The 144,179-nt window shown below is 41.7% G+C and overlaps 3 protein-coding genes and 1 non-coding gene across 7 annotated transcripts in view; 2 read left to right on the top strand and 2 right to left on the bottom strand.

Annotated features, from left to right (window-relative positions):
* Nucleotides 1-5,383, top strand: part of coq2 (coenzyme Q2 4-hydroxybenzoate polyprenyltransferase) — a 23,580-nt gene extending 18,197 nt beyond the window's left edge. The window contains exon 7 of the mRNA XM_080190520.1: nucleotides 2,979-5,383. Coding sequence (XP_080046646.1) covers nucleotides 2,979-3,137 — 159 coding nt within the window. The 3' untranslated portion in view covers nucleotides 3,138-5,383. The remainder of the gene's footprint in view (nucleotides 1-2,978) is intronic.
* Nucleotides 5,384-37,169: 31,786 nt separating this feature from the next.
* On the top strand, nucleotides 37,170-57,279 carry LOC145350029 (placenta-specific gene 8 protein-like). Its single transcript, XM_080198847.1, has 4 exons — nucleotides 37,170-37,282; nucleotides 53,001-53,149; nucleotides 53,511-53,635; nucleotides 57,190-57,279. The coding sequence occupies exons 2-4, from the start codon at nucleotides 53,041-53,043 to the stop codon at nucleotides 57,277-57,279; spliced, it is 324 nt and encodes a 107-aa protein (XP_080054973.1). The 5' UTR covers nucleotides 37,170-37,282; nucleotides 53,001-53,040.
* Nucleotides 56,235-56,305, bottom strand: trnad-guc (transfer RNA aspartic acid (anticodon GUC)). Its single transcript has one exon. It is a non-coding gene; the product is annotated as a tRNA-Asp (tRNA).
* Nucleotides 57,280-75,842: 18,563 nt separating the features above from the next.
* Nucleotides 75,843-138,542, bottom strand: cops4 (COP9 constitutive photomorphogenic homolog subunit 4 (Arabidopsis)). Of its 4 annotated transcripts, none has more exons than XM_080190479.1 (10): nucleotides 138,451-138,542; nucleotides 125,670-125,749; nucleotides 122,402-122,553; nucleotides 120,606-120,709; nucleotides 115,821-115,974; nucleotides 114,619-114,769; nucleotides 112,909-113,112; nucleotides 106,240-106,355; nucleotides 89,013-89,109; nucleotides 75,843-76,608 (listed from the first exon to the last, which is right to left on the bottom strand). In XM_080190479.1, the coding sequence occupies exons 1-10, from the start codon at nucleotides 138,525-138,527 to the stop codon at nucleotides 76,475-76,477; spliced, it is 1,269 nt and encodes a 422-aa protein (XP_080046605.1). In that variant the 5' UTR covers nucleotides 138,528-138,542; the 3' UTR covers nucleotides 75,843-76,474. The 4 variants fall into 4 exon arrangements, with proteins under 4 accessions (XP_080046605.1, XP_080046615.1, XP_080046625.1 ...); XM_080190489.1 differs by having other exon boundaries at nucleotides 89,025-89,109; XM_080190499.1 differs by having other exon boundaries at nucleotides 112,942-113,112.
* Between the last annotated feature and the right edge of the window lie 5,637 nt (nucleotides 138,543-144,179).

Here is a 144,179-nt window from a genome sequence, read left to right as displayed (position 1 = left end):
AACTTACCAGACAAAGATGTTTGAGCTGAACAGCGCAGGCAAAATTCTAACTAACCAGAAGACAAATTCCAACCAATTGTACAGTAAGAAGTCTCAACACCAGGTTGAAGACCTGATGAAGGGGCAGCACTCCAAAAACTTGTGTACCAAATAAACCTGGTGGACTTAATCTGGTGTTGTGGGACATCTTACTGTGCCTACCCCTGTCCAATGCCAGCATCTCCACATCATGGCAACCTATTGAATTTATTGCTGTTGACTGGTTTTCATTTTAATTAAGAGCTAAATTTTTTAAAATATATATTGGGAAGATTTAAACCAGACCACTTACGGCAGGAGTGAAGCCATAGTGAAGATTCTGTGGCAAGAGTAGGTGTTACCTGACACTTTCAGCATATGAAAACCTGAGGCAACTTTTGAATGTAAATGCTGCTTACAAACCACAATATACCCAATGCATTCAGTATATCTACTCTCATTTCCTGTGTAGTATATTCTCACTTGAGGGTATAATAACAAGTAGCATTAGACTAATAATGAATTAATGAACTTTGAACAGATATGTTTTAAAAATTAACAATGATATCTTAATTTCTGTACTAGAATCACCTTAATTTATATCATAAGCTTTCTCCAGAAATTGTGTATCAGATTAAGTGCCTTCTTAAGTGACTCACTGTTGGAAAATTGAAAATTGTTTTTTAAAGCTAGTCTGTGTATTCTGTAAGAACCATATTGTATCTCAAAATACTTGAATATGTTTCTGTTATATTCTCCTCATAAAGTTGCAAGGAAGATGCATTAACTAATATTGTGATATCTTTGTAGCTTATGTTATATTCTGAGTAACAACTTTATATTGTAATTTTCACCTGTAAGGTTGCACAATCTATAATTAGTTGAAAATAGTCTCCTCATTGAGTAGAAAAGTCACGCACTTCCAAATTACATTGTACAAGGAAAATGTCAATGGTGAATCTGGCATATGCCCATCTAAATTTGAAGGAGAAATTCCAAAAATAAATATTGTTTCTGTTGGGGAGAATAAAACTAAAACATTGAAAACTAAAGTTTCAGTATTTCTGTGTCCCAGCATTGATACCTTTACTGGCAAACTGTGTGGGATGTTCAGGTATCTGCAGCTCGCTGGCCTTATGTAAAGGGGACCTAATGCTCAATATTGGATATAATTTGAGCCTGCTCATTAAGGTGCAGGGATCATTCACATTGGTCCAAACCGGATGCAAAGAATTAACTTGTGGGCCAAAATATAGCATTACAAGGAAAAGAATGAACCAAATATTAGGCAACATTCCCTTTGAGGATTGTGACTTTTGGATATTAAAAGAGCAACGTGTTTTGTCGTAGGGAAGTTTGTGACCAGAACGACAACTTTTATTTAATGTAATAAAAATATCACAGTGCACTTCATATGAACATTATAAAAATAAGTATGATACCAAACCACAAAAGGGGATATTAGGTCAGATGATCAAAAGCTTGATTGAAGCGGTAGGTTTCTAGAAGTTCCTTAAGAGGCAAGCAAGTTGAGAGAGGAACAAGTGTAAGAGTACAAATTCCAGAGCTTGTCAGGCAGCTGGAGGTATGGCCACCAATGGTAATTATGATTGGGAGCATGCAAGAAGGCAGAATTAGATCAGTGCACATGTCAGAAGGTTGGAGGGGATTATAAAGATTGGGAGGGGCAATCCAAGGAGGAATTAACTTTGTTGCTAGAAAACAAATTGTGGAAGTAGATATTCCTCAAGAAAAGTCCCAATTTAAATACAAAATGCCACATTTTAAAGATCTACTGATATTTTAGCAGTACAAATGACTGACTTTTTATCAAGTTATCAACAGGACCTGGCCAAATGTTAATTTATTTAAACAATGGCAAACTTTGTTATCTCAACCATAATACAAGCTTTTTGGGCCGGATTTTACTGTTTTCATTCTAAGTGTTGAGTCTGGAGATAATTCAGATCCACCTTGGAAGTGTAGTTTCAGGCACTCCCATACGCATTTAGCCTGGAAAAAAATCGCGGGTCTGAATTGCGCTGTAGGTAGGGCTTAATGCACCCAAAATGATCAGAGCCCTGAACTGCGCATGCGCAGTAAGGAAAAAAATTTGAAAATCACGCCCCTGTCACATTGCTTCCGGGCTGCAAAAAGCAAATAAAGTGGCCTGGGAGCGATGGCTCCCACAGACATCACCCCTACCCCTACAACGTAACTGTCCCCCTTATCCCCCGCACCCCTGCGCTACCCAGATTGATCGCGACCGTCTGCCCTCTTCACCACACCCCCCCAAAAAAAAACTGATCGCCCGCAGAGTTGGCAGCAGAGCCATCTGCCCCACCCTCCAACCAGACAATGATCTGGCCTCCCTCCCGACCCTCCCACCAGATAACGATCCCCCCCCCCCCCCGCCCCCCCACCGGCCCGCCAACCAGAGATACATCTGACCCACCTTCCCTCCCCCACCACTACCGATCTGAGTCAGAGAGCTGCTGGAAGCTCTGAAGTTACCTCTTCAGAAGCTGGAGCACCCGAAACAGACCTTTGCTAAGCATGTTTTCACGCCGAATCTGAACGCGCAAATGTGATGGTAAAGGGGGAAATGCTGGTAAAATTGGGTAGGCAGCCCATTAATTCAATTTAAATTCATGCAAATGCATTTAAATTGCCGTTGCACCGATTTTGGATGCTAATTGTGACCGTTTTTGGGCCTTGGTAAACTGGGCATCTGCGCAGACATGGGTATGGATTGCATTAATGGCTTCATGCCTGCCTTTACCAAGTTTTCATGCCCAAAAATGGGCATGATGCAATGGTAAAATCAGACCCTTTATACAATTCTTTTTCAACTAATCCTTAAATTAGACCATTTTATTGAAATGCATCTTTAAAAATCTATAAACTTTGTCCACTTTGCATTTAAATGAATCTAATGCAAACTCTTCCTTCTGTAACAGATATACTCATTGGACATTAATAATCCTCAAGATTGCTGGAAGAAATTCTGCTTGAATCGCACATTGGGACTTGTACTGCTTTCTGGAATTGTACTTGGAAACCTGTGGAAAAGAAGCAATAAGACTCCTAAAACTGAAGAGATGCACTGTGAACTATAGTTACTCACTGGCAGCCTTCAAGGCAGAAATCAAAATAATACAGTAAAGCAGATAATGATCCCATTGTCCATATTGTACTTTTATTGCCATTCTATAAATGTGTGTATTCATCTCTTGGAACTAATTTATTCTACAGTAAGAAGTCTCTCAACATCAGGTTAAAGTCCAACAGATTGATTTGGTGTCACGAGTTTTCGGAGTGCTACTCCTTCATCAGGTTGACTCACCTGATGGAGTAGTGCTCTGAAAGCTTGTGATACTAAATAAACTGTTGGACTTTAACCTGGTGTTGTGATACTTCTTAACTGTGCCTACCCCAGTCCAATGCCGGCATCTCCACATCATAATTTATTTGAAATACAATTTTGTAATTTCAATTCCTTATTAAGAAATCAAAGTTGAGTTTTTTACATTTCTAGATTTTACCCAATTCTTGTTTTCAGTATCAGAAACCACTCAAGGAAGCAAATTTTGCTCCCGGTAAACCAGAATGTGACTTGTAATATTTAGTCTTGTCGCAGTACATATGGGTGAAAGAAAAACGTTTATTACTTGGTGTGAAGCATAGTCTTGGTGCTGACCCAGACTTCAGATTCTAAAAGGATAAATACTCAATCTACAGGTTGGACCATTAATTTAAAAACTTTTTTCTCACCAAAATGGCCAATTGTTTATCTTCATTACTGTTAGACCCAGAATAAAAGATTTTAACCAGGCTTCTTTCAACAAAGTCAACATGATTCATTTATTATAGAACAAAACTTTTTAAAAATAAATTGCAAGAACTGGTTAACATGCAATTGTAATCTGGAAATATAACTACCCTTTTAAAATTCCACAGCATGTGCACAATGTGCATGTGCACACAGAGGACAAACAGATAAGTTCTCGACAAAGATGGGCTTTAGAGAACATACTTCATTAAAAACGAGGGCAATGTTCAGAGGGTTTTGATGCTGTTGAGCTGAAGTTCCCTTGTGTGAAGACGAGGGGATGGTGTGCAGGTGCGAATGGGGACGGGGAGTGGCAGAGTGGTGTGCAGGGGTGGGGGTGGTGGGAAGTGAGGCAAGTGGGCTTTATAGGAAGGTCCGTGGTTTCAGTCAGTGTTGGGGAGGGGGGGCAAACCCAGGGAAGAGAGATGGTAAGGGTTAAAGGTGGCAGTGGGAGCCAGTAGAGTGGTTGGCCGATGGCCCCTGTGATGCCAGTGAAACGGCTTCGAGGGGAGACAGAAGGAGACATGGATTCTGGAGAGTCAGATGTACTGTGACGAGCTTGGGCTCTTTGGGAAGGTAGATTTCAACATTGACCTGCAACTAGAGGGTGATGGGGGAGTGTTAAAGGATGAGGGGAAAGGTTCAGTAGAGATATACAGGGGAGTTTTTTGTAGGGAGTGGTGGTCTGGAATGCACTGCTAACTGAGGTGGTTGAAGCAGACACGTTAGCGACATTTAAGACTTATCTGGAAAGACATATGAACAGATAGGAAATAAAGGGATACAGGCAGTTGTCTAGACATGACAATGTGATTGGCGCAGGCTTGGAGGGCTGAAGAGCCTGGTGTTGTGCTGTACTGTTCTTTGTACTTTGACTGTGGGAGGGTCATCACTAATTCCTGGCGTTGGGGGATGGGGGGGTTGGAGGTGTCAATGGTTATGAAGGGAGGGTTGTCTGAGATGGAGTGAAGTTATGTTCAACTTGCAATGTTATTTGAACCATGGCTGTTTGTGGTGGCAATCTCTAGATGTTGCATGGTAGTTGGCTCATTGGGAATGAGTGGAGATGCAAGTCAGTGCAATTGGGCAATTGAAGGGGAAACCCAGGTGTAGGACTGAAAATACTAGGGCATTAAAATGGATTGATGTGTGAAAACCAAAGCTTGTGTGGGAGACTTTTTGCACATAACTTGCAAGGGTAAAGGCCTTTGCTGCCCAGCACATACCTGATTCCAGGTTACAAAAGATGGTGGTGGGGACAAGGGAGGATGTGGCACTCAGAAGATTAAAAACTCACGTGTTATACAGTAAGCATCCTCCTATTTGAATGTGTACATTGATGTCTTTAGTAGTTATGGATATGAGTACGTGCAGTTGACGTCATCGGTACCATGAGACTTGTGTAACTAACTGGCTTCAGTTCTGAGTCTATGCTGTACTGTACTTCGATATTTTATAAGAAGAATGAATATCACATTGTGTTTGACTACTTTTTTGTGGCCAGGTTACCACAACAAATAAATCACATCACGATTGAACGATTTACAAAAGTGTGATACATTTAACAATCAACACACCCACGCAGCCACATATGAGATCAAAACTTCTTCATTTTTCTTTCCCAACCACTTCCTCTAAGTATTCCCCTGACATCTGCAGCTAGGGTGGGGGTAGTCTGCCAACCAGTTGGCCCGATTTTCTTGGATGACCTTGGAGACCTGAGGCCTGGACAGCCCAGGCTTTCTCTGACTGTCCTGCTGTGGAGAAGCTGCTCTGAACAGGTTGAAGGAGTCATAGGGAGGGGTCACAGGCAAAGGAGATTCAGAAGAGCTGCACACCCCAATTGCTGCACCTCCTTTTGAGTACAAGTACTTCTGCCTAATTCCTTGAAGGGAAAGGGTACCAGGAGGGATGTTGAAGTGCCGCATACCCTCTCACATAACCACTAGAAAAGCTCACCCAAGGCTACAAGAGGTGAAATGTAGGTCTGCATGAATATCCAGCAGAATCTGCTGAGTCTCCATGAAGTCCACCACCCTCTCTATGGAGACCTCGTCCTGTGCCACTCTTTTGACAGCCTCGGCTAAGTCTGCCTAATGTTCTTCCACCTCTTGCTGCCTCACCAGCATCATGTGGGCAAACAATTCTAGAGGCACCTCATCTGTCTTGGATGTTGCAAATGCCTCTTCTGCAGTAGTTATCTGAGTGCCAGTGAACTTGGCTGACCCTGCTTTCTCTTACTGTGGCACATGTCCATGCGGTGACAACCACAATGTGAGACCCAGCCTGAAATACATCTAGTACCCACTGAGGGACTGGTGGAGGATGCAGTGATTGTTGTGAAGGTACATGCTCTTTGTACATGATCCTTTTATTGATGGACTGGGCTACGACCTGTTGACGCCTGTATGTCAGAGAGGACAGAGTGAGTGATTGCATGAACTGCATGCAATATGGAAGAAGGTGTGACCTTTAGGCTTCAACATGACATGCGTGTCTCCTGACTGGATCGAGATCACTGACCTCCATCTCTGCAGCCTCTGTCCTGTCCTTATGAGGGGAGATCTCATTGAGACGTATAAGATGATGAATGGGCTGGATAGGATAGAGGTGGAGAGACTCTTCCCGCTCAAGAAAGACAGTAGGACTAGGGGGCACAGCCTGAAGATAAAGGGGGGGCGGTTTAGAACAGAGTTGAGGAGGAACTTCTTCACTCAAAGGGTGGTGAATCTCTGGAATTCTCTGCCCGTTGAAGTGGTGGAGGCTGCCTCGCTAAATATTTTTAAGACGCGGGTTGATGGGTTTTTGATAAGAGAGGGGATTAAGGGTTATGGGGAGAGGGCGGGAAAGTGGAACTGAGCCACGACAGATCAGCCATGATCTTATTGAATGGCGGGGCAGGCTCGAAGGGCTAGATGGCCTACTCCTGCTCCTATTTCTTATGTTCTTATGTTCTTCCCCTGCCAACGGGATTGCCTGCTCCTCGAAGTATGTTAGATTATTGAGATGTAGCCAGTTCCCTCCTATGTTAATGCTTTTTCTTCTAATATGAATTATCATGAGCAAAGAGAGAAGATGGGATTGAGTTTGAGGTATCATTCTCATGCTTCCAGTTTTACAAATAACCCACTGGATTGTGTATCATGTGATTGATGCTGTGCAGCTTGTCAACACGGGTTCAGGAGCAGCACTCTCCAGAGCAGTGATATAAGGATGAGGTCCAAAGAGGCAAGTCATTAATGATGCTTGCTGATGCCCTCAAAGCCAAAATTCCCTCACTTCCTTCCCCCACTCCTGGGCAGTATGTGAGCCCTGTGTATGGAAGGGTCAGAAACTCAGAGTGGCCTTTCCACCTGCAGAGGAGATGGGACTGCAATGAGGCTTTGAAGTGTCCCTTATCACATCGCCCCAAGTGCCATGTACCCTGCACCATTCAGTGAGATGAGCATGAGGATTGAGGCTTCACTTACCCTGGTGAAGTGGGTGAGGTCATTAATACACTAGCTTCGTTGCAGAGCAGTCTCCTGGTGGACGCCGTGGGCACTTTTCCTTTAGCGTATCTTCACACCGTAGCCCTTTGGGGAATATTAGAGGAAATGGTGGAAGGATTCCTGAGCTGATTATCAACCTGTTTAACTGTTGAACACTCCTTACTGGGTTAACCAACCCTGACATTGGACTTGAATCCTGGAGACTTCCTCCCTTGCTGGCTTTGTCTCCTGATGTCTTTTGAAGTACTTTTCTAAATAACAACTTATGTAGAATCATTTCCAATGAAAGGTCTCAATCTGAAACAGTAACTCTGTTTCCACAGATGCTACCTGATCTGCTGAGGATCGTGGTTTTTTTTATATTTCAGGTTGAGAGAATTTTGATTTTGAACAACTTGTATGGACCCTTTGACATAATAAAATGTCCAAAGGCTCTTCATAAAACAAAAATATGACACTGTGCTGCAGAAGGAGATATCAGTGTGGATGACCAAAATTTGGTTGGAAGTAGATTTTCAGGAATGTCTTATAGAAGGAACGTGAGGTAGAGAGGCTTAGGGAAGAAATTCCAGAACTTGGGCCATAGGCAGCTGAAGGCACAGCCATTACTGCTGGAGCGATTAAACTCAGGCATTCTCAAGATACTAGAATTAGATGAGTGTAATTACTTTGGAATGTGGTATGCAGGAGATGATTACAGAGACAGGTAGGGGCGAGGGCACTGAGGATTTGAAATCAGTGATGAGAATTTTAAAATCAGGGCATTGGTTGATGTGAGGAATGTAGGTCAGTGAACAAGTTAAGACATGGGCAACAGTGTGATGACCAGAAGTTTACTAAGGGTAGGATGTAAAATCATAGAGTCTTGGGTGGGATTTTTACAGCCTTGCTCGTCCTAAAACCGTAAAATCTCCCCCAAGGTCTGCTGAGGTTCCATGGCTCGCCTCTCGCCCGGTCCGATTCCCATGGTGGGCAGGATAGTAAAATTCAGGCCATAGAGTCATACTGCAGAAAAGGCTCTTTGGCCCGTCAAGTCTGCGCAGACAATATCTTCCACAAAATGAGCACTAATTCCATTTTCCTGCACTTGCCCATATCCAACAGAGTGTGGGAGACCAACAAGTAGTGCTTTGGAATATTGGCAAAGTGGTAACAGACATTGATGAGTGTTTCAGTAGCAGATGAGGTTACCCAGGAGTTAAGTCAAGTGATGTGAACAAGCAAAACCAAATTGCTGTGGGTGCTAGAATCTGTCTTGGTGATGGCATGGATATGTGGCCAGGAGCTCAGCCCGGGCTCAAATTATGATACCATGGTTGCAAAATGTCTGCTTTAGTCTCTGATCATTCCAGGGAGTGGCATGGAGTCAGTTGCGAGGAAACTGAGTTTTATGGGTGACTTTCCAATATTTATTTGGAGGAAATTTCTGCTTATTCAGTACTAGCTGTCCGATGAGATCTCTTGATAATTTTAGCAACGGTGGAAGAGTTGAGAAAGGGGGTGAAGTAGAACTGAGTGTCGGCATGCATGTGAAAACTATTGCTGTGCTTTTGGGTGCAGTCATCGAGGGACAGCAAGCAGATGTGAAGGAGGAGGGGGCTAGATAGGATAGATCTCTGGGGGCACCAGAGTTAACAGCACAGGAATAGGAAGAGAGGATGTTGCAAAAAGTTCTTAGGCTACAATTAGATTGATAAGAAAAGAACAAGGTGAATGCTGTCCCACCCAACTGGATGACAGTTGTTAGGAGAGATGATTGATTGATGCGTTACCCACCAAAACCACATGCAGCCTCTTAATAAGCTCTAGCAAGCAATTTAATTGTCAATCAGACCCGATGTGATTCTCCAGTGACTATTTCTTGCCCACGTTTCAGCAACTTTTCCAAAGTGACATCTTGCACAAAATGTGTGTGCAAAATTAGCATCATGTGGCGTTGCTGGCTTTGGACTGGGGTAAACACAGTAAGTAGTCTCATAACATCAGGTTAAAGTCCAACAGGTATATTTGGTACCATGAGCTTACGGAGCACTGCCCCTTCATCAGGTAAGTGAAGAGTTCGTAAACAGAGCATATATAGACACAAACTCAATTACAAGATAATGGTTGGAATGCAAATCTTAACAGGTGATCAAGTCTTTACAGGTGCACACAATGTGAGTGGAGAGAGGGTAAAGCACGTTAAAGAGGTGCGAATTGTCTCCAGCCAGGACAGTTAGTGGCAGTGGAGAGGGTGCAGAGGAGATTCACTAGATTGATTCTGGAGTTGAGAGGGTTGGCTTATGAGGAGACATTGAGTAGACTGGGGCTATACTCATTGAAATTCAAAAGAATGAGGGGAGATCTTATAGAAACATATAAAATTATGAAGGGAATAGATAAGATGGAAGCAGGGAAGTTGTTTCCACTGGCGGGTGAAACTAGAACTAGAGGACATGGCCTCAAAATAATGGGAAACAGATTAAAGACTGAGTAGAGGAGGAACCTCTTTACACAAAGAGTTGTGAATCTGTGGAATTCCCTGCCGAGTGAAGCAGTTGAGGCTATCTCATTGACCGTTTTTAAGGCAAGGATAGATAATTGTTTGAACAGTAAAAGAATTGAGGGTTATGGTCAGTAGAGCTGAGTTCACAAAAAGATCAGTCATGATCTTAATGAATGGCAGAGCAGATCTGAGGGGCCAGATGGCCTACTCCTTCTCCTAGTTCTTACATTCTTAGTGAGATTTTGCAAACCCAGGCAAGTCGTGGGGGTTACAGTTAGTGTGACATGAACACAAGATCCTGATTGATGCCGTCCTCATGTGTGCGGAACTTGGCTATCAATTTCTGCGCAGTGATTCTGCATTGTTGTGAGTCGTGAAGGCCACCTTGGAAAATGCTTACCTGAAGATCAGAGGCTGAATGCCGTGACTGTTGAAGTATTCCCTGACAGGAAGGGAACACTGCTATGGTGATTGTTGAGTGGCGTCCATTCATCCGTTATCATAGCTTATGCATGGTTTCACCAATGTATCATGTCTCAGGACATCCTTTCCTGTAGTGTATCAGGTATGACGTGGAGATGCCGGCGTTGGACTGGGGTAAACACAGTAAGAAACTTTTAAGAAACGTAAGCCAAGCATGTGAATTTACTATCAAATAAATCAGTTGGACTGAAGCCTGGTGTTGTCAGATTTCTTACTGTGTATCAGGTAGACCATGTTGGCTGAGTCACAAGAGTATGTACTGTATACCTGGTGGGTGGTGTTCTCACATGAGATGATAGCATCTGTGTCGATTATCTGGTACGATTATCTGGTAGGTTGCTGTGGCAGAGTTTTGTGGTGTCGTGGTCACTGTGCTCCTGAAGGCTGGGTAGTTTGCTGTGTACAGTGCTCTCTGTTTGAGGTTACATGGTTGTTTGAAGGTAAGTAGTGGAAGTGTGGGGATGGCCTTGATGAGATGTTCATCTTCATTGATGACATGTTACATTGGCATGGTACATTGGCGAAACCATGCAGGCGCTATGACAACGGATGAATGGACACCACTCAACAATCACCAGGCAGGAGTGTTCCCTTCCTGTTAGGGAACACTTCAGCAGTCAAGGGCATACAGCCTCTGATCTTCAGGTAAGCATTTTCTAAGATGGCCTTCATGACGTACAACAACCACTGAGCAGAAACTGATAGCCAACTTCCGCACACATAAAGACGGCCTCAACCGGGATCTTGGGTTTATGTCACACTATCTGTAACCCCCATGACTTGCCTGGATTTGCAAAATCTCACTAACTGTCCCGGCTTGGGACAATTCACACTTCTTTAACCTGTGCTTAACTCTCTCTCCAATCACATTGTTTGCACCTGTAAAGACTTGATTACCTGTTAAGACTCGCATTCCAACCATTAATTGAGTTTGCCCTGTTTGTGAACTGAACTCTTCACTCGCCTGATGAAGGGGCAACGCTCTGAAAGCTCATGTTATCAAATAAGCCTTTGGACTTTAACCTGGTATTGTGAGACTACTTATTGTGCAAAACCAACATTGCAGCTTAAGACTACGCCTTGGTCACCTCAGAAGCTTTTTAAAACCAAAGCATTCAAAAAGGGTAAACAAGATGCATTGTTTTGCCTTGCAAATTGGTAAATATTAACTAACTTGAGGTGTTATCTACCTTTCTACAATGACTAATTAACTGTGGAACTTTAATGCAGACTTCAATGCTGATGTTGGGAGTGCAATAAAAATTGATCTCGTATAATGAGTTCAATGGAAATTTAGGTTATTGCTGTTGTTATGTACATTTGATTTTTGTTATCAAGCCAGACAAATGAATCATGCTTAAATCAAGTAGTGCAGAAGTATTTATTTTATTTATGCAGCCTATTCGAATGAATCAACAGATTTTTATTTCCTTTGTGAATATTGCATTTAATTAACTGGAGTTTTTTGGAAAGATTACATAAAGGATTGATGAGGCCAATGCCGTGGATGTGGTGTACATGGATTTCCAAAAGGAGTTTGATAGCACGCTGTACAATAGTTACCAGAGGAATAGTAGCAACTTTGATGTAAAATTGGCTGAGCGACAAGAAACTTGGAGAAGTACTTAATGGATGTTTCAAAACTTGCAGATGACACGAAACTTGGGAGCATTGTGAACTGGGAAGAGGACAGTGTGGAAAAGTGGTGGGTAGCCTGCAGCTCAGGATCCATTTTGTGACCAGGAAGCCAACAGCCAGAGCAGCCAGGCCTGATGGGGATTAGAACAAGCCAACACAGTATAATCATGAGTCGACTGTCCTCTGCTTATCGCACAAGAAAGAGCATCTTGGTAAAAGAGTTATAGTAAACTCATTGTTCTCTGGAGCAGTGTACTGGTGGCTGGTGAGTCTTGAACTTGTGATTTACTTTAATTCTTTAGTGTATTGCTGGTTCGTGGGGTTTTTGTTTGTTTTCGCGTTCCATAGCGGGAGATAGGTGGGGGGACAGTCGGGAAGGGAGCGCGGGAGTACAAAAAGAAGGCCGCAATAGACAGTGGGCAGCGTCGGGAGCGGGCAGTGGAGTGAGGGGATGCAGAGTGAGTGCTGCAAGGGCTTTGGCTCACAGGGCTTAGGCGAGAGCAGGCTTAGGCAAGGTGAGTTACTGGTCCAATTTTTCCTTCTGTGTCCATAATTCTAAGGGTGGTCAAATAAATGGCAGGGTCCTTGGGGAGACGCGTCAGCTGCGTTAGGTGCAATATGTGGGAGTTCCTGGAGACACCACATCTCCGGAAAGTCCACATCTGCACCAAATGTCTGGAGTTGCAGCGATTGAGGGCCCGGGTTAGGCAATTGGAGCTGAGGCTGGAAGATTTATTTTTAGTCAGGAAGAACGAAGCAATAATGAATAGGGGGAGTGGTGCTGTTAGTTAGGGAGCACATCACAGCGGTGCAGAGGGAGGATAACATAGAGGGGTTGGAAATTGAGTCTCTGTGGGTGGAGTTGAGGAATAGGAAGGGGGCCATTACTGTACTAGGAGTGTACTACAGGCTGCCTGACAGCCCGTGGGCAGTGGAAGAGGGTATATGTAGAGACATTTTGGACAAGTGTAGGAAGAACAGGGTTGTTGTAGTAGGAGATTTTAATTTCCCTGGGGTAGATTGGAAGGTGCCTAGAGCTGGGGGTTTGTACGGGGAGGAATTCGTAAGATGTGAATTGGAAGGGTCCTTGGAGCAGTATGTAGATAGCCTGACTAGAGATGGGGCTATACTGGATTTAGTTCTGGGCAATGAGCCGGGTCAGGTGGTTGAGGTTGCAGTAGGTGAACATGTGGCTAATAGTGACCACAACTCCGTCTACTTTAGGATATGAATGGAAAAAGATGAGTGCTGTCCTAAGGGGAGGGTGCTAAACTGGGGGAAGGCTAGATACAGCCGGATTAGGCAGGAGCTTAGGGAAACAGACTGGGATAGGCTGTTGGAAGGCAAGACCACGTTAGGCATGTGGGAGTCTTTCAAGGGAAAACTGTAATGGGTGCAGGAAAGGCATGTGCCGGTTAGGAGGAAGGATGGGAAAGGTAGGATTAGAGAGCCGTGGATTACTAGAGATATAGAAGACCTGGTCAGGGAGAAACGAGAGGCGTATGTCAGGTCTAAGCAACTGGGAACAGAGAGAGCGTTGGAGGAGTACAGAGAGAGTAGGAGGGATCTCAAAAGGGGAGTTAGCTGGAGCGGGCGGAGTGAAGGTCACTCAGAGTAAGGTAAGAGATTACCTTTAAAAAAACATTTTCGCAGGCTCAGTAACGTTTTCAGATTTTAAAACTACAAAGGTAGTGGGCTGCGGGGATTTGTGGGAAGGGATTTTTTTTTAAACCGCACTAGGTTTAAAAGGAGGCCTGCTGTAGACAGCGGGCAGCGGAGTGAGAGGGAAGCAGAGTGGGCTGTAAGGGCTTAGGATCAAAGGGCTTAGGATCAAAGGGCTTGGGAGAAAAGGGCCAGGTGAGTTTGACTTGTTAACTGTGTTCAGAAATTACTAAGACAGTGTGATGGAGGGGCATGTGATGTGTGGTTTCTGTATGATGTGGGAGCTGGTGGACCCCAAGGCCCTTCCCAGTGACCATGTCTGCAGTAAGTGCAGGTTGCTGGAGGAGCTCCAGCTCAAAGTAGGTGAGCTGGCCTCTGAGCTACAGACACTGAGGCTCATCAGGGGGAGAGAGGGTGCCATTGTCAATGGGGTGCAAGAGACATCCACACCCCCTGGACTGGCTCACTCTAAGGGTCAGGAACAAGAGGGGGCTGCTGGGGGAAGGAGGGGGGGGGGGAGTGAGGAGGAAGAAGGGGGGGACCCAAATGCCTCAACCTCTCAATCTACACAACAGGTTTGAGGTTCTTGCTCCCAGTGGGGACAAGAATGAGGGCTGTAAGGTTGACAAGCAAACTGCCCACAGTACAGTGATGCAGACACAGGACAAAGACAAAGAAGTAAAGAGGAATTAGTGGTAATTGGGGATAGTGTGGTTAGGGGTATTGACACTGTCCTTTGTCACAATGATAAAGAACACAGAAGGGTGTGTTGTCTGCCTGGTGCTTGGGTCCAGGATGTTTCATCTGGGCTGCAGAGGAACCTGGAGTGGGAGGGTGAGAATCCAGTTGTTGTGGTACATGTGGGTGCCAACGACATAGGCAAATTGGGGACTAAGGATCTGGAGAGGGAGTATGAAAAGCTGGGAATGGAATTAAAAAGCAGAACCGACAAGGTGGTTATCTCTGGATTACTACCTGAACCGTGTGCAGATGGGCGTAGGGTAGATAGGATTAAAGAGATGAATGGGTGGCTCAGGGATTGGTGTGGGAGGAATGGTTTTGAATTTATGGGGCATTGGCACCAGTATTGGGGTAGGTGGGACCTGTTCGGATGGGATGGTGTTGGTCTAAACCGTGCTGGGACCAGAGTCCTGGCGAATCGTATAACTTGGACTGTAGATAGGGCTTTAAACTAATTAGGGGGGGGGGAGGGTGCGAGGGTAGGTGAAATTACAGGGTCTAAAGTAAAAGAGAGGGTACAGGTACGGGAAGAGGTCAAGGATGTCCCAATAATAAAGGGAGAAGGGGGCATGAGAAAGGTTGGTAATGTTCCTTCAAATAGGGTCCAGATAAAGGCTGGGATAAAGACACTTTATCTAAATGCACGAAGCATTCGGAATAAAATGGATGAGCTGGTGGCACAGATCAGCACAAATGGATATGATCTGGTGGCCATTACAGAGACGTGGCTGCAAGGTGACAGGGACTGGGAGCTGAATGTCCAGGGGTGTCAAGTGTTTAGGAAGGATAGGCGGGAGGAAAGGGGGGGGCATAGCTCTGCTGATTAAGGATAGCATCAGGGTGGTAGCAAGGGATGATATTGGAGCCAAAGAGCAGGACATGGAATCGTTGTGGGTGGAGATAAGGAACAGTAAGGGGAGGAAGACGCTGGTGGGTGTGGTCTATAGGCCCCCAAATAATAACTTGGAGGTGAGGCGGGATATAAACATGCAAATAAATGATGCGTGCAGAAATGGAACGGCGATAATTATGGGGGATTTCAATCTACATATTGATTGGTTGACCCATGTTGGACGCGGTGGGCTTGAGGAAGAGTTCTTGGAATGCTGTCGGGATAGTTTCCTTGAACAGTGTGTGCTGGAACCAACGAGGGAGCGAGCTATCTTAGGTCTGGTGTTATGTAATGAGGCAGGTAGAATTAGGGACCTTGTTGTGAGGGATCCTCTTGTGATCATTGTATGGTGGAGTTTCTGATGCAGATGGAGGATGAGAAAGTAGGATCCCGGACCTGTGTCCTCTGTTTGAACAGAGGGGAGTATGATAGGATGAGAGAGGAATTGGCAAATGTAGATTGGGGGCGCGGATTGGTCGGTAGGACTGCTGAGGAACAGTGGAGGATCTTTAAGGAGATCTTTCTTGGTGCTCAGCAGAAATTTATTCCAATGGTAAAGAAGGATCGTAGGAGAAGGGATAATCAGCTGTGGTTAATGAAGGAAATAAAGGAGAGTATTAAACTAAAAGCTGATGCGTTTAGAGTGGCTAAAAGTAGTGGGCGAGTAGAGGATTGGGAGAGGTTTAAAAATCAACAAAGAATGACGAAGTTGACAAAGAAAGGAAGGATAGACTATGAAGCTAAACTAGCACTAAATATAAAAAAGGACAGTAAGAGTTTTTATAAATATATAAAGAAGAGGAGGCTGGCTAGAGTGAATGTTGGACCCTTAGAGGATGAGAGGGGGGATTTAGTGGTGGGAGATGAGGAAATGGCTGAGGCCTTAAATAAGTTTTTTGCTTCAGTCTTCACGGAGGAGGACGCGAATAGTTTGCTGGGTATTAAAGATAGAAGGATGGTAGGAGTTGAGGGCCTGAATACGATTACTGTCACTAGAGAGGTGGTGCTTGATCAACTAGCGGGACTGATGGTGGACAAGTCCCCAGGACCGGATGGAATGCATCCCAAGGTTCTGAAGGAAATGGCAGAGGTGATAGTAGACGCCTTAGTGATTATTTTCCAAACCTCGCTGGATTCCGGGGAAGTGCCGGAAGATTGGAAAACGGCTAATGTTACGCCGCTGTTTAAAAAGGGTAGCAGGCAAAAGGCAGGGAATTATAGGCCAGTTAGTTTAACGTCTGTAGTTGGAAAAATGCTTGAATCCGTCATCAAAGAAGAAATAGCGAGGCACCTTGAGAAGAATTGTTTGATAGAGCAGATGCAGCACGGATTCGTTAAGGGGAAGTCGTGTCTGACGAATTTATTGGATTTCTATGAGGATGTGACTAGTGTGGTGGACAGAGGGGAACCGGTGGATGTGGTGTTTCTTGATTTTCAGAAGGTGTTTGATAAGGTGCCGCACAAAAGGTTGTTACAGAAGGTCAGGGGGCATGGAGTTGGGGGCAAGGTGTTAGCGTGGATAGAGGATTGGCTGTCAAATAGGAGACAGAGAGTAGGAGTCAATGGGTGTTATTCGGATTGGCGGTTGGTGACTAGTGGAGTGCCCCAGGGATCGGTGCTGGGGCCTCAGCTATTTACCATTTATATAGATCTGGAGGAGGGAGCTGACTGTAGAGTGTCGAAATTTGCTGATAACACAAAGATAAGTGGAAAAGCAAATTGTGCGGAGGGTGTGGAGAGTCTGCAGAGGGATCTAGATAGGCTGAGTGAGTGGGCGAGGACCTGGCAGATGGAATACAATGTTGGCAAGTGTGAGGTTGTCCACTTTGGCAGGAATAATTGGAGGAGGGACTACTATTTAAAGGGCAAGAAGCTGCAACATGCTACGGTGCAGAGGGACCTGGGGGTCCTTGTGCATGAGTCGCAAAAACCCAGTCTTCAGGAGCAGCAGGTGATCAGGAAGGCAAATGGGATGCTGGCCTTCATAGCAAGGGGGATTGAATATAAAAGTAGGGAGGTCTTGCTGCAACTGTACAGGGCACTGGTGAGGCCGCAGCTGGAGTACTGTGTGCAGTTTTGGTCACCATACTTGCGCAAGGATATTTTGGCCTTGGAGGGAGTGCAGAGGAGGTCCACTAGGCTGATACCAGAGTTGAGGGGGTTGAGCTATGAGGAGAGGCTGAATAAACTGGGCTTGTACTCGTTGAAGTTTAGAAGGATGAGGGGGGAATCGTATTGAGACGTATAAGATGATGAAGGGGATGGATAGGGTAGAGGTTGAGAGGTTCTTCCCGCTCAGAAAGGACAGCAGGACTAGAGGGCACAGCCTCAAGATAAGGGGGGTGCAGTTTAGAATGGAGTTGAGGAGGAATTTCTTCACTCAAAGGGTGGTGAATCTCTGGAATTCTCTGCCCATTGAAGTGGTGGAGGCTACCTCGCTAAATATATTTAAGACACGGGTAGATAGGTTTTTGGTAGACAAGGGGATTAAGGGTTATGGGGAGAAAGCGGGAAAGTGGAACTGAGACACTTCAGATCAGCCATGATCTTGTTGAATGGCGGGGCAGGCTCGAGGGGCTAAATGGCCTACTCCTGCTCCTGTTTCTTATGTTTCTTAGTTAGGAGGGCAAAAAGGGGGCATGAAATGGCTTTGGCGGGTAGGATTAAGGAAAATTCAAAGGCGTTTTACTCTTATATTAGGAGCAAAAGAGTGGCTAGGGGAAAAATCGGTCCCCTCAGGGACAGACGAGGGGAATTGTGCTTAGAGTCTGAGGGAATGGGGGAGATCCTGAATTAATACTTTGCATCGGTATTCACGAAGGAGCGGGGCTTGATGTCTGGCACGGTCAACGAGGGAGCTGTAGACCAATTGAAGGAACTATCCATTATGAGGGAAGAAGTGTTAGGGTTTGAGGTAGCATTAAAACTGATATATCTCCGGGGCCTGATGGCATTTATCCTAGGCTGCTTAGGGAGGCGAGAGATGAAATTGCTGGGCCTCTGACGCAAATCTTTGTCTCTTCTTTGGACACAGGTGAGGTCCCAGAGGACCGGAGGATAGCAAACGTGGTACCGTTGTTTAAAAAGGGTAGGAGGGTTAATCCGGGTAACTATAGGCCGGTGAGTTTGACGTCAGTGGTAGGCAAGTTGATGGAGAGGATTCTTAGGGATAGGATGTATGAGCACTTAGAGCGTTGCGATCTGATTAAGGATACGCAGCATGGCTTTGTAAAGGGGAAGTCTTGCCTTACGAATCTGGTAGAATTTTTTGAGGAGGTTACAAAAACAGTCGACGAAGGACGAGCTGTTGATGTCGTCTATATGGATTTCAGTAAGGCATTTGACCAAGTCCCTCATGGTAGGTTGAACATAGAACATAGAACATAGAACATTACAGCGCGGAACAGGCCCTTCGGCCCACAATGTTGCGCCGACCAGTCTTATTTTTAAAAAAAAACATTGACCCACTAATCTAAACCAATCCCTTTTCGTCCATAAACCTATCCACCAATCTCTTAAACGCCCCCAAACTAGGCGCATTTACAACTGCAGCAGGCAGGGCATTCCAGTCCCTCACCACCCTCTGGGTAAAGAACCTGCCCCTGACATCCGTCCTATAACTACCCCCCCTTAATTTAAAGCCATGCCCCCTCGTGCTAGCTTTCTCCATCCGAGGAAACAGGCTATCACCATCCACCCTATCTAAACCTCTAATCATCTTATATGTTTCTATAAGATCCCCTCTTAGCCGCCTTCTTTCCAGTGAAAACAACCCCAAATCCCTCAGTCTCTCCTCATAGGACCTCCCCTGCATACCAGGCAACATCCTGGTAAACCTCCTCTGCACCCTCTCCAAAGCCTCCACATCCTTCCTGTAATGTGGGGACCAGAACTGCACACAGTACTCCAAGTGCGGCCGCACCAGAGTTGTGTACAGTTGCAACATGACGCTGCGACTCCTAAATTCAATCCCCCTACCAATAAACGCCAAGACACTGTATGCCTTCTTAACAACCTTATCTACTTGATTCCCTACTTTCAGGGATCTATGTACACATACACCTAGATCCCTCTGCTCCTCCACTCTATTCAAAGTCCTCCCGTTAGCCCTATACTCAACACATCTGTTATTCCTACCGAAATGGATTACCTCACACTTCTCCGCATTAAACTCCATCCGCCACCTCGCAGCCCAGCTCTGCAACCTGTCCAAGTCACCCTGCAAACTTCGACACCCTTCCTCATAATCTACCACACCTCCGACTTTGGTGTCATCAGCAAACTTACTAATCCACCCAACTATACCCTCATCCAGATCATTAATAAAGATTACAAACAGCAGTGGCCCCAAAACAGATCCCTGAGGCACACCACTTGTAACCGAACTCCATGATGAATAATTACCATCAACCACCACCCTCTGTCTCCTATCTGCTAACCAATTCCTGATCCAAGTACCTAAATTACCACCAATCCCATACATCTGCATTTTCTGCAGAAGCATACCATGGTGAACCTTATCAAACGCCTTACTAAAATCCATATATACCACGTCTACTGCCTTACCCCCATCCACCTCTTTGGTCACCTTCTCAAAGAACTCAATAAGGTTAGTAAGGCACGACCTTCCCGCTACAAAACCATGCTGACTATCTCTAATCAATTCATTACTCTCCAAATAACTATAAATCCTATCCCTAATAATTCTTTCTAAAATCTTGCCCACTACAGAAGTAAGACTCACTGGTCTATAATTCCCAGGGAAGTCTCTGTTCCCCTTCTTAAACAATGGGACAACATTCGCTGTCCTCCAATCTTCCGGTACTATACCAGAGACCAACGACGACCTGAAGATCAGAGCCAGTGGCTCTGCAATCACCTCTCTTGCCTCCCATAGAATCCTAGGGTAAATCCCGTCTGGACCAGGGGACTTATCTATTTTTAACCCTTCTAGAATATCCAACACATCCTCTGTATCAACTGCAATACTTTCTATTTTACACCCCTTCACCCCAGTGACCTCCTCAGCTACATTCATATCGTCCTGCGTGAACACCGAAGAGAAATAATGGTTCAATGCCTCTCCAATCTCTTCCGGTTCCACACACAACTTCCCCCTACTGTCTGTAACTGGCCCTAATCTTGCCCTAACCAACCTTCTGTTCTTGACATACCTATAGAACGCCTTAGGATTCTCCTTAATCCTATCAGCCAAAGTCATCTCATGCCCTCTTCTAGCCCTTCTTAACTCCCTCTTCAACTCCCTCCTAGCCAATCTAAAGCTTTCTACTGCACTACCCGAGCCCTCAAGCCTCATCCGAACATAAGCCTCCTTCTTCTTCCTAACCAACAAATCAACTTTTTTTGTGCACCACGGTTCCCTAGCCCTACCAATTCCTCCTTGCCTGACAGGGACATACCTATCACAGACCCGCAGTAGCTGCTCCTTGAAAAAACTCCACATTTCAGACGTTCCTAGTCCCTGTAATCTCCTAGTCCAACCAATGCTTCCTAATTCTCTCCTAATGGCCTCATAATTACCCTTCCCCCAGCTAAAACTACTGACCCGAGGTTCATGCCTATCCCTTTCCATCACTAAGGTGAACGTAACCGAATTGTGGTCACTATCACCAAAATGCACACCAACTTCCAAGTCTAGCACCTGGTCTGGCTCATTTCCCAGCACCAAGTCCAATATAGCCTCACCTCTAGTTGGCCTATCTACATATTGAGTCAAAAAACCTTCCTGCACACTTTGAACAAAAACTGACCCCTCTAACGAGCTAGAGCTATAGCAATTCCAATCAATATTAGTAAAGTTAAAGTCCCCCATAACAATTACCCTATTACTTTCACTCCTAACCAGGATCGTCTCTGCAATCCTTTCCTCAACCTCTCTAGAACTTTTTGGAGGTCTATAAAAGACTCCCAACAGGGTGACCTCTCCTCTCCTATTTCTAATTTCTGCCCATACTACCTCAACAGACAAGTCCTCATTAAACTTCCTCTCTGACACTGTGATATAGTCCTTGACCAATAATGCTACTCCACCCCCCCTTCTACCTCCTTCTCTACTCCGACTAAAGCACTTGTACCCCGGCACCTGCAACATCCATTCCTGACCCTGCTCTATCCACGTCTCTGAAATGGCCACAACATCAAAGTCCCAGGTACTGGTCCACGCTGCAAGTTCATCCACTTTATTGCGAATACTCCTCGCGTTAAAGTATATACATTTCAAACCTCGCTCCGCCCCACCCCCACAATGCCGTGCAATGCCATCCCCTTCTTTGCCCCCCTCACTTTCACCCCCTCTACCCAGGATCCCACCCCCCCTCTGAATCAGTTTAAACCACTCCGCATAGCCTTCACAAATTTACCCCCCAGGATATTTGTTCCCCTCTGGTTCAGATGTATATCATCACTCTTATAGAGATCCCACCTTCCCCAGAATGAGCCCCAATTGCTCAAGTAATTAAACCCCTCCCTCCTGCACCATCCCCTCAGCCACAAGTTCAAACTTTCCCTCTCCCTATTCCTCTCTAAACTATCCCGTGGCACAGGCAAGAGTCCAGAGATAACCACTCTGTTTGACTTGGCCTTTAGTTTCCATCCCAACTCCATGAAACTCTGCTTAATATCCCCTTCCCTTAGCCTCCCTATGTCATGAGTCCCCACATGAATTATAACTTGGGGTTGATCACCCTCTCCCCTAAGAGTCTTGAATATCCTCTCTGACACATCCCGGACCCCAGCCCCTGGTAGGCAACACACCAGCCCTGAGTCCCTACCCTTACTACCAACTCTCCTATCCGTCCCCGTAACTGTAGAGTCCCCAATCACGAGGCCCAATCTCTTGCATCCCCTAGACACCTGAGCTTTTACAATAGGCTCACCCCAGAGTCCTGCTCCCTTTGGCTATCCCCAGTTGATGCTTCCTCAACTGTAGCCTCCAGGACTGAAAACCCATTTTGAAAAGATTGGTTGAAAAGATTAAGGCTTATGGGATACGAGGCTGGGTATCTAGATGGGTGGAGAACTGGCTTGCTAAGAGGACACAGAGAGTAGTAGTGGAGGGGTCTTTTTCTAGCTGGAGGTCTGTCACTAGTGGTGTGCCGCAGGGCTCAGTACTGGGACCTCTTCTCTTTGTAGTGTATATAAATGACTTGGAAGAGGGATTAAGTGGTGTGATCAGTAAATTTGCTGATGACACCAAGATGGCTGGATTGACGAGCAGTGTCTGGCAATACAACGGGATATTGATAGGCTGGTATATTGGGCAGATACATGGCAAATGGAGTTTAATCCTGATAAATGTGAGGTGATGCATTTTGGCAGGAATAATGTAGGGGGGAATTATATGATAAAGGGTAAGCCCGTAAGGAGTATAGAAACACAGCGAGACCTGGGGGTGCAAGTGCACAAGTCTTTGAAGGTGGCAGTACAAGTGGAGAGTGTGGTGAAGAAAGCCTATGGTGTGTTAGCCTTTATAGGAAGGGGTATAGAATATAAGAGCTGGAGTCTAATGTTGCAGTTGTACAGAACGTTCGTTAGGCCGCATTTGGAGTACTGCGTCCAGTTCTGGTCGCCTTACTACCGGAAGGACATGGAGACACTGGAGAGAGTGCAGAGGAGGTTTACCAGGATGTTGCCTGGTATGGAAGGACTGGGTTATGAGGAAAGATTGAGCAAACTGGGGCTGTTTTCCCTTGAAAGACAGCGACTGAGGGGGGATCTAATAGAGGTATATAAGATTATGAAGGGTATAGATAGGAAATAGCTTACCTCTGTTTACTCTATGTTAGAGACACACAGTACAAGGGGCCACGGGCCTAAGGTGAGGGGGGAGAGGTATAACACGGATATTAGAAGGAGGTTTTTCACACAGAGGGTAGTGGGGGTATGGAATGCTCTGCCAAGTAAGGTGGTGGAGACAGGCACGCTGGAGTTGTTTGAGTTACTTAGACAGGCACATGAGTGGGTTGGAGATGGGAGGATATAGGAGATTGTTTTAAGTAAAGTTCATTAGCAGTGGGACGTCCCTGGTAATGTAAAAGGAATGATATTAATGTTTTTTCTCTTTTAATTTACAGGTTTTAAGTCGGTCCGCCTTGTTGTCCAACGAGGGGCATACACGTGATGGGTCGTACTTGGGCTGCTCTTGAATGTTCGAGATTGGCCTATTGCTTCATGTCATTAGTGTGTCCTTAAACTGGATCAGATGCTGGGCAACACGACAGCTCAGTGACTATCGCTGATTGCTGTGCAGACACATGGATTTGGGCTGGTGTCTGTGGGAGTTTGCGCATTCTCCCCGTGCTTGCGTGGGTTTTCTCTGGGTGCTCCAGTTTCTTCCCACACCCCAAAGATGTGCTATTAGGCTGATTGGAAGTAATAAATTGTCCCTAAATTAGTTTCCCTCAATGTGGATTGCCATTAAAAACAATAGATAAGGGTCATGGGTGGAGGGGGGGACTGGTAATATTAAAATGGCGGCGTGGGCTCGTTGGGCCGAAGGGCCTGTTTCCTGGGCTGTTTTTGTTCTTTGTTCTTTGAAGTGTGTAAAATCTCCAGACAATATTTGGCATCCTGGGTGGGCTCGATAAGAAGGTACTAAAATTTGCTCCAAAGTCAAACCCCAAAAGTCACATATATTCTCAGACCTCCCACCTGAGCCTGAATTATGAGGGTAGTAACCCACATGACAGCAAGGATTCAAATGGGTGAACAAGAATAGAGGCGACTGAGCAGCAATAGAAACATAGGAGAGGTTTGAAAAGAGGAGGGGGAGTGACGCTCTTAGTTAGGGAGCACATCACAGCAGTGCAGAGGGAGGATAACATGGAGGGGTTGGACATTGAGTCTTTATGGGTGGAGTTGAGGAATAGGAAGGGGGCCATTACTATGCTAGGAGTGTACTATAGGCCGCCCGACAGCCCGCAGGCAGTGGAAGAGGGTATATGTAGGGACATTTTGGATAAGCGTAGGAAGAACAGGGTTGTTGTAGTGGGAGATTTTAATCTCCCTGGGGTGGATTGGAAGGTGCCTAGAGCTGGGGGTTCGGATGGGGAGGAATTCATAAGATGTGTATTGGAAGGATCCTTGCAGCAGTACGTAGGTAGCCCGACTAGAGAGGGGGCCATACTGGATTTAGTTCTGGACAATGAGCCGGGTCAGGTGGTTGAGGTTGCAGTAGGCGAACATGTGGCTAATAGCGACCACAACTCCATCTACTTTAGGATACGAATGGAAAAAGACGAGAGCTGTCCTAAGGGGAGGGTGCTAAATTGGGGGAAGGCTAGATACAGCCGGCTTAGGCAGGAGCTTAGGGATACAGACTGGGATAGGCTGTTGGAAGGCAAGACCACGTTAGGCATGTGGGAGTCTTTCAAGGGAAAACTGCAAAGGGTGCAGGAAAGGCATGTGCCGGTTAGGAGAAAGGATGGGAAAGGTAGGATTAGACAGCTGTGGATTACTAGAGATATAGAAGACTTGGTTAGGAAGAAATAAGAGGCATATGTCAGGTCTAAGCAGCTGGGAACAGAGAGAGCGTTGGGGGATTACAGAGAGAGTAGGAGGGATCTCAAACGGGGAGTTAGGAGAGCAAAGAGGGGGCATGAGATGGCTTTGGCAGGTAGGATTAAGGAGAATCCAAAGGCGTTTTACTCCTATCTTAAGAGCAAAAGGGTGGCTAGGGGTAAAATCGGTCCTCTCAGGGACAGACGAGGGGAATTGTGCTTAGAGGTAGAGGGAATGGGGGAGATCCTGAATGAATACTTTGCGTCAGTATTCACGAAGGAGAGGGGCTTGATGTCTAGTACGGCCATCGAGGGAGCGGTAGACCAATTGAACAATCTATCAATTATGAGGGAAGAAGTGTTAGGGCTTTTAGGTAGCGTTAAAACCGATATAATTTAGGGACTAATAAATTGTCCCTAAATTAGTTTCCCTCAGTGTGGATGGCCATAAAACGTTAGACAAGGGTCATGGGTGGAGGGGGGGGACTGGTGGTGTTCAGATGGCAGCGCGGGCTCGTTGGGCCGAAGGGCCTGTTTCCCGGGCTGTTTTTGTTCTTTGTTCTTTGTATGAACCAGCTGTCTGTTAAGTATGATGAACAAACAGCAGAATTTATGAAGCCCAATTAGTCAAGGAGTAAGTGTAAACTCTGCAAGTCAGCATTGAGGAGTGCTGGACATATTCATATGTACTGACTCAGAGAGATGGCGGGAATTTAGTGTGAGCCAGACCCCTACCCTGATCTCCCCCCCTCACTGCTGTGACGTTTTAAAAATGTGAAACAGGTAAAGGGAACCTACCAAGTTGGGGATGGGGTGGGGTGGGGGGGTGCTGTGAGGGACATGCCTGGACCAGTACCCTGGCACTGTCCAATGGCATTCTGGTACAGCTCCTGGCACTACCCTCTGGCACTGTAGTACCAGGTGTCCATGGCAGGGGCAATGTCAAGGGTTGGCTCTGGGGAGTTCTATTGGGGGAATTCCCTATGTCCATGGGGGCAGTGCCCTGTGTGTGTATGTCAGGGTGGTGGGGGGAGTGTTTTTACTTGAGGATCGATTGCTGTTTCTGGAAACCTAACGTTGCTGGCTTTTTCAGGCCAGGAGCTCCAGAGTGACAGCATGGGACAGGCCTCCAGAAGTTTTTTCCTAAGTGCTGGACAATATGGTGGGAAAAGCCGGCTGTGCAGCTGGCGAGCTACACATTGCTTTTCTCACCTGAGCCAACATTTTGAGGAAAAAGGGGAACATTCTTCTGGTTTTCATTGCTGTTTGTTTTGAAGTAACATGAGGCATTGAGGAAGGTGTGCATTTAGAAAGAATTCTATGTATGATGATTCATGTTAAATTTTAATTTATAAATGATTCTCTCTTTTGATAAAACCACTAACCTCATTAAACTCATTAAATGTTTCTATAGTTAGTCTTTCACTTCAGATCCCTGGATTTTCTGAGTAACGTCTAAAATAAGTCTATCATGCATCAAGGATATTTTATAAATCAGAATTTTGCCTCATTGCTTTTGTTTTCTCACGATATTTTCTTTACTGACTTTTCCCTTTTCCTCATCCTCCTCTCCTCCAGACATTGAGGGTCATTTTTACCTTCACTGCCAAGACAGGAGTGGGCCGCTCGTTCTTTTTAAGAAAGCATCAAGAGTCTGGAAGGAAGGGGGAGGCGTTGTGATCATTCGGGGCTTCTCTTTGCAGAATGTGGGTGGGGACAGCCACCCTCCCTTCTCCCCACCTGCCCCAGCCTTAATCTCAATCTAGCCACCGCCCTGCATACCTCACTGATTAGTAGGATTGTAGAACCACCAGTAAATAACATAGAACACAGTAACTTGCATTTATTTGATCATCCATGTAGAAAAATAGCACAAGGTTTAATTATTCTGACATGTTAGGAGTCAGGATTGAGTGAGTGCAATGAGCATCATAAAGTAATGCGTATGTTTATTGCAGAGGTTTCAGGGGTACCATCACATATGGAAGGTGGCTCCATATCTGCAGATGATAACACTAAGGGGCAGCATGTACATGACTACAAGGAAAGCCTGTGCTGAACTGCAATAACTGACATATCCCATCATTTCTTTAATTTGCTCGAAACAGACTGGAACACAGATAAGCCAGCCCATTAAATAGTTACACTCTCGTAAAGGAGTAGGTTAATGCTGGGCGTAACATAGAAACACCCTGTAACTCCCATATAAGAAAATTTTCTTACAATGGCCTCTCTGTTGCAATCACTATTTAGATTGTGTAAATATTTAATCTTAAAAACTTTATTAACAGTTGGATCACTGAAGGCAGAGCAAGCTGTAAATGAAAATATGAGAATCATTGAATCCCTATAGTGCAGACAGAGGCCATTTGGCCCATCAAGTTTGCACTGACCACAATCCCACCCAGGCCCTATCCCCATAACCCTACTTACCCTACTAATCCCTTGGCATTAGGGTCAATTTAGTATGGCTAATCAACCTAACCTGCACATTTTTAGAGTGTGGGAGGAAACCAGAGCACCCAAAGAAAACCCATGCAGACATGGGGAGAATGTGCAAACTCCACACAGGCAGTGACCCAAGCCGGGAATTGAACTTGGGTCCCTGGTGCTGTGAAGCAGCAGTGATAACCACTGTGCCACCGTGCTACCCAATATTATATACTATTTATATTAAGCAGTCTTTAATGCTGTGCACTTAACCTTAACCCGATACTTCAATATTTCTTTCATAATCAAGAAATAAAGCAAATATAAAATTAAATCTTTGTTGTAGGGCAATAGCGGGGATATCTTTTATATTTTAATTTATATGTCTGTTCATATTTTATTTAATTTCAGTACTACACATGCAGGGCTACATAGAGTAAGCCTAGAGAGCCAGACGTCACCAGAGGGAAGGAAAGGGTTAATACAGACAGTTCGAGGCCTACTCTGCCAACAGATAATGATTAACGCATGCCATCAATTTCTGATGTGCAAAAAATTATTACAACAATGGGAGAACCAGCATCAAGACAGCCAGGCTCTGTACAATCTAGGGAGGGTATAGTCTTCCATAAATCACAAGCATCTAGCAGAGGGAGCTAACAATTAACACACCAGTGCAAATCAGTTGGATAGATAAAATTCTTTGACATTATAATTAGGTAAACAAAACTACCTAAGAGACTGAGTAACAAAGTTGTATTGAACAATGTATACATAACAAGATTAAAAGAGCCATTCTGTATCCAACTCAAGGAATTAATATGTTAATGTAAACATTTGTGACGCAAAACAATATATTAATCTGTATTAGATCTACCAGGGCAGAGAGGACATACAGGCAACCTGGGATTTCAGGCCCAAGTTTATCTCTCCCTCATGCATATGGAATAAAAGCTTTTCTTGAGGTTCAACATGGTCTCCAAGGCTCGACTCGTTTTATTTCCCTCCTACAATCTTCACATCTTTTTCACTTCTTTAGGCATTAGCCTAAACTCAGTGGTGACAGGCTCACATCAGCAAGTTGCAGATTCAAAAACCCACTACAGGGGCTTGAGTGTGTAATCTACGCTGACATTTCATTCCATACACCACCAGGGGAATGCTGCCCTGTCAGAGTTGTGGTCTTTTAGCTGCGGTGTTAAACAGAAGATCTGTTAGCTTTCTCAGGTAGATATAAACGATCATAGGATTAAAATTCAGAATGGGGAAAATCCTCCAGTGCTCTGGTAAATACTTATCCCTCAATCAACATCAAAAACACAATGTTCTGGTCATTTTTTTTTGTTGTTAGTGAGATGTGCTCTTTATAAATTGGCTCCCTCATTTCCTTGCCAACAACAGTAACATTTCAAATCTACCTCAATCAGCTCACAACACCAGGTTAAAGTCCAACAGGTTTATTTGATAGCACATGCTTTCGGAATGCTGCTCTTTCATAGATCATCATAGAAACCCTACAGTGCAGAAGGAAGCCATTTGGCCCATCGAGTCTGCACCGACCACAATCCCACCCAGGCCCTACCCCACATCCCTACATATTTACCTTCAGCAGGTGAGTGAAGAGTTGTGTTCGCAAACAGGACATACATAAGAACATAAGAAATAGGAGCAGGAGTAGGCCATCTAGCCCTTCGAGCCTGCCCCGCCATTCAATAAGATCATGGCTGATCTGAAGTGGCTCAGTTCCACTTTCCCGCTTTCTCCCCATAACCCTTAATTCCCTTGTCTGTCAAAAACCCATCTACCAGTGTCTTAAATATATTTAGCGAGGTAGCCTCCACCACTTCAATGGGCAGAGAATTCCAGAGATTCACCACCCTTTGAGTGAAGAAGTTCCTCCTCAACTCTGATCTAAGCTGTCCCCCCCCACCTTATCTTGAGGCTGTGCCTCTAGTCCTGCTATTCTTTCTAAGCAGGAAGAATCTCTCTACCTCTATCCTATCCATCCCTTTCATTATCTTATATGTCTTTATAAGATCCCCCCTCATCCTTCTAAACTCCAACGAGTACAGACCCAGTCTATTTAGTCTCTCTTCATAGTCCAACCCCTTCATCTCCAATATCAGCCTAGTGAACCTCCTCTGCACTCCCTCCAAGGCCAATATATCCTTGCACAAGTGCGGTGACCAAAACTGCACACAGTACTCCAGCTGCAGCCTCACCAGTACCCTGTACAGTTGCAGCAAGACCTCCCTACTTTTATATTCTATCCCCCTCGCTATGAAGGCCAACATTCCATTCGCCTTCTTGACCACCTGCTGCACCTGCAGACTGGGTTTTTGCGACTCGTGCATAAGGACCCCCAGGTCCCTCTGCACCGCCGCCTGCTGCAGCTTTTCGCCTTTTAAATAATAATCCCTCCTACTATTATTTCTGCCAAAGTGGATAACCTCAAACTTGCTAACACTATACTCCACCTGCCAGGTCCTCGCCCACTCGCTCAGCCTATCCAGATCCCTCTGCAGACTTTCCACACCCTCCACACAATTTGCTTTTCCACTCACCTTCGTGTCATCAGCAAATTTCGTCACCCTACACTCAGCCCCCTCCTCCAGATCGTCTATATAAATGGTAAACAGTTGAGGCCCCAGCACCGATCCCTGTGGCACTCCACTAGTCACCAACCGCCAACCAGAATAGCACCCATTGACAACAACTCTCTGCTTCCTATTAGACAGCCAATCCTCAATCCACACTAACACCTTACCCCCAACTCCGTGCATCCTGACATTCTGTAGCAACCTTTTATGAGGCACCTTATCAAACACCTTTTGGAAATCTAAAAACACCACATCCACCGGTTCCCCTCTGTCTACCACACTAGTCACATCCTCATAGAAATCCAATAAATCTGTCAAACACGACTTCCCCTTAACGAATCCGTGCTGCGACTGCTCAATCAAACCATTCTTTTCTAGGTGCCTCGCTATTTCTTCTTTGATGACGGATTCTAGCATTTTTCCAACTACAGACGTTAAACTAACCGGCCTATAATTCCCTGCCTTTTGTCTGCTACCTTTTTTAAACAGCGGCGTAACATTAGCCGTTTTCCAATCTTCCGGCACTTACCCGGCATCCAGCGAATTTTGGTAAATAATTATTAAGGCACCCACTATCACCTCTGCCATTTCTTTCAGAACCCTGGGATGCATTCCATCCAGTCCTGGGGACTTGTCCACCTTCAGTCCCATTAGTCTATCAAGCGCTACCTCTCTAGTGACAGTAATTGCATTCAGGCCCTCAACCCCTACCATCCTTCTATCTTTAGGGTCCAGCAAACTATTCGTGTCCTCCTCCATGAAGACCGAGGCAAAAAACTTATTTAAGGCCTCAGCCATTTCCTCATCTCCCACCACTAAATCCCCCCTCTCATCCTCTAAGGGTCCAACATTCACTCTAGTCAGCCTTCTCTTCTTTATATATTTGTAAAAACTCTTACTGTCCTTTTTTATATTTAGTACTAGTTTAGCTTCATAGTCTATCTTTCCTTTCTTTATCAACTTTTTCGTCGTTCTTTGTTGATTTTTAAATTTTTCCCAATCTTCTAATCGCCCACTACTTTTAGCCACTCTGAACGCATCAGCTTTTAATTTAATACTCTCCTTTATTTCCTTAGATAACCACGGCTGGTTATCCCTTCTCCTACATTTCTTCTTTACCATCGGAATATATTTCTGCTGAGTACTGAAAAAGATCTCCTTAAAAATTCTCCACTGTTCCTCAGCCGTCCTACCAACCAATCTGTGCCCCCAATCTACATTCTCTAATTCCTCTCTCAATCTATCGTACTCCCCTCTGTTCAAACAGAGGACACAGGTTCGGGACCCTACTTTCTCATCCTCCATCTGCATCAAAAACTCAACCATACAATGATTGCTCGTCCCAAGAGGATCTCTCACAAGAAGATCCCTAATTCTACCTGCCTCTTTACACAACACCAGATCTAAAATAGCTTGCTATATATTTAGACACAAACTCAATTTACAAGGTAATGGTTGGAATGCGAGTCTTAACAGGTAATCACGTTTTTACAGGTACAGACAATGTGAATGGAGAGAGGGATCTGGTTCACCAGGGAGAGGGAGAAGTTCACCAGGCTGATACCAGAGATGAGGGGGTTAGCTTATGAGGAGAGATTGAATAGACTGAGTCTGTACTCATTAGAGTTTAGAAGGCTGAGGGGGGATCTTATAGAGACTTACAAGATAATGAAGGGGCTAGATAGGGTAGAGGTAGAGAGATTCTTTCCAATTAGAAAGGAAAACAGAACTTGAGAGCACAGCCCAAAATAAGTGGGGGGGGGCGCAGTTTAGAACGGAGTTGAGGAGGAACTTCTTCACTCAAAGGGTGGTGAATCTCTAGAATTCTCTGCCCATTGAAGTGGTGGAGGCTACCTCATTGAATATATTTAATGTATATATATATTCACAGGTAGATAGATTTCTGATAGACAGGGGAATTAAGGGTTATGGGGAGAAAGCGGGAAAGTGGAACTGAGCCACTTCAGATCAGCCATGATCTTATTGAATGGCGGGGCAGGCTCGAAGGGCTAGATGGCCTACTCCTGCTCCTATTTCTTATGTTCTTATGTTCTTATGGGATAATCACTGGTTCAAGAGATGTGAATTGTCTCCAGCCAGGACAGTTAGTGAGATCTTGCAAGCCCAGGCAAGTTGTGGAGGTTACAGATAGTGTGACAGGAACCCAAGATCCCAGTTGAAGCCATCCTCGTGTGCAGAACTTGGCTATTGGTTTTTGCTCAGCGATTCTATGTTGTCATGTGTCGTGAAGGCCACCTTGGGCGACTGCAAAGAGTTTTAAAACATCCTGTGGTTGTGAGGTGGACTACAGAAGTGCAAGTCTTCTTATTAGCAGAAGTAGAAATCTCTATCAGAGCTTAAATTTCTAGTTTATTTGCAGAGATGGCGGAAACCTTGAGTAATATATATAAGTGAATCACACACAAAGTTTGACGCTGAGTCACACATGGAGACCTTAGACCAGATGACAAAAATCTTGATGAAAGAGGTAGGTTTTAAGGAGTGTCTTAAAGGCATAAAGTAAAATGGGGAGAGGCCTAGGGAAGATTTTCAAGAGCTACAGGTATCATGGAGGATTGAGGGGTTAGAGGAGGTTACTGTGATGGAAAGACTGTACGGCATGGAGGAATTTGAAAACATGGATGAGAATTTTAAAATCAAGGCATTGATGTCCAGGAGCCAAATAGGTCAACGAGAACAGGGGCGATAGGGGAAGATGATAGACTGCGAGTGAAGACATTGGCAGCAGAGTTTTGGAAGACCTTGAGTTCACAGAGGGCAGAATTTTGGAGCTTAGTTAGGAGTACCTTAGAATAGTTGAATCAAGAGACAACAAAAGCGTGAATGAGAGTTTGAGCAGCAGAGGAGGTGAAACAACAATGAAGTTGAGCAACGTTAGAGGTGGAAATAGATAGTCTTAGTGATAGCAAGAATATGAGGTTGGAAACTCATTTCAGGGTCATCAAGGCTGTGAATAGACTGGCTTATTCACACACTCTTTCCACAGAGAGGGATGGAGTCGGTGGTGAGGGAACGGAGGAGCAGGGACCAAAATATTGACTTCAGTCTTCCCAATATTTACAAAGAAGAAATTATTGCTCACCCCCTACTGGATGTCAGATAAGCAATCTGATAAGTTAACCACAGTGGGAGAGTTGAGGGAAGTGTTCGTGAGGTAGAACTGGGCACCACCTGTGAATATGTGAAATCAAGTGCTGTGCTTTCCAATGACATTGATGAGTGGCAACATGTTGATACAAGAGAACCAAGGATAGATCCATAGGTAATGGTGTAGGAACAGGAAGGGAAGCGCTGTCATGTCTCAAAGCTTGCGTTCACAGCCTACATAAGGTGGCAGGAAATATTCAGTACATTTTTGTAGTCTACTTTGCAGCTTAGAAATGGGTTTGGGCTTGGACATTTCTTATTAGGTGGTCCTAGCTGCGTTGGTGGGAAAGCTACCTGGAGGAAAATATGATAATCTTAACTTAAAAGATTCCTCAGTCACTGCAATGAGTAACCAGGACACATTTAATTACTAATCTCTTCTGTTTAGCGCAGGGCCCCGTTGTCAATAATATTGCTACTTCCTTCTTCCCCATCAAATAAGGAACACTCTTCAATTCTCATCCCAGAGTAAAGGATTGTTGCGCATGGAAGTAATAGTCATGACCCAGCTCAGTGGGCTGATAATTCTCTTGGGAATCTTTTCATTACTCATTGAGCAAATATCACTTGTTGAGCAATCAACATCAAATAAATGTGCTGTTTCCTGTATGATTTACATTTTATTTAATACAAAAGATAAGTGCGTATTTTAGTGTCAAGTGAATATCTATCACCTTTGTTAACACAGCGCTTGGTCAATGATTAATTCAGAAATACTGCCACGAATAGTTTGCTTTTGAAATTGTGTTAAGAATTGAACTCACCATTCTAGGGAAGGTTTTTATTTGGACTAGGTGTGTGAGTAAATCCATGAATTAGTGACTAGATTCTGAAACAACTTTCAGTTTGATAAGGTGCCGCACGAGAGGTTGTTACAGACGGTTAGGGGGCATGGAGTTGGGGGTAGGGTGTTAGTGTGGATAGGGGATTGGCTGTCAAATAGGAGGCAGAGAGTGGGGGTCAATGGGTGCTATTCGGATTGGCGGTTGATGACTAGTGGAGTGCCCCAGGGGTCAGTGCTGGGGCCTCAGCTATTTACCATTTATATAGATGATCTGGAGGAGGGAACCGAGTGTATGGCATCGAAGTTTGCTGATGACACCAAGATTGGTGGAACGGCAAATTGTGCGGAGGGTGTGGAGAGTCTGCAGAAGGATCTAGATAGGCTGGGCGAATGGGCCAGGAACTGGCAAATGGAATTTAATGTTGGCAAGTGTGAAGTTGTCCACTTTGGTAGGAATAATGGTAGGAAGGACCACTACTTACATGGTGAAAAACTGCAGCAGGCTATGGTGCAGAGGGACCTCGGGGTCCTTGTGCATGAGTCACAAAAACGCAGCCTGCAGGTGCAGCAGGTGGTCAGGAAGGCAAATGGGATGCTGGCCTTCATAGCGAGGGGGATTGAATATAAAAGTAGGGAGGTCTTGCTGCAACTGTACAGGGCACTGGTGAGGCCGCAGCTGGAGTACTGTGTGCAGCTTTGGTCGCCGCACTTACGCAAGGATATTTTGGCCTTGGAGGGAGTACAGAGGAGGTTCACTAGGCTGATTCTGGAGTTGAGGGGGTTGAGCTATGAGGAGAGGCTGAATAAACTAGGCTTGTACTCGTTAGAGTTTAGAAGAATGAGGGGAGATCTCATTGAAACGTATAAGATGATGAATGGGATGGATAGGATAGAGGTGGAGAGGCTCTTCCCGCTCAGAAAGGACAGTAGGACTAGAGGGGCACAGCCTCAAGATAAAGGGGGGGGCGGTTTAGAACGGAGTTGAGGAGGAACTTCTTCACTCAAAGGGTGATGAATCTCTGGAATTCTCTGCCCGTTGAAGTGGTGGAGGCTGCCTCGCTAAATATTTTTAAGATGCGGGTAGATGGGTTTTTGATAGGCAGGGGGATTAAGGGTTATGGGGAGAAGGCGGGAAGGTGGAACTGAGCCACGTCGGATCAGCCATGATCTTATTGAATGGCAGGGCAGGCTCGAAGGGCTAGATGGCCTACTCCTGCTCCTATTTCTTATGTTCTTATGTTCAGTCTCACCTCGGTCCTATCCCCATAGCCCTTGCATTTTCCTTAGCTAGTCCCCCTGAAACTAAGGGACAATTTTGCATAGTCAAAGATGTGCAGGTTACATGGATTGGACTGTGGGAGGAAACCAAAGCACCCAGAGAAAACCCACACAGACACGGGAAAATGACACAGGGTTTCACCAAGCTCCTGACCATGCTACAGCCTTGAAGTGGGAGGCTCACTGATGATCGCATAATGTTCAGCACCATTCACGACTCATCACGTACTGAAGTAGTTCATGTCTAAATGCAGCTTGACCTGCTCAATATCCAGGCTTGAGCTGACAAGTAACATTCACACTACACAGGTGCCAGGCAATGACCATCTCGAACAAGAGAGGATCTAACCATTACCCTTTGGTATTCAATGGCATTACTGTCACTGAATCCATCACATCAACATCCTGGAGGTCACCATTGACCAGAAATTGAACTGGACTAGCAATATAAATATTGTGGCTACCAAAGCAGGTCAAAGGGTAGAAATCCTGTGATGATTAGCTCACCTCCTGTCTCCCTAAAGCCTGTCCACCATCTATAAAGCACAGGTCAGTAGTGTGGTGGAATACTCTCCACTTGCCTGGTTGAATGAAATTAACATCACTCAAGAAGCTTGATATCATCCAGGACAAAGCAACCCATGAACATTCACTCCCTCCAGTGACAGTAGTGAGTACCATCAACACTGCAGAAACTCACCAAGCTCCACAGACAACACCTTCCAAACCCACGACTATTACTATCTAGAAGGACAATGGCAACAGATAGATGAGAACACCACCACCTGGAGGTTACCCTCCAAGTTACTCACCCTCCTGACTTGGAACTATATTGCCATTCCTTCACTGTCACTAGGTCAAAATCCTAGAGTTCCCTCACTAACAGCATTGTGGGTGTACCTATACCTCAAGGAGTGCAGTGGTTCAAGAGGGCAGTTCAACGGCACCGTCACAATGGCAATTAATGATCTCCCCAGGTTCCAGCTTCACAGCCGCACTGCGAGCTTCGGACATTCTGGTCAACTGTTACCATCCAGCCTGAACCCAAACTCCAGGAACTCATGGGCAAACTTAGCCTTGTGCCCCACATCATTACATAGGTAGAATTCATTCAATATGATCCCCGCAGCAGCCTCCTCCATGTCACACAGTCCCACATTGTTGGGAGAGGATTTCCCTCCAGTTCTGATTGTTGCCATCAATGAGCCAAATCTCTCTGCATGTGTTACCCCCGGAAACAAGTAGTTCAATACTGCAGGCAATGAGGATTCAAACCAACACCAATCTTAGAGTGAACATCCAGTCAGACAATTAATGGAGGAGATTCCACTGAGATCACTGGAAAGAATAATCAAGTATGGCCTATTATTGATAGCCAATCATCAAAGGAATGTTTACCAACCAGCCGTGAATTTTAAAGCTTTTACATAGGAGGTGCTGGAGTGACACTCCCGTGCACCCTGGCAACCCTAAACCATATCCTGCAGTGATGTCCTGGGATTGAGATGATTGACTTCCAACAACCACAAACTATCTTTTCAGATGATAGGTATAACTCCAACTAGTGGCGAGTTTCCCCCAATTCTCGTTGACTCTAGATTTGCTAGGATGCTATACTTTGTCAAATGTTGCCTTGATGTCAAAGGCAGTCACTCTCATCTGGCATTCAGCTCTTTTGTCCATGTTTGAACTAACACTGTAATGAGGTCGGGAGCTGAGTTGTCCCAGTGGAACATAAAACCAAGCACCAGCAAGCAGTTGATTTCTGAACAAGTGCCACTTGATAACACTGTTGATGACCCGTGCAATCAATTTGCCGATAATTGAGAGACTGATTGACCAGGCTGGATTTGTCCTACCTTTTGTGTACAGGACATACCTGAGCAACTTTTCACATTGTCAGGTGTCAGTGTCATAGCTGTATTGAATCAGCTTAGTGAAGGGTGCAGCAGGTTCTAGAGCATAAATCTTCAGTATTATTACTGGAATGTTTACAGGGCTCAGAGCCTTTGGAATATCCAGTGTTTTCAACCATTTCTTGATATTCCAACTGGTCCCCTTCAATGCTTCGCAACGTGCTAGGGTTTAAGGCAAATGTTTAAATACTAGCCCATATCACGTGAGGCATAAACTAACAAATGTTTTGGCAAAGATCCATCTCTTTAATCACTCCTATATAAAAACTGAAGATAGAAAGTGCAACTGATTCTTCGATGTAGTGGAGTGGAAAGCGTCTCCAGACACGCTTCTTTACTAAAGACGGTAAGTAAGTGTTAGATAAGGAAGGGTAAAAATTAAATCAGACCCAGAATTTTAAATACAGTCACTTTTGTGTGACATATATTAAACATTTATTGACAATAAACTAATATGCCTGGTATATCACAAGGAATGGACACAAATTGGGCTGAATTTAATTCTGTTTCAATTATTTTCTGGATAAGTTTATTTCTGACTCATTATTTAAAATGTACTTGTTATACCCTGGCAACCTTGAGATTTTTCGCCGCTGGTTAGTGGAGGAGTAGAGCATGAACTTTGGACTTAGATATTCAAAAACATTTTTAACGCCTGACCTTCCCAAAGGGAACTGAAGTGCTTTCATAATGATTAGGGAACTCTAACAGTAACTTGTATTATTCTCAAGGGGAAATGCTGGTAAAGTCAGGAGATCAACTCAAAACTAATGACTAATATATTACTTGCACTTCCCGCAGGGAAAACATGTCGGCTCATAGTAAGTAGCAGGCTCCTTAATTCGACCAAAAACACACACCATTGACCTGATTAAGTCACAAAGTCAAATGGTGCCAAAGTAATTATAAAGGAAACTATAAAAATAAGTTCAAATTTTAAGGAAAATGTACTGCATTTTTGGTGATAAATGTGATGAGTGAAGGACTCTGAAGCTGAAGTAGTGTTAAGCATTTAATTTGTGAATCAGTCAGTGAGAACAATTTAGTGTCCCTTAAGATAGTTGTGTCTTATGAAAACATAGAACAGGAAAAGCCCATTTAGCTACTCAAGCCTGTCCCATCTTTGAATGAGACCATGATTCCCATCCCTCCTTTGTCTCATCTGACTTAGTAACTTAAATCTATCCGTCTCAGGTTTAAAATTAATAAATGCGGTGGCACCAATTGACATTTGCATTTGGGTTTCAAACTTTCACCACCCTTTGTGTTTCCTAATTTCAGTCCAGAAAAATGTCTTCAATTTTTAGACAATGCTCCTAAGTCCTGCAGGATTTTATGGCCTCGCTCGACATGGAAAATCCCGTCCAAGGTAAATGGACATTTCCATTGTCCGCCCCTCGCCCACTCCAATTCCATGGCGGGTGGGGCAGTAAAATTCCATTGTTAGACTCCACAAATAGCAAAAATAATTTATCTCCATCAATTTTTTCAGTTCCCCTTAATATCCCAAAAAACATTGATCAAACCACAAGGATTACAAGCTCGATGAGTGTAATGTCTCATTGTAATTTAACTATTGGTGTCTAAGTATCATTCTGGTAAATCATTGCTGCACTTCCTCTGAGGTGAATACACAATTTTTTTAACCTTTCTTGGGATGTGGGCGACATAGACAAAGCTTGCGTTTGTCACCCATCGTAATTGTCCTGAAAAAGGTGATGGTGAGCTGTCGTTTTGAAGAAGACCAGTCCATCTGGTGTAGCTACACCAACAGTGCTGTTAGAGAAGGAATTCCAGGGTTTAGTTTCTTCTTCATTTGCTAATGTTAACCACAATCATAATGAAAAACAGTACAGAAAATAGCTTATTGTTTGGTAATAATTCAATAGACTTACATTTGGAAGAGAAAGAAAAGGAAAAGGATAAGAGAAGTAGGGAGGGAATTCCAGGATTTTGAGCCAGCGACAGTGAAGGAACAGAAATATACTTCCAAGTCAGGAGGGTGAGTGACTAGAAGGAGAACTCAAATCATTTGCTGCCCTTGCCCTTCAAGGTGTTAGGAACTGTGGCCTTGGAAGGTACAGTCAGTGGAGACTTGTTGAGTTGCTGCATTGCAGTTTGTAGATGGTACACACTGCTGTCATCATGGAAATGCAGCATTGAAACATAGAAAATAGAAGCAGGAGGAGCCATTCTGTCCTTCAAGCTTGCTCTGCCATTCAATATGTTCATGGCTGATCATCCAACTCACTAGCCTGATCCCAACTTCCTCCCATATCCTTTGATTCCCTCTGTTTGAAGTGCTGTACCTAACTGCTTCTTGAAAACATTCAATGTTTTGGCTTCAACTGCTTTCTGTAATAATAAATTCCATAGGCTGTCCGCTGTTTGGGTGAAGAAATTTATTTTCATCTCTGTCCTAAATAGTCTACCTTGTATCCTCAGACTGTGACCCCTGGTTCGGGACACACCCACCATCGGGAACATCCTTCTTTCATCCACCCTGTCTAGCCCTGTTAGAATTTTATAGGTTTCTATGAGATCCCCTCTCATTCTTCTGAACTCCAGCGAATGCAATCCTAACTGGCTCAATCTCTCCTCATATGTCAGTCCCACCAACCCAGGAATCATTCTGGTAAATCTTCCTTGCACTTGCTCTAGAGAAAGAACATCCTTCCTTCAATAAGGAGACCAAAATTGCGCACAACATTCCAGGTGTGGTCTGACTATGACCCTGTATAACTGCAGCAAGGCATCCCTGTACTCAAATCTTCTTGCTATGAAGGCCAACATACTATTTGCCCTTTTCATTGCCTGCTGCACCTGTGTGTTTACCTTCAGCAGCTGGTGTACAAGGATATCCAGGTCTTATTGCACATTCTTCTCTCCTAATTTATAGCCATTCAGGTAGTATTCTGCCTTTGTGCTTTTGCTACCAAAGTGAATAACCTTTGGATATCTAAATTAAACTGCATCTGCCAATCATTTGCCTTCTCACTCAACTTGTCCAAATCAAACTGAAGGATTTCTGCATCCTTCTCGCAACTTTGTGTCATTTGCAAATTTGAAGATATTACATTTAGTTCCCTCATCTAAATCATTAATATATATTGTGAATAGCTGAGGTTCTAGCACTGATCTCTGCAGTACCCCAACAGTCAGTGACTGCCAATCAGTTAAAGACCAGTTTATTCCTACTCTGTGTTCCCTGTCTGCCAACCAGTTTTCTATCCATCTCAATACATTACCCCAACTCCACGTGCTTTAATTTATACACAATCACTAATGTGTCCAAATAAACCACATCTATTGCCCCCCTCCCTCAGCTTCACCAGCTCTACTAGTTACATCCTCAAAGAATTCCAACAGATTTGTCAAACATTATTTCCCTTTCATAAATCCATGCTGACTTTGTCTGATCCTGCCACTGTTTTCCAAATGTTTTTCTATAAAATCTTTGTTAATGGACTCTAAAACTTCCCCCACTACCGACATTAGAGTTACTGATCTATAATTCCCTGTTTTCTCGCTACCTCCCTTTTTAAATAGTGGGGTTACATTAGATACCCTCCAATTTGTAGGAACTGTTCCAGAATCTGCAGAATCTTGGAACATGATCACTAATGCATCCAGTTTTTCTTGGGCCACTTCCTTAAGTTATCTGGGATGTAGATTATCCAGGTGCTGTGGCTTATCAGCAGTCAATCTTCTCAGTTTCCCCAAGACCATTTCCCAACTAACATTGATCTTGCGTGGGTTTACTTTGAGTGCTCCGGTTTCCTCCCACAGTCCAAAGACACGCTCATTAGGTGCATTGGCCATGCTAAATTTTCCCTCTGTGTACCCAAACAGGCACCAGAGTGTGGTGACTAGGGGATTTCACAGTAACTTCATTGCAGTGTGACTGTCAGCCTGCTTGTGACTAATAAACAAACTTTAAACTTTATCTCCTTCATTTCCTCTCACTCACTAAACCCCATGTTCTCCAACATTTCTGGTATCTCATTTGTCTCCTCCTTTTGTGAAGATGGAACCAAATTATGTATTGAGTTGGGCAGCTGTTTCTTTGGTCCCTATTTTAAATTCCCCTATTTCTGACTGTAAGGGACCTACATTTGTCTTCACCAATTTTATATTGCTCACATACCTATAGAAACTTTTACAGTCAGTTTTTATGTTCCCCACAAAGTTGCTCTCATAATCTATTTTCCCCTTCCTAATCAATCCCTTGGTCCTCCTTTGCTGAATTCTAAACTGTTCCCAATCCTCAGGTCTGCTGTTTTGTATGCCTCTCTCTTGGATCTAACACTATTTCTAATTTCCCTTGTAAGCATGGTTTGGCTGCCTTTCCAGCATTACTTTATATATTTTATATTTTCCATTGGATTATAACTCCAGGTATCTCAGACCTTACTTTTTTTATAGACAGGAATAAACAATTGTTGAAGTTCACCCTTGCGTTCCTTGAATGTTTTCCATTGTCTCTCCCTTTCAGTGACATTTCCCAACCTATCATTGCCAGCTTGTATCTCATATCTTCACAGTTTCTTTTATTAAGACTCTGGACCCTAATCTCAGAATCAACTATGTCACTCTCCACCTTGATGAAAAATTCTATCATGTTATGGTCGCTCATAACCAAGGGGTCTTGCACAACTAGGTTACCAATTATCCCCTTCTCATTACACAACACCCAGTCTAGAATAGCCTGCTCGCTAGTTGGTTCCTCAACATATTGGTCTAGAAAACCATCCCATACACCAAGAATTTTGCCCCTACGGTATTGTGACAAATTTAATTTGTCCCATCCATTTGCAGATTAAAATCACCCATAATTACAGATGTTCCTTTCCTTAATGCAATGATGATGGGAGGAGTGAATGGTTAAAGTGGTAGGCGGAATGCCAGTCAAGAGGGCTGCTATTTCCTGGTTGTTGTCAAGCTTCATGAGTGTTGTTGGAGCTGCAACCATCCAGGCAAACGAAGAGTGTTCCATTACCCTCCCGACTTGAGCCTTGTAGATTGTAGTGGACAAGATTTTAGGGAGCCAAGAGATGAGTCACTTGCTGCAACTTTCTCAGTCTTTGACTTGTTTTTGTACCCACAATATTTATATGGCTGGACCAGTTCAGTTTCTGGCCAATGGTAAGTTGCAGGATGTGATAGTGGGAGATTCAGCAACGCTTCCATTGAATATCAAGGAGAGATGGTTAGATTCTCTCTTTTTGAAGATGTCATTGATTGGCACTTGCATGGAATGAAAGTTACCTGCCACTTACCAGCCCAACCTGAATGCTATCCAGATCTTGCTGAATATGAACATGAACAGCTTCAGTATCTAAAGAGCTGCAAATAGTATTGAACATTGCACAATCATCAGTGAACATCCCCTCTTCTGATCATACAATGGAGGGAAGGTCATTGTTGAACCAGCTGCAGAAGGTTGGGCCTAGGACTCTACCATATAGATCTCGTGCAGGAATGTCCAGGGACTGACATGATTGGCAGCCAGCAATTGCAACCATCTTCCTTTGCACCAGGTATGACACTAATCAATGGGGAATTTTCTCCCTGATACCCATTTACTTTGAATTTATTAGGGCTCATTGATGTCACATTTGGTCAAATGGTGCCTTGATGTCAAAAGCTGTCACTTTCACATCACTGCTTGAGTTTAGCTCTTTTGTCTGTTTTTGGACCAATGTTATCATTTTCTCAGGAATCAACTGCCCTGGCAGAACTCAAACTGAGCATCACTGAGAAGGTTATAACTGAGTTAATACCTCTTGATAGTGGTGGTTTCAACCCCTTCCATCACTTTGTTGATTATTGAGAGTAAACTGATGGGGAGACAATTGGCTGTGTTTGACTTGTTTATGCTGACAGGAGTTTCCACATTATTGGGTAAATGCCAGTGTTGTAGCTGAACTGAAACAATTTGGCCAGAGGCACAGCTACTTCTGGGGCACAAATCTTCAGTACTATTGCCAGGATGTTGTCGAGATCCTAATCTTTCCTGCATCCAGTGCCTTCAGCCATTTCTTGATATCACATGAAATGAATTGAAAAATCCAAAGTCTAGCATTTGTGATGCTGGAACTTCAGGAGGAGGCTGGGATGAATCATCCACTCAGCACATCAGGATGAAGGTAGGTACAAATATTTCAGCTTTGCCTTTTGCAGTGATGTGCTGGGTTCCCCAATCATTAAGACTGGGGACAACTGTGGAGCCTTCCCCTCCTGTTAGAATTAATTTAGTCATTTAACTTTGCACCACCATTCATGCCTGGATGTGGCAGCACTGTAGAGCTTAGATGTGATCCATTGGTTGTGGAATCACTTAGCTCTGTTTGTCTGTTTGGCAGGCATGTAGTTCTGGCAGGTTGACACTTCATGTTTATGTAAGCCTGGTGTTGTCACTGACAATGCCTCCAGCACTCTTCGCTGAACCAGCATTGATCCCCTTCATGGCTTCATGATAATATTAGAGTAGGGAAAATGTTGAGCCATGAGGTTACAGATTGTGGTTGAATACAATCCTGTGGTAGCTGAAGGCCCACAGCACCTCACGGATGCTTAGTTTTGAGTTATTGCATCTGTTCGGAATCTATTCAATTTAATATGTTTGTAATGCCACACAACACGCTGCAGGGTATCCTCAGTGTGAAGATGGCACTTGGTCTTCACAGTCCCTGTTTGGTGGTCATTACTTCCTAAACTGTCATGGACAGGTACATCTCCGACAAGTAGGTTGGCGAGGACAATTTAATTAGATTCTTCTCTCTTGGCTGAATCAATACCTGCCGCTGGACCAGTTTGACAGAAATGTCCTCCAGGACTCAGCCAGCTCGGCCAATATCAGTGCTACCATTCTTAGCGATGAATATTGAAGTCCCAATTCTGTGTCCTTAACACCTTCAGTGTGTCCTCCCAGTGTTATTCAACATGGAGGAGTTCATCAGCTGAGTGCAAATGGTAGGCAACAATCAGCAGGCTTCCTTTCTCATGTTTGGCTTGATGTGATAAAACTTAATTGGCCCCGAGTCAATGTGGAGGATTCCAAGGTCAACAGCCTCCCGGCTGTCCTGGCTCTGTCCAGTTTGTGGGACAGCAGATGGAGATGGAGATTTTGATGGAGATCTGTGTTTTTCTCCTACCTCCACCTCAGCCTGAAGCAGTGTCTGAGGGTGTTGCAATTCACTAAGCATGTATTCACTCGGTTGTGCCACCTTCTCAATCCGGACCTGCAACCCCCAGAACTAGGGCAAGGATGGCATTGCCAGTTGCCATCGTTGATATTGCCAACCTCAGTTTCTCAGATCCTTTTAAGCTGCAGCCGGTGATGTCCGTCGCTGTGTCAAGGATGTGACCATGACCCCGTGCACAAAAACTGGGGATATCATAGTCTTCTCACTAAGTAGAAAGCAGCAAAAAATTATATGGCTTTGTCAAGGTATCATAAGAATCAAATCATAAAAATTAAGAGTAGGAGTACAGATAAAATGCGGGGGTGAAGGAAATGAACAATAGAACCTTAGTTTGTGTAATCTCTATTTGTAATTCAACGTTTGGAGTCCAGTTATCACCCTAACAAATCTGTGGTATGCTCCCTTCAAGGTCAACATGTACTTTCTAAGGCGTGGTAATCAAAGGTGTTCACAGTACTTCAGGTGTATCTAATCAGAGCTTTGTATAGTCAAAGAATTATTTCCACATCCTCATATCCTATGTCCTCCAGCTATAAAGTCCGATATTCTTTTACAAAGAACAATAAATAACAGTACAACGCAGGACAGGCCCTTCAGCCCACCAAGTCATGCCTCACTAATTTAATATTTTCTTACCTCTATGTGGTCCATATCTCTCTATTCCCTGCCTGTTCGTGTATCTATCCAGATGCTTCTTGAATGTTGTTATAGAACCTGCTTCCAACACCTCCTCCAGCAGTGCATTCCAGGCATTTACCACCCTTTGTGTGATGTCCCTTACATTTCTTTTAACCTTTCCCCCTCTCACTCTCAACCTATGCCCCTAGTTGGCTCTTTGACCCTGGGAAAAAGACTCTGACTATTCACTCTATCCAAGTCTGTCATAATCTTGTAAACCTCTATCAGGTCTCTCCTTATCATCTGCGCTCCAATGAAAACAATCCAAGTTTATTCAACCTTTCTTCATAGTCCATATTCTCCAAACCAGGCAACATCCTGGTAAATCTCTTCCGCACCCTTTCCAATGCATTGACATCATTCCAGTAGTGAGGCGACCAGAATTGTATGCAATATTCCAACTGTAGCCTAACCAAAGTCTTATATAGCTGCAACATGATTTCTCAAATTCCTATATTTAATGCCCCGACTGATGAAGGCCAGCATGCCATATGCCTTCTTGACTGCCTTGTCCACCTGAGTTAGCACCTTCAGGGAACTGTGAATCTGCACACCCAGATCCCTGTGTATGCAAACATTTCTAAGGGTTCTACCATTTATTGTATACTTTCCTTCTGCAGTAGACTTTCCAAATCACATCACCTCACATTTCTCTGGGTTAAATTCCATCTGCCATCTTTCGGCCCAGGTTTCTAACTGATTTATATCCTGCAGTGTTCTTTGACAACCCTCCTCACTATCTGGTACTGCCCCAATTTTTGTATCATCTGCAAATTTACTAATCAGGCTACCTACATTTTCCTCCAAATCATTTATATATATTACAAACAGGGGCCCCACCACTGATCCATGTGGAACACTGCTTGTCACAGACCTCCAGTTAATAATGTATCCTTCCACTGCTACTCCCTGCTTTCTATGCCCAAACCAGTTCACCTCAGATCCCATATGACTTCACTGTATCAGCCTGCCATGAGGAACTTTATCGAAGGCCTTACATGAAGTCCACGTGTACAACATCCACTGCCCTCCCTGGTCAATTTTTCATGTCACTTCCTCAAAGAACTCAATCAAGTTTGTGAGACACGATCTCCCCTTCACAAAACTATGCTGCCTATCACTAATAAGCCTTTTATCTCCCAGAGTGAGTACATCCTGTCCCTAAGAATCCCCACCACTGATGTAAGGCTCACAAGCCTGTAATTTCCCAGATTGTCTCTTCTGCCTTCTTAAACAGAGTTAGCTACTTTCTAATCTTTTGGTCATAGAGGCTTACAGCATGGAAACAGGCCACTCGACCCAAATTGTCCATGCTGCTCTTTTTTTAAACCACAAAGCTAGTCCCAATTGCCCGCATTTGGCCCATATCCCTCAATACCATTTTACCCATGTAACTGTCTAAATGCTTTCTGAAAGGCAAAATTGTACCCACCTCTACTACTACCTCTGTCAGCTTGTTCCAGACACTCACCACCCTCTGTGTGAAAAAATTGCCCCTTTGGACCCTTTTATACCTCTCCCTTCTTACCTTAAACCTATGCCCTCTAATTTTAGATTCCCCTACCTTTGGGAAAAGATGTTGACTGGTACTGGTACCTCACCCGTGACTAAAGAGGATACAAAGATTTTGGCCAAGGCCTCAGCAATTTCTTCCCTCAAATCTCTCAGTATATTCTGGGACAGACCCTATCTGGCCCTGGGGACTTGTCCACCTTACTGTTTTTCAAAACCTCCAATACCCCCTCCCTTTTTATCTCAACATGTCCTAGAATGTCAATATCCTTCTTTCTGCACTCTTCATCCAGGACATCCTACTCCTTTGTGAATACTGATGCAAAGTACTCGTTAAGAATCTTACTCACCTCATCTGGCTCCATACGCAAATACAGACCACTGTCCTTGAGTGGACCTACCCTTTCCTTAACTAGCCTCTTTCCCCTTATATACGCATAAAAAGTCTTAGGTCTCCTTAATCCTGCCTGCCAAAGACATTTTATGGCCCCTGTTTAAGCTTTTTCCTGCTATCTTTGTATTCTTCAAGAGCCTTACCCATTTTCAATTTCCTGAAATTTATGTATGCCTTCTTTTAGTTTTTCACTAAGCTCATTATCTTTCTTGTCATCCAGGGTCCCTAAATCTTGCCATCTTTATCTTTCATTTTTAAAGATACATACTTGTTCTGAATTGTTAACAACTGACGTTTAAAAGACCCCCATATATCGGATCTGGATTTACCCTCAAACAGCTGCCCCAAGTCTACGTTCCCTAACTCCTGCCTAATACTGTTGTAGTTAGCCTTCCCCCAGTTTAGTACTTTCACTCTGGGACTACTTCTATCCTTTTCTACCAGTATCTTGAAACTTATACAAATGTGATCACTGTAACACTATGAAAGTAACAGGGTAGTTGTTGTGGGGGTCTTTAACTTTACAAATATCGATTGGAAAATCTATAGCTCAAGCACGTTAGAGGGTTCAGTTTTTGTCCAATGCGTGCAGGAGGGTTTCCTGACATAGTATGTAGATAAGCCAACAAGCGGCGAGGCCATTGGGTAATGAACCAGACGAGGTGTTAGATTTGGAGGTGTGTGAGCACATTGGTAATAGCGACCATAATTCTGTTATGTTTGTTTTAGTGATGGGAAGGGATAGGTATATACCACAGGGCAACAGTTATAGTTGGGGGAAAGGAAATTATGATGCAATTAGGGGAGATTTAGGATGCATAGGATGGGGAAGGAAACTGCAGGGACTGGGCATAATTGAAATGTGGAGCTTGTTCAAGGAACAGTTACTGTATATCCTTGATAAGTATGTACCTGTCAGGTAGGGAGGAAGTGGTCGAGTGAGGGAACAGTGGTTTACTAAAGAAGTTGAATTTCTTGTGAAAAGGAAGGAGACTTATGTAAAGATGCGATGTGAAGCTCAGTTAGGGCGTTTGAGAATTACAAGTTAGCCAGGAAGGACCTAAAGAGAGAGCTAAGAAGAGCCAGGAGGAGACATGAGAAGTCTTTGGCTGGTAGGATCAAGGAAAACCCTAAAGCTTTCTATAGGTGTGTCAGGAATAAAAGAATAACTAGGGTAAGGTTAGGGCCAATCAAGGACAGTAGTGAGAAGTTGTGCATGGAGTCTAAAGAGGTAGGAGAGGCGCTAAATGAATATTTTTCGTCAGTATTCACACAGGAAAAAGACAATGTTGTCAAAGAGAATACTGAGATACAAGCTATTGGTCGAGACGGGATTGAGGTTCATAAGGAGGAGGTGTTAGTAATTCTGGAAAGTATGAAAATAGGTTAGTCCCCTGGGCCGGATGGGATTTACCCTAGGATTCTCTGGGAGGCTAGGGAAGAGATTGCAGAGCCTTTGGCTTTGATTTTTATGTTGTCATTGTCTACAGCAAAACTGTCAGAAGACTGGAGGATGGCAAATGTTGTCCCCTTGTTCAAGAAGGGGAGTAGAGACAACCCTGGTAATTATAGACCAGTGAACCTTACTTCTGTTGTGGGCAAAGTTTTGGAAAGGATTATAGAGATAGGATTTATAATCATCTGGAAAGGAATAATTTGATTAGGGATAGTCAACACAGTTTTGTGAAGGGTGGGTTGTGCCTCACAAACCTTATTGAGTTCTTTGAGAAGGTGACCAAAGTAGTGGATGAGAGTAAAGCAGTTGATGTGGTGTATATGGATTTCAGTAAAGCAGTTGATAAGGTTCCTCACAGTAAGCTATTTCAGAAAATACAGAGGAATGGAATTGAGGGTGATTTAGTGGTTTGGATCAGATGTTGGCTAACTGTAAGAAGACAGAGGGTGGTGGTTGATGGGAAATGTTCATCCTGGAGTTCAGTTACTAGTGGTGTACCACAAGGATCTGTTTTAGGGCCACTGCTGTTTGTCATTTTTATACATGTCCCGGATGAGGGTGTAGAAGAACGTGTTAGTAAATTTACAGATGACACTAAAGTCAGTGGAGTTGTGGACAGTGTGGGAGTATGTTGCAGGTTACAGAGGGACATAGATAAGCTGCAGAGCTGGGCTGAGAGGTGGCAAATGGAGTTTAATGCGGAAAAGTGTGAAGTGATTCACTTTGGAAGGAGTAACAGGAATGCAGATGATAAGATACAGGCTAATGATAAGATACTTGGTAGTGTGAATGAGCAGAGAGATCTCAGAGTCCATTGCATAGGTCCCTGAAAGTTGGCACCAGATAGATAGTGTTGTTAAGAAGGCGTAAGGTGTGTTAGCTTTTATTGGTAGAAGGATTGAATTTCGGAGCCGTGAGGTCATGTTGCAGCTGTACAAAACTCTGGTGCAGCTGCACTTGAAGTATTGCGTACAGTTCTGGTGGCCGCATTATATGGAAGGATATGGAAGCATTGGAAAGGGTATAGAGGATGTTGCCTGGTATGGTGGGAAGGTCTTATGAGGAAAGGCTGAGGGGCTTGAGGTTGTTTTTGTTAGAGAGAAGAAGGTTGAGAGGTGACTTAATAGAGGTATACAAGATGATCAGATTGTTAGATAGGGGGACAGTGAGGGCCTTTTTCCTCGGATGGTGATGCCTAGCATGAGGGAAGATAGCTTTAAATTGAGGGGTGATAGATACAAGGCAGATGTCAGAGGTAGGTTCTTTACTCAGAGAGTAGTAAGGGTGTGGAATGCCCTGCCAGCAACAGTAGTGGACTTGCCAACATTAAGAGCATTTAAATAGTCATTGGATATTGTGAAGACTTGAATATCTCTTTAAACAACTGCCACTGCTCATCCATTGTCCTATCTTTTAGTCTTTCTACCCACTCTACTCAGGCCAAATCTGTCCTCATGTCTATGTCATTTCCTTTGTTTAATTCCAAAATGCTAGTGTGGGACTCGACTTTCTCATCCCCAAATTGACTTTTGAATTCTATTATACTACGGTCACTACTTCCTAGAGGATCCTTAACTATGAGGTCATCAATTAATCCCTCCTCATACACAATACCAAATCCAGAATAGCCTACTCCCTGGTTCGTCCCACAACATACTGTTCCAAGAAGCAGTCTCTAATACATTTAATGAACTCTGCCTCTAGGCTACCCTGGCCAATTTGATTCTTCCAATCTATGTGCATATTAATATCACCCATGATTGTTGCTGTCCCTTTCTTGCAAGCCCCCAGTATTTCCTGGTTTATCCTGTGCCCCACTGCAGAACTACTGCTTTGGGACCTATAGATTACTCCTGCCAAGTACTTCTTGCCTTTGCTATTTTTTATTTCTACCCAGTGTGATTGCACATCTTTTGTACACTCTCCCTGTGTTTTATTTCTCTTAGCCTTACTGGATGCATTCATTGAGTTCTCCACAGTCTCTATAATTTGTACTGTGACCCTTTTTGATTTTTCCCCTTGGTTTCTCTGCATTCCACTTTTCCCCTTACTGCCTTTTCTGTCCTGCATTGGTTCCTAAACCCGTCACATTAGTTTATACCTTCCTCAACAGCAGTAGCAAACATTCCCCCAGAACATCGGTTCCAGTTCTGTCCAGGTGCAGACTGTTCTATTTGTACTAGTCCCACCTCCCCAGAACTGGTTTCACTGTCCCAGGAATTTGAATGCCTCCCTCTTGCACCATTCCTCAAGCCAGGTATTCATTTTAGCTATCCTGACAATCCTATTCTGACTAGCATATGGCATGGTAGCAATCCTGAGATTACTACCTTCGAGGTCCTACTTTTTACTTTAATTCCTAACTCCCTAAATTCTTTTAGTCTTTTTGATTTACTTTTGTACTTATCCATGACATTTTAACAATCTCTATATCTGGACCCTCCACTGTTGCTAAATTTTCACGGGCGGCACAGTGGTTAGCACTGCTGCCTTACAGTGCCAGGCACACTGTCTGTGTGGAGTTTGCACATTCTCCTCGTGTCTGTGTGGGTTTCCTCCGGGTGCTCCGGTTTCCTCTCACAGTCCAAAGATGTGTGGGTTAGGTTGATTGGCCATATTAAATTGTCCTTTAGTGTCAGGAGGATTAACAGGTGAATACGTAGGGTTATGGGGACAGTGCCTGGGTGGGATTGTTGTCAGTGCAGACTCAATGGGCCAAATGGCCTCCTTCTGTACTGTGGGGATTTTATGATTCTATAAAGAATCCTGATCCAACCTTTTAGGTCCAAGTTACCTAATATTTAAATTATTTTCCTCACAGTTTTGGTGTAGTAGTATTGTTACTGGACTAGAAATCCAGGGACCTAGGCTGATGCTCTGGGAATCTGGGTTCAAATCCTACCATTGGATGCTAGTGGAATGTAAGTTCAATGAATCAATCTGGAATGTAATCAGTCTCAGTAATGTTGATCATACCATCAGTTGTAGAAAGAATCCATCTGTGAAATCACTAGCATGTTTCATAGAGTCATGGAATCCCTACAATGCAGAAGGAGACCAATCGGCCCAGCTAGTCTGCACCAATAACAATCCCACCCAGGCCTTATCCGTGCAACCCCACAAATTTACCCCACTAATCCCTCTAACCTATGCATCCTGGGACGTTAAGGGGCAATTTAGCTTGACCTAACCTGCACACCTTTGGACTGTGGGAAGAAACTGAAGCACCCGGAGGAAACCCATGCAGACACAGGAAGAATGTGCAAACTGCACACAGACAGTGACGCAAGCTGGGAATCGAGCCCAGGTCTCTGGAGTGGTGAGACAGCAATGCTAAACACTGTGCCACCATGCTGCCAACAGGAAAGAAAATCTGCCATCATTACTGGGTCTTTCCTGCAGACTCAGACACCCCAGATCGACAGCAATGAGCTTGACTCTTAAACACCTTCCGAGATGGTCTATCATGCCACTCAGTTCAAAGGCAATTAGGGATGGGTATCAAACGCTGGCTTTGTCAGTAAGTCCCATATTCCATTTAAGAATTTTTTTAAAAATTCAATCTATTAATGTCTCTTTGTAATTTTATATTCCCGTCATCAATGCTTGTAATTTCACCTATCTTCATGCCATTGGAAAACTTGGATATGTGGTTCACTGACTAGGAGCTTGGTTGTTACTAAATATAGTGAATAACTGAGGTCCCAACAAAGATTCCTGTGGCACACAACTGTCCGAACCCTGTAAAGCTAAGTATCTGTCCATGATCCCTGACCCCTGCCACACAGCTAATTTTATATCCAGTTGAATAATAGAACATGAATACAAAAGCAAAATACTGTGAATACTGGAAATCCGAACTGAAAACAGAAAATGCTGCAATTATTCAGCAGGTCTGGCCTAAAATGTTAACTCTGTTTCTCTCTTCGCAGATGCTACCAAACCTGCTGAGTATTTCCAGCACTTTCAGCCTGGAAGGGACGTGAACATGAATACCATGAATCTAAATACATGTTAACGTTACTGAATGGCTTTCAATGCAGTTGCTTCCAGGGGTGTTAGATGCCCCCCACCGGCCCCCCCCCATCCCACCAATGACAAAACAAAAAAAGTCATGATGACTACGCCGGGACACAGAGATAAGTCTACCCCCTGGGTGATGAGTTGCATGGCAGACATTGCCCCCTGGCCTCCCGGCAGCTTGGCATTGCCCTAGGATGGGGCCAGATGATGGAGCAAGGGACGGAGATTCTAGAGTACCTCATTGTGGGCGTTCCCATTATGTGGGGATGGAGCAATGGTGGGGTTGAGGGAGGGGTGGTTGTGCTTGCATGGCAGTGGGAGAGGAGTTGCCAGACACTGAGAATGGAGAGGAATTTGCACCCTGATGTCAGTGAAGATGGGGGTTTGAGGGGTCCCCCATAATGCCAGTGAGGATGGGGGGAGGGGTCAGTTGGGTCATCCTAAAGCCTGCATGGTTTGGGGTGGGCAGCAGGTGACCTGACCACTGAGTGGTTAGGGGAGGAGGTTGGCGGTCTGTGTTTGAGGGTTAGAGGTGTTCCCCTTGCCTGCCAGGGGTACCAGTGTCCGTGGGGGGTGGGGGAGGGGAGCCTATAACATTATTTTGAGATTGAGTGCCCTTCAAAAAGGGCTCCCTCATCTCTGTGGAGTTAGCCTTGCCAGCTCTATCAGACGCTGTCCTGCAAGAATGACGGCATAAAACATGGGAGATTGGAAACGTTACATGAGAAGAGTTGTAGGAAAATCCACTGTCATTACTCATTTCTCAATAAAAAATTCTCTTCATTGTTTCTAGATTTTGTGTGCACCAGTGTGAAGCAAAAAAAAGCCCCAAAATGGCCGAATTTGGAGTCAGGCCCATGGTTATAGTAAACCAGCCTGTCTCCGCACAAAAAAGGGATTGGAACACCGGACTGTGCGATTGTTGTGCTGATCTTGGAATATGTAAGAAAATCCCAGTCTATGTATATAGTTTTGGATTGTCTGACATAGCCATATTAACTTGTCCTATCTGCTTGCTCGCTAATTTTCAGTTCTTTCTAACATACTGGGGGGAGCTTTGAGCCTGAACTCTCCATGCGCAAGATCAGTGGCATGACCGCAAAATCTAAGATTTTCAAATGCTTTGGAAAGCGCTTTCCCTGATTTTTAAATAACATACCAACAGGGTCAGTAGCACAAATAATTCATTCCATTCGTTGCTGTAAAGTTTACAACATTGCCTGCAAACAGATAAACTTCTCGGCTTTCTCCATTGGAAGTTTGTGATACATTTGCATTTTATGTTTTCTCTCATTATTTCCAGGTTGCTGTGGTATGTGCTGTACATTGTGCCTGGGCTGTCAAATTGCAGGTAACATGAACGAGTGTTGTCTCTGTGGTACTTCCATGGCTATGAGAACGCTCATCAGAGCAAAGTACAACATTACTGTGAGTAGGTCAGACTTTAAGGACACGTGAAAAGATTAAATAAAAAGCTATTTGTTCCATCTAGCTATTGTCATTCAACCTCATGAAGGAATGTTCAGCATTAATATCCCTTGGATCCCAAAAGTGAATAAGCAAAATGTCAGAGTCTCTATTTATCTCATTTCCCTTTTAAACCTCCTTACCATTGTCATCTCTAGGCAGCCTCAGATTATCTGCTGCTACTATTCCAATGCTTTTTCTGCAGCTTACTATCTTCCACCCTCAATAAACTTAAACTTATCCAAAGCTTAAGTGCCCATATTTCCAACTCCTATCCAGTCCCATGCACCCATTACCACTGCATTCACTGATCCACATGCACTCCAGGTACATCAGTACCTTGATTTTAAAATGGTCAATTTTATTTCCAAAGTCTTCCCAGGAGTCGCCCCTCCGACCTCTGTAACTTGCAGCAAAACATCTCTATCCCTATATCAAATCCTCTTGCTATGAAATACTTTCAGTGAAGGATGCACGAGGACATCAAGGTCTTGCTGAGAGTCCACTTCTGTCAATTTACACACATTCAAATAATACATTCAAATAATAACCTGACTTACTATTTTTGCTACCAAAGTGGATAACCTCACATTTATCCACATTATACTGCTTCTGTCATGTACGTGTTCCCTCATTCAACCTGTACAAATCACACTGAAACATGTCTGCATTCTCTTCACAGCTCCATCCCAATCAACATTGTGTCATCTGCAAATTTGGTGATAATGCATTTAGTTCCCTCATCCAAATCATTCATATACAAGGTGAACGCTTGGTGTCTTAGCACAATCCCGACAGTACCCCATTAGTCACACCACCTGTCTATTGGAAAAAGATTAATTTATTCTAACTCTTTGCTTCTTGTCTGCTAACCAGCTCTCTATTCATCTCAAAGCACTACTCATAGTCCCATGTGCTTTAAACTTTACATGTGAGACCTTGTTGAAAGCCACCTGAAAGTCTAAATAAATCACATCGATCGGTTCTCCCTGGTCAACTCTACTGGTTACATTCTCAAAGAATTCCAACAGATTTGTCGTATGTAAATCCATGCTGACTTTGTCTGATTAAACAACTGCTTTCCTAATGCTGCGCAATAAAATCCTTGATAATGGACTTTAGCACAATTTTAGCACAGTTTTTGGGCAGTAAAAACGTGGAAGGTGCAGTATTTGGATAATTAAAATGATTTATTACAGCTTTATAGTATTTTATCACTATTTTGTGGTTCAGGTAAACGTTTATACCTATGCAGTTTTCCGGTTCACGTATTTGTGGTTAGATATTCTGACGTCATTGTATAATCCAGAAAATTCCAAAATCCAGAAATGACAGGGCTTCAAGCATTCTGGACTGGATAGGTTACTGTGTATAAATTAGAAAAATAAATGTAGATTAAGTTTCAGAATAAATCTAAAAATTTTCCCTCTTTTTTATAATGAAAATGCCAACATTTCACAAGGTTTGTTTAACAGAAGTCTTCCAGTGATGCAGCAGTTGTACTTAAAATTAATTGCTCAAAAATCGATAGTATGTTGGAGGTGGGTGTGGGTGTGGGAGGGCTCCTGACAAAAGTGAGGATCCTTCTAAGAGTAAAGGCCTATTTTTAATTGAGCATGGAGTCTCTGCTAATGGGAAATTGGGACGGTTGCATGGAGCCTGGAGCTTCCAGCAGGAGAAATCTGGAAATCTGTAAGCCAGCAGTGGACAACCTGTGGTCTAGGGTCCACATGTGGCCCATCTGGGCTCTGAGTGTGGCCCACAAGACATTTTGTTGACTGTTACCCATACACAGAGTTGCCACATTCTGCTGATTTCCATCCTCGTAGTTTTTTCCTAACTGCAGTAATTTGTATGTAAAGGTGCACACTTATTGCACACAACATTGACTGTGAGAGCCGTGCGTGCCCCCGTGTCCAAAGCATAAATATTTATTTTGTTTTTACCATTTGAAGCTGATGATAGTTCCATTAATATAAAAATGACTAAGCATTTTTTATAACTCATGGTGAAATATTCAGCATGTATTAAACGTATGTAATTTTATTCATGATTAGTGAGCAAGTTTGATTTCAATCTTGTGGACCACTGAGATGAAAGAGATCACTCATAGAGAATAGGTGCAGGCGAAGGCCATTCAGCCCTTCGAACCTGTACCACCATTTGATTTGATTATGCACTTTTAGTATCCCACTCCCGCTTTCTCTCCATACCACTTGATCCTTTTAGCCACAAGAGCCACATCCAGCTCCCACTTGAACAAATCTAACAAACTGGCCCTAACAGCTTTCTGTGATAGAGAATTCCACAGGTTCACAACTCTCTGAGTGAAAAAGTTCTTCCTCATCTCAGTTCTGAATAGCTTACCCCTTATTCTTAGACTGTGACCTCTAATTCCCCAACATCAGGAACAGTCTTCCCACATCTAGTCCATCCAGTTCCATCAGGATTTTATATGTTTCTATAAGATCCTCTCTCATTCTTCTAAATCCCAGTGAGTACAAGAACAGTCAATCCAGTTTTTCACCATAACACAGGGAGAGGAATTAAACACTGGTCTTGCATTGGCCAGGAATCGAACCCAGGCCTCCTGCATGACAGGTGAGAATTCTACCACTGAACCACCAATGCTGCCATGTAGCCCACTTACTAGCCTAAGCTCTCCATCACTGCCGTAAACTGTTAATAAGAACCCAGGAACACCAACAAGGGAGGAGCTACAATCATGGATGAGAAAAGTCCCATGTTCACTGAAAAAGTCTGCAAGATTGATGCAGAGACCACCGGATGTAATTTTTAACTGAACAAGCAGTGGAGCTGATGACAGTTGTTTATCTTTTAATCTTAAAATACTACAATATCAGAGAGATTGGAAGCATTTTGGGCCAGCTATATTTCCAACGCAGGCGTGATAATCTGTCATCAGATATCACAAACCTTTAAAAGCAAATTACTGCAGATGTTGGAATCTGAAACCAAAAGAGAAAATGCTAGAAAATCTCAGCAGGTCTGGCAGCATCCGTAAGGAGAGAAAAGAGCTGACTTTCCAAGTCCAGACAACCCTTTGGTCCTCTAGACTTCGGGTCCAGATGATCGCTTTCACACTAATCAGACATATTAGTATTTCACAAGGTGCCTGCACAATACCTAACACATTGCCCTAAGTAACAGGCAGGGCATTGCAAAAGCATTCATTAGGTGAAGAACCTTGAATGCTGTGTGGCAACAAAGCGCGATGTAGATATGATTTATTGTATTATAAGGGAAGGATGAAAGGTTTAATGTGAGGTGTAGGGAAAAAAATGAGATTACCAGCTAAACTTCCTCTCAGACCACAGAATAACATTGAAACATACAGCCTGAACCTACCAACACATGTTAACACATTCCTCCTTCTCTGGAACCCAGGCTGCACACAATGAGAATTGGATTGACGACAAAATAAAGATATAACAATAAATAAAGGTAGTTTGGTGTTTATTTCCTGAACTTTTTTTTAATATCTGTTTGTACAGGGAAGCCTTTGTAGTGATTGGTGGACAACAATGTGTTGCCTCCCGTGCTCTCTTTGCCAAATTAAACGAGAATTAAATTATCTCAATTAATGTGGTTCAAGATTTTCTGCATACGTCACATCACATTTGGTGAGTAGAGGAATCCAGCTATAAACATTTTTTTTTAAGGATAATTGAAGGTAGAATTAGTTTGGCTCAATTGGCAATACGCTTGTCTCGAAATAAAACCTTGAAAAGAAACACCACCTCAGGATGTACGTACAAACTCTAGTCTGACATTAGATTAATGTCTCAGATCAACTGAGGTTCCATTTGCTTGATCAGTAGAGTACTATAGATCCTACCGTGTTATTCAAAAAAGAGAAGTTCTCCCAGTATCGTTGAGAACTTTCCTCTTTCCTTACCAGTTCCAGGGATACAGATTAAATGGTCACTCATCTCTCTTTTTTTGGTGGTATTTTGTTATGCACATAAGTCTGCTGTGCCTGCATAAAAATAATCTCTGCATGCAGATAATCACCACATATGAAGTGATCTGAGGTCTAAATAGATGTGGTAAATGTACATGTACAATGTTTTCCATGTGTTTTCATGCTGCACAATACAATTTATATTAATTATCCATTTTGAAATGAGACCATAAGAAACGGGAGCAGAAGGCAGCAAAAGAGGGCACCCAGTACACAGGAAGATTTTGTGGTTGCTGAAGGGCAAACATTTCAGCCCTAGGACATCGCTGTCCTAGGAATTTGTAGGGTTTACGTGCTATACCCAAGTCTCTTCAGCTGTTTCATTCATGACTTTCCCTCATAAGGTCATGTAGAAAAATCAGTTTAGCACAGCAAATACACTGCCTGCAAATGTGGTGAAGGTATATTCAATCGTGGCTTTCAAAGGGGAATTGTATATTGTCACACAGAGCTGGTGCGGACATGAGGGCCTTCTGATCTGTAACCATTCTGTGATTCTATTACAAAGATACTGAAGAGGGTGCTATTATATTTGTAATCTCTGTGATGAAAAGAACTAATATTTACATATATAAACCATTATATTAACTTTTTAAAAAAGAAATATGACCGAAATTAACTATTACTTTCTAAGCATTCATTTTTCTTGTATTATGATTTCTAAATTAGCAACCACTACCATTCTTAAATCTCCAGCTACCCAATTTATTCCTTTATTCCTTCTTGAGCAGAGGTGTTGTATAGACCATACTGATTGAATTGTATTGGCTGAAGACTGGCACCCGTAATGCTGGAAATGTTCAGAGGAGGCTGAGAGGGATCATCCACTCCATACTTCTGGCTGAAGATTGTTACAAATGCTTCAGCCTTATCTTTTGCAATGATGTGCTGGGCTCCTCCACCATCAAAGATGGGGATATTTGTGGAGTCTCTTCATCCAGCTAATTTAATTGTCCACCCTTTGTGGGTTTAATAAGATTGCAGAGCCCAAGTCTGATTCATTGCTTGTGGGATTGCTTAGTTCTGACTCTCACATGCTGTTTATGCTGTTTGACATGCCGGTAGCTTCACCAGGTTGACACCTCATTTTTAGATATGCCTGGTGCTGCTTCTAGCATGCTGTTCTGTACTTTTCATTGAACTAAACATGACCCCACAGTTAGATGGTAGAGTGGAAAATATGCTGGACCATGAGGTTGCGTATTGTAATTGAATACAACTCTGCTACTGCTGATGCCCATGGCTCCTCTTAAAACCTAGCTTTGAGTTGCGAGGTCTGTTCAAAATCTATCCCATTTAGCATGGTGGTAGTGCCTCACAACATGTACTGTTTATTTATACAGCCCAGGATCCCATATGCCTTATCATCCACTTACTCAATCTGCATCTTCCAACAATATGTGCACATATGCAATAGATACATCATATACTATATCTTAATTGCTCACTATATGTTAATTGTTTAACAGCATATAACCAAAACAGTAAAATGTGGAAACATTGAGGTTCCTGATTTTTTTTAAGTAACACTACAAGTAAGTTTGTATGATAAAGAATATATACAGCTGCCCCTCTGAAACAGTATACAATAGGTCAAAAGACCATTGGTAAAAACATCAGTCTATAAAGATAACAGTGATGAAACCAAATTTGTTTACCTTATCCTGCAATGTTTTAGCTTTCTAATGAGACAGTACAGCTTAAGCTCCCCTAATGTAAAGTAGGCAAAAATATCACATGGATTGCAAGAAGACAGGCAAACCAGAAAGGTCCTGTGTTCAATCCTTTTTCTCCATGCTAAAACCTCATCTCAGGTAGAACACTGCAGTTACCCATCATATCCCTGGGCAAAGGGGGTTTCAAATCAGCCAAGGTCTTCTTTATTGATAAAAGCAAATTACTGCAGATGCTGGAATGTGAAACAAAAACAGAAAATGTTAGAAAGTCGTTGCAGGTCTGACATCATCTGTGGAGAGAGAACAAAGCTAACGCTTCAAGTCTGGATCCAGACTCAAAACAGCTGCTGAGATTTTCCAGCATTTTCAGTTTTTATTTCTCCTTTTCAGATCATGTTTGAACTCTGCTAGAGTCTGCTTGTTATGTGATTTTCAGAGTATGTCTAGAATCTTGCCTTTACTCTACATCGAACAGTCTGCTAACACTCGCTGTTTAGTCTGATACAGGAAGGATGGGAGACTGGGCACGGCACAAGAGACTCCTAGTGGTCGTGAAAGCACAAGGAGTCAGCACCAATAGAAGGGGCAAGGGATCCATTTTTATCAGTTTCAGGGGTGGAGTGGAGAATCATGGTTGTATTGAATGATGGAAAAGTTTAAAGGGCTAAATGGTCTATTCCTATTTCTATTTCTTACATTCATAAAGTCTGTGGCTATTCATAACATTAATATTTACTTTGATTGGTATTCATACTTTCTACTTTTTCTTTCTTTGCTGGCAGGTAAAACCTTTATATGTTAAATTCCTCCAATACAAAATGAAGATTGACAAAAAGAACAACAGAACAATCAAAAATTGCATCGACAACAGATTAAAATTGACAACTAACAGCATATGTGTAATTTGTTTTCTTCATGAAACTTTTTTAAATCATCATCCTGAGATCTAAAGTTATCCAGCAGAGTCACATAGCATGTGGTTAGCCTGCAAGGGAATTCTTAGCTTGTGCCAGTTACATATGTACTCTAGCGATGTACATATGGCATCAGGGATTAAACTTTTCAGAAAGTGAACACTTCCATTAACATTGTTGAAGGCAGCACACCAACCCGAAACCAGGCTGGTCCAAATTGGGCCAAAGTTGGATATTCAAGAATGATTACAGAATGGCCCAGATAGGCCATTCTGCAATCATATACGATTCATTTCTTCATGTCAGATTCCAAATTTGCAATTTTCTAGAATTATTTCCTTCAGAATAATTTTCCATGAATTTCCTAAATCTGAAACTACTTTAATAAGATGAAGATTTCTATTGCTTTATCATTTTAAATTGCAAGTATATCATGACATTTTAAAAACTGCTTTTCAAAGAACAATTTGAATGATCTGAATATTCACATTGGCAGCATTATAAATGACTTGATACATTGCTGAATATGCTCCAAATTTCAATTCCTCCCCACGTGTTCCCCCACAACCCATGCTCCCCTCCCCCCATCCAATGACCACCTTCACATTAGAATCTCTATCATTAAACGTGAGTTAGTAATATACTGTTTGTCTTAAATCATGAGTCACAGAAGAGAAATGGTCCATCTAATGTCACCTTTAGAACATGCAAGAAAAAAAATGTGGTTATTATTTCTGGAATTGTTTTCTGATAAATCACAGATATCAACAAACTTAGTGTACGTCTTCTTGCATTCAGATAAAAACACTACAAATTTAACTGTGTGTTTTACTATAAGAATAATTTAGAATGGTGTTCTATATGAATGGGACATATAGAAATATTGATACTGAAAGCATTCAGCTGAATGAGTTGTGTTGTTGAAAGTACACATAAATGAATTACTGAGGATGTTGAAATCTGAAACAAAAACAGAAAATGCTGGAAAATCTCAGCTGGTCTGACAGCATCTATGGAGAGAGAACAAAGCTAATGTTTGGAGTCTGGATTCAGACTAAAAACATTAGATCTGTTCTCTCAAACTTGCCCGGGCTTGCCAAATCTCACTAACTGCCCTGGCTGGAGACAGTACACATCTCTTTAACCTGTGCTTAACCCTCTCTCCACTCACATTGTCTGTACCTTTAAGACTTGATTACCTGAAGAGACTCGCATTCCAACAATTATTTTGTAAATTGAGTTTGTGTCTTTATATGCCCTTTCTGTGAATGAAACTCCCACTCACTTGATGAAGGGGCAGCGCTCCGAAAGCTAGTGGCTTGTGCTACCAAATAAACCTGTTGAACTTTAAGCTGGTGTTGTGAGACTTCTTGGTCTCAAAACAGACCAGCTGAGATTTTCCAGCATTTTCTGTTTTTGTTCTCCTTTTCACATCATATTTGAACTCTGCTAAAGTCTGCTTGTAGGTGAACTTCAGAGTATGACTAAAACTTGAACTCTAGCTTCACTTCCCTACTCTTTCCAGGTGGAGCCCACACACTACATATTGTGGGTGTACTGGTGTTCATTAATTTGTCCACTATGAGCACTGGACAATAAAACCATCACTGGCTTAATTCAAGTCGCACACTTTAAATCCTCGGAATACTTAAGTTACACAAAACATTCAAGTTGGATTTAATGTATTAGAATCATCTACTTTATCAAGTATTAAGTTTTGAAACATATTCAAAATGGTAGTAATGTACGCCATCTACTAGATGCACTGCAGCAACTCACCAAGAATCCTTCAACAGCACTTTCCAAGCCTATCTAGAAGGACAAGGGTAGCAGATTCATGGAAACACCACAACATACAAGTTCCCCTCTCATCCTGACTTGGAAATATACCCTATACCTTCACTGTCAAAATCAGGTCAAAATCTTGGACCTCTCTTCCCAACAGCATTGTGGGTGCCCCTACATTACATGGACTGCATTGGTTCAAGAAGGTGGCATACCATTACCTTCTTAAGGGAAATTAGGGATAGGCAATAAATGCTGGCCTTGCCAGCAATGCACACAGAAATAACCAGAGTGATTCATAGGAAGCAACCAGTGTTGCCCAATATCCTTTGATCTCCTGTATTGTGAGATGAGTACACATAGTTTCTTTTGTTTTGCTTAATTTTGCCACTCAGAATATTTAGATTTCAAATTCCGCTTATCAACAATAAAATTGCAACATTGTTTATTGTATTGTCCAAAATTGATGTCTCATTTAGAGCATTGTTTATGGTGCCATTGAAAATTATTTCTAAGCTGATTATAAATTATGATGATTGTTAATTGTCTGGTATAAAAGATTGCTCCTATAAGCATGCGGTGCCTTTTAGACATGATTTTGCCCTTTACTGGCCTCAAACCTGCTGTTGTAGTAATCACAGAGCTAATTTCACTCACCACTATTCAAGCAGAAATGCTACAACAACTTCAGGTGAGGATCAATGTATTGAATGGTGTCAAGTTGTACTTGCTTGGTCAGTACAAACTAAATTCACCACAAATTTAGACTGGGCTGATGTGACTAGCACAAAAGATCACAGAAGTTTCTTTTGCACTGGACTTAATTTTTGTCTGAAACCTTTTGCATTCTTTGGCCAATTTTGGATCAAGTGCACTGAAGAGAAGAACAACAGAGAAAACTCCAGGCCAATAAAGCTGATAAGGAATAGGCCATCCTAGGTTTGGTCTTGAAGAGTGAACCAGAATTAGTTAAAATCGACACAGTGACCCAATGGTTAGCACTGCTGCCTCACAGCACCAGAGATCTGGGTTCCATTCCAGCTTCTGCTGTCTGTGTGGAGTTTACACATTCTCCCCGTGTCTGCATGGGTTTCCTCCAGATGGTCCGGTTTCCTCCCAAATGTGTGGGTTTACGGAATAGAGCCTGGGTGAGATTGTGATCAGTGCAAACTCGATGGGTCAAATGGCCTCCTTCTGCACTATAGGGATTCTATGATTCCCTATGATGGTAAAAGTGCAAGTTACAAATGGGGACTATAATATTATTGTATCTTAAATCAGGTTTGATGGGGAAGAAGGAGACTGACAAACCAAGATTTTAAATTTAAGAATGGTAAACTTCGAATGTCTGAAAAATGTATTAACCATAATAACTGTTATTGTATAAACTGTGTAAACCCACAGGCAACTGAGAAAAATTCAAAGTATTTGGCACAATACAAAGCCATTATAAGGAAGCACATGTGTACTTGAACAACGGTAGTCACAAATGAGATAAAGATAATGTCAAATTAAAAGAAAAGATTTACACAATGTGAGGAAAATTGGAAACCAAGCAAACTGGGATCCCTTAGAAATCAACATAGTGATATAAAGAAGTAGAGGTGCAAGCAGAAATTGACATGTGACATGTGACTTCAGACCCACAGCGATGTGGCTAATTCTTAACTGCCGTCTGAGATGGTCTAGAAAACCTCTCAATTATAGGAGAAATGAAGCATGGGCAACAAATGCCATCCAGCTTATGAAAAACTAAAGGACAAAAAGGCTCTTAAACTTCCCTTCTACCCCTTTAAAATTCTCCAATTCCAGATGGTTTCTACAGCCATTTTCTTTTACTTTTTCTCACTTCCTTTGTTGACTAAGTTTGTACAATTATACAAACAGGGTTCTTTCCCTTTAAGGGTATTTCAGGTCTCCCATCACTCATCCATAGCTTTCATTCATTCATGTTTCTGCCCAGTCTACTGCATTCAATTTCTGCCTCATCTCTCCAAATTCAGCACTATCCCAGATTAAAGCCTTGGTTCTTGACTCAAATTATTCACTCTCAAAACAGATACTAAATTCTATTACATTACATTCACTGTTACCTAATCTCTTCCAATTAGATTAACTAATTATTACTCATCACTAAATCTAAGATGGCTTGTTCTCCTCATATTAGGAAGGTGAGTAAAATCCTGAACAAAAAAGTAGTTCTTCAGCCAATTAAATTTACTTTCAGTTATATAACCAGCTAAGCACACTGGATACATTAAAGGCTGTGGGTACAGTACAGTCACAACACTGGCATCTACTTGACACTGTGGCATATTGCCCAGGTATGTCCTGTCCACAAAAAATTAAAACATATTCAATCTAGCCAATTGTTGCCCTATCAGTTTACTTTCAACCATGAGCAAAATGATGGAAGGTGTATCAAGCGTATCAATGGTAAGATAACCATTAATACACTCAAAAATGCTCAGTTTGGGTTCCACTAGGTTCATTCAGATGGAAAGTTTTTTCACAAACAAGGGTTGATTTGCAGAGATGAATTGAGAATAACTACCTATGACCTCAAGGCAACATTTACAAACAAAGAACAAAGAACAACCCGGCAGGGGAAACAGGCCCTTTGGCCCAACGAGCCCGCGCCGCCATTTTAAAGCATTTTCCTACACCTACCTTGCCCCGTGTGTATGCGAATGGTACCCCAGATTCAGGGGAGAATAGTGTAGGGTCAATTTGGTACACCAATCAGCCTAAGAGCACATCTTTGGGGTGTGGGAGGAAACTGGAGCACCCGGAGGAAACCCACGCAACCACAGGGAGAATGCACAAACTCCCACAGACACAGGCCCAAATCCATGTATCTGCACAGCTAGCAGTGATAGTCACTGAGCTGTTGTGGTGCCCGTCTGCTGGTCCAGGATTAAGCACACACATCGACACAAAGTACTAGGCTACTCTCGAAACATCCAAGAACAGCCTGTGCACGACCCACTGTGTGCATGCCCCTCGTTTGACAACAAGGTGGACCAACACCTGTGGATTAAAAGAGACAAAATATTAACATGTACTATTACATTTCCAGTATCAACCCGAGGCTCTGACCCTTTTTAAAAACCGTCTTATATAACCCTCCATCCCTGTTTCACTCATGTGCCTATCTAAGTAAACCTTAAACAAGCCCAGCGTGCCTGCCTCCACCACCTTACTTGGCAGCGCATTCCATACCCCCACGACCCTCTGTGTGAAAAACCTTCCCCTAGTATCCAAATTATACTTCTCCCCCCTCACCCTTAGATCGTGACCTCTCGTGATAGTTCTCTCCAATCTAGGGAAAAGCCTGCTACTGTTGACTCTATCTATACCTTTCATTATTTTATATGCCTCTATCAGATCCCCCCTTAATCTCCGTCTTTCTAAGGAGAAAAGCCCCAGTTTACCCAATCTTTCCTCATATCCCAGTCCTTCCACACCAGGCAGCATCCTGGTAAACCTCCTCTGCACTCTCTCCAGGGTCTCCACGTCCTTCCGGTAGTAAGGTGACCAGAACTGGACGCAGTACTCCAAATGCGGTCTAACCAACGTTCTGTACAACTGAAGCATTAGACGACAGCTCTTATACTCTATACCCCAGACAGATTGTGACACCAAGGAGCAGCAGTAAAATTGATGTCAATGGGAATCACAAAGAAAGTAGCTGCGGTTGTTGAAGGCTGATCTCAACCCCGAAGACGTTCCTGAAGATGATCCCTGAAGGCTCACGTGATAAAACTTGGATAGCATTCAAGATTGGGCTGATAGATATCAAGTGATGTTCAAACACACAAATGCCGGAGAATCTAATCACCTGCCCTTGGCATTGAACAGAACTATCATTGCTCAATCTCAATGTCAGCAGTTTGGGGGTCAACATTGACCAGAATGGATCAACCTCATAAAACACTGAGTAAAACAATGGGTTAGAGGCTGGGAAATCTGCAGAGAATAACTTGCTTCCTGACTTCCCAAAACCTGTCCACCACTTACAAGACACAAGTCAGGAGTGTGACAAAACACGCTTCACTTGCCTGGATGAGTGCAGCTCCAACAATACTTAAGAAGCCTGACACTATCTGGAAGAGAGGACAAATGTAAAGATAAAATGCAAGAGAGAAATGAAAGAAATGAGAAGAGGCTGGAAACTTCCTTGTGATCAGATGTGAGTAAATACATTTGTGTTTAATGACTTAGGTCTCCATTGTCCATATATACCCAGAAAACAAAATACTGAGACTTTATAGTATGCTGGTCAGACCAGTTACTATGCTCAATTCTGGGCATTCTGGGCACTGCATCTTAACACAAAGTAGATAGACTCACACTAAAAATACACAACAGCTAATACAACAAGATTCCAAGTTTAAAACAAATGATTAAGAAGAAATTAGATTACCTCACAAGAGGTTATTACAGAAGGTCAGGGGGCATGGAGTTGGGGGTAGGGTGTTAGCGTGGATAGAGGACTGGTTGTCAAATAGGAGGCAGAGAGTGGGGGTCAATGGGTGCTATTCGGATTGGCGGATGGTGACTAGTGGAGTGCCCCAGGGGTCGGTGCTGGGGCCTCAGCTATTTACCATTTATATAGATGATCTGGAGGAGGGAACTGAGTGTAGGGTGTCGAAATTTGCTGATGACACCAAAATTGGTGGAAAGGCAAATTGTGCGGAGGGTGGGGAGAGTCTACAGAAGGATCTAGATAGGCTGGGCGAATGGGCCAGGAAATGGCAAATGGAATTTAATGTTGGCAAATGCAAGGTGGTCCACTTTGGTAGGAATAATGGTAGGAAGGATTATTACTTACGTGGAGAAAAACTGCAGCAGGCGACGGTGCAGAGGGACCTCGGGGTCTTTGTGCATGAGTCGCAAAAACCCAGCTTGCAGGTGCAGCAGGTGGTCAGGAAGGCAAATGGGATGCTGGCCTTCATCGCGAGGGGGATTGAATATAAAAGTAGGGAGGTCTTGCTGCGGCTGTATAGGGCATTGGTGAGGCCGCAGCTGGAGTACTGTGTGCAGTTTTGGGTGCCGTACTTACGCAAGGATATTTTAGCCTTGGAGGGAGTGCAGAGGAGGTTTACTAGGCTGATGCCGGAGTTGAGGGGGTTGAGCTATGAGGAGAGGCTGAATAGATTAGGCTTGTACTCGTTAGAGTTTAGAAGAATGAGGGGAGATCTCATTGAGACGTATAAGATGATGAATGGGATGGATAGGATAGGGGTGGAGAGACTCTTCCCACTCAGAAAGGACAGTAGGACTAGGGGGCACAGCCTCAAGATAAAGGGGGGGCGGTTTAGAACGGCGTTGAGGAGGAACTTCTTCACTCAAAGGGTGGTGAATCTCTGGAATTCTCTGCCCGTTGAAGTGGTGGAGGCTGCCTCGCTAAATATTTTTAAGATGTGGGTTGATGGGTTTTTGATGAGAGAGGGGATTAAGGGTTATGGGGAGAGGGCGGGAATGTGGAACTGAGCCACAACAGATCAGCCATGATCTTATTGAATGGCGGGGCAGGCTCGAAGGGCTAGTTGGCCTACTCCTGCTCCTATTTCTTATGTTCTTATGCCTTATGCCTAAAATGAAGATGATTAAACTGTATATATAACTTTAATACTTTAAATTAATTACAGGTAATTATTTTGAAGCAGGCCAATAAAGTTGTGCTGCGGGGTACAAACAAAGATCAATGAAAAATTAGAACAGAAACCAGAAAAACAGTTTTGCCCAGCGGTAAATGGTTTTACAAAAGGTTTGCAACAGCCTCATCTACTGGCCATAGTGAGGCACAGTAAGAAGTCTCACAACACCAGGTTATAAGGAAGCACTTGCGTATTTGAGATAAAGGTAGCATCAAATTAAAAGAAAAAATTTAAAGTCCAACCAAAATTGTGAGACTTCTTACTGTGTTTACCCCAGTCCAATGCCAGCATCTCCACATCACAGTGAGGCATACAGTGTTTAAAAAAAAATCAGTCCCATTTTGGCCTGCAACGCAGGTTTCTGTCCAGTCTCTAGAATTCCACAGGCTTTACCAGAATTTTAAACATTCTCAAGAAAAGCACTATTTTTTCTTGTGAATTTGAATGAAAAACACTTAATGATTTAACATGTGAAAGCACATTCAGGCTGCAACAGTGCCTAGCCGGAACATTAAAAGAAAATATCCTATCTCCAATACCAGCTTTATGTAGAAACTTGGATAAATTGCAGGAAACGATCTTCAAAACGTCAGTAAACATTATGTTTCATCCAATAACTCATTTTATTTGTAAATAATGGAATGACTTTGGCAACTTTTCCAATCCAATGGGGTATAATAAAATACAGTAAAATCCCAATGAGTCAAATCCCAAGGGATTCACCCACAAATTTGCTTTAAGCAGAGCTTTGTGATAGCCAAGGAGGCCCCTTTCCCATCTGAAGGTATCTCAATGTAACCCAATATGCCTGCAAATGTGCTCCAAGTCAAAAACAACAGATTCAAATGCCAAATGAAAATGCGTAATGCTGTACATGTGTGAAAAGTCTTTACTTATTTTATTCAAATCTTACAATGGCCCAAACATGTGACAAGCATTGAAAATCATGAGGTGTTATCTCTGGAAAAACTTTGGAATCTTTTTCTGCATTACGTGCTTTGTCTTGAATCAGTCCTGCCATCCGTCACTGGAGGTGCACTTCACTCCACTTGGTCCAACTTCTTTGTAAGTGCAACATCCCTTTTACTGTAGAATTGAACTCATAGCAGAGATTGTTCTGTGCTTGCACTGCCTTGAACCACATTAACAGAGCTTCTTCAATATCAGGACAGGCAGCCATGTCATCCTCTGAATTTCTACTATCGTAGGCATCGTTCTATGGGATTTGCTATTCTTTCAGCAGGAATGGTTAACTTTACATAGCCACAATTTTACATCATTTGAGTATATGACATATTGCGATTTCACTGCAGGAGCAGGATATTTGGAACCTCTGGCCATTTCTACCATTCTAGAAGATCAGTGCCAACTTCTATTTCAACTTTAACCACTTTTCTGCTTGACCCCATACCTTCGTAATGTCCAAAAATCTATCAATCTCAGCTTTTACTATGTGCAACAATGGAACATCCACACTCCTCTGAATACAGAACTTGAAAGAAACACAATTCTCCGAGAGAAGGAATTTCTCACTTCAGTCCTAAATGGCTAACCTCTGTTTTAGGCTTTCCAAATATGGGAACCATCTCAGCATCTACCTTGTTGAGCAATCCATCCCTCAGAATAGTTTCTAGCATTTTCTCCACTACCTGTCAGGGTAACCGATCTGTAGTTCTGTTTTCTCTCACCCCTCTTTTAAATAGTGTAGTTACATTTGCTACCAATCTGCAAGATTTTAGGACATGAGTCTGACTGCACGGTGAGTGCTGCCTGACTGTGAGGAGTGCTTTTGGAGTTGGGCGAAAACAGGAAATTCAAGTGGTAAATTATAAGGAGGTAAGTAGTCATTAAACTTGCTTTCAGGGTGAGCTAAATTAGTTCTTATTTGGGAAGTTAAAAGCTACACTCTAGTGCATTCCTGCAACAGGAATCAGCTGAGTCAGCTCTCAACTGAACTTGGCTGGTTGTTTGTACAACTAGTTAAAACCAGTTCCAGGGCTTTGTAAGTTGTGCCTATAGAAACAAAGGCTTCACAGTGCCGCTCTGACTGCACGGTAAGTGCTGCCTGGCTGTGAGGAGTCCTTTTAGCGTTAGGTGAAAACAGCAAGTTAGGTGAAAACAGGCAGCAGAAGCTACAAGGGAGAGCACTGATCGGTCAGTAAGAGTTATTCTTAATTCTTAATTTAACAGGCAGCCGTTCACGTGGGGAGAGAAGAAGAAATGTAGTCGTAATACGTTACGGGGATAGTATAGGTAGGGGCATTGACACTGTTCTCTGTGACCAGGACCAAGAATCCCGAAGGTTGTGTTCCCTACCTGGTACTCGGGTTCAGGATATCTCTTCTGGGCTGCTGAGGAACTTGGAGTGGGAGAGAAAAGACCCAGTTGTCATGGTCCACATAGGTACCAATGACATAGGTAGAACAGGAAAAAAGGTTCTGCTAAGGGCAAATGAACAGCTAGGAGCTAAATTAAAAAGCAGAACCAAAAAGGTAATAATCTCTTGATTACTGCCTGAGCCACGAGCAAATTGGCACAGGGTCAATAACATTAAGGAGGTAAACGTGTGGCTCAAAGATTGGTGTGGGAGGAATGGGTTTGAATTCATGAGACATTGGCACCAGTATTGGGGAAGAGGGGATCTGTTCTGATGGAATGGTCTTCATCTGAATCATGCTGGGATCAGAGTCCTTGCGAATCATGTAACCAGTGCTATAAAGAGGGCTTTAAACTAAATATTGGGTGGGTGGGGATGGAGAGGGGGGTTCAGTTGTATGGCAAATTAGAAAATCAAATTTAAAGGGAAGAGTAGAAGTGCAGGTTAATGGAGCTGAGGGCTCAGGAGAAGTTAGTAAAGTATCCAGACCATGTATTAAAACAGTATAGATGGTGGCAAAAATCTAACCTCAAAAATGGGGAGAAATATGAGAAGGGAGGTGATCAATGCAGGACTGAGGGTGTTGTACCTAAATCCTTGCAGTATACGGAACAAGGTAAATGAGTTTGTTGCGCACATTGAAATTGGCCAGTACGATGTTGTGGACATCACAGAGATGTGGCTGCAAGGGGATCAGGGCTGGGGTCTAAGTATCCAAGGATATGTGTCCTGTCGAAAGGACAGGCAGATGGGCAAAGGGGATGGGGTTGCATTGTTAGTAAGGAGTGAAGTTAAATCAAAGTGATAGAGAATCAAAAGGCATAGAATCTCTGTGGGTAGAGTTGAGGAATTGCAAAGGTAAAGAGACCCTGATGGGAGTTATGTACAGGCCGTCTAGCAGTAGTCAGGATGTGGGGCAGAAAATAAAGCAGGAGATAGAAAAGGCATTTAAAAAAAGGCAATATTACAATAATCATGGGGGACTTCAATATGCTGGTGGACTGGGAAAATCAGATAGATAGTGCATCCCAAGAAAAGGAATTTGTGGAATGTCTAAGAGATGGCTTTTTGGAGCAAGGTTGTGGCACAGCCTAGCAGGGAACAGGCAATTCTGGATTTGGTGATGCATAATGAGGCAGATATGATTGAGGAACTTAAGGTGAAGGAACCCTTAGGAGCAGTGACCACAGCATGATAGAATTTAATCTGCAGTTTGAGGGGGAGAAGCTGGAATCAGATGTAATGGAATTACAATTATATAAAGGTAATTACAAAGACATGAGGGAGGAGCCAGCCAGAGTTGATTGGGAAGGGAGCCTAGCAGGGAAGACAGTGGAACAGCAATGACAGGAGTTTCGGAGTTATTCAGGAGGCACAACAGAAATTCATCCCAAGGGGAGGACGAGGCATTCATGGCTGATGAGGGAAGTCAAAGACAACATAAACACAAAAGAAAAAGCATACAAAGTGGTAAGGATTAGTGGGAAGCCAGAGGATTGGAAAGCCTTTAAAAGCGAACAGAGAACAACTAAAAAAGCAATAAGGGTGGTGGGGGGTGGGGAGGAGAAGATTAGATGAGTGTAAGCTAGCTAGTAATATAAAAAGTGATAGAAGTTTACAAAATGTTGAGAGGAATAGATAGGGTGGACTCTCAGAGGCTATTTCCCCGGGTTGAAATGGTTGCTACGAGAGGACACAGATTTAAGGTGCAGGGAGGGAAGTTCAGAAGTGATGTTAGGGGTAAGTTTTTCACTCAGAGGGTGGTGAGTGAATGGAATCGGCTGCCGTCAGTGGTGGTGGAGACGAACTCGCTGGGGTCTTTTAAAAGACTTCTGGATGAGTATATGGGGTTTAACGAAATTGAGGGTTATAGATAGGTCTGTAGGTGTTGATGTGATCGGCACAACTCGTGGGCCGAAGGGCCTGTTTGTGCTGTAGTGTTCTATGTTCTATAAAAGACAGGAAGAGTTTTTTTCAATATATAAAAGGTAAGAGAGAGAGGCAAAAATAGCCATTGGAAAATGAGGCTGGAGAAACAATAATAGGAAACAAAGAAATGGCAAAGCAACTGAATAGTTAGTTTGCATCAGTCTTCAAGGTGGAAGGTATCAGTGGGATGCCAGAGCTCAAGGAGAGTCAGGGGCATAGGTGAGTATATAGTGGCCATCACGAAGGAGAATGTTCTGGGGAATCTGAAAGGTCTGAAGGTGGATAAATCACCTGAACCGGATGGACTACACCCCAGGTTCTAAAAGAGATTGCTGATGAAATTGTGGAGGCATTGGAGGTGATCTTTCAGGAATCACGGGAGGCAGGGAGGGTACCAGAAGACTGGAAAGTAGTTAATGTAACACTGCTGTTTAAGAAGGGAGGGAGGCGGCAAATGGGAAATTATAGGCCGGTTAGCCTGACTTCGGTCATTGGCAAGATTTTAGAGTCCATTATTAAAGATGTACTTGGAAGTGCATGATCAAGTAAGACAGAGTCAGCACGGCTTTGTCAAGGGGAGGTTGTGTCTGACAGATGTTAGAATTCTTTGAGGAGTAACAAGGAAGTTAGATAAAGGAGAACCACGGACATGATTTATTTAGATTTTCAGAAGGCCTTTAACAAGGTGTCGCATTGGAGATTGTTGAATAAGTGCCCATGGTGTTAAGGATAAGATCCTGGTGTGGATAGAGGATTGGCTGACAGGCAGAAGGCAGAGATTGGGGATAAAGGGGTCTTTTTCAGGATGGCAGCCAGTGACTAGTGGTGTGCCTGAGGGATCAATGCTGGGACCACAACTTTTCACAATATATATTAACAATTTGGAGGAAGGAACTGAAGGCACTGTTACTAAGTTTGCAGCTGATACAAAGATACGTAAAAGGGACATGTTATATTGAGGAAGCCGGAGGACTGCAAAAGGACTTGGACAAGTTAGGGGAGTGGGCAAAGAATTGGCAGATGAATACAATGTGGAAAAGTGTGAGGTTATGCACTTTGGAAGGAGGAATGGAGGCATAGACTATTTTCTAATTGGGAAAATGCTTAGGAAACCAGAAACATAAAATGACTTGGGAGTCCTTGTTCAAGATTCTCTTAAGGTTAACGAGCAAGTTCAGTTGACAGTTAGGCAGGCAAATGCAATGTTAGCATTCATGTCGAAAGGGCTAGAACACAAGAGCATGGATGCACTTCTGAAGCTGTGTAAGTCTCTGGTCAGAACCCATTGTGAGCAGTTTTGGGCCCCATATCTAAGGAAGGATGTGCTGGCCTTGGAAAGGGTCCCAAGGAGGCTCACAAGAATAATCCCTGGAATGAAGAGCCTGTCGTATGAGGAACGGTTGAGTACTCTGGGTCTGTACTCGTTGGGAGTTTAGAAGGATGAGGGGAAATCTTATTGAAACTTACAGGATACTGCGAGGCCTAGATAGAGTGGATGTGGAGAGGATGTTTCCACTTGTAGGAAAAACTAGAACCAGAAGGCACAGCCTCAGGCGAAAGGGACAATTCTTTAAAACAGAGATGAGGAAGAATTTCTTCAGCCAGAGAGTGATGAATATGTAGAATTCTTTGCCACAGGAGGCAGTTGGAGGCCAGGTCATTGAGTATCTTTAAGATAGAGAGATTAGTTCTTGATTAAAAAGGGGATCAGGCATTATGGGGAAAAGGCTGGAGAATGGGGATTAGAAAAATATCAGCCATGGTTGAATGGCGGAGCAGACTTGATGGCCTGAGAGGCCTAATTCTGCTCCTATGTCTTATGATCTAATATGACTTAAGATAACAGGAACAGAAATCTGATGGGTTGTAATAGCCATAAGCACACACTAAGATGATCAAACATTTAATAGGATACAAGATTCTTTGATTTACTAAAACCAAAGGTTTATCATCTGTGCAGGGCAGTGGGCTAAGGCTGAGTAACAGAGTAGGAATGAATAAATATTCTAAATTTTAATTAACTGGCTTACAGAAATCAGGATATATTTATGTAGAACTTTCCTTCAGGAGGGAAGTGGTTTCAGAATTTCAATAGTGTTGTCCTGCTAAATGGTGCTGTTAATGTATTATTTGACATGTAAAATGGCTGGTGTGTACCTAACGTTGTGTATCACCCCAAAAGATACTCAATCAATAATCGTCTCAGAAAACATTCAATACTTATGGTGTCAATAAAAATGGACAAATGAATAAGGTAATACATTTAATATAATTTCAATGCATTGCACCTTTAAATTGAAATCAAAATAAAAGAATTTCAAAGTGTGCATTCATGAGTGCACAAAGGAATGCAGCCCACGTGTGGAAACAATCCTATGTATTGAAGAAAACCAGAACCCCCTTAAAACTCTTGGAAAACAACAGTGAGTCCAAGCAGCAAGAATCCTTGGAGCAACACCGGAAAGAAACAATTGGTAAAATTAAACTAGGACATGATCCAAAAGTTCCTTACCTGATCAGAAACTTCACCTTCTTACCTATTGAACATAAGCTTATGCCACCCTGAACAGGGATCATGGACCTCCCCTATTCTTCAACCTCCCCCTCCTCCAACATAGCATATGGCTACATCCCCTATCTAAATGCCAGTCTTCCACCAACAGCACTCACCCCTGCCAACCAACTACATACGGTAGTTTTTCCGCCAGCTTGTTAACCTTATTTCATTTCCTCACTCTGACTGCAGTTCCCTGTACAGTGATATCGAGACGCATTTCTCACTTCCTCAAATGCCAGCTATTCAATTATCTCAGATGTTCTAAACCCTGCTGTTTTGCATTCCCTTTTCTCAGCACATCTTCCCTCTCACCTACCCATGCTTATCTCCTATCCTCCCCAACCCTGCTTGGCCTGAAAAATTCAAATTGGCCTTGAGAAATTAAGTATTTTATATAAATTCAAGACTTGGTTATAACCAAAGATGTATTTTCAAGCAGCCATTTAGTTCTGCTGTATGATAGTCCCTGATTTCGCTATAACCAACTCTGGCCGCCCACAGTTTGGGTCTGAGTACCTACGTGTTGGAAAAAAACAAATTATAATCGTTTATTCATGCAGAGTGTAAACTTTCTGTATGACCTTACTTGCTTTGTTTAAAGAAAATTAATATAGGTTTACCTACTCATGAGAAAATGATGTGATTAATGTAGACATATTAAGCTGAGCCAGGTTTTGGACGAACATCCCAATCCAGTTCTCCAGTACAAAAATGCCCATTATCCAATGAATTGCCTACCTAATCCAAAACTAATAAAGTAAACAGCTGCAGAAAGTAACAATTAGGGTGATAATTTTCTGTAATTAGAAAGTTAGGCATTTTGTTCTGTACAACCCACTAGAATAATGCTTTCTCTCATGTCACCCCAAATGTTAAAGCCAGCATGCTAAGGAGTAACAGTAACAGCTGTGGGCAGGAGGATTAGCAGGAGAAAACATTCTCCAGAAACTACTCTCTCACTGCTTGTCTACCCAGCTTTAATCTCCCATGGTATAAGTAGGCCTTTTCAAACTGTTTCCAGACAGCCAAGGCCTCTGTGCAGCCATCCAACACCAGTGGACTCGCCATGACCATCGAGGCTGCAGCTGAGAGTACAGTGAATTCAATGACTCACATTGTCAAGGAGTATCCGCTGACTAAACTTTGTGCGAGTCTTACAGAACTCCTTCTAGCCAATGACAAAATTATTGCTTGGTTCTAGGACCATGAACGGACTAAATGAATAAATATCATAACTAGAACGAATCGAGAAAGGTTCCATTCACAAATATGATCAGTCATCTTGAAGAGCAAAAGAAAAATCAACCTTTTATTTTTTTAAAAAAGGAAAATCTGTAAAACAAAAACAGTTTTGTCGTAGCAATAGCAAAGGCAAAGGGGCTTTTTAAATATACAGTTAATTCATTGGAAAAAGAAGACATTCTCAAAGTAAGAGTTTATTTTCTTGAACAAGTTGTGTTAGCACAGACTCGATCCGTTCTTTTCTTCAGAATTCAGCAAACAATTCTCAAAGATTCTGGATTGACTTCCTTTGATAAGAGGGTCAAAAATAAAGGTTTGCTGTTTTCTAATTAAACCACACTGTTTACTGTTTGATAGCAAACTGGGCTACAGTTTTTTGAATTCAACAAAGAGCAACCAAACTCACAGGAAACAAATCCCATTGCTGCATTCACAACAGAACCCCCTTCACTAGTGACTATGGTGCTATTTTGGATCCAGTGTAATTGAAGAAAACGTTTCCAAACTCAATGCGGGCGTGATGGAAACAAGCTCCCTATTCTTGTAAAAAGATTTTAAATAAACAACTGCAAATTAAGTTCTGGAAGGAACAAATTCAATATTTTAAATATGGGGAGAACTGAATCTTGAAACCTTGATGGCGCTGCAATCCCATAAATTTGGTTGGAGCTATTACTGTGACATCTGAGCTTCCATTGCCTGTGCTGTCCATTCTGGGGCAGCTTGGCTGATCTTCTCCAGTAAATTGTTCACTTGGAAACAAAGGGACTGGATCTGTTTGTCCCATGTGGGCAAAGCTTCACGAGCTGAAAGAAAAATAGATATAATAGTAGATATAATACCAGTCTAATTCGCCAAAAACAAAAGATATGTTGTTTGAAGAGCGCTGAAGTACTAATGTATTGTGGCAGAATGATAGAGTTGTGACTTCTCCTAATAATAGGTTTCTGATTTTAGTTGCGACAATGTAAAGCAGGGGGAGCAGGTAAGTTATAAAGATAGGAACTACAATATGCTAGTGAACTCTTTGAGCCTATTCCCCATTCAATTAGGCCGTGGCTACCATGTATCTTAATTTCATTAACCCAGCTTTGCTCCAACTCTCTTGAGATATCCTTATCCAATAAAAATCTCAGTCTTGAAATATCAATTGACCCAGCATCCAGGTTTAACGGGCGACAGAAAGGAGAATGAAATCAATCAAGGCACCAAGTCTTAGTCCACATTTACTGACACCAACCCTCCCACCCCCCGAACAGTTAGTAAGTCAATGAATCCAGATTATCATAAGAACAACGTCACTTAGGCTACTTGCCAGAAAGTCCATAACAGTTTTCCAGCATCAGAAGAAACCAGAAAAGACTGATATTAGAAGGGGAAGAAAAAAAGGTAGTTAAAGATACTTTAATTAAAATGTTTGTTTTTCTTATATGCAATTCAGAGGCCAGAAAACCTACTGTACATTGAAGTTTGTACATTTACCTCCAGCCACCTATCGAGTGCGGGAATTAAAAAAAAACACACATCGTAGTCTCACTTCAGCTCAATTAGGGTTCAGATGACAGATGAGATGCTATAGGTTTTCTTATTGCTACCTTCCTTCCAGTGAAAAATTCACTTAATCGTTTTTTTTTAAACCAAGTATCCGTCCCCATTTTGTCTTTTCTACCCCAAAATATGCAGACAAAATTAATTATTGCCAATTAAATAGGGCCATTTCTTGAACATTCTATTCGGGGGATAGACACATTTCAAAGAGTAGATCTTTGTAACATTTAATTTTTTCTTTTCAATACAGATGTCAAGTTAGCTGCGAGTCAATAGTGAAATGAGTATACTCCATTCAGAATGGATAAGTGGACTGGAGGGGAGAGGGGGAAATGTAAGTAATTGGTTAAAAATCAGTAGCATTGCTTAAGTGCTGATGAATATGATGCACTCATATCAGAAACCAGCATAGCTGCTTGCAATTTCTTGTCTCTTTATGTCTGTAGAAAATAGATCAATAGTTGAAAGTAGAGGGAAATTACACATTTTTGTAACTCAAATGAATCAATAAAAATCCTTCTACGGCGGATGCATCAATTAATAAATTGCATCAGAATTTTTTAATAATCATTTTCTTTCTACATATTTTAAGTAAATGTCATAATTTTATTCATTTACACCTGTGAATATGTGCCAATTAACTTTCTCCAGAGTTTCTACATCAGCTGGGACTCTCATTTGTTAAGACTTCCAAAATACATAAAGACATAGCCATCTGTTAAGCTAATTTTATCAACACAATGACCTCTTTCCTAAAGTAAATTCAGAATTTTGTGTATTAAAGCCAAAGAGGAGGCATCTAAACTGCCCAGAAAAAGCACCAAACTGAGGACTGGGAGAAATTTAAAATTCAGCTAAGGACAAAGGGGTTAATTCGGAAGGGAAAAATAGAATAAGTAAGTTTGCACAAAACATAAAAACTGACTGCAAAATCTGCTGCAGGTATGTGAAGAGGAAAAAAAAAGGCTGACGAATATAAATGTAGGTCCCACACATTTAGAATCAGGTGAATTCATAATGGGCAACAAAGTGATGGCAGACCAGCTGAACAAATATTTTGGATCTGTCTTCACAAAGGAATAACCTTCCAGAAATATTAGGGGACACAGGGTCTAGCATGAAGGAGGAACTGAAGAAAATCCTTATTAGTTCAGAAATTGTATTGGGAAAATTGCTGTAATTAAGACCCAATAAGTCGCCAGGGCCTGATGCTATGCATCCCAAAGAACTTAAAAGGCCCTAGAAGTAGTGGACACTTTGGTGATCATTTTCCAGCATTCTATAGCTGTTGGAAGAGTTCCAATGGATTGGAAGGTAGCTAATATAACTCCACTTTTTAAAAAAGGAGAGAGAAAACAAGGAATTGTAAATCAGTTAGTTTGACATTTCCTTCTGAAGTAGAGAGCCAAGAAATTGCAAGCAGCTATGCTCCATCCTGATTTCTGATCCAAGTCAGCATGATTCACTAAAAGAGAAATCATGCTTGATAAATCTTCTGGAATTTTTTGAAGATGTGGCCAGTAGAGTGGACAAGGGTGATCCAATGGATATCGTATATCTGGACTTCCAAATGGCTTTCGACAAGGTCCCATACAAGAGATTAATGAGCAAAATTAAACATCATGGTACTGGGGGTAATGTATTGACATGGATAGGGAACTAGTTGGCAGACAGGAAGCAGAGTGGGAAGAAATGGGTCCTTTTCAGAGGGGCAGGTGGTGACAAGTGGGGTACCGCATGGTTCAGTGCTGGGACCCCAGCTGTTCACAATATACATTAATGATTTGGATGAAGGAATTGAATGCAATATCTCCAGATTTGCAGATGACACTAAGCTGGGTGGCAGTGTGTGCTGTGAGGAGGATGCTAAGAGACTACAGGATGACTTGAACAAGCTGACTGAGTGGGCAAATACAATAAAAAGGTAGATAAATATGAGATTATCCATTTTGGTGGTACAAACAAGAAGGAAGATTATCTGAATGGTGGTAGTTTAGGAAAACGTGATGCACAACATGACCTGTTGTTATGGTGAAATAGTTGCTGAAGGTTGGCATGCTGGTACAACAGGTGGTGAGGAAAGCTAATGGCATGCTGGCCTTCATAGCAAGAGGATTTGTGTATAGGAGTAGGGATGTCTTGCTGCAGTTATACACGGCCTTGGTGAGGCCATACCTTGAGTATTGTGTGCAGTTTTAGTCTCCTTGCCTGAGAAAGGATGTTCTTGCTATCGAGGGAATCCAGCAAAGGTTCACCAGACTGATTTCCAGAATGGCAGGACTGAGATATGAAGAAAGACTGGACTGATGGGCTTGTACTCACTGGAATGTAGAGAACTAGAGGGGATCCCATAGAAACATATAAAATCCTAATGGGACTGGACAGGCTAGATGTGGGAAGAATGATCCAATGTTGGGGAAGTAGAGAACTATGGGTCACATTCTAAGAATAAGGGATAAGCTATTCAGGACTGAGATGAGAACGAACTTCTTCACTCAGAGTTGTGGAATTCTCTACCACGAAAAGCTGTCAGAGCCAGTTTGTTAGATATATTCAAGAGGGAGTTGGACGTGGCCCTTGTGGCTAAAGGGATCAAGGGGTATGGAGAAAAAGCAGGAGTAGGATACTGAAAAGTGCATGATCAGCCATGATCATATTGAATGGTGGTGCAGACACCAAGGGCCAAATACTTTCTATATAAAGAACAAAGGACAGTACAGCACAGAAACAGGCCTTTCGGCCTCCATGCCTGCACCAGTTATATTCCCGTTTGTTCATATGCCTATCAAGATAAGTCTTAAATGTGGCTAATGTGTCTGCCTCAAACGCCTCACTTGACTGCATTCCAGGCGCCCATTACCCTCTGTGTAAAAAAGCTTCCCCACCCCCCAACATCTCCACTGAACCTTCCCCCCTTTATCTTGAACTTGTATCCCCTTGTAATTGTCATTTCTGCCCTCGGAAAAAGCTTCCAACTTTTCACCCTGTCTTTACCTCTCATAAATTTTATAAACTTCTATCAGGTCGCCATTCAGCCTCCATCTTTCCAGGGAGAACAATCCCAGTTTATTCAATCTTCCCTCATAGCTAATACCCTCCATACCAGGAAATACCCTGGTAAACCTTTACTGGACTCTCTCCAAAGTTCACTCCTCCTTCTGGTAGTGTGGTGACCAGAACTGGCCACAGTGTTTCAAATGTGGCCTAACCAACGTTTTATACAACTGTAACATAATTTGCCAACTTTCATCCTTGACGCCCTATCTGATGAAGGCAAGCATGCCATATGCTATCTTCACCACCTTTTTCTCCTGTGCTGCCATTTTTAAGGATCTGTGGACCTGTACTCCAGACCTCTGTGTTTCCATGCTATTTTATAGCTCCTACCTAAATTGAATCTACCAAAATGGATCACCTCACATCTATCCAGGTAAAATTCCATCTTCCATTTCTTTGCCCATTTTTCCAGCCTATCTATATTCTGCTGTATTCTCTGACAATCTTCATCACTATCCACAACTCCGCCAATCTTTGTATTATCTGCAAACTTTCTAATCAGACCAGCTACATTTTCTTCCAAATCATTTCTATATATTACAAACAGCAGAGGTCCCAGCACTGATCCCTACGGGACACCATTAGTTACAGACCTCCATTCAGAAAAACACCCTTCCACTGCTATCCTCTGTCTTCTTTGGCTAAATCAGTTTTGAATTATGTTTCTAAAAAAAAATCAATTTTAAAATGCATCAAGATTTAAGTAATTTTAAAGAATTATAAACAAATTAACTATTAAATTCTATGTCCATTAATATACACCTTTTTTGTAAAAAAGCTTGCTGCTTCCACTGTAGCACTAAAAGATAAATAAATAAAACTATAGTGGAGATCATGACAGGATGAAGGTACTCTGTGTACACTGATATATTCAATTTCTAGCATTATCAAAATCTTCAGGAAAGTGAGCAACAATAACTTTATAAAATACCAAAAGTAATTCAATATTGCTAAGATTATTTTTTTTTCCCCACAAGAAACAGGGAAAAAACATTATCTGCTTCAACCATCATCTCTTTAAAAATGTGAATTATTTCAAACATATTGAATTGAATCATTACAAACTTTAGATCAACTTCCCAGTGACTCTCTTCATAAAGGCAGTATGTGGCTGAGTCGTGTCAACAAGGGAAGGTTCCAATATTGACTGCTAGTCAGTCTTGAGCTAGCAGCAAGGGATTTGTTTATTTATTTTGTAAGAATGTGCGCTTTGCTGCCTAGGCCAGCATTTCTTGTCCATCTCTAACTGACCTTGAGAAGGTGGTGGTAAGCAGCTTTCTAGAATCGCTGCAGTCCATGTCATGTACGACTGTTAGGGAGTTCCAGAATTTTGACTCAGGAACAGTGATTTAGTTACAAATCTGAATAGTGTGTGTTCCCATGCATCTGCTGACCTTGAACTTCTAGTTGGTCAAGGCTGCAAGTTTGGAAGTTGCTCTTGAAGGAGTCTTTGCAGGATGCTGCATTGCATTGCTGCCACTGTGCACTGGTGATGCAGGGAATGAATACTCACGGTCTTGGATGGGTTGCCGATCAACTGGGGTGCCAATCAGGCTGCTTTGTCCTGGATGCTATCAGGCATCTTGAGCATTGTTGGAACTGCACTCATCCAGGCAAGTGGAGAATATTCCATCACACACCTGACTTGTGTGTTATAGGTAGCAGGCAAGCTACCGAATTCTCAGCCTCTAACCTGCTCTTGTAGTCGCAGTATTATGACAGGTCCAGTTCGATTTATCATCAATGGGAAACATCCAACATGTTGATAGTGGGGGATTCAGTAATGGTAATGCTACTGAATGCCAAAAGGAAATGGTGAAATTCTCTCTTGCTGGAGGTAGCTCTCGACTGGCATTTGCGTGGCACAAATATTATCTGCCACTTATCAGCCCATGCCTCAATGTTGGCCACGTCTTGCTACATATGGACGCGGAATGCTGCAGCATCTGAGGGGTTGCAAATGGTGCTGAACATTATGCAATCATCAGCAATCATTTTTGCTTCTGACCTTGTGATGGAGGAAAAGGCATTTTTGGAACAGTTGAAGATGGTTGGGCTGAGGACACTACTTTGAGGAACTCCTGCAATAATGTCCCTGGACTGAGATGATTGACCACCAACAACTTTGACTCCAACTAATGGAGTGTTTTCCCTGTTTCCCATTAACTAAGTTTTGCTAGGGCCCCTTGATGCCACACTCAGTAAAATGCTGCCTTGATGTCAAGGGCCTCCATCCTCACTGTACCTCTGGAGTTCAGCTCTTTTGTCTATGTTTGGATCAGGGCTATAATGAGGTCAGGAGCTGAGTGGCCCTGGCAGAACCCAAAATGAGCATCAGTGAGCAGGCTTTGCTGAGAAAATGCCACTGGATAAAACTGTTGATGACCCTTTCCATAACTTTGTCGATGATTAAGAGTAGACTGATGAGATGATAATTGGTTGGGTTGGATTTGTCCTGCTGTTTATGGGCAGGGAATACCTGGTTGATTTTCCACATTGCTAGGTAAATGCCAGCGTTGTAGCACCAAGTCCTGGAGCACAAGTCTTCAGCATTGACAAAATATTGTTACAGTCCATAGTCTTTGCAGTATGCAGTTTCTTCAACTGTTTCTTCATATCACATCGAGTGAATCAGACTGGCTGAAGACTGAAATCTGTGATCCCTGGACCACAGGAGTAGGCTGAAGTGGATCATTCATTCAGTACTTCTGGATGAAGATGGTTACAAATTCTTCAGCCTTTTTGGTACGGAGATGGTTCTGCATTGTAGCTTCACCAGGTTGACACCTAATTTTTAGTTCTGCCTTAAATTAGGCATAGTTGCTATGTTCTCCTGGCATGTCCTGTTGCATTCTTCATCACACCAGGGTTGATCCCCCAGTTTGATGGCAATGGTAGGTAGAGTGAGGGATATATTAAACTATGAGATTACAGATTGTGGTTGAACAGAATTCTGCTGCTGCTGAAGGTTCACAATGTCTCATGGATTCCCACTTTTGTGAGATCTATTCGAAATCTATTCCTTTTAGCACATTAAAATATCACACAACTTGATGGAGGGTGTCCTCAATATGAAGATGGGCCTTTGTCTCCACCAGGACTCTGTGTTGGTCATTTTTGCCAATGCAATCATGGACTGATACATCTGCAGCAGGCAGGTTGGTGAGGATGAGGTAAGTAGGTTTTTTCCCTTTTGTTGATTCACTCACCATCTACTACAAATTCAGTCCAGCGGCTATGTCCTTCAGCACTTGACCAGCTTGGTCAGCAGTGGTGCTATAGAAGTTCACCATCCAGAGAACACTTAGTGCTTCTTCCAAGTGTGTTCCACACTGAGGAGTACTGATTCTTAGGAAACGTTGGGGGTGAGTGCTAAATCAGTAAGTGGTTTCCTTGGCCATGTTTGGCCTAATGCTGAGAGACTTCACAGGTTCTGAAGTCAATGGTGAGGTCTCCTAGAGCTTTTGCCTCACGACTGTAAAGCACCGTGCTACCATCTCTTAAGGATCCGTTGTGCCTGTGGAGTTTTGAGGGAGATTGTGACGGCTTACTTGCTCTTCAAATTGATAGCTCATTCTGAAGCAACAGGAGCAAGAACCTGCTTCTTTCCTGGTATATATTGGTCAATTCTGCATCATCACACAACTTTTACTAACTAAATAATTGAATGGGCTCCAAATTCAATTTAGTAATTCCAATTTTGGTACAAGACCAGATATTAGTTAGTTGGACATGGCAAACCCAGCCCTGTTGACCCTGCAAAGGCTGATGGAAGTGGTCCGTCCAGTTTCATTCCTTGCTGACTTTTCTGTAGTGGTTTGATACAACTGAATGGCTTCCTACAGCATTTAAGAGTTAACCACATTGCTGTAAGTTGGAGTCACATGTAAGAGAAACAAGATAAAGACAGCAGATTTCATCTCCTGTAGGACATGAATGAACTGGATATGTTTTTACAACAATGGTCACTATTATAGAGACTAACTTTTAATTTTAGCTTTATCAATTGAATTCAATTCCAACTGCCATCGTAGGATTTGAACCCATGTACCCAGAGAATTAGGTTGGCACTTTGTAATTGAGAGTTTAGTGACATTATTATTATGCCATTATCTTCAACAAAATAACAGCGTCTCAATGCCCTAATCTAGGGAGCAAATTTCAGCCACAGTTCCTGCTTAGATTGCTATTTGGCAATTCCTGCTGGAATTTTACACCTGTCAGGAGAGGACAATAACCTCTTCCTCAATGTTAGTAAAATGAAGGAGATAGTCATCAACCTCAGAACGCATTGTTGAGAACATTCCCCTGTTTACATCAATGGTGGTGAAGTGGAAATGATCGCGAGCTTCAAGTTTCTAGGTGTCCAGATCATCAATAACCTGCCCTAGTCCCTCCAAGCTGATGCTGCAGTTAAGAAGGCCTACCAGCACCTCTACTTTCTCAGGAGGCTTAGGAAAATCGGCATGTCTGCTATGACTTCAACCAATTTTTACAGATGCACCATAAAAAGCATTCTTCCTGGACGTATCACAACTTGTTATGGCAAGAGACTTGGTAAGAAACTACAAAGGGTTGTGAATGTAGCCTAATCCCCCATGCATTAACTCCGTCTACACTTTCTGCTACCTCAGAAAAGCAGCCAGCATAATCAAGGACCCCATGCACTCCTGACGCTCGTCCACTTTCTTCCATCGGGAAAAATATACAAAAGTGAGACCACGTATCAACCGAACAGCTGCTTCCCTGGTACCATCAGACTTTGAATGGACCCACCTTATATTAAGTTGATCTTTCTCTAAATCCTAGCTGTGACTGCAACACTATATTCTGCACTCTTTCCTTTCCCTCTCCCCTTTGTACTCTGTGAATGGTATTTTTTGTCTGTATAGTGTGCATGAAACAGTACTTCTTACTGTATCTCAATACATGTGACAATAATAAATCAAATCAACACAGTTTAACCATGCTTCCCCCAGTTTGAAAAAGCCTGCTGATTTCATTCAGAAGATGATCAAAATCAGGGATGAACTGTTTACATACGGTCTATTAATTAATAAAAAGTAATTATTTACCAAGCCGTCCTGAAGAACATATAAAACACATTTCGCTTACGAAGAGTAGATGTTTTGGTTGTTTTTGTGCTCACAATATTGGAATTACTGAATTGAATATGGGGCTCCTTCAGTTGTTTAGTTAGTAGAAGTTGTGGAATAGTGCAGAATTGACCAATGCATATTAGGAAAGATGCTGGTTCTTTCTCCAGTTGCTTTGGAATAAGTTTAGCTTAACGGCAGGTGAGTCTTCACAATTTCCTCAAAACTCCTGGGCTATGGAAGTAGTGAAGAAAATATGATCAGATTTCCACTCCTAAATGATACTCGGTGAGCTTGTGGACATGAGCTATCGGTAACAGTAGTCTTGACTGAGATACCTACAGTGTTTAACAGTCTGTCATTACTCACTGTCTAAGTTTACAGATGAAGATTGGTCATATAAATAAACTACTGGAGAATGGCCTATTTCCACAGGACTGAATATGTCACTGCCTGCAGGAAAGGAAAAGGTAAAATTGGGATATTTAAACTGAAGATATTACATGTGCACCATTAACTTGAATTAGGGCCGCCTTTCATTTGGAGCGCTACTAGATTATAAGCAGACATTAATGTGCTACATTTGGGTTAAACATTGGAGTGCAGCATTGCAGCATTGGGGCGGATGCACAGTATTGTTTAGAATTTTCCATATGACCTCTCAACTCAAAAATCATAACTTGTTGGGAACGTGAGCGAACAGCACCATAGCAAGGGCAACAGGGCATCTGAAATGTTAGTGAATGGCAGGACCAACTTATATCTCCCTATGCCTTCAGATTCAAGAACTGAGAAAAAAAGTAAAATAACAGAGGGAGGTGCATTAGTGGCCATTTAGGTACAGGAACTGTAACAGGGAAAGATAGATAGATTGGATTAAGAAAAAGACAGAAAAAGGAAAAAAATCTAAAATTTGACAATTTTTAAATCTCAAAGAATTTACTACATGCTAGAATGAGACTGAATATTTTAGATTGTTTCCTCTCTGTGCCAGAAAGTTTGATTGCCATTATATTAGCAATTACATTGTTTAAAGGATATGTGTGCTCTTAATCAGCAACCTAACATTCTGCAGTGTGCTTAATAGGTGATTAATTAGCAAATTCTTGGGATAGTTAAGGGCGAGATGCCATATGCAGGACTTAAATGCACCAGCATGTTAGAACAAAGATAATTACAACACAGGAACAGGCCCTTCGGCCTTCCAAGCCTGCACCGACCATGCTGCCCGACCTAACTAAAACCCCTACCCTTCCAGGGACCATAACCCTCTATTTCCATCCTATTCATGTATTTGTCAAGACGCCCCTTAGAAGTCACTACCGTAACCGCTTCTTTTACACAGATAGTGGGTGCTTACTAGTGGGAGTAGTAGGCACCCACTACACTGTAAAAAATTTGCCTCGTATATCTCCTTTAAACCTTGTCCCTTGCACCTTAAACCTGTGCCTTCTAGTAATTGACTCTTCCACTCTGGGGAAAAAGCTTCTGACTATCCACTCTGTCCATGCCGCTCATAATCTTGTAGACTTCTATCAGGTCGCCCTTCAACCTCTGTTGTTCCAGTGAGAACAAACCAAGTTTCTTCAATCTCTTCCCATAGCTAATGCTCTCCATACCAGGTAACATCCCCGTAACTCTTTTCTGTACCGTCTCCAAAGCCTCCCTATCCTTCTGGGAATATGGCGACCAGAATTGAACACTATATTCCAAGTGCGGCCTAAAGTTCTAATAAAGCTGCAACATGACTTGCCAATTTTTAAACTCAATGCCCTGTCCAATGAAGGCAAGCATGCCCTATGCCTTCTTGACTACCTTCTCCATCTGCACTGCCAATTTTAGTGACCTGTGTAGTGTATACCCAGATCCCTTTGTCTATTAATACTCTTGAGGGTTCTGCCATCTACTGTATATTTCCTATCTGTATTAGACCTTCCAAAATACATTACCTCACATTTGTCCAGATTAAACTCCATCTGCCATCTCTCTGCCCAAAGTCTCCAACCGATCTATATCCTGATGGTCCTCATCACTATCCGCAAATCCACCAACCTTTGTGTCGTCCGCAAACTTACTAATCAAACCAGTTACATTTTCCTCTAAATCATTTATATATATTACAAACAGCAAAGATCCCAGCACTGATCCCTAAGGAACTTCACTTGTCACAGCTCTCCATTCAGAAATGCACCCTTCCACTGCTTGTTCTGGAGGTTAGAACTCATGCTGATATATTTTAATCCCCTGAATCTAATTTGTACATCAATAATGGCATTTACCACTATTACTTATCATAAATTTTCCAGCAAGATTTGGCATAATATCTTTGAAAATATCCTTAATCCAGAAGAGGTGGGAGTTTACTGCATTGAAAACAATAGGCACAAGAGTCAGCCATATCCTGTAACATTTATACTATCAAATTGTCATAGTGACCTAAGATTTTTGCTTTGATGATGTTGGTCAAGCCATAATTACTCCACTGAAACAGATGGTAATGTCAAGAATCTGGATATGCTCCATGCAGTGCAAAAATCCAGAGCTACTTCCTGAAAGTCTATGTTCTTCTGAAAGGTTTGCTCTAAAGGTTCCCAGGCTGTGTTCTCCATTTCACAGTAAAAAGTCTGACAACACCAGGTTTTAGTCCAACCGATTTATTTGATAATACTCACAAGCTTTCGAGGTTTCCCTCTTCGTCAGGTGAATGGAGAGTTCTGGCCTCAGACAGAGCATATAAAGCACAGACAGTTTAGAGATTATCTCTAAACTGCCTGTGCTTTATATGCTCTGAGGCCAGAACTCTCCATTCACCTGACGAAGAGGGAAACCTCGAAAGCTTGTGAGTACTATCAAATAAATCGGTTGGACTAAAACCTGGTGTTGTCAGACTTTTTACTGTGTTTACGCCAGTCCAACGCCGGCATACCCACATCATGACTACTATGTTCTCCATTTCAACCATGAATTGATTAAAACTTCCACTTCTACATAGCTTGCCTTGCTATAAGAGCCCTTAAAAGTTACCCCTTGTTGAATAAGGTGTAATTGAGTTTTTAAATAGCGTACAAAATTACCGCAGAATACCCTTAGAAACCCTGAATAGTTAATCATATATTTATGGAATGTCAAATGTCTTTAGTGATAAAAAAAATCCACACATATATAAAAACAAGACATTTTTAAAGCCTGTTAACCTTTATTTTCACTTCAATCTTAATTATATATTTATTTCGCTTTCTGAAACTTAGAGTTAAATACTTTAGGTGCTTTTAAGTTCCTGGTTTACTGGATATGAATATTGCAACGTAATTGATTGTCTGTTTGGCTGCGAAATCATTGCATGCGAGGGCAGCCCCCTCATTTAAACTGCTGGTAGGAAAAATAATTGTGAGGTTGTTGTGGTCAAATTTGTTTGAGGTCAGCACCTGAATTTAATCATGCAAGATTCTCGGCTTTATGAAAAATTAAAAATATAAAAAAAGAATAATTTTCAGAAAAGAGGCACTTACAAAAGCACTTACTTTCAAAGTGGACAATTCCATCAATTTGATCAATAAATCCATTCATTCGCCCTTCTGTGATCATCTGAGAGGCAATTTTTTCTGCCTAGTTTGGGAGGGGAGAAAACAAAAAGAAACAATTAATTCATCAGCAAAATACTGCAGATGCTGGGAATCTGAAATAAAACTAAAATGAAGAAATGCTCAGCAGGTCAGGCAGCACCTGTGGAAAGAATCAGGGTTGATGTTCCAAGTCGATGACCTTGAATCAGAAATGAGAAAAGATAGAAATACCAGAGATTTTAAATCGGTGGAAGGGGGAGAAGTGAGGGGAGGGGCAGGAAGAACAGGAGATGGTTTGTGATAAGGTAGTGGGCAGGGAAACGAAATAACAAAAGATTTCATAATGCAACAGCCAAAGAAAGCAACCATAAGCATGGTAAAGAAACAAAGATTGTGTTCAAATGAGACATGAATGGCTACATAGCAGCCGTATGGATGCAACACGAAAGGATAAAGAAAAAAGCAAAAGACCATCCCAGAAAAAACACATACATGATGAATGCAGAGGTTATGATCTAAAGCCATTGATCTTAAGGCTGGAAAGCTGTAGAGTGCCAAGCTGAATAAGGTTCTGTTCCTCAAGCTTATGTTGAGATTCACTGGAACAACGTAGCAGACCATGGACAGAAAAGTGGGCAAGGAAACAAGGTGGAGAATTAAAGTGTCAACCCACCAGAAATTTGGTATCGTGCTTATGAACTAAGTGTCAGTGTTCTGCAAAGTGGTCACCCAATCTGCATTTGGTTAAGATTTTGTAGGGGAGACCACATTGTGAACAGTGAATAAAATATACTAAATTCAAACTACAAGTAACTCACAGTTTCACTTGGAAAGTGTGTGTGGGGGGCCTTGGACAGTGAAAAGGGAGGAGATGAAACAGCAGGTGATGAAAAGTGCTGCAGAGAAGGGAAGGGGTCAGTGAAGAGTGAACAGGAATGTCACAAAGGGAAAGGTCCTTTCGGAATGTTGAAAAGCATGGGCAGGGAAAACCAGTTTAGTGGTGTATCACATTGGAGCTGGGGAGGATGATCCATTGAACACAGCGGCTGGTGAGTTGGGAGATGAGGTCAAAGGAACCTGATCTTGAATCTGGGAGGAAGGGTAAGGGGTGAAAGCAGTAATGGGAAAATGGATCAGAGATAGTGGAGGGCCCAGTCAACTATGGTGAGCTAGAAGCCTCAGTTGGGGAAAATGCAGCATAAATCAGAAGTGTGAGCGAGTGTGGAAGGTTGCACTGTCAGAACAGATGTCACTGAGAAAAAGAAACTGGGAGAATGGAAGAGGGTCGTAACAGGAAGCAGGGTGTGAGGAAAAGTAGTTGAGATAGCTGTGGGAGACCATAGGTTTGTAGTGCATAGTAGTCTGTAACCTAATTCCAGAAATGGAAGAGAAATTGAGGAAGGAAAGGGAAGTCAAAGCTGAAGTTTATTTATCAGTGTCACAATTAGGCTTACATTAACACGGCAGTGAAGTTACTGTGTAAATACCCTAGTTGCCACACTCCTGTGCCTGTTTGGTAACATTGAGGGAGAACTTAGCATGGTCAATGCACCCAACTAACACGTTTTTCCACAGTGGGAGGAAACCTGGAGCACCCAGAAAAAACCCATGCAGACTGGACCCGGAGAAGGGGTGGGAACTGTGGAAATTGGAAACAAAATCAATGAAGTTTTCCAGTTCATGGTAAGAGCAGGACTCAAAATCAGATGATGGAGGGGTCTTAAGTAGGACTGGAATAATGTATGTTCCACATATTCTACAAAAAGCCAGGCATAACTGGAACCCATGTGGGAACGCTCAGCAATATCTTTTATTTGAAGTGAGTGAAGTTGATGGAAAAGTTGTTCCGATTGAGAACAAGCTCAGCCAGATGGAGGAGGATGGTGGTAGTGGATGGAGACTGGCCTGACCTCTGTTTGAGAAAGAAGCAGAGAGCTCTAAGACCATCCTGGTGGGAAATGGAAGTGTTGAGTGATTGAATGTAAAGAGGAAATCGTTAGGGCCAGGGAACTGATAATTGCTGAAGTCACATGGGGCATTGAAAGAGTTGCAGATGTAGGTAGGAAAAGAGTCTAGAAGGCGAGAACTAAAAATGCTGAGATAGTGAGGAATAAGCTCAGTTGGACATGAACAGGCTGAAATAATTGGGAAGAAGCTAGAAGCAGGTTGTTTGGTGCTCGGGGTTCTATGAAAATGAAGGCTGTGGATGGAAGATCTCCAAGGTCAATGACAGTTTTGGACAGAATGGCTTGATGCTTAGTAGTGGGTTACTGCCTAGGAGGAGGTAGGAGGACGTGCCAGGGAGTTGGTGTTTGGTAGCTGCAAGGTAGAGGTCAGGATGTCAGATAACCTGTCCACTTGTCAGTATATCTGATGATGATGTAAGATTTGGATCTGAGAAAATGGAATGCAGCAAGTTCCAAGACAGATAGGTTAGAGGAAATAAGAGGAGCAGAGAAATTGAGAATGACCCTTTCAAGTGTTTCCAACGTTCTCCTTCCACCTGGACACTATCTCCTGACCTTCACTAGACACTTTAATTGACAGCTGCTGGCATGACATAACTGTTTGAAAGGGAGATTGGACTACTGGTCAAAAATGATGGCATGGAGGTGAAGACATAATTGAATGAAACTAAAGCCTTTGCTGAGACAGAACATTCAGAGTCAGAGAGCAGAAGTAAGTGAAGACACAGCAAGGGGTGAAGCACAAGGGGGGTAGGGAATTGGAGGGAAGGAGAGGAAGATTCAGCAGGGTATCAATACCCTTGAGTTAGTGAAGTTTTATGATCCTTCGCATCTGAAAGGAAGAGAAAACTTTATTGTTAAAGATGCTAAATGAAGTGAGAGACAAAATGAAATTGTAAACCAGGACAGCTTTGTGTTGGGATGAATTGATGTTGCTTAAGGGAGAGATTGAGCGTGCATATGGCAGCACACGGCACTGAGTGTGCATCCTAGGATGCAGCGAGAACAACAGTCCAAGGAGTTTGGGATGTCTTGACGATATCTCTACTCATAATACTTCACTTTCGCTTAACCAATTACCCCAATTCAGGGTCACGGGCCTATCCCGGCAGACACTGGGCATTAGTCAGAATATACCCAGGACGAGATGCCAGTCCATCACATGGCACACACTCAGACAAACTGAGGAGCAATTTACCATGGCCAATCCACCTAACCTGCTTCTCTTTAGACTGTGGGAAGAACCTGGCAAAAATCCAAGAAGACATGGGAAGAACATGCAAACTCTAGACAGGCACCAAGGCCAGAATCAAACATGGGTCTCTGGAGCTGAGAGACAGCAGCGCTAACCACTGCACCATCATGCTGGCCCTACTCATAACATGAAGGGTGAAATTTAAGGTGGAATCTACATGGAGTAAGCTGAATTCAGAGCCAAATGTCCAGGAAGAAAATGTGGCTGTGGAAGTGGGCATTTTTTCAAAAATGAGAAGGAAGTTAGAAAGCAAAGTAGGTGAGCAAGATAAGAGACAACAGGACATCCTATCAGAAAGAAATCTCTCAAAAATCTCCATTAGAGAAATCTTATTAACTGTCCCGGCTGGAGACAATACACATCTCTTTAACCTGTGCTTAACCCTCTCTCCACTCACATTGTCTGTATCTTTAAGACTTGATTACCTGTAAAGACTTGCATTCCAACCATTATTTTGTAAATTGAGTTTGTGTCTTTATATGCCCTGTTTGTGAACAGAACTCCCACTAACCTGATGAAGAGGCAACGCTCCAAAAGCTAGTGGCTTGTTCTACCAAATAAACTGTTGGACTTTAACCTGGTGTTGTGAGACTTCTTACTGTGTTTACCCCAGTCTAATATCAGCATCTCCACATCATGTACATTAATAGGGACAAAGTGGAAATGGTTGGGAGCTTCAAGTTTTTAGGTGTCCAAATCACCAATACCCTGTCCTAGTCCCTTCGTGCCAATGCTATAGTTAAGAAAGCCCATTACTTTCTCAGGACGCTAAGGAAATTTGGCATGTCCGCATGTCTCACCAACTTTCACAGATGCACCATAGAAAGCATTCTTTCTTGTTGCATCACAGCTTGGTATGGCTCCTGCTCTGCTCAAGATCACAAAAAACTACAAAGGGTGGTGAATGAAGCCCAGTTCACCACTCAAACCAGCCTCCTATACACTGAATCTGTCTACACTTCCCACTGCTGTGGAAAAGCAGTCAGCATAATCAAGGACCCTGCACACCCCAGACATATTTTCTTCCACCTTCTTCCATTGGGAAAAAGATACTAAAGTCTGAGGATACGTACCAACCGACTCAAGAACAGCTTCTTTCCTGCTGCTATCAGACTTGTGAATGGACCTGCCTTGCATTAAGTTAATCTTTCTCTATACTCTAGCTACGACTTTAACACTACATTCTGCACACTCTCTTTTCCTTCTCTATATACTGTATGCTTTGTCTGTACAGCACGCAGGAAACAATACTTTTCACTATATACTAATACATGTGACAATAATATTAAATGTGCAGAAATACTTTTTACCGTACTCCTTTCCCAAAGGTGGTATCTCAAGGGTCAACAATTACTGTGACTTAAGTTTTCTAATTGTACTACATTACAATGTTCACTAAGGAGAGGGGCCATGTTTTTGAGATGTGCATGATCAGGCTGATAGGATGGAGGAGGTAGATGTTCTGAGGGATGATGTATAAGCAATTTTGAAAAACCTGAGGGTGGATAAGTCCCCCAGGCCAAATAGGATACCTCCTAGAATACTTTGGGAGGCAAGAGGTGAGATTGTGGAGCCTTTAGCTTTGATCTTTGGGTCCTCACTGTCCACAGGGATAGTGCCAGAGGACTGGAGAGTGACAAATGTTGTTCCCCTTTTCAAGAAAGTAAATAGGAATGACCCTGGTAATTATAGGCCAGTTAGTCTTACTTCGGTGGTCGGTAAGTTAATGGAAAGGGTCCTGAGAGACAGGACTTGTGACCATTTGGTAAGATTCAGTTTAATCCGGGATAGTCAGCATGGTTTCGTGAGGGGTAACTCCTGACTCACAAATTTGATTGAATTCTTTGAGGAGGTAACTAAGTGTGTGGACGAAGGTAGAGCAGTTGATGTCGTATACTTGGATTTTAGTAAGGCATTTGATAAGGTGCCCCATGGTAGGCTCATGAAGAAGGTGTGGGATAGAAGGAAATTTGGCCAACTAGGTAAGTAACTGGCTGTATCATAGAAGACAGAGGGTGGTGGTGGAGGGAAAATTTTCAGACTGGAAGCCAGTTACCAGCGGTGTACCACAGGGGTCAGTGCTGGGTCCTTTGCTTTTTGTGATTTTTATCAATGACTTGGAAGAAGGGGCTGAACGGTGGGTTAGTAAATTTGCTGATGACACAAGATTGGCGAAGTAACGGATGAGATGGAGGGCTCTTGCAGGCTGCAAAGAGACATTGATGGGATGCAGAGCTGGGCCGAAAAGTGGCAGATGGAGTTTAACCCTGATAAGTGTGAGGTGATCCATTTTGATAGGACAAACTTGAATGCAGATTACAGGGTCAACGGCAGGGTTCTAAGGAAAGTGGAGGAACAGAGAGATCTTGGGGTTCATATCCACAGATCTCTGAAGGTTGCCATTCAAGTGGATAGAGCTGTGAAGAAGGCTTGTAGTGTGTTAGTGTTTATTAACAGGGGGCTTGAGTTTAAGAGCAGTGGGGTTATGCTGCAACTATACAGGACATTGGTGAGATTACATTTGGAATATTGTGTTCAGTTCTGGTCACCTCATTATAAGGAGGACGTGGAAGCATTGGAGAGAGTGCAGAGGAGATTTACCAGGATGCTGACTGGTTTGGAGGGTAGGTCTTATGAGGAAAGGTTGAGGGAGCTGGGGCTTTTCTCTTTGGAGCCGAGGAGGATGAGAGGCGACTTAATAGAGGTTTATAAAAGATGATGAGAGGGATTGATAGAATGGACATGCAGAGATTATTTCCTCGGGCGGATGTAGCTGTTACTGGGGAGCATAACTATAAAGGTTCATTTACTCAAAGTGGTTGGGGTGTGGAATAGACTGCCTGCTGTGATAGTGGACTCCGACACTTCAGGAACTTTCAAGCGGTTATTAGAGAGACACATGGAGCACACCAGAATTATAGGGAGGGTATAGCTTGATCTTGGGATTGGACATAGCTCGGCACAGCATTGAGGGCCGAAAGGCATGTACTGTGCTGTAATGTTCTGTATTTCTATGTTTCTATTACCAAGCTCTCTGAAATGGAAAATATTGCTATGAGGGAAGACAAGGGTCTCAGTTTAAAATCAGTGTTAAGAAACAATCTCTTTCAATAATAACAATCAGGTTATTGGCAAGCTCCCTGTAAAAGACAGATGGGGTGCTAAACAGTAGTCCAAAGTTGTGACCAAAATACATCACAACTTATTTATTGGAAAGAGAGGTGGGGGGAGGTTGAGCTGCCAGCTGTCTGGCTGCTGATCTAAGGCAAGAGTTGCTGAGGAATCACTCTTCTGGCACTCTTCTGTGGAACAGGAGGTGCCTGCCTGCCCCATTTCCTAGTATGTACTCTGACTCCAATGTCTCCCAATCTCAACCACAAGTGCCAATGGCTTCCTGCTGCTAGTTCCCCCCCTGCCTGCTAGCCAGGCTGATATTTTGGGTGGCTATTAAGCCAGAGGCAGACCAATAGCATGCCAATTAAACGCCTCCTGTCACATTGGACCTTGACATTAATAGATGTTTCCATAAAAATAGCCTTCTTTATAATTAAATAAATTAAATAGTAGTCCCTTCAACAACAGTTTTAGATTATATATCAAAGTCTAGGATAAATGTTGAACTAAGTTCTGATGATTGGCCTGTTTCACTTCATAAATCTTCAGCAAGAATTGAAACTATGCACCAGAAATAGATCTGTTTTAAAATTCTTGCTCTTAACTTTTCAGATGTCAAACCCAACTTTTATTTGAATATAAACTCCTGGATAAATGCAGTGATACTTCATACATACATGGAAGTACCAGAGAAAATAGGTGCAATAAATGCTATGATGCATATCACACAAGATGTGATCTCTTCTGGTATTTCTGAACATATAAAATTATATGATATGATAAAATAAATAGCCTTTGACATTAAAATGAAGGAAACCAATGCTGCTAACCAATAATTTGCTGTAAGCATGGAAAGTATTAACTTTCACAGCTTGTACAAACTTGAGGATCATTTTTTAAAAAAAAGTTGATAAAGTTTTTTTGTGCTTTTGACACCAAAATTTAAACACAAACTATTTAATTGTTCTTTAAGGTACAGGATTTCAGACTAGGTATAGCATAAACACAGTGCAAAGGTACCAAAGATATAAATATTGATTGGTCTGCAATATCAGGAGAAAACACAAGTTACTATATTTGTGCCTGCAAAACATCTATACCCAAAATATTAAATTGTCTTTCCTTTTTACCAAAGCTGCCTCAACTGTTGTGCTTTTCTAGCATTTCCTGAGTTTATTTCAGTTTTCCAGTGTTTGGGCAATTTTTAATTTGCACGACAAAGATTAATTGATTTTGCCCAATGTGCCTCAAACACAGAAAAGCATACCCTGCTGCACCGATATGATAATTCCAACACCAATAACGGTCATTCTGATGAATTAAATGGGCCTGACAATCAATCTGACACTATGGCTAGTTTTGCACATTACGAGCAGGAGTGATAGTGCACAAATTTATTTAATGGATTGCTTTTGCACTTAGCACTGCACAAGTCTGACCCACATTGGAATAGAAGCATCACAAATAGACATGAAAAATTAATACCACCTATCTGAAGAAAAGCAAAACAGTTTTTGCGAAAACAAATGCAGAATAAAAAGCTTTCAATGAATTTAAGAATGTAATCCTTAAGTAAATAACATATAATAATATAGGTTAACAAAAGGGTTGGCATATTCCTCTGTTTTGAACTACACTGAGTTGGAAAGAACTGATTATTTCACCAATGTGTTAAACTAGCTGTTCAAGTGGAAAGCTTGTATTGAAACCCACTGAAAAGTTTTACCACATTAATAGAAAGATAAAAAGGACAATTGCATAAATTATACAATAACATGCAGTTGATTGGCTATATTAAATTAATTCTTCACATTCCATTTTATGAAGGAGTGGCCAATGCCATCCATTCTCCTCAGATACTGAAACTGTCTGTGTCCATATGCAGCAAAAGGTGGAAAATGGCAAGTAACATTCGCACAACCCAAGTGCCAGGCAATGTCTCCAATAAGAGAGCATCTCACCAACTTCATTTGTCATTCAAGAGCATTACCATCGCTGAACATCCCAATATCAACATCCTGAAGAGTTACCACTAATTGAACTGGATCAGCCAAATAAATGCTGTCATTACAAGCAGAGGTGGGATGCAGGAAATTCATAGAAACCCTACAGTGCAAAAGGAGGCCATTCGGCCCATTGAGTCAGCACTGACAACAATGCCGCCCAGGCCCTATCCCCATAACCCATGTATTTACCCTACTAATCCCCCTGACACTAAGGGTCAATTTGGCATGGCTAACCTGCGCACCTTTGGACTGTGGAAGGAAACCAGAACACCCAGGAGGAAATGCACGCAGACAGGGGGAGAACATGCAAACTCCACACATTCACTGAGAGCAGAATTTAATCCAGGTCTCTGACGCTGTGAGGCAGCAGTGCTAATCACTGTGCCACCATGCCGCCCCCTCACGACTCCCTACAGCTCGTTCACAATCTGTAAAACACAAGTCAGAAGTGTGATGGAATATTCTCCACTTGCCTGGATGAATGCAGCTCCATTAACACTCAAGAAGTGCAACACCATCCAGAACAAAGCAGCCCATTTGATTGGCACCCATCCACCACCTTCCACATTCAATCCCTCTACCATCAATGCACAATGGCAGCAGGATGTGCCACCTCTAACATGTACAGAGTATTTCACCAAACGTCATTTGACAGCATTTTTCAAGCCAATGACTTCTATTATTTAGAAGAAAAAAAGCAGAAGTAGTTTGGGAAGACTGACCAATTGCAAAGTCCCCTCCAAGCCACACAGCATTCTGACATTGAAATGTATTACTTCCTTCACTGTCACTTGGTCAAAACCTAGAAGACCCTTCCTGATAGTACTAATAGTTGTATCTATGTCACTTGTACTGCAGCTGTTCAAGAAGACACCTCACCAAAACCTTTTCAAGGGCAATTAGGGATGGGTAACAAAGTCTGGCTCGTCACATCCCATGAAAGAATATGGAAAAAAATACAGTCACAGCAAGTGTGGTTACAAGATCTAGGATACATTTAAAGAACAATATGTTGCAAATGCAAGAACTGTAATATTCATAAAACTCCTGAGCCAGCTGGGTTGCATGTTTGAACATTCTAACATGCAGTAAATTAAAGCTGGTTCGGATTTTTTTTCCAACATCCATAAACACTGAAGTACTTTCAAACACTGGAGGATAAAAATGTACTTCCAATATGGCTCAATTCTGACCATTAAAGTCAGTCAACTTCCAAATGAAAAATTGGAATGTTTGAAAGTATTTTATTGGAGGGTATAAACAACACAGACCTGGATTTTGCAGTAAGAATTACAGTGAGGTTACAGAGTTTACGGTTAATGAGTAAATCGGGCAGCAACATCTGACGTCAGTACATGCACAAGTTTGAATTACAATCAAACACTCTGACACTGAAAATTAATTTTCACAAGTATGAAGTCTCATTTCTTCAGGAATTAACTCGAGGATTTTAAACCTTTTTCTTGTCTTTCATCTCTCTCTCACAATCCTTTTTTTTTGCTTTCTGAACATAATTTTTGTTACTAGTTTAAACTCTGCATGTTTCACTGAGGAGTCTTCAATCTGATTAGTTGAGAACACACTGTTGCTTGCCACATTCACACAGGTCCCAGAACTCTTACAGAAGGACCTATTGCATTATAAACATTCAATGACTGTAAGTTGCCACTCAAAGTCTATGAGAAATGTGTGGGTTGCTGTAGGCATAATGAGTGATGAATCATTTGTTTGCTGCTGAATGCAAAATCCAGGCCATAATGTTTACAGGTAGGATAGGAAGAATTTTCATCCATTTGTTTTTCCAGTATTTTTTCGCATTCTATTAAAGTCATCGATTCAAACTGTGGAATCACACTGGATAATTGGTTTAATAGGCATTCAAATGTGCAAATCTCACTTACTTGGTGTTCCTTTATATTTGTGCACAGGCTGAGTGTCAGCAGGCTATATGACAGTGGGGCTCATTTGCCAACGTGCTTCACTGGAAAGTGAACAGAAATGGGAATGATGACTGATTTTTCAATCTTCAGGGAGATCGTGGCCTGTGATCAGCACCACCCATCTCAAAACCTATCCCTAACATCAACCTCTCCCTCCCAAATGCCTTGCCGTCTACAGCTTCAGCTCCAAACTCCTTTCTTGCCAAAGCACTTGAACATGTTGGCTTCCTAAATCCATACCCACCTTTCCTATAATTCTGAGTTTGAACTCTTCCGATTCACACTCGAATAGAAACAAAATCACAAATTATATCCTAATGTGACTGTGACCATGTTGGTCTATCTCTCCCTACCCTCCTCAACCTTCCTACAGCCACTGACATTGTTGACTACGCCATCCTCCTTCAATTACTCTTTCGCCAGCCCGGTGAGACTATTCTCATTTGATTCAATTTCTGCCTATCTAGAAAACTCAGTCCAATGGTTTCCCTTCCTTCATCATTACCTCCAGGATCCCTAAATAAGGAATATATTTAATATGGTCAATCAATTGTCATAGTTTTACCATTTTATTCTTTAGTTGGTCCTTGGTCCCAGCCTAGTTTGCATTTACATGCTTTGGTGACATTATCCAAAAATGCATCTGATACCACATGAACCCTTTGCAGGTCTACCTCACCCACTTGACTCCTCCACTGACTTTTTTTTGTTATGCTGCTTGTCCAATATGGAGTATTGGATGACGAGAAATTTTTGTCAGTTGAATACTGGGAAGACTAAAGCTGCTGCCTTCAGCCCAAACTCGGTAGTTTAATCAACAGCACTGAGTTGAGCATCTCCTCCTATATCATCTCCATCATCGAGACTGCCACACTCCACCTCCATAACATCATCCATCTTCTCACCAACTCATCTTCTACTAAAACACTCACCCGTTCCTCCTCACATCAACTCCTGCTCACTCATCAACCCCTGGTTGTTTTCTCTTGGGTTGCCAGATCAGCAACCTGAGGTTTTAAAATTCTCATCATTCAGTTCAAATCTCTCCATGTCTCCACCCAGCAATATGCCTGTTAATTCCTCAAGGTCTGTGTTGCCTCCAATTCAAGCTTCTGCACACCCTGATTTTCATCGCTCCTCCACTGATGACTATGTTTTCAACCTTCTAAGCTTCTACCTCTAGGCTCCACTCCCTTAAACCTATCTACCTCTCTAAGCGCTTTTCAGTTGCTTCCTAAAACCCAAATCTTTGGCCAAACCTTTAGTCACCTGTCCTAATACCTCTTTATGAAGCCTAATATCAAATTATGTCTGATAACACTCCTGTGAAACATCAAGGAACATCTTTACTGCATTAAAAGTGCAACATAAATGCACACTATTGTTGCAGCTGCTTCCATCACTGTGCTGGAGGAGAGGACAAAGAATCAAATCGAAAACTTGTCTATTTGGCTCTGTACCACAGTACAAAATGCACTCACACACTAGAGTAAGAGTGTGACTAATACTTATTGAATTCTATCTGATAAGTAAGTTTCTTTTAGAAGGACAGTTTAAATTGAAAGAAGCATTATCAGCGACTGGCTGGCAACAACTAGCACCTAGACACACAACAAGTAGGGACAATCTGTGCTAAAAGATCAGTTGAAAACACAAACTGCCTTTATTAGGTCTGGATTTGAAAAGATATCCACTGTAGATTTGGAAAATTAAGGACTGAGAGTCAAATAATGTGAGTTATTCTTATTAAAGCATTAGTCCAGCTATTTGGATTAAATAATACTTGGAGCCATGTAGATTTTCCCACAGCCACAATGAAAGAAAGGTAAAAAAAAATTTAAGTATCTATTCTAAATGTCTGATCAGCCATCAAATCGTCAAGCTCAAATGGTAACATGTTGAATTTTCTGGTCTTGTATTACAAGTGTGGCTTAACTATCAATAATTATCATGGCATATATATATATGTCATTATCAGTAATACTATCTATTAATGTTTATCTGGTCTCTATAAAACCCAATAAATGCCATAGCATCTTATTGTTTTATGCAATAACTGTAAGAAGAAATATTTATTCCACAAGAATCATTCATTACTTTTTCATTACATTCAGATTGCACCTCCATGCACCATTGCAGCTTGGATACACCAACACTGTACCACAGTACTGCATCACAAAGGGAAAATAAATAGTCTGCTGTTGCCAATTAGTGCAAGAGCAGCATGGCACAGATCTGAAAGCAGATACTCCAGAAATCTTATGGTATGCAGAGGTCTGATCAGGTAGGTGAAAAAGTAATTGTATACCCCTTAACAAAGTTTTAGTTTATAGGCCTTGACTTAAGTTGGCCACCACATATACCAGTGTTTGACTAATATTTTGCTCATACACATTCTCCCTTTTCTTCTGTTGCTGTCCCTAGGTGCTTGCACAGAATGAACTACTCAAATGGGCAACAACAGAACTACTCAATGAGAAGAATAGAAGAAAAAGCCATGATCGCAGAGCAGAAAGACACGAAAGGATATAACTCAGCCCATTGATAAGAGGAAAAACAACAGTCGTTCTAAACTCCCAATCATGGAAAACAACCTCTCAGTACCTACCCTGTCAAGTCCATTCAATGATGTGGGTATGCCGGCGTTGGACTGGCGTAAACACAGTAAAAAGTCTGACAACACCAGGAAGTCCATTCAATCTCAGATACATCAACAAGAACTCTTCTCGGTCTTTTAAACACCCAGTAGAATGGGTTTCTACTCTCCAATTTCAATAAGACCAAACGCTCACTCCAGGAATCAACCTAGTAAACCTTCATTGCATGTCAACTAAGACAAGTATATTCTTTCTTGGAAACCAAGACCAACACTACACAGTATTCCAGGTATAGTCTCACCAAAACCCTGCACAAATGAAGTCATCTGTACACTTGTCCGCCAACCCCCATTAAATGAAGGCCAACCTACCTTTTGCTTTCCTAATTGCTTGCAGTACCTGCAAGTTCACTTCGTGTTTTGTGTACATGGATCTAAATCCTGATGAATAGAATACATTTAATAGTTTTCACCACTTAAAAGATATTCCTTTATTCTTCCTACCAAAATGAATAACCTCACATTGCTCTGCGTTATGCCCCTTCTGTCATCTTCTTGCCCAGTCACTTAACCTGTCAATATTTCTTTGCAGACTCTTTGTGACTTTCTCAAAGTTTACTTTCCCATCAGCATATTATCAGCAAATCTAAAGACAGATTACACTCCATTCCTTTATACAAGTCATTAATATAGAACACTGAAAATAGCTGAGGACTCTGCACCTATCCTTGTGACACCAGAGTGCCTACTAACTTGAAAATGATTTTTATTCCTACTCATTGACTTCTGTCCTTTGGCCAATGCTTCACGCATGCTAACATATTACCCTCAACACCATGAGTCCTTTCTTTCAAAAATATACCATCTCCTCTGGTACTCTTTATTTATCCTGCTAGTTACATCCTGAAAAAAATAACAAATTTGTAAAGAATGATTTCTCTTTTCATTAAGCCATGTTGAGCCTGTCTAATCAGAGCCGGGAATGAAACTCCTTCCATTCCCAGCTTGGGTCACTGTGTGTGGAGTTTGCACATTCTCCTTGTGTCTGCGGTGGGTTTCCTCCAGGTGCTCCGGTTTCCTCCCACAGTCTAAAAGGTGTGTGGGTTTGATTAATTGGCCATGCTAAAATTGTCCTTAGTGTCCTGAGATGCATAGGTTAGGGGGATTAGTGGGTAAATATGTAGGGATATGGGGGTAGGGCCTGGGTGGGATTGTGGTCAGTGCAGACTCAATGGGCCAAATGGCCTTTTCTGAACAGTAGGAATTCTACGATTCTATATTATGATTTTCTAAAGCATAGCTTACCAGCACCATCAACCTGCTTCTGCTTCAAAGTCCCACACAAAACACAGAAAAAACATTTTGGCTCATGCACATGAAGAACATCCAAATCTGTCTTATTCAACTTTGACTCTGTTCCTCATGCATTTTCCCATTTAGGCTGCTAACTCAGATTAAACTAGAAAGTGCAGAACCTCACACTCAGATAAGTTAGCAAGCTCCAAGAGGTTGATGCTGAAGAATTCACAACCATCATCAGAAGTGCCAAGCAGATGTCTCCCAGCATTTCAGCCAATTCGATTCACTTTATATGATGTCAAGAAATGGCCATGAGCACCAAATATATCAACGTCCACTGACTCTCTCAGCATCCTGGTTATAATGTCAAAGATTTGTGCTTCAGAACCAGCTACTCTTCTAGCCAAGTTGTTTCAGTTCAGATACATCACCTGCATCTTCCAGGCAATATGGAAAATTGTTCAGGTATTTCCAGTCTACGAAAAGCAGAATATATTTCATCCAACCAATTATTGTCCCATAAGCCAAAACTCAATCATTAGCAAAGTGAAGGAAGTTATAATCAACAATGCTATTAAATGGCATCTGCTCAACAACAACCTGCTCATTGATGCGGAGTTCAGGTCATACATGTGCAAAATTGTTAGCAAAACCAGCGACAGGTCTGGTTACATTTATTGAACAAACTGGCTATGAGAACAAAAAATTGTGCAAGTGAAACCCAAAACAAAGGGGACAATTAAAGGGAATAGAATGGAACATACATTATAGAAGTAAGTCATTTGGGCCAACTACTGTGAGCTGGTGCTATTGCACAGGAAACTCCTTCCATTCCCTGTACTTTGTCTAATGATTTTGAAAATCTTTAGAAAGACACAGAGGTTACCTTAACCTATAAGCAATCATTGCCAAGACTGAAGTCAGGTGATTAACAGTAAGGAATAACATAAAAATGCATAAAGGAATCAAGGTACAGCTGTACCTGCAGGGAAGCACACAGCCTCCTGTTGAAGCAAATGTGATGTTGCATGAGCTGATTGTGCAGAAGGATGTCCTCAATGCCACTCCATAGCACATTTCCATAACTCTATATTGCAACATTTTATTTACCATAAAAATCTCTACTTCAGGATGTTTTATCATAATACTTAATGCCAACAACAAAACTAGCATCTAGTCCAGTCTGAGTCTACAACCAGTTCAACTAACCAACCAAGCTTTGCAGTTCTTTTCTCTTCTTCACATACAAGATCTTTTTATGGTGTAATTTTGATTAGCCGAGATGGGTGCAATACTCTTGAAATGGATGATTTAAAGTAATGCCAGGCTGATTTGGTTTAATACCCAGACTTGTCAGACATGGCTGGGAAAGTTCCAGGCAACGCAGCATGTTTCTGAGGCTGAGCATTGAACTTCAGGAGCTAAGCCTCCTTTATCATGGCACTATCTGCTGTAAACTAAATAAGTTAAAGATCCTTGAATTTAAAGATCTTTGAGAGGTCAGGGAGATGGTAAGTGCCAAAGGCAAGTGGATAGAACTTGGTGGTGATGGTGATGGTGCATCATGTAGCGTCCTGGGTGTGTCCAATATTGCACGAAAGTTAAAAGTGGTTTTAATTCTAACCTTTGCTGGATAACTATAGACATTGCCCAGTCAAAATTATCTGGTTTGTGATTTAAATTGTATATTCAGAAAGTTTCCCAGGCAGGGCAATTGCTCAGGGGAAGTTTGCACTTCTAGGCAATTGCCTTTCAAACCTTACCTCAAGTCCAAAGGGCATCTTTGGGGCACTGCCCCCTCATAAGATTTTCCATGTTTCTTTGAACTGTTGGATTCAGCAACATATCTTACACAAACCCAGGCCATGAGCCACTGTTAACCATTCCACTGGACTGAACATCATTAAGTATTATAGTTTACTCTGAAGGAGATAAATCCTGAAACCTTCACTTTTAAATGAAATTCCAATGGTGACAACTCCATATCTGAGACTGCTTCAATTAGTTTCACCAAAAACAAGTCCTGTATTACTTTCAGGCTGCCAATAATGTTGCATTATTTGGATACAGATCAAGATCTGATCATAAGCAACTTGTATTTTGTTAAGCACTTTCAAATAATTGGGGAGTTAATAAACACCATATCTAAACAGGATTCCTTCTTGGTGTGGAGAAAAACAGTCCAGTAAAAGAAAAAGTAACAATGAAGCACAGGAGAGTGGTTAGTGATTTTGTTTTGTTTTGCTTTGCAATCAACAATTAGATGATTCTATGTTGCAGATGTTATTTTCCAGATAGAAGGTGGATGGGTAATCATTGTCAAAATTACCCACAGTGCTTGGGTCCGAGAGTGCTTCTTTAAAAATACCAGATACCTAATTATTCTGCATATGGTTTCCAATTAACATTTGATAAAGAAACCAAATCAATCACAGTCCAACATAATAGGAATATAGTCAGCCTCTATTAAAATGCCTTCACAATAGATCAAGATCAACCCAAACCTTAGAAAAGTGTCCCCTACTTCAATGGTGAAGTATTTCCAATTCAGGCAAAATTCTCAATTGGATTGGCTAGTAATACAAAGTTATAAGTGCTCTTGTTCATTAATCTAGGATAGAGACGAATGCAGGGAGGTAAAGAGACAATACCCTAATATTGGTCTCCCATAATCTCCAATCTGAAAGAAAATTCCGAGCTGCCACGATTTATATTTATTTTATTGATGTTGCTGTAGTAGCTAGCGCCCAGCATCTATTCAACGCCCTATGAGAAAAACCATGAAAAACAAATTCAAATAATCTACTCTTAAGTAATGCTCTCAGTAAGCAGGAAATACTCATTTTAGAAGCTGTTTTTCTTGCATAAATTAAATTTAAAAATGGCAAAACATAAACACTAAAGACTCATACTGTCTGTTGGTTTGGTGTCCGGCTGCCTGGGATTTTCCATCAAAGTTAAACATAAGAAAATAAGTTCATACTTTGAGAGCTTACCTTGGCTGGCGGTATTTCTAGCAAAGCTCCAAGCTCTTCAAATGTAATATTATTGTACAGTTTACTGGCAGAAAGCAGGTTGTGCTCAATGACTGCCCTGTCCAGTATACTGGAACCTGGTATTAGGGAGGAAACATCACATCATTACAATAGATACAATTTCACATTTTTTTTTAAATGATTAAATTTTGATTAAAAAGAAACCTGAGGGTTGTCAGTTGCTGGCCCAAAGTCTTTAACATTTTAAGTCATCAGAAAGGGGAATTATATTGCAATAAATGTTCAACTTTGAGACAGTGCAATAATTAAAGTATGGTGTTAGTTTACATATGGCAAGCTCTCAGCTTTCCCATTGGGAGCAATAATCAGAGAAAAAACCCTCACCTTACTGTGTTTATATGGCGGGGAGAAGCTCTTAGGCCTCTCACAAAGCTGGTATACATCTAACCACTAGGAATAAAAGTCCAGGGTTTTTAATTTCCCTTTAGGTGAACATCTATTTTGCTCTACACATTCTATGACAAATCTTATTAAAGATCTAGCAAAATATGGAGAAACATGAGCTTAAGCACATCTTAGTCAATCTATGGTGACTTAATAAATCTCCAAGTGGGCAAAACTCAGTTTCAACAGTAGCATCCTTATGAGGCTGAAGCAAATGATAAATTAACTCCGTTAAAGAAAACCTAGAGCAACACACTGATACAGAAGTGGTATATGGTTAGCACTGCTGTCTCACAGTACCAGGAACCTGGATTCAATATCAACCTTAGGTCACCCTATGTGTGGAGTTTGCACATTCCCCCTGTGTCTATATGGGTTTCTTCTGGGTGCTCCAGTTTCCTTCCACAGTTCAAAGAGTGCAAGTTAGGTTGATAGGCCATGCTAAATTGCCCTTTGTGTTCAAGATGTGTCGGTTAACAAGATTAGTGGGGTTATTGTGATAGGGCAGGGTGTGCCTGAGCAAGATGCTCTGGTGCGGACTCAATGGGCCGAATAGTCTCTTTCTGCATGCAGGGATTCTATGAAACCTATTTAAATAAACTGCAAATGAAGTTTCTGCTGCTAGGGAGGACAACATGCAACACCAAATTTATTGAAGAAACCATCGTTTGTAACACGTGTTGAATAGAGACTATTTTCATTATTTAAAATCACCTTTAACTTACTTGATTCATTTGGCTGTGGATATGGCATGTATTTCCTTCTATACCATTTCAACCCTATTACTATCTCAACTGATACTCAAAAAATAAAATCAAAGTTTATTTCTATAAAAGTTGGGTCTGTCGCACCTGATACAATTAACAACTATGTGAAAACATGTAGAGAGGAACTGAAGAACCTGCACTTTTTTGCTCCAGAACATGGAGGTGTAACAAATGTAACTTAAACATAACATTTTTAAAACATCAGGGTTACACTAGGGATCCACAATGTTGTGCCACATAGCATGTGACAAAGTCTATGCAGGCAGGACACTAAACATAAAAACCATCAGGCACTCCTGAGGAAGTAGACTGTGAAGATACCGAAATCACAGCTGTCAGGCTGCACACAGTCTCTTAGATCTGGGAATTTGTTTCTAGTTCTACGTGTACTTATAATTCTGATATACTGGCTAGTCTGGTTTGAACTTTATTGGGCTGCAGGTTTGAAGAGAGCTGTTTTAGCATTGTTAAGACATTGATGAATTTATCAAAATGAGGACACTATCTCTGAAAGCTTGAAATGCGTGCAAATTATGTGAGCAAAATTTAAACATGCAGTGTGGCCTAAGGCTCCCTGGCATGCATTTACCCAGCTTACAATTGCAAATGGGTGACTGCAGATTGGTCCCTCATGGGAGGTTAGTTAGGAAGGTTCAGTCGCTAGGTATACATGGGGAGGTAGTAAATTGGATTAGACACTGGCTCAATAGAAGAAGCCAGAGAGTGACTGTGGAGGACTGTTTCTCTGAGTGGAGGCCTGTGACTAGTGGTGTGCTGCAGGGATCGGTGTTGGGTCCATTGTTGTTTGTCATCTATATCAATGATCTGGGTGACAATGTGGTAAATTGGATCAGCAAATTTGCTGATGATACAAAGATTGGAGGTGTAGTGGACAGTGAGGAAGGTTTTCAAAGCTTGCAGAGGGATTTGGACCAACTGGAAAAATGGGCTGAAAAAAGGCAAATGGAATTTAACGCAGACAAATGTGAGGTATTGCGCTTTGGAAGGACAAACCAAAGTAGAACATACAGGGTAAATGGTAGGACTCTGAAGAGTGCAGTTGAACAGAGGGATCTGGGAGTACAGGTATAGAATTCCCTAGAAGTGACATCACAGGTGGATAGGGTTGTAAGGAGTGCTTTTGGTAAATTGGCCTTTATAAATCAGAGTATCGAGTATAAAAGTTGGAATGTTATGGTAAGGTTAAATAAGGCATTGGTGAGGCCGAATTTAGAGTATTGTGTACGGTTTTGGTCACCTAGTTACAGGAAGGATGTAAATAAGGTTGAAAGTGCTGAGAAAGTTCGAGGATGTTACCGGGACCTGAGAAGCTGAGTTACAAAGAGAGATTGAATAGGTTTGGACTTTATTCCCTGGAGCGTAGAAGAATGAGGGGAGATTTGATAGAGGTGTATAAGATTTTGATGGGTATAGATAGAGTGAATGCAAGCAGGCTTTTTCCACTGAGGCTAGGGGAGAAAAAAAAACAGAGGGCATGGGTTAAGGGTAAAAGGAGAAAAGTTTAAAGGGGGGGTTTCTTCACACAGAGTGGTGGGAGTGTGGAATAAGCTGCCGGATAAAGTGGTAAATGCGGGGTTACTTTCAACATTTAAGAAAAATTTGGACAGGTACATGGATGAGAGGGTGTGGAGGGATATGGTCCAAGTGCAGGTCAGTGGTACTAGGCAAAAAATGGTTCGGCACAGACAAGAAGGGCCAAAAGGCCTGTTTCTGAGCTGTAAATTTTCTATGGTTTCTATAGTTTCTATGGGTGGATAGCTCTGTGTTAGTCAGTTAAATAGTGGCACAGTCAAAATGTTGCACCAAGAGAACAAAAGACAGCGGCAAATTCGAAATGAAAAGGGCAAGGTAAGTTAGAAATTAGGGGCAAAGAACAAAACAGCCTGGGAAACAGGCCCTTCGGCCCAACGAGCCCGAGCCACCATTTTAACATTATGAGTCCCCCCACCATCCATGACCCTTGTCTATGCTTATGGCATTCCACATTGAGGGAAAACTAATTTAGGGACAATTTATTACACCAATCAGCCTAATAGCACATCTTTGGGGTGTGGGAGGAAACCGGAGCACCCGGAGAAAACCCACGCAAGCACAGGGAGAATGCACAAACTCCCACAGACATACAACATAAGAAATAGAAGCAGGAGTAGGCCATTTAGCCCTTCGAGCCTGCCCCGCCATTCAATAAGATCATGGCTGATCTGAAGTGGCTCAGTTCCACTTTCCCACTTTCTCCCCATAACCCTTAATTCCCTTGCCTACCAAAAACCTATCCACCCGTGTCTTAAATATATTTAGCGAGGTAGCCTCTACCACATCAACGGGCAGAGAATTCCAGAGATTCACCACCCTTTGAGTGAAGAAGTTCCTCCTCAACTCCGTTCTAAACTGACCCCCCTTATCTTGAGGCTGTGCCCTCTAGTCCTGCTGTCCTTTCTAAGCAGGAAGACTCTCTCTACCTCTACCCTATCCATCCCCTTCATTATCTTATACGTCTCTATAAGATCCCCCCTCATCCTTCTAAACTCCAACGAGTACAAACCCAGTCTATTTAGTCTCTCTTCATAGTCCAACCTCCTCATCTCCGGTATCAGCCTAGTGAACCTCCTCTGCACTCCCTCCGAGGCCAAAATATCCTTGCGCAAGTGCGGTGACCAAAACTGCACACAGTATTCCAGCTGCGGCCTCACCAGTGCCTTGTACAGTTGCAGCAAGACCTCCCTGCTTTTATATTCGATCCCCCTCGCTATAAAGGCCAGCATTCCATTCACCTTCTTGATCACCTGCTGCACCCGCAGACTGGGTTTTTGCGACTCATGCACAAGGACCCCCAGGTCCCTCTGCACCGTAGCATGTTGCAGCTTTTTGTCCTTTAAATAGTAGTCCCTCCTACTATTATTCTTGCCAAAGTGGATAACCTCACACTTGCTAACATTGTACTCCATCTGCCAGGTCCTCGCCCACTCGCTTAGCCTATCTAGATCCCTCTGCAGACTTTCCACACCCTCCGCACAATTTGCTTTTCCGCTTATCTTTGTGTCATCAGCAAATTTCGACACCCTACACTCAGCCCCCTCTTCCAAATCATCTATATAAATGGTAAATAGCTGAGGCCCCAGCACCGATCCCTGTGGCACTCCACTAGTCACCAACCACCAATCCGAATAGCACCCATTGATACCAACTCTCTGCCCCCTATTAGGCAGCCAATCCTCTAACCATGCTAACACTTTACCCCCAACTCCATGCCCCCTAACCTTCTGAAGCAACCTTTTGTGCGGCACCTTATCAAACGCCTTCTGAAAATTGAGAAACACCACATCCACCGGTTCCCCTCCGTCTACCGCGCTAGTCACATCATCATAGAATTCCAATAAATTCGTCAGACACGGCTTCCCCTTAACGAATCCGTGCTGCGTCTGCTCTATCAACAATTTTTCTCAAGGTGCCTCGCTATTTCTTCTTTGATGACGGATTCAAGCATTTTTCCCACCACAGACGTTAAACTAACTGGCCTATAATTCCCTGCCTTTTGCCTGCTACCCTTTTTAAACAGACACTGGCCCAAATCCATGTGTCTGCACAGCAAGCAGTGGTAGTCACTGAGCTGTCGTGTTGCCCAGCATCTGCTTCAGTTTAAGCGTACACTAACGACATGAAGTACTAGGCTATTCTCGAAACAACCAATAGCAGCCCTCGTACAACCCATCGCGTGTATGATCTGACTAGATCAGACTGATCTAGACTCAACAGATAGTTATACCTGGTCACAATCTCTCATTTCTGGCCATTTCAAGCTTCAAAACACATTAAGAATCCATTGAGACTTGAAACTACTGACCACAATGGTCTAAACTAAAACAAAATTATACAGTTTCAAAAAGTCTTTGATATCATAAAGTATAAACAGAATTTTTTCTTTTGATGTTTCTTCACGCACATTTTTTTCCTTTGAAGGGAATAGTGGGGAAGTGGCGGAAGGAATCTGGAACTGATTATCGGCCTGTTAAACTGTGTTATGAATGCTCTTTCAGAGGCCAACAAGTCCTGATGTTGGTCTTAAACCCAGAGCTTTGGGTTCTCGAGAAATACTTGATGACAAAGCATTGTACAGATAATTTATCCCATTCATGAACTGAAAAGATGCAATTCACCTCAGGTGATAAATGAAATGGTTTTCCATTGCATTGTCTCCATTTATGGATGTATTTTCCAATTAAAGTGGGAAACTTTAATTACTATCAGTGACTGAATTGTCAACATGTTAATTTAACCAGTAACAAGCTGCTGTACAAATGCAGTTTTAAGATTTTGAACTTTTAAAAGATCCAATTTTGTCCCTTCCCCTCTTCCTCACCTGAAGGCATTGATTCATGCTAAGTTATATTTTCAATGGACATGCTAGCCATTTTATGCATAAAAAGTGACTAACCTTAATTTGTGGACCTAGGCAATTACTAATGGTGGGAAATTCCACTGTGCAGGGAATCACAGTTAAACTTGATCAGGTTGGCAGATTTTCTCCACTTACTTAAACTTTGCATTGAACTCTGGTCAGGAATGAAAACTGGTTGATTCCTCGCCCTACCCAAGGGAATTGTAGCACATTAAGTGCTATCCAGACTGAAATCAGCAAACTCAGCAGTCCTACAATAAGTGGTGTCTTCAATTAATCTTAGAAATATACGTATAGCTTTTTGCCACTGATCAAGATTGCCACTTTCAACATAGAAAGGCAATGGAAAATGCTAGTCTCCTATAGTGTACTACATTCCTGAGGAAAATATTATATCCCTTCCTTTACTTCTCCTAGACGCATACCAGAAGCAATGGACTAACTGGGTTGAAGTTGCCCAATCCACAACGGTTTTAAACAATTAACTAACACCCTCAGGATGAATGAATATAACCAGGCCTATTGATCTGCATCAACAAAAAAAGTTAAAATGTTTTTATTATATGGAACTGTGAAACTTTTGCTGCTTTTCTAGGGATTAAGTTCCGCAATACCATTCATTTTCATTTAAAACCATATATCAGTGATCTTGGTGAAAATCTTACATGTACAGCAGTCTGCACTTAGTCTCATCATCCAGTAATTAACAAGAATTTTAGTTGCTCTACTAGGAAGGAGGAGAACAATAATACAACCAATGAAGAAGAGCAACATGCATTTTTTTGTAGTCAGGCCTTAACAGAAGTGCTGCGTTGAAGTTTTCCACACAGTTACATGCAGAACTCAACGACATATAGTGTTCAACATAATGCACTGACACTCAGGCTGGACTTGAGCAACATTGCCCGCATGTGCATCCTTGGTCTGGCAGAATGTTAATATTCACTGTCAAAAATAAAAGTTTACAGTATCAACAGTATACGGTGGATCATGCACAAAACATTCTGCTACACACTACAAAAAAAGGTGTGAAACACACACCTTCAGGACAAAAACTGACTGTGAAGACTTTACCATCAGCAGTCGTTGCTTTCTGGTGAGGCATCAGCATGGCAGCAAACTCCTGCAGCTGGTTCCCTCGAATAATTCTATCCAGATACATTTTCTCTAGAATGCCATAAGCTGCAAGTTGCTGGCAGCGTTCATCCTTAAACAGGGTTGCCAGCATACGGGAACGCTGCTGTCCTGCAAGGGAAATACAACCAACAGGATTGCTATGAATTTTAAAATTTAAACTTTGTTGTACTGCAGTATTTGTTCACAATGTTATATCTATACATGGAATCTGGCTTCCCATTTATGCTCGCCTGAAAAAAAATCTGCTGCATTAAAATAAGACATAAAATAGAATGAATTTAAATATATAAATATTGATATGACATACCCACTTTTTAATAATCCTTGACATTACACTGAATAAAACTAAATTAAATAGAATGATAGGAAGATTTGAACCTAGTCCTTTTGCCAAATCTATGACAAACTGTGGAAATGTAAAGGCCTAGATGCATCTGATTGAAACATCAGCCAAATTTATTTGAATACGTTTCTACAGTTGTGCATCCAAATTGAGAAAAAATATTTATATGCATGCCCTGGATTTAGCTTTTGGCCTCACTTTATGACCCCTCTGTCCTATGAATTTCAATACAGGTGTTCACAAAAGCAAAATGAGACCACAACATTTATGTGTAGTTGGACAAGCAAGTGTTGGTAAGTTTTATTTGAATGCAAATGCAAAGATTGTTATTGCAGGATTCGATATTCCACATATAGCTCCAAAAGTTACTAAGGCTCTTTTTGGATCAATTCCGATTTGCCCAAAATTCACTTAAAAAAATTTATTTTCAACAGAATTCTGTAGTTTTCTGCTATAACATTAAAATCAAAACCAGAAAGATGATAACAGTTCCAAAGTTCAATAAATAACAAAACTAATATATGCTCGACACTAAATTTTGGCTTTTGCAGGAAGTCATCTCATCTGATGCATTTACATTTGGAATAAATAATGGTTCAAAAAATTATTTACCAAAGTTAAGTGCTTCCAGAACTGAACAATTGGTTTGCCATTTACAAACATGCAAATGTAGCAACAACTTGAATTGTCAACTTTTAACATCAAACAGCAAAGCTTTTATTGTATGTATTTCTAAATTGTTAGCATGACAATGAAATGCAACATCTCTTGTTATTCTTTCAAAATATTGTTACTGAAGCTAGTTAATTGCTCTATCCATAATGCTTGGATTTCCAGCCACCAGTCAAATTCATATCTTAGGCTTCAATTTCTTTTCAAAATCTCTCTATGGAAATGCTTCCTGAGCTCACTACTGGACAGAGATTTGAGATCAGCTTTGAAGGAGCCTGGATCTCAGATCATTTTTGTGTTACTGATTCAGGAGAAATTTTGAAGCCAGGAAGTTCAAAAAGGGATCAAAATGAGAGAAAATTTACACTACAATAATTATAATTTTTTAGAACACCATCAAATGTTAATTTATTAGTGTACTTATCCATTAATGGAGGCTAGCACATTGCACTCTAGTCCACGAACAAATCCATAAGCATGCTGGTTCAAACTTGGGACTGCAAACCAAAATAGTCAACTCAATTAATAGTTATTGCCCACATTGCTGCTAGAACTATCCACTGCCTTGGTAGTACTGGTCTACAATATAAATGTATTACCTGCTGATGCTAGAATGGTGCAGTGTAGTGCATGCTTTAATGCCTCTAATCGCTCTGTCTCATGTACTATAGACTTGTACGAAAGTTCATTATATCGCTGAGCGGCTTCGATAAATTTCCTTCTGTAGTCGAGGACACGAGCATAGCACACCTGAAGACAAAATCATAGAAGAATATTTCACGTACAGAAAATAAAAGTTTTTAACCATTGTAAAGTTTTAAAATGACTAGGTGATAAACATGAATTTTTTTACTTTTTTAGATAGCATATATCTAAACTAGTTATCAAAATGGTTATGATTAACATTAAAAAATGAATTAAAAAGTTTGAAGCTGAGTCTACCACAAACTAAATTGCAGTGATACAAAATATTTTATTAAGGGATGGCGAACTGAAGAATAGTGATATGTTTATAAGCAAATGACCTATACAGTGGAATAATGATTAAAAACTAAAAATGTGAGCACAAATAATTAAATGAACAATTCCAAATTTTAAGAGAATTAGTCGGACATCTTTTTCTATCGGTACATTTGTCATTACGTGGTTCTCAAAACACAATACAATTAAAAGTAATGCAATTTAATTATAACTAAGTGAGATATTTGAAGAGATTATTACAATCCATTTGATGTTACTACAGGACAGGAAGGTCCCAGGATGAAACCCTAACTCAAAAGACGGTAACGTTTACTTTTTTTTGAAAAACCTGAGTGAACAGTCACAGGACTGCCAATTAGCTTTTAAAAACAGAAAAAGAAATTGTAAGAACTCTAACTGACTTTCCCCCTCTCTGATCCAAGGATTCTAAGACACATGTAGAGCGCGATCTTACCTGCTGTTCACACCATACTCCCACTACAGCAAAGTTGGAGAATTTGGCAGGTAGCCAAATCTTTGTTCACTACAGCAAGATGGGAAATTCCTGTCACAGGAATTCCATTACAAATTCCATTACAAATTCCATTACAACTGGAATCTTACCACTTGAATAGTGGTAAGATTCCAGTTGTAATGCCCATACTGCACCCTTAGCTATAATCAGCTGACTCAGATCAGATAGGGTATTTAACTTGAGGCTAATGTTTTTATTTGAGATAACCAAGAGTTACTGCATTCTTCATACTGTAGGAACATTCACATTGCTTCACTAGTCTTTATCCATGTAAGTAACAACTGTTTTTCAAAAGCGTCAATCTACCTTGTAATGTATCTGTAGCTGTTCATTGGTTGATTCATTTTGAAGTAGAGAAGCCCGGTTTATGTAAGCTTCTGCCTGCACAGGATCATCGTCTTCCAGGTACAAACGAGCAATTTTCAGATAGGTATCCAGTTTATAGTCCACATTATATTGTCTTCAAAAAGAATAAGGTTTAATAGTAAACAAACAATATTTTTTAACTTAAAACCAAAAAAACCTTATATATTGCAAAATATGAGCATACATTCAGGATTTAAAATAAAAATTTATTTCCTTTGGACACTAAACTCAAAGTAAATATTGTGCATTTCCTTATTTACTGCACATTCAGTAAATTTCAAGTTTTATTTTGAAGGTTCCAACCAACATTTCCTTTTTATTTGTTCTTGGGGTGTGAACTTTACAATTGCCCCTGAGAACCATTCTGGAACTGTTGCAGCCTTTTCACAGTGCTGGTGAGAAGGAGTTCCAGGATTTTGAACAATTGACAATGAAGGGATGGCAATATATTTCCAAGTCAGGATGTGTGCAACTTGCAGGTAGAAAAGAGTGCATGAGTGGTGTGTGTGGGGGAGTCAGGGTTGAGACGGTGGGGGGCGGAAACAGAGGTGAGACGGCTTCAGCTGAAATGTGACACTGATTAGTTGAAATAATGCTGATATTTAATACATTAGTGCCCATATTGTTGATGCAATAATTTCCTTATTATTGAACAATATGCAGCTGATTATTAATGTATTTGGAACTGTGTAATTAATGTACTTAGTTCCTCATTATTAGTGCAATACACATTATTTTTGCAATAAGATCTGATCATTGATTCAATGGACATGAGATTTTTGGTGCAATGGTGCCCTGGTTATTAATATAGTAGCAAACTGAATCTTCAAGTAAGAAGAACCTAACTATTAATGTAATAGGACTCTGTGTTGATATAATAGGATCCTCATTATTGATACAATATAATTCTGATTACTGATGAAATAGGCTTCCTATAAAAATAATGAACACCCACCTTTTACACATTTTCTTTTGCAGCAATCGGGCCTCAGAGAGCAGTCTATTAGGCCACATACACCAACAGAAGAACATGAGGATTTAAAGGGGTTTTACCGCTGGCAGGAATCAGTCAGAGCTCTCAGCAACCATAGCAGCCTTGAAACTCTTGGTCATGATCCACAGTTTGGTAAGCCCTGACGCTACATTTCCAACATTGTGCAGGGTGAATCAAGTTGGCTTAAGACTGGCATCAAGGGTGCTGGAGACCTCAGAAAGAGGCTGCGGTGGATCATCCATTTAGTACATTTGGCTGAAAATGATTGCAAATGTTTCAGCCTTGTCTTTCGCACTGATATGCTAGGCTCCCCCATTATTAACATGGGAATATCTCTGGAGTTTCCTCCTCAGTTAGCTGATTAATTATGCACCACTATTCACAATTGGATGTGGCAAGATTGCAGAGCTTTATTTGGTTGTGGGATCACTTAGCTCTTTACCTGTAGCATGGTACTCTGTTGGTTAGCATGGATGTAATTTTGTTTTGTAGCTTCAGCAGGTTAGCATTGCATTATTTGGTATGCTTGGTGCTGCTCCTGGCATGCTCTCCTGCACTCCTCATTCAACCAGGGCTGGCTCCTGGCTTGATGGTAATGGTAGAATGGAGAACATGTCAGAGGTTATTTGAACTGTTGTAGGTTCTAAGGCATGGTTTCAACCAAAGATCGGAAGCAGCTGACAATTTCAGGCAAAACCATGTTGTGCAATGATGGAAACAGAGGCCAGTTTCCCCACTCCGAGATTTTATCTTGGACATGTTATTATTAGAAGAGACATAAGAGACACCAAAACATGCCAAATAAGGAATGAGAGACAATCAGGAGACAATACGGAGCTGATTTCACACAATTTCCTGTGGATAGCTTCAGCATGTCACTGGCAGAAGGCTGAGCGCAGGTCAGTCGCCCACCCAATCTCTTCCTAAAAGAGGTGTTGCCCAGAGAACCCCGGTAGGGGAAGGCAGACAGTGAGCAGCAGAGTACACTGCAAAAACAAGATGTATATATTGGGAAGGCAATAGTCATGGGTGATTTTAACATGCAAATGGACTGGATTAATCAAATTGGCCAGGATGATCTCAAGGAAGAGTTCATTGAACGTATTAGAGATTATTTCACGAAGCAATGTGTCATGGAACCAACCAGGGAGCAGGATATTCTGGATTTGGTATTGTGTAATGAGCAGAGATTAAGTAATGATCTCATAGCTAAGGATCCTCTGGGGAAGAGTGATCATAGTATGATAGAATCTAAAATTCAGTTTGAGGGCATGAAATTGGGAGTCTCACACTCGCATTCTAGAGTTAAACAAAGGTAATTACGTAGGCATGAGGACAGACTTGGCCTTAATGGACTGGACGGGATGGCTAAAAGGTAGGATAGCTGATGAGTTGCGGCAGTTAAGGAGATATTCAATTCCTCACAACTGAAACATATTCTAGAGAGGAAAAAAGATTGTAAAAGGGTAAAAAACATCCATGACTAAGTAAGACTTTTAAAAACAACATAAAGGCATACTATATTGCAAAGACCAGTGGCAGGCTGGCAGATTGCTGATCTTTAAAAGTTTCCCAAAGGGTTACTAAAAATGAAATAAAAATAGCAAAGGTAAATTATGAAACGAAAACGAGCACAAAATACAAAAAGGATAGCAAAAGCTTCTATAAGTATGTAAAGGGAAGAGAGTAGCAAAGTGAATGTTCGTCTCCTGGAGAATGACACCAGGGAGTTAATAGTGGGGAACACAGAAATGGCGGAGGCATTAAATCAATATTTTGCCTTAGTTTTCATGATGGAGGACACTAAGTATATCTCAATAATGCAGAAGCAATAGAAAGGAAGGAATTTAGAACAACCATCACCAATTGGGAAATACTATTCAACAAATAGTATTCGAAGGCAGACAAGTTCCCAGGGCCTGATGGCTACATCCTAGGATATTAAAGGAAGTGACAGTGGAGATAGTAGATCCATTGGATGTAATATTCCAAAATTCCCTGGATATAGGAAAAGGTCCCAGTGGATTGGAAAAATGCTAATGTAATGCATTTATTCAAACGGAGGGAGGCAGAAAGTAGCAAAGAATAAACCAGTTAGTTAACACCTGTTGTTGGGAAATGGTTAAAATCCATTATTAAGGAAGTAATAACAGGACATTTAGAAAGTCAAAACACAATCCATCAGTCAGCGGGGTTTTATGAAGGGTAATCGAATTTTGATTAATTTGCTAGTTATTCTTAGATATAACAAACAAAGTGGATAATGGGGATCCTGTAGATGTAATATATCTGGACTTCAGGAAGGTGTTTGATAAGGTGCTGCACAGGAGGTTAATTCACAAGGTAACAACACATGGGGTTAGGGGTAATTTATTAGCTTGGATAGAAAACTGGCTAACTGATAGAAGGCAGAGGGCTGGGACAAGTATTTTTTTCTCTGGTTGGCAAAATGTAACTAATGGGGTGCCACAAGGTTTGGTTCTCGTTCCCCAACTATTTATAATCTATATTAATGATTTGGATGCAGGGATAGATACTATAACCAAATTTGCAGCTGACACTAAAATATGTGGGATAGTAAGTTGCAATGAGGAAATAAGAAATTTACAAATAGATATAGGTAAGTTAGATGAGTGGGCCAGAATGTGGCAGATGGAGTTTAACGTGAATGGGAGTGAGGTTGTCCATTTTGATCAGAGAAATGGAGTGGCAACTTATTGCCTAAATGGAGAGAAACTTCAGGCTGCTTTGGTATAGAGGGATCTAGATGTCCTTGTGCATGAGTCACAGAAAACCGACAGGCAGGAACAGCAGGGAAGCAAATGGAATTTTGGCATTTATAGCTAAAGAAATGCAGTATAAAAGTAAGGAACTGTTGCTGCAGCTATACAAGGCATGGTAAGATCACATCTGATGAACTGTGTGCAGTTTTGAACTTCTTGTTTGAGAAAGAATGTAGTGGCATTAGAGGCAGTTCAGCGGAAATTCACTAGATTGATTCTAGAGTTGGGGGTTTGTCATACGAGGACAGATTGAGCAGTTTAGGCTTATACTCTCTAGATTTAGAAGAATAAGAGGAGATCTAATTGAGGTATATGAGATGAATGAAGGTATTGATATAGTACGCGTAGAGCAGATGCTTTCTTTTGTGGGTCAAGCTAGAATAAGAGGCCACAGTTCTAGGATAAGGGATAGCAGATTTAAAACAGAGATGATTGAGTATGAGGAGAAACAATTTCTCTCTCTGGGTAATGAATTTGTGGAATTCATCATTACCTCAGAATCCCAGGGACGTGGAGTAAACTTAAGGAGACAGATTTTTAATTAGTAATGGGATGAAGGGTTATGCAGAACGGGCAGGAAAATGGAATTGAGGCCAAGATGAGATTAGCCATGTTCATATTGAATGCAGAGCAGACTCAAGGGGCTGAATTGCCTACTCCTGCTCCTAGTTCTTATGTTCCTATAAAGCAGCAACTCTTCTGCATCATTGCTTATATTCAATGATCTAAATGTGTCATCTGTGACTATGTAATTGTCTCAAAAATGATAAGGGCCCAACTAAATCAGCTACTCAATATTTGCTATCATCTCTGTTTTAAAGGGAAAATTTAAAATGTTTCTTTGTGCAATGAATTGTGGACAATCATTTTTAAAGCAACCGCCTTGCTTAAAATAGCTACAATACGGCACACTATTTCAAGGAAAATGGAGACCCACTCAATACACACTTTTGTCCAGTTTCTAGTGGAATTCCCACCAAAACTTGTGCAGCATTTCTCCAATCTTCTTCCTTCTCATAGATGGTGGCTAGATGCTGTCTTATAGAAGCCACCTGAGGATTAAGCACAACAACCATAAATACAATTCATGATAAGACAAAGGTCAATGATTAGTAATTAGTGAAGGAGCTGTCATTGAACACATTTTAAGGTTATAGACATTTTTATATAAAAAATATTTTATATTATTGCATGGGAAATTAGAGTTTTTTTTCTAGATCGCTCATATTCTTATTCGGCTTCCCTTTAACAATCCACAATCAAAAATAAAATTATAGGATCTGTTTCAAAGGTTGTACAAATGCTACCCTTGATCCAAGTAACATATAATACTCAAGCAGAACAAGCAATTCACCTGAATGGAGCTACGTTGTGCTCCTCGCCATCACCCCCAGGACTTACTGGCTGGAACTTTCCGGCCATTCACGCTGGTGGGATCTTCTGGTTCCACCGATGGCAAAACCCGTGGCAAGAGGTGAATTCAATGGGAAACCGTTTTGGCAATGGTGGGTCCAGAAGATCCCACTGCCTGCCAATGGCAGGTCACCTCTGCGAAACACAGAACAGGTTACATGGAAAATCCCACCCACCATAGGAAACTGCAGTTATGCCCCACTGTACAGCACAGTATTTTTGAATATCAACCTGTTATACCACCTCAGCATAGATATGTTTACTGCTAGACTTACTGTCACACCCAATTCACTATCCACACATGCAACAACAAACAGTGACACTAAATTGGCAAAAAAAGAACTAAAATTTTAAATACTTTTCAACTGACAGCTAAAGTTAAAAAGTGTATGTCACAAGTATATTTACATTAACACTACAATGAAGTTACTGTGAAAATCCCCTAATCCCCACACTCCACTGCCTGTTCGGGTACCCTAAGGGAGAATTTAGCTTGGCCAATTCACTTAACCTGCACATCTTTGGACTGTGGGAGGAAACCGGAGCACCCAGAGGAAACCCACACAGAAACAGGGAGAACATGTGAACTCCACACAGACAATGCCCAAGCCAGAAATGGAATCCGGGCCTGCATATGTACTACACCACTGTGCTGCCTCGAAGCTAGTAAATATGGTAAATGAAGAATTGAAGGATATATTTGAATATATAAACTGTCTGTTGTAACTCTCTCAAGTATTGTACTGGGAACATCCATTTAATCATCCTCAACAAAGGGCAGCTCAGAGTATAATAATGGATTTTGGATTATGGGTATGTGAGCCACGGAATATTTAAATGGAGATAACTGAAAATAGAATAAAAGTGGGATTGTCCTGTTTTAGAACATACAAAAAATGATGGATGAGCTTAAGGTCCTTAAGGCATTATAAGAAGTTATTTCCAGCTGACTTGAACTGGGTCAGAATGGGAAGATATTTTTGTGCTTCATTTATTCTGGAAGCCATCTAAATTCGTAGCTTTTCTACCTGAACCACGTATTTTAATACATTCTGAATTGAGAGACTGTGAGGATATTCACGCTTCACATTCTTGTTTTCATACTTTGTTCAGAGGCTTGGATCAAAACGCAATTGATTCGATGAGTGTTTCACATTACAATTTATTCATAATAACACAGAACAAGGAAATTCAAAAAATATTGTGGGCTTTTGTTTGTTTTATATGGTTCAAAGAAAATAAATCAATTAAAGATTTTCACAATTAAAAAGCAAACTACATTTACTTTAACAAAAATAAATATTGCTGCTTACTGCCTGCCACGCCCTCACCTGCTCTTCAAATGAAATGACTCGAGGCTGGATCTTTTCCAAAGTAAAGTGATAGATTTCTTTGGCTGTACCATCTGGAAGATTTGGTAGGTGGGAGCAAAAGTCAGTCAGCAGTTGCCGGGAAATCACTAGACTGACATTTTCATTGACCACTGTATGAAAACAAAAGAAAACAATAAATCACAAGTCTTCTACAGATAATATAATGCTGACAATTTATTGACACTAGCTGCTAGATTTCGTTATGGATTGTGAGAGGAGTTAAACTCCTTGAAACACATAATTCACAATTATCAATGTAAATATTTCTGTTCACTGTCTGAAAAGTGACACCTGCATTTTGTTTCTGCATGTTGTAAATATAATTTGGTGGAAATCAGATTCTTCACTTATAAAGGATTTATCATGATAAAGATACAAATTTATCTTCTATCATTTGCTGTAAGCTTCTAACATGGATCACAGACAAAAATGTATCATTTTGTTAAGGTTTGGCTTCATGCCTATACCTTTAAATCCTGTTATAATAGGCCAAGTTTTTGACACCAGCTGCAAAAAAAACCCTGAATCCAAAGCAAATTGTTTGATGGTACTTTGATGAAACACAGAAGATGTCATTTGTCCAATTCAATACAGAAATCAATTTTTTTTTAAATCAGACTGCCAGTTATAACAATCAACACAAGTCAGAACAAGGAACAGGATGGAGACACAGCTGGCTGTGTTGATTAAGTTGAGTCAGTAGAAGATAATTAAATCAATTAGAACCTTCATAAGGTTGAAATATCATAGAAAGGATTATGAGAAAAAAATGCATTCCTTCTCTAAATGCATACTAATGTTAAATTAGGCAAATTTGCAGTTTATTTTGTATTTTAAACTCAAAATGACACCATGTGACACTTTTGAAGACTATATGCTGTCCATTGTTCCAGGTGTTATTGAAAAAGTAACTTTAGTTCTCAGGACTTGTTCAGACACTGTTGAGAATTAAGGAAATGGGTCTTGTTTATAATGATCTATGACAAGAAAACCAAAATAATCTTGAGAGAGAAGCATAGAAAAGATCCAAAATCATCATAAGTATGACAGAAGAGTCTATTATCCTGAACGCAACACACAGTGCAGCTGGCATTTGACAACAACTTTTCAATTGAAAGCTTGAAACATGATTAATCATGGCTACATTTATTAAGCAGATAAATCAACTTTCCAAACCTGAGCTTTTAACAGAATTAGACATTCTGTTCAGTGTAATGTATCGCAAAATCATATAGGACAATTTAATGTATTTGATGAGAAACAAAAATAATTTCTAATTTTTAATAAGGCAATGTTGTCATTGGGTTATAACAAGTCAAAAGCAGTTTAATTCTGCATTGTATTCATAATTGAGACCCTTTACTACTGTCACCAGATATTTAAATACAGTCAATCCAATATCCACATGGTTGACTGATTTTTATACAAATTTTCACTGAAAGACTGTTGTCCAAACTTCACATTTGTTGGAAATACTTGGTTTAAAAAAATGTAGACCAACTGGAGTAAATAAATTTATTTATTTAAGTCAGTCATGAATGGAGTCAACAAGTAGGGGACTGAAAACAATGGCTTCAATCTTCCCAACATTTAGTTGAAAGAAATTACTGCTCATTCAGTGTGTATAATCTATAAAATTCACTTCAGGATCTCACCAAGCCTCTGTAGTCAGCAACTTTCAAACCCATGACCACTTTCATCTTGAAGGACAAAGGCAGCAAACTCATGGCAACACCACCATCTGGAAGTTTCCACTCACCATCCTGACTTGGAAGTAGAGTTGTTCCTTCATTGTCGCTGGGTCAAAATCGTTGAATTCCCTCCCTGACATTCTGGATGTATCTACACTACATCGGCTGCAATGGTTCAAGAAGGCAGCTCACTACCTCTCAATTAGGGATGAACAATAAATGTTGGCCTAGTTAGCATTTATTGCTCATCCAACATCCCGTGAATGAATTTAAAAAACTCAAAGGGTGGTAAAGCTTTGGCATTCTCTACCCCAGAGGGCTATGGAAGCTCAGTCATTTAGTGCACTGAAGACAGAATCGACAGATTTCTAGATAGTACAGACAACAAGGGATATGGGGACAGTGTGGAAAATAACACTTGGTTAGAAGGTCAGCTTTGACCTAATTGATTGGGGGAGCAGATTCGAGCATCTGAATACTTCTGTTCTTATTTCCTAAGTTCCCATCTTTCTAGCATCAATCCCAATAAGTGGGAAACTTGAACAGAAAACCAATGCAAATGATGACCCCAGCTGTGGACAGGCATTCATCACTATCATGATGTGTGGTTTTAGAAACTCCATAGCAGACGCCAGCCCGGTAAAAAACACATAAGCAGTGATCATCCTACACCACGAGAAAGGGACAAAGTGTGGCAGACTTTACTTTTCCAGAACTAACTTGCTCAGTCATCAAAACAAGTACAGCTGCTAATCTCATCCAACCTCATCCTAATTCTGAGGCTGCATTCATAGGAACAGGAGAAGACCATTCAGCCCATTGAGCTCGTTCTGGCATTTAATTAGACCACGGCTGATCTGTGGCCTAACTCCAACTGAGGCCCTAACACACCATTAGTTGCATCCTGCCAATTTGAATACCTACTCATTACCCCTACCTTATGCGTCACCTGCCATTCAATCAATTTCCCAGCCATGTCATTTGCCCTTAATTCTCTGGACTACTACCTTAGTTAACAGTCTCTTATGTGGGATTTTATCTCTCACAGATGGAAGGATGTCAATCAATCAGGATTGTGTGTGACTTGGAGGTGAACTTGCTAATGGTGATGTTTCCATGAACCTGTTGGTGGGAGAGTTTATGGATTTCAAAGGTACCATTGCAGGAATCCCAATACCTCACATTATTGAGAAAGTTCCTGCCACAGCATAGTCATATTGGATTACTTTGTTCAACAGTAGGTGGGATGAGCTGCACAAAGTGGGGAGAGTGGAGATGGGACAAGTTGCAGTTGGAGGGTGAAAAGGAGGACAAGGTGAGAAAAATGTCACTTTGAGCTGGGATGCGCATGAGAAGATTGTCTGTTTGAACGTGAAGGAGGGGTGTCAATGGACAGGGAAAGAGAGCCATCTCAAACTGGGAGGGTGTGGTGCAGATATATTTTGTTCGGATTATTAGAGAACAAAGTACGTAATACATAATTCAATCTTTGCTGAATTTTGTACACAATAAATATATTAAAGCACAATACTCACTAGCCTCAACAAAGGCCTTCAAAGCCTCCAGTTGCTCAGTTCCTGTTAGTTGCAAGGCTTTTTCCAGGATCTGGCGATACCTATTAAAGAGGACAAAGAGCTGTCTGGCATCAATCTCCTTACAAACGTCACAGTCCTTACATAAAATTGTACTGGTTAGGTGCATTGACCCGAACAGGTGCCAGAGTGTGGGGACTAGGGGATTTCCACAATAACTTCATTGCAGTGTTAATGTAAGCCTTACTTGTGATTAATAAATAAACTTTAGTTCAAGATTTTTATGGAAATTGACACCATTTATAAAGATATTATAATTTGTTTTTATAAATTAATTTTCATTCAAGTTAACAGGAATCAAGGATATTTGTGTCAAAGAGAATTAACATTATTAGCTTAAGTTCTAAGCCTTAAGAATGAGGGGATCCCAGTTTCAGATCTTAGTTATTCTCATCTTAGCTGGCTAAACGCAACCAGAGCCACAGTTAGCCAAAGATTGCCTGCAACTGAACCAAAGGACCTCCTCAGCTGAGAAGGGGAAAGCTCAAGGTTCTTACTCCAAATTGAATCCTACTGTGTCCAGCTATGATTCACGCCACCTAAATATCTTATTAGCACTCAATTGATAGGCACATGAGAAATGTTGTTTGCATAAGATACCAGAAGTTTACATTCAACAGGGAACTGCATCCCAGCATAAGTCAGTAAAATAATTGGAAAAAATTGGAACAAGCAGTTCAGCACAGGATGAATAAAGAGGGTGATTATAATCTATCATATTATATTATCATCCTGATGTGAACTAGAGCGTAACTGATTAAACTGATTAAATAAATAGATCTTACAGAAGTAATGGAAGGCTAATCTTGTACTATAATCAGAAAATATATTCATGTATATAAAATTACATCTTATAGTTTGACTACTAGGCAGTATTGAACCAAAAGCAAAATATTACACATGCTAGAACACAGTAATAAAAGCTTACGCTGCCAAAAATACTCAATAGATCTGGAATATCCACGGAAAGAGAAACGGAGCGAATGTTTTGAGTTGAGTACATCTTATCTTCTCTGATACTGTTAGACCTGCTGAGTATTTCCAGCACTTTGTATTTAATATAAAACTGAACATTGGTTAAGAAATTCACAGAAAACAAGGTTTTTAATACAATTTTGGAGTGGTGTCTTAGCATTCAGATTATGTTACAATGAGCTTTTGCAGAAGTGTGGAGGATGAGTTCACAGAATATATAAAAGTTAGTTTACTAGACAGTGTATTGAGGAACCAACTAGTGAACTGGTTATTTTGAATCTTGTATTGTGCAATGAGAAGGTGTTATTTAATAATCTTGTTGTAATGAAGTCTTTGAAAGTGATTCCAAAATCAGGGTTTTATATCTGAACAAGGCAATGAGATTTGAGTGGGTAAGATACTACATTGAAAAAAACTTAATATATAACTTGCAAAAACAATGCATTTCTTTACAGCACAAGAACTCCCAGAAAATTTGATTCAACCATGGCCATCAAGAGGAGTTAAGGAAGAGACTTATAAAGTTGCCAAACAGTGTAGTAAGCCTGAGGATTGGAAGGACTTTTGAGTTGAGCAAATCGGGGATAAAAAAATTGATAATGAAAGGGGAAAAAGCATGTACAATAACCGATGGTTAACATTTCTACAGGTCTGTAACTAGGAAGAGATTAGTGAAAGTAAATGTGGACCCATTAAAGGCAGATAAGGGTGAAATTGTAATGGGAAACAAGAAAATGGTCGAGACAAGCAAATACTTAATATCTGGCTTCAAGATAGAAGACAAAATCATTCTGAAATAATGGGGAATGAATAGTTTAGTGAGAATAAGAAATTGATATCAAAATGAACAATAGTATGGGAAAAATTAGTGGGACTTTATGGCAACAAACCCACTGAACCTGATAACCTGTGTGCTAGGGATCTTAAAAAAGTTAGCTACTGATAGTGAATGCATTGGTTTTGAACCTCCAGAATTCCTTCAATTTTAGGGCCATTCCCAATGATTGGAAGGAAATAACATAACCCTATTGTTTAAGGAAAAGAGAAAATGGGATCTCTTGCCCCGCCAGCCTAAAATCAATAGTAAACAGAACACTAGAAGCTACTGTTAGAATATGGTGACAGGGTGCTTCAAAAGTCATATGATTAAATATGATTAAACAGAATCAACATGAACTTAAGAAAGAAATCACTTTTGATAAATTTGAGGATGTAACTAATAGAATGGATAAGGAGGAACTAGTGTAGTCAGAGTTATTATGGCACAGAAGGTGGCCATTCTGCCCTGGGTCCATGCCAGTTCTCTGAAGACAAATCGAGTCAATCTCATTCCCCCACTCTAAACCCATAGTTATGCAAATTTAATTCCTCAAATGCCCACCCAATTTCCTTTTGGAATCATTAATCATCATCACTTTGACTACTCTCAGAGACAATAGATTCCAGCTCATTACCAGCTGTTACATAAAAAAGTTCTGACTCACGTTCCCCCTCATTTTTTCCCCAAAATCTTAAATCTTTGTTCATTGGTCCTTGTATCATCAGCTAATGGGAACAGAATTTATTTGTTCACCTTATCTAAACCTGATGTCATTCTGCACAGCTCTCTCAAATCTCTCCTCAACCTTCTGTGTTCCAAGAATACCACCAAATTCTCCAACCCAATCTGGCAGCTAAAATCCACCATTCTGGTAAATCTCCCCTGCACCTGTTCAAAGACTCTCATATTTTTCCTAAAAGGTGGTGCCAGAACTGGACGCAATATTCCAATTGTAGCCTAACCAGAGGTTTATAAAGGTTAAGTATAGCTCTTTTGCTTTTTGTACTCAACACCTCTCTTCACGAAGCCCAAGACCCACATGTTTTTCTGCTCACACTCAATATATTGTATCACCTTCAAAGATTCAAGCACGTGAACCCCTAGGTCTCTCTGCCTTTGCACACTTCCTACAACAGTGCCATGAAGTATGTATTGCCTCTCTTTTTTCCTTCTGTTAAATGCTTACATAACATATTTGAATTTTCAAGAAGTATTCAGTAATGTACCACGAGAAGTTATTACACAAAATTAGGGCTCATGAGACTGAAATAATACATTAGCCTGAACAGACTGGTTAATGAACAGAATACAAAGAGTAGGAATAAATGGGACATTTCCAGGCCAACACACTGTAGCTAATATCGTACTGCAGCAATCAGCACTTGGGCCTCAGCTATTTACACCTATATTAATTAATTAGATAAAGAGGCTGAATGAAATGTATCCAAGATTGCAACAATATAGTACAGAAGTTAGGGCGTGGGGGGGGGGGGGTGGTGGTGGGCAGGCAGGGAGAGAGAAGTAGTACAGCACGATGGCAAAATGGTTAGCATTGCTGTCTCACAGTGCCAGGGACCTGCGTTTGAATCCCGGCTTGGGTCACTGTGTGGAGTTTGTACATTTTTCATGTATGCGTGGTTTCCTCTGGGTTTCTTCCCACAGTCTGAAAGATGTGCTAGTAAAGTGCATGGACCATTGGCACTAGAGTATGGCGATTAGGAGAATTTCACAGTAACTTCATTGCAGTGTGAATGTAAGCCTTAATTGTGACTAATAAACAAACTTCAAACAAAAAATTAAAGTAAGCAGTAAATAAAATGTTACCAGAGGGATAGATGGATTGGCTAAGTGGTAAAGAAAGGAATCAAGATTATGTGGAGGCAATGGGGGTCTCAATAGTGATGGGCAGACAGAAAGTAGAGTTGAGGCTGCAATAAGATAAGCCATGATGTTACTGAATGCCACAGCAGGCTTGAAGAGTCTAATGACCTATTTCTTATGTTCTAACGCATATCATTACACAGTTAGAAAAATTTATCAATATATGGCTGGAAAAGTGGTCATATTATCTTTCATTACTGACAACACATTCATATTAATATTCTTCATGCTGGATCTTTATAATGTGCTGCAACTTTCATCACATTCATGCAGTCAATGACATTACTGAGAGTCTGGAGTCACAACTAGGCCAGACTAGGTAAAGGTGGCCATTTTCCTTCTCTAAAGAACATCAGTGAACAAGATGGGTTTTTACGACAATCAACAATAGTTTCACGGTCATGACAACTTTTATTGAATTCAAATTACACCATCTACCATGGTGGGATTCAGACCTGGGTCTCTGGAATACCAGGCCTGTGACAACATCATTATGCCACCGTCTTCCTTCAATGAATCTCACACAACAAGCTATCATGCAGGTAATTAGCAAATATAATGAATGTTATTATTGTGAGGGGAATTGAATACAAAAGTAAGGAGTTTATGCTTTAGTTTTACAGGGCACTAGTGAGTCTACAGTTGGAGTTCTAGGTACAGTACTGGTTTCCTTATTCAAGGAAGAATGTAAATGTGTTGGGAGTAGTTCAGAGAAAGTTTACCAGATGAGTACCTGGAATGGCACAGTAAGTAGTCTCACAACACCAGGTTAAAGTTCAACAGGTTTTTTGGTAGCACGGGCTTTTGGAGCACTTCTTCTTCACCTGATGAAGGAGTGGTGCTCCGAAGGCTCGTGCTACCAAATAAACCTGTTGGACTTTAACCTGGTGTTGTGAGACTACTTACTGTGCCTACCCCACACCAATGCTGGCAACTCCACATACCTGGAATGGGTAAGTTCTCTTATGAGGAAAGGTTGGACAGGCTAGGCTTGTATGCTTGGAGTTCAGAAGAGCAAGAGGCAACTTGATTGAAACATAAAATCCTGAGGGGTTTTGACAGGGTGGCTATGGAGGGGATGTTTCCTCTTGTGGAAGAATTATAACTACGAGTCACTGTTAAAAATGCAGGGTTACCCACTTAAGATGAAGTGGAGGCTAATTATTTTCACTCAGAGGTTCATGAGTCTTCAGAACTTTCTGCCTGAAAAGGTGGAGGAAGCAAAGTCAAAAAACAAAGAACAAAGAACAACACTGCACAGGAACACCAAGCCTTACTCATGTGCTGTTTCTATCCTTCTGATCGCCTCCCGCTCATGTGTCAATCAAGAAACACCTTGAACATTGCTAACGTGCCTGCTTCCACCATGTCCACTGGCAGTGCATTCCAGGCACCTACCATCCTCTTTCTCAGGGGGGCTAAGGAAAAACTTACCACCTCTCACCTTAAACATGTGCCCTCTTGTAGTCAACCCTTCCACCTTGGGAAAAAGCCTCTGACTATCCACCTTATCAACACCTCTCATAATTTTGTAGACTTCTATCACCTCACCCCTCAACCTCCTTCTTTCCAGTGAAAACAATCTGAGTTTATCCAAGCTCTTCTCATACCTTAAATCCTGAAGACCAGGCAACATTCTGGTAAACCTTCTTTGCACCCTCTTCAAAGCATCCTCATCCTTCTGGTAGTGTATCGACCAGAACTACATAGAATATTCCAAATGCAGCCTAACTAAAGTTTTGTACTGCTGTAACATAACTTGCCAACTTTTATACTCAATGCCCTGGCCAATGAAGGCATGCTGTATGTATGCTGAGTCTTTGGATATTTTTAAGGCAAAAGCAGATAGATTCTCCGTAAGTAAAGGATAATAGATTATTGGGGGCTAAGTGGAATGCAGATTTGAGATTACTATCAGATGAGCCATGTTATTAAATGGCGGAGTAGGCTCAAGGGGCTTAATGGCCTACTTCTGCTGCTTGGTCGTATATTTGCATGATTAAAAAAGTTATTTTAGCACATTCAGAAAAATTTATCATCTCAGGTGTACTCCGTGAACCAGCGAACTAGCTATACCACTCCTATAGTTTTTTTAAGAACACGACACTTTCTTTAAAATTATGTTTTGAAACCATAAGGTGAAGCACCACTAAGCCTCTTAAATGCACAATAAAAACATCCTTTTAGAATTTTTTCATGAAAATGCAATTCAACTAGAAACAACTCAGAAACACAAATTGGACATTAAAGATCTGCATATGGCTCTGGAGACACAATCTGCTGATCCTTGGTCCAGATCATTTGTGCACATCAAACGTGGGACAGAATCCCATTAGAGAACTTATTCAATTATTCTCAAGGCAATTTAGCCCTGTTTTCAACTCTTGCTTTTCTCCTGTTTAACAAATTAATACATTAGTATCTGTCCTTGATGATCACTACACTTTGTTTGTAAAGATTTGCACACATTGCTTTAATTAAAAAACATTTTTGCAAGTCTAGGTACATCAGTCTTGCTGCTTTCAAGGCTGTGTCCTCAGCCCCTTACTATATTCCATATACACTTACGACCATGTGGCCAAACTCTGCTCCAACTCCATTTTCAAGTTTACTGATGACACCGCTGCAGTAAGTCAGATCTCAAACAATGACAAGATGGAGTACAGAAAACAGATACAGAATTTGGTGAAATGATGTGATGACAAAAATCCCTTCCGCAATATCAGCAGAACAAAGGAAATAGTTATCGACGTCAAGAAATGCAGTGAAAGACATGCCCCTGTCTACATCGATGGTGATGAAGTGGAAATAAGAACATAAGAAATAGGAGCAGGAGTAGGCCATCTAGCCCTTCGAGCTTGCCCCGCCATTCAATAAGATCATGGCTGATCTGTCGTCGCTCAGTTCCACATTCCCGCCCTCTCCCCATAACCTTTAATCCCCTCTCTTATCAAAAACCCATCAGCCCGTGTCTTAAAAATATTTAGCGAGGTAGCCTCCACCACTTCAACGGACAGAGAATTCTAGAGATTCACCACCCTTTGAGTGAAGAAGTTCTTCCTCAACTCCGTTCTAAACCGTCCCCCCTTTATCTTGAGGCTGTGCCCCCTAGTCCTACTGTCCTTGCTGAGCAGGAAGAGTCTCTCCACCTCTATCCTATCCATCCCATTCATCATCTTATATGTCTCAATGAGATCTCCCCTCATTCTTCTAAACTCAAAATGGTCAAGAGCTTCAAATTTCTAGGTGTTCAGATCAACAATGTGTCCTGGTCCCTCCAGGCCAAAGCTATAGTTAAGAAATACCTCCACTGCCTCTACTTTCTCAGGAGGCTAAGGAAATTCGGCATGTCCACTACAACTGTCACAGATGCACCATAGAAAGCATCCTTTCTGGTTGTATCAGAGTTTGGTATGGCTCCTGCTCTGACCAAGGCTACAAAAAACTACAAAGGGTTATGAACAAGGCTAGTCCATCAGGCAAACCAGTCTTCCACCCATTGAGGCAGTCTATACTTCTCGCTCCTTCAGAAAAGCAGCCAGCATAATTGAGGGCCCCTCGCATCCCAGACATACTCTTTTCCACCTTCTTCTGTTGGGAAAAAGATGCAAAAGTCTGAGAACACATACCACCCAACTCAAGAACAGCTTCTTCCCTGCTGCCATCAGACTTTTGAATCTACCATATATTAAGCTGATCTTTCGCTACATCCTATTGGTAACTGTAACACTATTTTGCACCTAACCTTTTCTTCTCCCGTATGTACTCTGTGAACAGTATGTTTTGTCTGTATAGCACACAAGAAACAATACTTTTCACTGTATCCTAATAATGTGAAATAATAAATCAAATCAAAACTTTAAAAACCCAGCCAATAGGACATCACCTTCAGTCAACCAGACTAGTCTAACAGGACCTACCCACTATAAGCCAGAAATTGATTCCACACATCCAAATGCTGGTCTCAAATCCTAACTGAGCCTCGTTCATTTTCAACTGTTCAATCCAGTTCTTCATTCCCAGCCCAATTTAAGAAAGCTGCTTGCCATTATGTTATTTATTTAGCATTTTAAAAACCTGCATCATATTGTTTATTTAACTAAAACAGTGCCACAAGATGTTATCCATAATTTATAACAGCAAAATCTTCAATTATCCTGACAGTCATCCAGACTTGAAACATTAGCTCTGTTGTCTCTTCACAGATGCTGTCAGACCTGCTGAAATTTCCAAGTATTTTCTGTTCTTGCTTCAGATTCCAGCATCCATAGTAATTTGCAAATTATTTTTGTTGCTTTCCTTTGAGGCCTCTCCAATGCATCAATTTGATTCATGCTGAATTAATAAACAAAAAAAAGCTGACCACTCTTCATCAATGTACTCTAGGAAAATATGAGGAATGAAAAAAACTCTCCCTTTGCAACTGAGTACCATCAATGTAAGCACATGGAAAACACTGATACTATGCAAGGAAAGCAATTCCATGATCACTATGCTGACGGTTGTACTTCCCAGTGTGATCAACATGTTACTCGCATCTGCTTTTGGTTTTTCTCCCAAAAACAAGTTTTTAAATTTCTGCAACCCATCAAACAAACTGCAGGACCTTTTCCATACAATAAAAAGGCATGAATATGACTGATGTTGCAACTTCATTACTTGTAATATAATTCAACTTAAATCAGCCTTTGAATAAATATTTTGCTCCTCAAAACCCTGATGTCATACAATCATAGAAGGGAGGCTATTTGGCCCATCAAGTCTGCACCCTCTCCCCAATAGACTATCTTGTCCAGGCCCACCCCATCTCTGTAATTTCGGGTATTTGCCATGCTAACCCCCCCGACCTACATATCTTGGGACATTAAAGGGCAATTCAGCATGGCCAGTCCACCTAAACAGCACATTTTTGGACTGCGGGAGGAAACTGGAGCACCTGGAGGAAACCCACACAGACATGGAAATCATGTAAACGCCAGACAGTCACCCAAGACTGGAAATGAACCTGGGTCCGTAGCACTGTGAGGTTGCTGTGCTAACCACTGTGCCACCATGCTAACCATGTATATTCTGTATTCATCTGGTCTCACCAGCAACAGAGAGCAAAACTTTATAGACTTATCCCCAAATGAACAAAAATCAAGTGTGACATCCAGAAAATAGCAAAAGGTTTCCCTAAATGCAATACAGTACAACTTTCACAACTCCTATCCAAAGTAATAGCATATGGAAGCTTTCTCAGCATGGACTTGCAATCGGGTTAAGATGGCAACCGAATTAGGGTTCAAACATCATCATTAGGAACAGCACATAATGTATTTTCTTGCATTTTCACAGGAATATCTATTAGGCTTTTTGAGTATAAGAAGTTTAATTTCAAGTGCTGCAGACATTTTTAAGGAGCTTTATGGACTATCCTTGATGTCTGTGTTTGATCTATTACATTCAAATCAGAAAGATTTGATATCAGAGCCTGCATTGCAAAAGTAAATTCTGACAACCTAAGCATAAAATTTACAACAATCTCAAACAATGTTAAGATTTTTTTAAAGAAAGCTTTCTTCTTTGAATATACGTTTCAACAAAGAATGGGCAAGTGAAGACTCCCATTCTATGACATCTTACGTGCAAACTAAGAGCAACTATTACTATGTTTTAACCTGCTAAAGGACTAACAATATAAAATTCATAAATGCTGCTGGAAAGGAAACCATTCCAAGCAAAGGCCACTGAAAGTTGTGCCACCATAAATCAAAACATCGAATGACAATTCGTCTGAATAACTTGTTCATTTTCCCTAAAATTCTACAACTCAAACTGTCCTTTCAATCACACCTTAATTTGGGCAAGTGTATAATTGGCTGTCCAATATTATGTTTGAATGAAAGCCTATTATCAATATTAAAATTAAATAATTGGATTTATATATCACCTTTCATGCAGAAATGTTTCAATGGCATTTTATGTTTTGAAATAGTGACATATAAACAGCTTGTTTTTGATCTCAATAGACGGCGGGTTCCTGTGATTTATAGCATTTGAAAATGCAATTAACTTAATTCTACTAACATAATAAAGAATATATAGTACACATAATCTATAATTACTGTATAAAACTAAGTTGCAGTTCTTTTATAGAATTTTAAAAGGGTAGCTTTTTTTTCCTCTTTCTCTGCTAAGGCAGTGATTGACACAATCTAGGATAAAGGTTGCCAAAACATTTTCTGCTGAATTCCCTCTTTCTGGAGTCACAGAATTATCCAGTACAGAAAACGTATTTCGGCCTGCCAACTCTGAACTGAAAAAGCTACACTAGACCCACTTTCCAGCGCTTGGCCCATAGCCTTGAATGTTATGATATTTCCAGTGCTCAACCGCATATTTTTTAGTAGTTGAGAATTTTCCCACCTCTATGACCACCCACCCCCCTGAGGCAATGCATTCTAGATTCCCACTACCTCTGGGTGAAAAACGTTTCCTCAAATCCCCTCTAAACCTCCTGCCCCTCACCTTGAAATTATGTCCCATCATTACTGACCCTTCAACTAAGGGGAACAGTTGCTTCCTATCCACCCTATATGTAGCCCTCAAAGTTATGCACCTCAGTCAGGTCCCCTCAGCCTTTTCTGCTCTAAAAAAAACCTGAGCCTATCCAGCCTCTCTTCATAGCTCAAATGTTCCATCCAAGACAGCATTCTGGTGAACCTCATCTGCACCCTCTCCATTGCGATCACATCCTTCCTATAGTGAGGTGACTACAACTACACACAGTACTTTAGCTGTGGCCTAACCAAAGTTTTGTGCAGCTCCAACATAACCACCCCACTCTCATAATCTATGCCATGGCTGATAAAGGAAGGTGTCCCATATGCCTTAATTCCTTACTAACCTGTCCTGCCACCTTCAGAACTTTGTGGACAAGTATCCCAAATCTCTCCATTCCCCTGAGCTTCCTAGTCTCCTGCCATTTATTGAGTATTCTCCCGTCTTGTTAATCCTTCTAAAGTGCATCACCTCACACTTTTCAGGGTTTATTCCATCTGCCACTGATCTGCCCATCTGACCAACCCGTCTATATCTTCTTGCAACCTAAGATGATCTTCTTCACAATTAATCATTCTGCCAATCTTTGTTTCATTTGCAAACTTACTTATCATCCTCCCCCACATTCTCATTAATACTGTTTACAAACATCATGAACAATAAGGGACCTAACACTGATTCATAAGAACATAAGAAATAGGAGCAGGAGTAGGCCATCCAGCCCTTCGAGCCTGCCCCGCCATTCAATAAGATCATGGCTCTGCACCGTCGCCTGCTGCAGTTTTTCGCCCCGTAAGTAATAGTCCTTCCTACCATTCTTCCTACCAAAGTGGACCACCTCACACTTGCCAACATTAAATTCCATTTGCCATTTCCTGGCCCATTCGCCCAGCCTATCTAGATCCTTCTGTAGACTCTCCACACCCTCCGCACAATTTGCCGTTCCCCCAATCTTGGTGTCATCAGCAAATTTCGACACTCTACACTCGGTTCCCTCCTCCAGATCATCTATATAAATGGTAAAAAGCTGAGGCCCCAGCACCGACCCCTGGGGCACTCCACTAGTCACCATCCGCCAATCCGAATAGCACCCGTTGACCCCCACTATCTGCCTCCTATTTGACAACCAAACCTCTATCCACGCTAACACCCTACCCCCAACTCCATGTCCCTCGACCTTCTGCAATAACCTCTTGTGAGGCACTTTGTCAAACGCCTTCTGAAAATCTAGAAAGACCACATCCACCGGCTCTCCTCTATCCACTGCCCTAGACACATCCTCATAGAACTCCAGTAAATTTGTCAGACACGACTTCCCTTTAATGAAACCGTGCTTGTGCTTGTGGTACACCACTGAACACTAGTCTCCAGTCACACAAACAGCCTTCTATCACCAAGCCAGTTTTTGATCCAACTTACCAAGTTACTCTGGATCGCTTGTGCTTTTGTCTCCTTTATCAGGTTCCCTTATGGGACCTTGTCAAAGGCTTTGCTGAAATCCATATAAATTACATCAATTGCAATACCCTCATCCACATACCTGACCACACCCTCAAAAAATTCAATCAAATTTGCTGGGTATGGAGACTCATGACCCATTCACACACTCCTCTTTTCTAGGAAATAATACACTACAGTCAAGAATGGGAATCCCGAGCCCGAGTAGGAAGGGTTGTTTTTCCCATTTGCCTTTGGTCCAGGTCTATTGTTCCTTCAGGAGGATCAACATTCTTACATCTACACTTCAAAAAGAACCCACATAATTCATTCACAATTAAAGATTGCAATAGTTGTGTTCATATCACTTGTATAGCTAGAACCAGGGACCACCAATGTGGCATGAAGTTATTGGCTATTAATGGTACTTTCCACCAGTAATCTCAGCATTTAAGGGACGAATCCGACATCAACGTCCGTGTCACACGGGGGCCATTAGTAATTTATGGTACTTTGCGTGATTGGTCTTTTTTCATGAACAATTAGTCCTTGTAGGAAATTTGATAATAAAAGATATTACATCCCTGTTTAAATCCATACAGCAGGAATTCCTCTGATCTCGGGTACCGAATATGTGTCTATCCGACATCAGTTGTTGCTCAGGTCGAAGACTAGATGTCAACATAGGTTGATGTCTTCACACTAGGGGGTGGGGAAGCTCGTGGAATCCAAAACGGATACTATGTTGATATTTTGATAAAAATTGACAGGAGGAATTTGACCCCCTTCCTCGTCCTCCCAGACGGATCAAATGTGAGGATAGATTTTAGCCACCCAGCCCGGAGACAGGAGATGAGGTTATCTCTCCACCAGAACTGTCAAAGGCCGGGTCACATTCACTGCCCTAGGTGCCAGGCTGGAGGACCGCTCTTTAATGATAACCAGGCTGGGCGACGGTTGCTGAAGCTGGGCCGTTAGGAGGCAGAGTTCCGCCATTTGCCTTCTGCAGTTGCCGACGGCCCAAGCCGCGACCCACCCACGCTCACCCACTCTCCTTGCTTTACTCACTTGCCGGCTAGATCCTTGTGGGAGCCGCTGGAGTTCATCAGTACAGCCAACTCCTGCCTCATCGCCCCCGCCGCCATCTTCCCCCACCTCCAACAAGGAGTTGCTGTCGGCCACAAGAGTGCCTCTCCCACCGTCACCACGGCACAACAGCGCCATCCGCCCTGGGAGGTCTGCAATCATCTTCTGGCAGCCGGAGCTTCGTCTCCTGAAGGGAGGACTCTAAACCAATGCTTAACACATTGTGGTGTCTCTCCCCTGCATCTTCACCCCATCTCCATTTACTTTATTTCTTCTTTTCATCTCATTCATCCATTTTTATTACCCTTCCTTCTCAATTCCAAAAGAAACGCTCTGACAAAGAATCATCCTGTTTTTTTTAACATTGGATCTATTCTCTCTCCACAAATGCTGTCAGCTCTGTTGAATTTTCCAGCATTTTCTGTTTTTGTACCACTGTGCTACCTACCATCTTTCTTCACATATCCCAGCCTTTCCTTGGCTTCATAGAACATAGTGCGTGCAGTTGTTCCACCTTATTCTCAGGGTTTCGAGAGTCTCAGATACGAACTTACCAAGCATAAGATAGCAGCTGAAAAGCAATTCTTCATGAGTTGATTTCCATGAAATTAATTGTGACTGGAGAGATGAATATAGGGATGGACAATGAGTGCCAGTGTTATAATCAGCTGTGTTATCACAAAGAATATTAATAAAACTATTATTTAGCATTATCATTGTTGTATGATGAATTCCCAGTTACGGAAATGAGAAAATCCACTGGTGATCAACATATGGCTAATTTCCCCTGCAGAACAAACACTGATAAGAATTTCTGTATGATGTATGTGGAACCCATTTACTCTGGACAGTCTGAAATGAGCATTGATCAATGAGCTTATCCAGATCTTTTTAAACTACTTATCTTCCAATTTCAATATTGGTGGATGTGATAAAGTTCACTCAACTTCAGAGGTCATAGGCGCAAACTCTATCACCTCGCCCACCCCAGAATTAGAATGGGCGAGGATCTTATGATCCTGCCCGAACAAAGTCGTAGAATCCCACCCATAGGGTTTTCCAGCTCAAAAAAGAGGCCTTTCAGCTCATTGTGTCTCCATCAGCCACCAAACATCTATCCTAATCACATTTTCCAGCACTTGATCTATCATCTTGTTTGCTATGGTGTTTCAAGTATCATCTAAATGCTTCTTAAAGTGTTTTGAGGGTTGCTGCCTCTGCCAACCTGTTCCAGATTTCCAACACCTCTGAATGAAAGATTTTCTTCAGATCCCATTTAAATCTCCTGCTGCTTACCTTAACAGTTTGATATGGCTCTTGCTCTGCTGAAGATCACAAGAAATGACAAAAGGTTGTGAATGTAGCGCAATTCAATGTAGCAAACCAGCCTCCCATCCATTGACTCTGTGTACACTTCCCACTGCCTCAGCAAAGCAGCCAGCAAAATTAAGGACCCCACACATCTCAGACATTCTCTCTTCCACCTTCTTTTGTCGAGATAAAGATACAAAAGTTTGAGGTCACATACCAAGTGACTCAAGAACAGCTTCTTCCCTGCTGCCATCAGACTTTAGAATGGACCTACCTTTCATTAAGTTGATCTTTTTCTACACCTTAGCTGTGACTATAATACTACATTCTGCACTCTCTCTTTTCCTTCTTTATGAATGGTATGCCCTATCTGTATAGTGTGCAAGAAACAATACTTTTCACTGTATGTTGATCCATGTGACACAATGAACAGAAGGATGCTAGGAAGTACGAAGGACCAGAGGAATCTTGGGGTGCATGTCCATGGATCCTTGAAGACAGGACAGATAGATAAGGTGGTTAAGAAGGCCTATAGGATACTTACCTTTTTAAGCAGGGGCATAAAATATAAGAGCAGGGAGGTTATGATAGAGCTGTATAAAATGCTTGTTAGGCCATAGCTGGAATACTATTTGCACCATGTGCAGCCACATTATAGGAAGGATGCACTTGCACACAAGAGGATGCAGAGATGATTCACCTGCTTGTTGCATGGATTAGCAGGGTAAACGTGTGGGGTTATGGGAATAGGTCTGGGTGTGGTCAGTCCAGACTTGATGGGCCGAATGGCCTGCTTCTGTACTGTAGGGATTCTATGAGGTAGGAAGGAACATTTCCCCTTAGTAGAGGAGTCAATAAATGGGGGTATAGATTTTGATTTGATTTATTATTTTCACATGGATCAATATACAGTGAAAAGTATTGTTTCTTGCACATTATACAGATAGAGCATACTGTTCATAGAGAAGGAAAAGAGAGAGTGCAGAATGTAGTACTAGTGACAAGGATTTCTGTCTTATTTCAGGCAGTGAGTTCCAAATCCCCACCACACTCTGGGTAGAAGAATTCCTCCTAATCTCCCATTTAATCCTTCTGCCAATCACTTTAAATTTATGCTGTTTGGTTATTGACATCTCCATTTTTAATTGGATGTAGGCGTCGTTGGCTGGGCCCGCATTTATTTTCCATCCCTTATGCCCTTGAACTGAGTGGATCACTGGCCACTTCAGAGTGTAAGAGTTAACCACATTGCTGTGGATTAGGCCAGACCAGGTAAGGACAATAGATTTCCTTCCCTAAAAGACAAGTGAACCAGATGGGGTTTTATAATGGTTTCATGGTCATCATTAGACTTTTAATTCCGGATTTTTATTGAATTCAAATTTCACCATCTTTCATGGTGGGATTCAAACCCAGATCCTCAGAGCATTACCCCTGGTCTCTGGTTTACTAGTCCGGTGACAATACCCCTATACCACTGTCTCCCATTAAGGAAAATAGGCCTTTCACATTCACACCAGGGAGGGTACAAAAGAAATTTACAAGAATGTTTCCAGTACTGGAGAATTTTAACTATGAGGAAAGGTTGGGTCAGCTAAGAGTGGTTTCTTTGGAACAGTGAAGGCTGATGAGAGATTGAAGTGATTATATAGAACTATGAGAAGCTGAGACAAAGTGGACAGGAAGGACCTAATCCCCTGTGATGTAGAGAACAAAACTGTACGCTATACTCTAGCTGCAATCTAATTCATGTTTTATAGCGTTCTAGCCTAACTTCCCTGCTCTAATATGCTACACTGTGTTCACAGACATGATTTTTCCACACAGGAACTTTTGTTGTCTTTTTTGCAAGTGAAAAGGCTTTGATGAAGAAGAAACATTAAAATAAGATGCCTTGATCTGTGTTCAGTGATATTTCTCTCTCCAAGTAACTGCAGAATTTTCAGTTCTGGCGCAAAATCAAAGCAAAACCCCGTTCACAATCTTCTCTCAGCAAAAGCTTTACTTAAGTCCAATGAAGGCTGATTATAACATATATATCTCTGTTATCAGACCTTTGGAAGGTATATGTATTTTTTTAATTGGTTTTACTCACCACTGTGGATATAACAATTATTAAAACGTTGTACAGCTCCACAAGCTCTGAGCTGATAGCCCAATACATAACCAATTGTTGAACAGAGGTTTCACACTTAGAAAACACCAAACACTTTTCAAACAAATAGTAATGTTAACATAAAAGTAATATTGACCTAAAAATCATGAACTTTGAAATCCGTTGTGTCTGCTGAGTTCTTTTTATTAAATTGGCACTTTTTTGGCACGTTTTCTGTTCCCATGGATGACACATGAGAAAAGAAAATAATCTTCCAGGATCCAACACCAAACACAGTTAAATGTAGAATACATTTTGCTTTCTGCCCATCAAAGTACGTCAGTTCTAACTCACAATACTCAGTAATACACTTACCTGACATTTTATTGTTTCCTACATCAGCCATCCTATATACTGTGGTTTAAGCAGATTGACATTTTTTCATCAGAAAACAAGTAATTCATTTAACATGAGTCTACTTTCAACTGGTCAGCTTGATTGTGCTGTATTTGAATCCAAGTCTCAGATGTAAAATTCCAGTGTTTGTGCCATTGAACCACCTACTCATCCAAGCCATAGACTAAAAAGTTGTGCATTAACTTTATTTTCATGATTATATTCCTGCTACACAAATCATTTTATATTATGACCTGAAACTATGATAACATTCTACTTCAAAATTATATTTAGCTCCAGTACTGCATCAATCTTTTCAAACTCATATTATGAAGTTGGAATTTCTGTAATTGGTGCAGGACAGTGACAGACAGTATTCAAATCAATTCCTGGTTTGTGCTGAATTGGTTGACCTCATATAGAGCAATAATTAGTAAACCGGAGAGGGTTACAGTGGCTGGGTCGTTAAGCATGTTCAAGGCTGAAATAGACAGACATTCAATTAGTAAGGCAATCAAGGGGTATGGGGATAAAGCGAGAAAGTGGAGTTGAGGATTTTCATATCAGATCAGTCATGATCTCTTTGAATGACAGAGTAGACTCAATGGTCTGAATGGCTTATTTCTGTCCCTACATTTTATATTCTTATTTCATGCCTCAATTTCACCTTGGTATTTTGATTTGATTCGATTTATTATTGTCACATGTATTAAATACAGTGAAAATTATTGTTTCTTGCATGCTTTTCAGACAAAACATACCGTTCATTGGGAAGGGAACGAGGTAGTGCAGAATATAGTGTTACAGTCATAGCGAGAGTGCAGAGAAAGATCAACTGAATGCAACGTAAGTCCATTCAAAAGTCTGACAGCAGCAAGGAAGAAGCTGTTCTTGAGTGGTTGGTTCACGACCTCAGACTTTTGTATATTTTTCCCAATGGAAGAAGGTGGAAGAGAGAATGCCTGAAGTGCATGGGGTCCTTAAGTGTGCTGCTGCTTTGCCAAGCCAGTGGGAAGTGTAGACAGAATCAATGGATGGGAGGATGGATTGGGCTACATTCATGACCTTTTGTAGTTCCTTGTGGTATTGGGCAGGACAGGAGCCATACCAAGCTGTGATACAACCAGTAAGAATGCTTTCTATGATGCACCTGTAAAAGTTGGTGAGAGCTGTAGCTGATATGCCAAATGTCCTTAGTCTTACAAGAAAGCAGAGGTGTTGGTGGGCTTTCTTAACTATAGTGTCGGCATGGGGGGACCAGGACAGGTTGTTGGTGATCTGGACATCTAAAAACTTGAAGCTCTAGATCCTTTCTACTTCGTCCCCTTTGATGTAGACCGGGGCATGTTCTCCTTTACGCTTCCTGAAGTTGATGACAATCTCCTTCATTTTGTTGACATTGAGGGAGAGATTATTGTTGCCATACCAGATTCTTTATCTCATTCCTATACTTTGTCTCATCATTGTTTGAAATCCAACCTACTACACTGGTGTCATCAGCAAACTTGAAAATCGAATTGGAGGGGAATTTAGCCACAATCATATAAGGAGTATAGTAGGGGGCTGAGAACACAGCCTTGTGGGGCACCAGTATGGAGGATGATCATGGAGGTGGTGTTGTTGCCTACCCTTACTGATTGTGGTCTGTGAGTTCGGAAGTTCAGGATCCAGTTGCAGAGGGAGGTGCCTGTTCAAGGCTGAGATAGACAGACTTTCAATCAGTAAGGCAATCAAGGGTATGAGGATAAGGTGGGAAAATGGGCTGAGGATTTTCATATCAGATCAGTTATTGGTCTCTTTGAGTGACAGAGTAGACTCAATGGTCTGAATGGCTTCTTTCTGTCCCTACTTCATATAGTCTTACGTCAGGCCTCAATTTTACCTCTGTGTGCTCTTGATGAAGTCTCTC

Source organism: Carcharhinus amblyrhynchos, chromosome 1 (genome assembly GCF_965287045.1).
Source record: "Carcharhinus amblyrhynchos chromosome 1, sCarAmb.v2.hapA, whole genome shotgun sequence".
Lineage (NCBI taxonomy): Eukaryota > Metazoa > Chordata > Chondrichthyes > Carcharhiniformes > Carcharhinidae > Carcharhinus > Carcharhinus amblyrhynchos.
Note: the sequence above shows the minus strand (reverse complement) of the source record. Positions and strands in the feature narration are given on the sequence as shown.

What these genes read in the sequence shown, in the direction of transcription:
- LOC145350029 (XM_080198847.1), top strand. Translation starts at nt 53,041, where the DNA reads ATGGCCGAATTTGGAGTCAGGCCCATGGTTATAGTAAACCAGCCTGTC. An exon ending in TTGTGCTGATCTTGGAATAT is followed by an intron (nt 53,150 to 53,510) that starts GTAAGAAAATCC and finishes CATTATTTCCAG; the next exon opens with GTTGCTGTGGTATGTGCTGT. An exon ending in GAGCAAAGTACAACATTACT is followed by an intron (nt 53,636 to 57,189) that starts GTGAGTAGGTCA and finishes CTGTTTGTACAG; the next exon opens with GGAAGCCTTTGTAGTGATTG.
- cops4 (XM_080190479.1), bottom strand. Translation starts at nt 138,527, where the DNA reads ATGGCGGCGGGGGCGATGAGGCAGGAGTTGGCTGTACTGATGAACTCC. An exon ending in CACAAGGATCTAGCCGGCAA is followed by an intron (nt 125,750 to 138,450) that starts GTGAGTAAAGCA and finishes CCTCTTTAATAG; the next exon opens with GTATCGCCAGATCCTGGAAA. An exon ending in TCATTTCATTTGAAGAGCAG is followed by an intron (nt 120,710 to 122,401) that starts GTGAGGGCGTGG and finishes CTTAATCCTCAG; the next exon opens with GTGGCTTCTATAAGACAGCA.